We start from the raw sequence: 144,179 nt of genomic DNA, 5'->3' as shown, positions 1-144,179 counted from the left end.
AGAAACTAAAATCTTTGAATTACAAGATGCATCTTCATGAGCTCAAAGAAACGCAAGAATTTTCATGTTACCATTATAAAAGGAAACGAGCAGAATTTTCAAATCTGTATTTTAAAGACAAGAACGTTTTCTTGCATCCACATCAAGACAGATTTGCAAAGATCTCCTGTGTTTGTGTGGGCACCCCAGCAAAGCAGCAAGGACCAGTGCTTCTCACTGCTACCATATCCCTTGCAATTAAACCTTTTTTTCTGATTTCCCCTCTTGTTACACTACAGAGAGTAGCAATCTAGCACAAAGTATTTTTTAAATCCGTATCTTATTATGAATTAAAAAGTATGATACCTTAGGAACAAGACGTTGCCACTGAAATAATTTCAGAGAACATCTTTATAAAAACTACAATTCAGCAAAGCTGAACCATCAGTCTTTCAAAACATACTCAGGCAAGAGGTAATCAACTCTATGCGTCATGTTAAAATAAGCAGAGAAGGAAATATTTTAAATAATGTACTTGAATGTTTGAATTCATCATGGGGCTTACAGAAAGGAGAAAAAAAAAAGACAAATTACTGTTCTTGGTAAAGACCCCAAGGAAACAAAACAAACAACATTTAACAGAGCTCAATTTTCATTTGTCACTGAAATAATGAATACTAAAATAATATAATTAAATGCCCTAAAGATTTCTATGGTAGCTGGTAATAACCATATCATGAACCACCTAGTAAATTTTGGCTTTAAGATTCCTTAGCTGTAGGTATGTTAGTTTGGTGGCCTGAAATAACTACAGTACAAACCCTCAATTCTTTTCCTGCATGTGCACCCACCGCACAGGCTGTCCCGGGCTCCCATCGGTGGCCCAGCAGATCTGACTCATGGACCTGCTGCAGCTCTGCCACCACAACAGCCTAAAGTTCAGCCTGTCCTAACATGGACCTTTCAGGGTTTTTTTCCACTTAGGAGCACACAAAGACCAAGCCTGTAAAAGAGCATGAACGTTACCCTTGGCTGTGTAATTTCTGACACAGGGAGATCCTTTCATCTCTCCCATTGTCTCTCACTCCACAACACAACTGGGACCTTGAGGCTAACTGGGCAATACCAGTGACAGCAATGAAAAGATTCATATATTGAGGAGGGAGAGAAAGGAAAAACTACACCAAACTATTCTTCTGAGATCAGCCTTCTGGATTTACAGGAGGGACAAAAATTTTGGCTTATGTTACTGGGTTTTACCATCACCATGATATTTACCTTCAGTAAAATGACTCTATCGCTCACTATTCATGCAACATAAACATTATGATCTTAAAGGTAGGAACAGAAATTCTGGTTTCATATTCTGACCAGCATAACTCAATATTTTTGTTCCAAATTTGTCTTGGAATGTTTATTTTGATAAATTGGATTTGTTTTGTCTGTAGATATAAAAACTTGTCAGTTAATCATAATGTACAGACTTCGCATATAAAAGTTTTATGAAAAGCAATGAAGATTTTTTTTTTAATGCTATATCTACTTTGTGTGTATTAAGTATATTTGCATATATTCTCGCCAAATACTGCTTTCTACTTAAAGAGCAGAGTAGCAGGGAAGTGGAAGCATTTGAAGATGGATTTCCATGTTGATTTACTCTTCATTTAAATAGACAGAAATCCACACTGAGAAGAAACAAACAGGCAAACAAAGAAAACAGAGACGGTATTGACTAAGTAAGGATTGAGAAATAGTCAATATAATAAAATAGAAGTTCTGCTACAATGTTATAGCAGGATAGATTCAAATCTATGAAATAACCTCAGTAATCTAAATCTGAAACGCTAAAAACATATACAAGGAAGTCTGTGCCTTTGGTACATATTGAAGCCTTTCTTAAAAGGCCAGTTCAATACTACGCTGCCACATAAGATTTTATTTTAATTTTAACTTAAACGTTTTAAGTGAGAATAAAGTGTGAATAGACATTACGTTGCCTTTTGCATAAGATTAATTTCAGCCTTACAGCAAAACACAGAGAGAAATTGGCATTCTTTAAAATGTCATCCTCCTCATCCTGTTAGAGCATGATGTCGTTACATGTCTACCCCATTTTAGAACAGAATGAGGTGGAAATGCAGTTTGCCTCCAAATATTCTGGTTACTCTGATCCTCCTTATTTGATGTGACAGAAAGAATACGGTACTATCCAAAAATACAGAGCATGGGAGAGAGAAAAAAAACAACAACCCACAACCCTACAAAAGAACTCATATATTTAGATGACCACCTGAGCAGTCCTGCTCTGTAGCACTTTCTGAAGTCTATATCTTCCTTCATATCAAAAGAACATGGACAAGGAAATTTTGACCCTTTTAAAGTCAATGGACACACTACTGTGATTCAGAGTCAGGTTTCCACTTGCAACTTAGGTCAACATATTATTGTTTCCTGAAATATAATAACAAAATACAGGAAAGCTAATGAAAGCGTTGCTTGCTGTTACTAGGGCAGGGGGTGAAGACTGAGCTATTAAGTCCTTTCCATACTGGTCTATACCAGTGAAGGCAGAAGAAACAGGGTTCATGCTTAATATTTCTGTTCTTTGAAACATCAGTTATTTTACAAATGCCAATTTCAACATATATGCTATTAGATATTTCCTATAAATAAAGATTTACAACACAAGAGGAACCGATGACCCTATGTACTGATTTACAAAGCGTTCAGGGCTGCACAAAAGCAGGCAGCGCTAAAACATAATGAAAAACCTGAGGCCATTTCTGCAAAGGAACACTCAAGAAATCAAGGCACAGAAATCAATGAAAAGACCACTAAGTTTCCATGGGGATCTTCACGTACATCAGCAAAATGCCATTAAAATCCTCCAGCTTTATTCTCCTTATATCTCTATCACCAAAAATTCTTTGTGCTAAGAATATTGATAATAGGATAGCAAAACATGTCCATAGACAAATACAATGCTAGCAAAGTGAATTATCTAAAAAGTCCATAAAATAATGTTCAAATATTTCAGATAATTGCATAGAATGGCTTATGAAAATCGGCATCATTTTAACGTGCCCTAGATATTTAAAGTCATTTTAAAAGAAAAAAAAAGCCTTTTCCCAGTTTTATTTGTGTAGAATTGAATGGTTTTCTCCAGTATTTTTTTCCAGACCAATAGTTATTGCAGAAAAATGTAAAACAAATATGCTGTTGCTGACAGAAACCACCTACTGATTTTACAGCATGGAAAAGTTTCAGATTACAGTTACTTAAGAACTCCATGAGTGGGTGTGTTTGTTTAGGTGCAAAAGTTTAATTAATCAGCTGAAAGTTTATCAGCAAACACACCTATTAAATTCTGCTACAAATTTTAAATAATAGTAAAGGCAGGAAGACTTCACTTTCATCAGGTTACACCTATTTCAGTTATTATAGTGCAAAAATGCTCAGGAATCAGTTTAAAACATATCTGTGGAACACAAATTTTAACAAGTGTCAATCCTGAAAGTCTTGAGTATATATTGGATCAATGCCTTGTGTCCCAAGTGGTTCCACTGCTCAGGTGTGAAACAGAAGTAGACTAAGCTTCCTCTTCTATTTATTAGATCTGCATCCTCAAGTCATCTTCTACAGTAAGAACTATTTCTTCTAAATGGAAAACAGCTTTGTTTTCAAATTTTGAAACAGGATTTTTAAAAAGGAAAAGAATCCAACTGAAGTGAGTGCAATAATATAATTTTTAGAGTAAATCTAAGCTGATTCAGCAAAATATATGAAAAATTACTGTCTTGCAGCCCATCACATTTGAAACTACTGCATGAATTATTCTTTGAGCCAGCCCAGCTTGTGCAGCTTTGCAATCGAGTAATAGGAAAGAAGAAACTCATAGAATCATAGAATGTCCTGAGTTGAAAGGGACGCACAAGGATCATCGAGTCCAGCTCCTGTCCCTGCATGTGACAACCCCAGAGTTCACACCATGTGTCTGAGGACATTGTCCAGTCTCTTCTTGAACACTGTCAGGCTTGGGGCCAGGACACCTCTCTGGGGAGCGTGTTCCAGTGTCCAGCACCCTCTGGGTGAAGAACCTTTTCCTAATGTCCAACCTGACCCTCCCCTGGCACATCTTCCTGTCATTCCCTCAGGTTCTGTCATTGGTCACTCAACAGATGAGTCCAGCACCTGCCCCTTCTCCTCCCCTGGTGAGGAAGCTGGAGCCACCACAAGGTCTCCTCCAGGCTGACCAAACCAAGTGACTTCAGCTGCTTCTCACAAGGCTTCCCCTCCAAATCCTTCACCAACTTTGTAGCCCTCTTCTGGACACTCTCTAGTAGCTTAATTTTTTTATACTGTGGCACCCAGAACTCCTTCCCAATGCTTTTCACCTAATCACAATGACAACCCATTTGCTAAACTGTTGGTTAGAAAGAAAGAAAAAACACATCAAAGAGGGTACTTAAAGAAAGTATGACACCACTGCTGCCAGAAGAAACTGCTATGCATATTCCCTGCTCTGGCTATAGGTTCCCACATATATATCTTCCACCTTTGCTCCAGCACACAGACACTTGAGCTACAAGGTGAACCAGAATGGGAGATGATTCAGGTGAAAATGAAGGTGTGCCAGGCCAGCAGGGCCTCTCACCCACCTAACAACATCACCACACAAGCGCTTTGCCTCCTCTGAAGAGCAGCAGGTGGCCCAGGCCACCTCTTTCAGCAGCACAGGAGGTCTACAGGAGCTTGGCCTTGCTGGGCTGGAAGTGGAGCCGACCAAAAGCACCATCCTCCAGGGCAGGAGAAGACACAGAATGCACAGGGAAGATCATAGAATCATTTAGGTTGGAAAAGAATTAAGATCATTAAGTCCAGCTGTTAACTTAATGCTGCCAAGTCCAGAAGGGGGACTCAGAAGAAGACGATCCTGATCACAGCATCACAGAATGGTTGGGGTTGGAAGGGACCTCTAGAGATCATCCAGTCCAACCCATCTGCTAAAGCAGCTTCACCAGAGCAGATCACACAGAAATGTATCCAGGTGGGTTTGAATGTCTCCAGAGAAGGAGACTCCACAGCCTCTCTGGGAGAAAGAAACAATCAGTCCAAGACTGATTGGATTCACTTCCAAGAAGTGAAATAGTGCCAGTGGTTTTGTACAAGCAGGATACTCTCAAAAAACAAGTGGACACATGCCAGCCCCACCAAAAACCAAAGCCAAACAAAACCAAACACACACAAAAACAAACCAACCAACCAACCAAAATCAACCAAACAAAAAACCTCCAAAACAAAAGAAAAAAAAAAAAAACACAAAGAAACCACAACAAAAAAATCTCACTCCCACTCCCCCCCCCCAAAAAATCTAAACACCCCAAACCAACCAACCAACAATACATACACACATAAAAATAGAAGGAAATAATGAAATGATCTGGTAATTGTTTTGGAAGTGAATCAGTGAAGGTATTTGGAAAAATAATACAGGCTGCACATACAGAAACAAAACCTGATGGAACAGTAAAATGCCATCTCAGAAAGTAAATCTGAATGATCATCTATTGTCTCACTCCAGAAACCCAATTCTAAGTGGGTGCAACTTGTCATAGCTCTGCAGCAATTCCATATTAGCTGAAAATTTGGTCCTTGAAGTCTAGAAATTCATATCTGAGAAGAAGAGATAGGAGAATGGAATTCCATATAAGCATTTTGGCTAGTAACAGAGCTGGTTTCTAATGCTGTGTTTCATTAGTAAAGCTAAGGGAAAAAAAATAAAAACCAATGACTGCCCCATGAAAAATTAGGAGAGAAGTATTTTATAAACCTTTGTTAGTTTAGCTGTTATGAGGCTATTGCATAAGTACCCCATACTAATTTTATTGGCTCATAGCACATATAATTTGAAAGTATTATGTTACCTGCATGAACCATACATATGGTTCAGAATGTCAGTGTAATCTGTCTGTGGGAACAGTAATGTATGGTTCTGGAATAGAGACTGTGCACATAAATTATGCAAGGTATTTTCTAATCCCCACCATATTTCAAGGAATGGGACAGCCATTATGTAACAAGAAATGTCTCACACACCTTTGTGACAGATGGGACACGAACATTATTGCTTTTCCCTCTTCCTTCAGGGCAGGTCACTCTCTCAGTTCACTGCAGTAATGTGCCACTAATTCTAAAGGCTTCATGATTCATTCAGATTTCAGCATTTCATTGTGGTGGAAAAGCTACCATTTTCCATTTGTTTCATATGAACTTAATTACTTTTTACCATAGGGGTGTCAAAGGAATAAGTCACCTAAATGAAGTTTACAGCGGTGCATGTGATGAACAATTTCGTTGATAATATCAAATGGCTGTTTCCTTTTTCTTAAAAGTTGCCTCTGAACTGCTGTGAAACATTCAGAACTTCTCAGTCTCATAATTAAACAAGGACAGACCTGTGATGAGACCCAGGAATATAAAGAGCCACAACAAGCGGCCAACTGCCATAAACTCCCTGCATCACTATGCACAAGTCATTTGATTTTTCTGTAGTTCAGGTGCTCCCTCCACTTGACGGACTGAAAATGCCATTATTTACTTTCTTTAGAACTTAATTCAATTAAAAGATCTAACTTTTTGGCTGGTAACTTTAAATTGAGTGTGTTTTACATTCAAACCAAAAGTGTCACAACCCAGAAACACGATTTGACAGTGAAAACGCTGTTACACTGTCAGTACAGGCAGGCCTACAGACTGAGATTTTGTTAAAATGTATTAAAAATAAGTATAAGAAACAGCATGGCAATTCATATAAGAATATGAAAAACCTATTTTCACCATTACAGTTCAAGAACTGTCTTTTTCAGACCAGTTGCTTTAGTTGGACCAAACCATTTTAGTTTTGCTATACTACTGCATATGACAGGCTCAAAAGGGGAGACTGAAAGAACCAGCATTTCCAACCTTTGCAGTGACAATTCACACTACAAAATATAAAGCTAAATACAAAGAGAAATGAAAAGCAAAGGCCTCTTCTAACCTCGTTGGGAAAACATTCCCTTCAGACCTCAATCACTAGCTGAACTTTTTACTTCGAGTATATGTACGACGTTCACCAAACACCGAAGTCATGATCTTCAGCATGAAGAGCAAAATGCCACCGTGTCTGAAGCTTTTGTAGTGACAAGGATTCATCAGGTGTGTTACGACTGTGTGTCACAGTTGCCAAGATGATGAAAAACCTCTGCCTTTTAAAAGGCCCTATATTTTAGGTTTATTTGGATACTCCTTCATGAAGACTGAAGACAGAAAAACTTAATCCAACATCTGTGTTATTTTTCTGTAACCAGAATACAGCAAAAATCTTTATTTTACCTTTTTCTTTTTAATCTCTAATTTTTAGTTACTGTTAGAAGAAAATGAAAAGATTAGCATAAGGTCATAATTCCCACCAACACACACTAATTCTAATTAGCTTCTGAGAATGAGATTACTTCTAATGCTGCCTATTTTGCTAACCTGTACTTAGTTTTAAAATAATTTTTCTGGTTCAGCTAACCCATTTCTTGGGCCAATTGCACGGGATACAGTTTTTTGCCCCACTTCAGATATCTTCTAAAGGCAGTAATGATTTGTTAACTTGCGCTCATTATACTCAAACAGTAATAGAGAAATAATACTCATGCTGTCATTTCTTCCAATTTATAATGCAAAAGTCAAAATATGCATTCTATAAATCAGTGTCTTGATTTGCCACTGCTTACAATTTGTTGAATCTTCTCAATCACTGTAATCTAGCAACAACTATGGTAATGCAGTTATGCCATGTATTTCTGGAATTAAACCTTTGCAAAGCAAATGTAAAAAGGACTGAATAAAGCAAACAGCAAAAGGTAATTGGCTTCCATGAGCTCAAAGAGTTTAGAAGATCATCATATCAGTTAAATCACCGTAGAACAAAACCACATGCAAGTATTTAGTGACTGCACCCTAAAACAAAGCACATGTACACAGAGAAGAGGTCCAGCTCACTGAAGCATTACAAATCAAAACGCAATCGCTTTTTTGAGCTTAAGGTGCTCTATGAGGAACTGAAAGGTTAACGAGCAAAATGGCTTTAATTGCTTTTTTTCTAAATACCTGGCCCATAAACTAAACACAATTGCCTTTAAAAACTCCATATTCCAAAATTTCTATAGTAAACATTCTTTTGTTGGAATTTTCTATGGTGGAGTTGGACTGTAAATAGGGATATAATATCTTTAATAGGTTGCAGACACCATATTCTTTTCAAATATCCTGACTTTGCTAGAGGTTATAATGACAGCAGTGAAATAGCTGAGATACCACTGGGAGCAATTTGTCAGTGCAGCGCACAGGGTCCAGTGTTTTCCTGTTGTAATTAGTGGCTGGTGCATGCTCACCATTACCTGACATTACTGCAGTAATTCCAGACTCAACCATACAGCCACTGACTAGCGGAGTGTGCATTGTCTATGTTTGGATAATGTACCTTCTGTAAATTGTTCCTGCTAGTCCTTTGCGATTTATTTCATGTTTCCAACAAGAGTCTTGAACCAGCAGTGTCAGCAACATGTGTTTTTGACATTACCGACAACACAGACAAGAATGATTTATGCCATTTTTCCCCTTCTTGGATTGAACAGGTATAAAAAGTGTCAGATGTAGAAAGTCATGGGACAAAGAGAAAGCTTTAGAAAACTTGACTTAGATGGAAGGTGTGAAGATGAGAGTTTTACATTACCAGAGTTAACACCTTAGGAATAATTCCTCAGTTATTTAAAAGAAAGAATTATTTTTTTTCACACTATATATTCCTTACATAGGAACTCCTGCCCTACACTTTTGTACGGTCTTTCAAAAATAAGTGCAGCATTTCTTCCTGATTTGGTGGAGATATTTGCCATTGCATTTCACACCAAAATTTGCACTCTATCTTGCTCAACTACAGTCAGTGACAAAAACCCAATTACATTCACAGGGAATCAGTATTAAGCCTGATCCAGATAAAACTTATTTTCTCACTTTAAATGGATGGACTCCAATAGTATCAAGAAATGATCACTTCAAAAATGTTACAACTGCAGCTTTGATCAAAAGCCACATGTTCTGTGTATGCTATGCTCACCACTTACAGAGGATCAGGGTGTGACGAACAGCGAGACACAGAATTTCACAGAGGGCAACAGCACATACTGCTCAGTGCCCGACCACTGTTTGAGGGAGACATTCAGCTGTGCACACGAAGCAGAGCTTTGGTCAAATCAGAAAGAGAAAAAGCGGGACAGTTGGAGGAGACCAGATGACAGCAACTCACACTCAGTGGTGCTGTTGCGGCACTGGGAACTCAATGCAGAACTTGTGCAGTGACTTCACACTTTGCAAGCCAGTGTCCCCTCCTGACCTGCACTGCGCGACCACACACTGTGACGTTTCGGTTGACTCTGAAACAAAGAACAATATATTGGCTCTAGTAACAGTGGCAGAAGTATTCCAACAATATAAACCACTTCTCTAGCTATTTCTGTCTCCTTGGGCATTGGACTACAATGTAGTTCACGGTAAATATGATTTGCAAGATGAATGATGACATATGCCTGGTTTGAATCTGCTCACTGTGCCACTTCTGGAGGGAGCAGAGTCCTACAGGGCTGCTACCGGTAACAGAGCCAGGCTCTGCCTCACACACGAAGAACTCGTACTTAAAAAAAAAAACCCAAACAACACCAAAATAGCCACAAAAAAACCCACAAAAAACCCTCCAAACCAAAACCTACTAACAGCAGGATCACCATCCTGCTCGTCTTGCAGGTCTGCATCATGGTCTTGCACTGAACCCAGAGTGTTAAATGCATCACCCAGGAACACGCAGCTTTGAAACCAGCCACACATCCCTGCAAACCTTACATTGGGAAAATATAAGGTACCTAGATTCATACCAGTAACTAGCGTAATAAACCATTGTTGCTTTGTTTATTTTTTGTCTTCTTTCTTAAATCCTCACTTTCCTCACTAACAGGCCGTAGGTTTTCACTTGCTTGATCCTACTTTTAGCCAAGAAACTTATGCTTGAAATAAAAAAAAAGCGTATTTATGAAGACATCAAGTCTATGCAAAGGATCGCAAGCAAGCAACAAAAAAACTAAAAATCACTAGAAGTGTTGATAGATTATTTCATTAAGTTGATAATCCTACCATTACAGAAAACTGAATCTTTCCTTTAACTGTTTCAAGCTCTCTTCCTTCTGCTGGATCTTATCTGTGCTTTTTAAGTTAAACGACGGTTTGACATACCATTGGAACTTGTGGGGGGTTTTGTTGCCTTGTTGAATTTCAGCTCATGCAGTAACTTGTTATAAAATTCATTTAAGAACAGGAGAAAGCATTTACTTGACTAGTCCAGCAGTAGCAAGAAATTCTAGTTTCACATTAGAGAAATTATTTTCGGCACTGCGGTCATCCTGGCTTTCCCTTAATGTATATTATCTTTCAATCTGAACAGTTTTTTGTGCACATTTGTGAGGAATAAAAAGGAAGGTGCTTGCTGCATTTGGGGAAAAGTAAACCTGTAAACAAAAAAACGAAACCAACCAAACAAAAAGACTTAGGCAAATTGGAGGAGAATTCAGTGCTCAAACTAACTTGAAGAAAACACAGAACTGATGGGTCAGGTTATTTCATTGGTACAATCCAACAAAAAACATCTTACCCAAGAGTGAGTAAAAAAAAAGATCTAGACATAAACTAAATGATCATATTTTCTTCCTATCACTTCCAATGCCCAAAGATCCTTGTGTAGCTGTTGAGACACTTAGTTTCAGGCAAAAGTGTCCCTCCAAAAATGTCCCACTCAGCAGAACAGCAAGCAGGAGCGCTGTCAGCCCCCCTGGGACACAAACACAACTGCTTTGGTTGGACACAAACACTGGTGCCGTATTCTGTAGCTGGGAAGAGAATTTCCTGTGTTTTCTCAAAAGCTTGGGACAGACCAAGCATCTGACTGTCACCCTTAATAGATGGTTAAATTTAGCTTTCCTTACGCCTTCTATTTTTACTATGTAGAAGAAATTTATGCTTGAAAATAAATACCCTTTACAAGGCAAATTATAAAACACCTGAACTCAGCAAATTTTACCTTAACATTAAGAATGATGAGGCTGTGAGAGACAACATTACTGAACTTTTTGTCAATAGCATAACGATTTTAAAGCCTTTTCCCCAGGGCATGGCATCGTTTCCTAGCTGAAAGGGCAAGCTTAGGCTATTGCAACATTAAGCAGCTGATGAATGACCTTGTTGTCACACTTGTTTTAGGGATTGATCATGTCCAATTAGTTCCTAGAAGAAATCAATTCTTCTTACCTAGCTCATTTACATTAATAAGAAAATATTAATGACTTCACTGCCTATAAGTATTGGAAATAGAGGTTGCATTTACATTTCAGCCTGCTGGTATTTCAAGAGCATTCATTATCTCCTCCTTGGAGAGCAAAACAAACCCATACAAGCTTTCCCAGCTATGCAGCATTAAAATCAAGTATTTCTCTATGCATTTAACTGACAATTGGATCATATAACAATTAATCTTGTATTGCTGGCTTATTTTTATGGGTGTAATTTCTATCCCATGCAATAGAAAGCACATAATCTTTTTCTTCCATTGCTAACTTTACATTGAGAAAAGCACTATGTACAGAAACTCAAGATCATAATTACGATTTCCTGTTCAGATAGTCATTAAGTCTAACACGCCATAAGAGGAGCAGGGATACAAATGTGCAGGTAAAAGCAGTTTGTATCATTTCATTCCTGGCAATGATCCTTAGGAAAACATTCAAACTGAATCTTTGCGATGGAATTTAAAACTCATGATGACTGCCAAAAACTTAAATAACACTTTATCAGATGCTGGGATTAGTCTCTTTGTGAGCTACACACTATGAATAGCCCGTGTCTGAGCATTCATCCTGGACTTTCTTCCCAGAGGGAGAAATATAATAGGAAGGTGCATTTCAAGACAAAACTCAGGATTTGATTGCTATATGCTCTGTTCAGCGCACACTGCTATTATTTCTGGTAAAAAGTCCTAGTTAAGGGTTACAGTAAATTGATCACATAATACTACAGGAATTTATCATGTAATAGAAAAGGAATTTAAGAGCTGAATACCTAATATTATTAATAAAACAGGTCTGCGGATAGAGACAGTTAGGGGATACAGTTTATATTATTACCTGATCCTACATTAAATTAAAGAGACGGTAAAATCAGAATTGCAAGGACAAAATACACTCTCAGTGGGGTTTTTCATTTGGAATCTTCTGAGTGGGCAGCAGAACAGTGGGTATTTACTCCTTGCATCTCTTCTGTCTCTAGAAGCGGCCCACGAGCTTGGCTTCTCCCTTCAGATCAGAAGCCCAAGCCCATCTGTGCAGAGAGACTCTGCTGCCACCCTCTGTGGTGTCCAAGATGATTCAAAACACCAACTGTAAGTAAAATGCCAACCACTCTAATTAAAGATTTAGGGACAAAGATCTCTAGTTGTGAAAGAACCAACACAATGAAAAACTGTTAGGATGTACTTAAATATGGAAAGCAATATGAGTAACACTAAGGTATTGGCACACAAGGAATTAAAGTAGTGTTGGTACATGAATTACTTCAATATTGACGTATTAACAGTAGCTATGTTGAACAGCTTAAGGTATTTTCAGGCTACATTTGATAAATGATAAAAGATAATGTCTCTTAACTACGTGTTTCTCTCTGATCTAGTTCATTGCTATAGACATCCTTTTTTTCTGAAATGTTTAAAGAAGTATATAGGCAAGGGAGAACAAATATGTAATTGTTTCCAGGCTGGCTATGATCTCTCAATCTGAAATTCAGTACAGGTACATGAGTGATTAATAGAGAATGATGTGTTTGGTCAAAATAACATTTAATGCCTCATGAGACAGATACAATACTGACAGCTTTTGAGAAGGATTTATACTAATTATTAATTGAAAAAGCTATTTTTCCTGACCATACTTGTGATTATTCAAGTTATTTTATACCAGGGCAGATAGCATATTGTTATTTTGTTCTCACCTCTACAAGAGCAACCCTTATTTAAATAGGCACAGTTTCCTACTCTGCAGACAGCTACAATTCTCATTCACCACCTTAATATTCTTGCCTGTTAAACCATTGATCCAAGTGGTCATTAGGGAACACAGAGGCTGAGTGCTTTAGCAGAGCAGCCAACATCGAAGTAAAAGTTTTGGTGAAGGGGAAATCTACCTTTTCTCCAGGGCCTTCAAAAGGGAACAGTTTTCTGCTTTTTCTCCTCACCATCTCCACTTGCATGTTATTTATTTATTTTTCTGTAACTCTGCCTATCAAACTAAATAAGGTTCTCAAGCAGTTGGTTCCCATGTTAGTGGTGCCTCTTTTCTGTATTCTGCATGGGGATGGTACGAGGCCTTCGCTTACACTCTACAACAGATCATTTATCCAAACTCTTCACAAGGAATAGAGTTTAGCTTTAAATCTTCTGTTTTTCAGAAATTAGCCATACAACTTTAGCTTAGCTATCTAGTTAAACAGTACATGAAAATACTACTGCCATGGGATCAAAATATTAGTTTGTCTCCATGACCTAAAAAATATTCTCTGACACACAAGAAAAAAAAAATCACTTGTCATTGTCACTGAAGAACAAGAACTTTAGATCCTTATTCACCTAGTTGGGGGGTTGGGGAAACAAACCTTGTGTTCAAAACAAGTGTTCATTTTAATGCATTGCTGGGCTTGACTTTTCTATCGGACATTCTGAATTGAACGTGTTCTTCCAGTCACAATGGGGCTCATACATTCACCTGAATGGTACCAATCTGCTTGTATTTTTTTCCTAAGTGAACAATATATTCTGCACCATTCATCCTTATACTAGTACCTAGATATATACTGCAAATTACTAGAAGAACATAGACTTTTTCTTCTAGATTTTGTTTAGTATGGTGATTACAAGGTAACAGACACTTCACAAGAGAAATCAGAAAAAAAGTAACTTAGTATCCAGACAGCTCCTAGTATGTCACTTGTGGAGTTGCAGTATTCAACTTAGCTATTTATTGGGCAAGTAAAATCCTCCTGATTCGCTAAGTAAAATAAGATGCCTCAATACTTACTAGTCTGAAAAGGAATGTTTCTTCAATAATAATTTTAATAAAGAAAATAGCAGAGATCTGTTTTTCTTTATTACTAAAGGGGGGAAGATGACAGTGGGGGAAAAGGCTGTAGTCTCTCATTTCCAATATCTTGCTTCCCGTGACAGTTCAGATTGTTTAGGTCAAGAGCTTGCAAGTTTGGGCTGCAAACCTCAGCATGTAAACACAAGCTGCAAATACATAGAAGGAGATTACAGACACGCTTCTTCCTTTCCTGTTTATGCTTTTATTAAAAATGGAGTTCCGAAAAAAAATTTAACTAAGTGTCCTTTGCACGGCTACCTGGCAATCTCGACAAGCATGTTGAAATAATAGGGGATGTGGACTGGTGCACTTACTTCAATAACAGCCATGTGGATTTTGGAATTTGGTAATCATGGATCTGGCACCTCTTTATAATGTATTTGGGACAGATTGGAACATTTTTTCAAAATTGCTACAACCAGGTGCTTCTGCTTCATTGAGGCTAAACTACCTTTTACTATTCAGGTGTCCTATAAGGAGGACAGAATTGGAAATCAAGTATATATGGTCTACACTGGTCCATCTCATGCTTTCTGCTCCCTGATTATTTCTTTATTTTCTCAATGAAGTCACCCTGAAGGGCCTATTGCTTCCTAGCTACTGGAGTAGAAGATTGCACTTAGTTAACAAAAGGTGTAATGCTAAACTACTTGGAAAGACATCTGTTTTCATGAACTGAACTTTGCAAGAGAAAGCCTGAATTTATCAAAAAGCAAGACTTGAAATAGTGCAAGTATACACTCCCTACAAGCACCAGATTTATCCTAGAAATAGTTAAAAGCTGCTAAGAGACTTAACTCATAGTCAGCATGCTGAGTAAATTAGGAAATATATGTTCCTTGACAAGCAAAAACAAGACTTAACTCTCATTGAACTTTGTCAGAGACTCAGGTACCAGGGAACAGTCAGTTTTTAACTGGTTGAAGTCAATTATCCCTCACCAAGAGAGCGAATGCCAGTAGCTTCTACCCACCTTTTCCCGTTAGATCCCCACGCAGAAGAGAGAACACTGATAAGGGTGGTTTTTTATTATTATTATAACATTTGTAACACTACTGCAACATTTGATATTCACCCTTAACATATAGCTGTGGAGAAGGGAATGACTTGGACTGATATTTTGGGTATAACATTCATCAGAAACCTCTGATAGCAAAAAGTATTCTAACAGACAAAAAAACCTTATTCCTGCTAAAAGCATTAGAGCAAGCTCAAGTGAAGTTTCCATACCACATGCCAAAACTACATAATGCAGGGAACTGTGGCTAGACAACATAAGTTCAAGCTTCATGCTTTATACTTCTAAGCAATTTTAAACAGTTAGAGACGTCGTTTGTGTTCCTTTTGATACCACAGAAATACCGACTCAGTCCTGAGGTCCACCAACATGGTGCTCTTTTTTAACACTCACCACGAGTTCCAAAAAAGGGGATAACCCCATTTAAGAAAGAGCAAGATGACTACCACAGCTGTAGCTTTCAGAATATGTTCATCTGCAGATCTCCATAATTTTATTGCCTCACTGACATGATGTAGAGAAAAGCCCAAAGAAAACAGTCATATTTTCCATAGATTAGCAGTGTGTCCTTCTAGCTAATTAGTGTGCTACCCTTGAGTGTCTCTTTTGTTTTAGAAGGGGGAGAAGAATAAAAATGTTTGTGTGTCTTTAATTATTTCCATACAAGTTCGAATAGGCATTATTTCTCTTCCCAGATAAACAATATTCATCCTCTTGTACTAATTGTTTCCATTTCAAAATCATGAAATCCCTCCTAGTTTTGTGGTACAGAAATATCTGCCATAGCTGTATACACTATTTCGTGTTGTAACACAGACTACTACTCTAATTAGCTTCAATCCAGTTCATGCTGGATGAAGACAACCGCTACTAACCCTGAATTTGTGGTTTTCACATTTGTAACTCCATTTCCCCTTTGAGCTTTTTGTCAACCTCCAACAGTCAAGAGACACAGCTACCATGACCACATCTGAACTGTAATATTTTTCTAAACAGAAAACTATTTACTCCACATTTGAAACAGAAAACATATCCTTCATTTTATTAGGTAAGCAGCAAATATTGAAAAGGAAGGCTTATTCTGCAGTGATGGGAATTAACAGTGCAATGACAAGAAAGCACCAGGCCCCCTGAAAGGTTTCATATGCAGCCAGGAACAGCGTGGTCAGCAGTCACACCGGCACTTGGTTTTTAACCCAAAGCAAGGTACAAGTTTTCTTGCTTTTCACATGAAATAGTTAAGCAGATCTACTGGATTTCAAGAGATTTCATGTTGCTTTTGTGTTCACACATCAGCGCTCTGCTTCTTTCCTCAGATATTCCTCTAATTCCATCAGTAAGTCAGTCCACACACTTAGGCCACGGACCTTAAAGTCTCCATCCTGGGCCTTCAGGCATTTCAGAGCAGCTTGGGTCTGTGCTTTGACTAGATCAGAGCCCTGACAGAGGCAGCTGAAGCGCTCCCTCAGCTCCTCCCAGGACAACACAGCTTTGTCAAGACAACTTTTAACCCACCGTCCCTGCAAGGGGTCATAGAGCAAGTCGCTTCCCCAGCCAGTTAAGAGGTCCAAGTAAGGTCTGTTTAACTGGGAATAGTGACCAGCAAGGGAGGCAAGAAGAGAGCCTGGGAGGAAAAGGCAGAAGGCAGAAAATCGCTCCATGTTCTCCAGCAGCCAGGCAAGCAGGGGCCCGGCAACGTCGTCTTCTGTTGCACTCACTTGGTTTCCATTTTGGCTGTTCCCAACCCGATCCCCGCCTCCGGCCTGCTCAGCGCCGCTCTCCTGCCTTAGCAGCAGCGCCGCCGCTACCACCCCGAATGCCCGGGGCTGGGGGAGCTGCTCCAGGACACCCGACAACCACCGCAGCCTCCCCGCGGCCTCTCCGGGCGGTTGGGCCTCCTGCCCCTCCTCCCGCAGCCGGCTCAGCAGCAGCTGCGCCTCCGCCTGCACCTGCGGCTCCAGCCCCTCCGGGGGCCGCGGCAGCGCCAGCAGGCGGGAGGCGGCCTTCCGGCGGGCAAGGAGCGCCAGGCTGCGGGGCTCGGAGCCGGGCTCCGTACCGCCAGGGCGCAGCAGGCTGTGGATGAGGCGGCGGCAGGCGGCGGGCGGCAAAGCGCGGTTCTCCAGCAGCGCCAGGCCCAGCAGCTGCGGGCAGCGGCCCAGGTGGGGGAAGCCGAGCAGAGGGCTCCGCTGACCCCGCCGCAGCCGCCGCCCCAGCGCTTCCCGGAGGCGAGGCCGGGTGCGGAAGCGATCGTGGAGGTGCTGGAAATAGCGGGCCCACTCTAGAGCCCTGTCCAGGGTCAGGGAGTCCCAGTCCCGCACCAGCGCGGAGCGGGACACGGCCAGGAGCGCGGGCAGCTGCTCCACCTGCTCCAGCACGGCCTCCATGGCGGCCGGGCCAGCCTTGGCGCCAGCGGTTTGAGCAGAAGTTCCGCCTCCCTCCGGGAGCCGCAGCCAATCCGAACCGGCGAGGGCGGGGATTTGTATGGCTATTGGCTGGACCTGACGTCAATCCCATGCGGATTGATCTCCCGTTAAAGGAGACGTGAAGCGGTCCTTCGTGTCAGTTATTTTTGTCTAATACCGCAGTGAGGGGCGCGTGGGAGCAATTGACCCGAATTAAAACGTTAAAAACCGAGCAGGATCAAGTTGTGAAAACAAACAAAAAACAACACCAAACAACAAGCAAAACCACACACACACAAAACCCACAACAAGAAACAACCTACCAGCAGAGACGCTTAGGATAAACCTTAAAATTGTTAAATGCCCCTTAAAAAAAATAAAACTTTTAAAGAGTAAACATCCTGTGTCCCACATTTGGGGGTATTTCCCGATTTCTGTGGTAACCCCATCCCTGCAGGGCGGCCACGGCCGAGGTCCCCAGTGCTGCCCCAGACTGAGCCCTGCAGAGGTAATGGCTGAGGGAGCTGGGGCTCTCTAGCTTGGAGGAGACTGAGGGGTGACCTCGTTAATGTTTATAAATATGTAAAGGGTGAGTGTCACAAGGGTGGAGCCAGGCTCTTCTCTGTGACAACCAAGGATAGGACAAGCAGCAATGGGTACAAACTGGAACACAGGAGGTTCCACTTAAATATATGAGAAGAAACTTCTTCTCAGTGAGGGTGACAGACACTGGAACAGGCTGCCCAGGGGGGTTGTGGAGTCTCCTCCTCTGCACACATTCAAAACCCACCTGAACACCTTCCTGTGTAACCTCATCTGGGTGTTCCTGCTCCGGCGGGGGGATTGCACTGGATGAGCTTTCCAGGTCCCTTCCAATCCCTGACTCTCTGTAATTCTGTGACAATGCAGCCAGGGTTTTCCGCAGGCATGCCCCCCAGACAACATGGTGCAACTGTGCTATAATCGCTCCTCTTTGTAGTGAGAAGCGACCCCTTCTTCCTTTCCCGCCTTCCCTAGCTGAAGGACAGCTGGCAATGGCAGGCTCCAGGTATTACACGCAGCTTGCAAAATGCAGCCTACTTGTTGGAGCGACTGTTCCCGGCTGCTTTCTTCATGTCGGCTGCCTAAAGGGCTTCTGATCAGCTGCGAGACAGCACCTCTCCCTTCATCCTCGCCCCCACGACAGACCTGCCACACTCAGCGTTCCTGCATGGTGTGGGAGCGAGCGGGCCGACCTGGCTTCTGGAACCTTCTGCAGGCGTCCCCGCTCCTGAGGGGGTGAAGCAGAGGCGGGAAAGTGCCGGGCGCTGCAGCTGGTAGGGTTGGGAGCTGCTGGGTGCTCTGCACGGAGTTCATGGCCCTGTGGTGTAATCCTGGACACCGAGTGGGTACGAAGAGAGCAGAGAAGCCTGGTGATCCCCGCGGCTCAGCTGCAGGCAGCAATGGCGGCCGCACCACCCGTGAGGGACGCGGAAGTCACTGGGGCTGGGGGGCTCAGTGGGAATCGCGGTAGAGGAGCAGCCAGCCTGCTGGAACCCGGTTCGATCCCCGCCACCGCCTTAGAGCTACAAAGATGGTGAGGGGTCAGGAACACCTTCTTTATGAGGAGAGACTGAGAAAGCAGGGTCTGTTCAGCCTGGAGAAGAGAAGCTGAGAGGGCATCTCATCACTGTTTATAAATATCTCAAGAAGATCTGACCGGACTCTTTTCAGTGGTGCCCAACAGTAGGACGAGGGGCAACAGGCACAGACTGAAGCACAGGAGGTTCCATCTGAATATGAGGAGAAACTTCTTTACTCTGAGGGTGCCAGAGCCCTGGAACAGGCTGCCCAGAGAGGTTGTGGAGTCTCCTTCTCTGGAGATATTCAAGACCTGCCTGGACCTGATCCTGTGCAATCTGTTCTGGTGAACCTGCTGTAGCAGGTGGGTTGGACTAGGTGATCTCTTAAGTCTTCTGTTAACTCTTTCTAGAATAATAAACATGTTAATTGGATACAGGTGGCTAGAGATTTGTTACATTGTTGACAATGAAAATGCTTTTCTTCTTAATAAACTAATCCTCATCTATCATTTGCCATGCCCATACACTTCAAAGCATATTATAATCTAATACACATTAAAGAGAAGATGAAACATACAAACATTTCAATTACATACAGTGGAGTGCAACACTTTGGGACATTTTACTTAATTCTTTAGTTAAATGAAAAAGTGATGGAAACCTAAAGTGGTTGGAATATGATTATGTACTTCTGCTTCTTGGTTATGTTTAATATAACATTTCTTGAATTAAGTACTGTAGCATACAGGAAAAAAACAGTTTCCGTGAATTCCAGACCCACATTCTATTTTCATTAGGGATATTTTTGGAGGTGCATATGCTCCATGTCATGGAGATGTTTCCCTTTATGTCAGAAAATTTTCCCAAGAAATCTTTCACTTTATTGTTCTTTTTGCATTGGATAAAGTATATGGGTTTATATCGTGTGAATGTCTCTGTATGTTTCAGTTGAAAGAAATCAAATAATCACATTTGCAGCACCAGGAAACTAAGAAAACAGGTTGTAAAAATCTAACCAGACTGCAAAAAACACTGAGTAACATAGTACCTGGAATACTCTTGCATGTGAAAGGCCATGGTCTTCGTGATCTAACGAGTCTCTGTAGAGCTGGCTGAAAAATAAAATTTCCATTCTATGTAGAACTCTGAATACTTGATTTTGTCTTGAATTAGGATGAAAAGTCTAAATAGCAGCATTTTTCACCAAAAGGATACAGTTTGACATCTCTGTAATGAAATGGTTCATGCAAAAAGGCACTTATGTATTTCTAGGTATTGCAGCTGTATTTGGAGTCTTTAATCATGATGAGGCACAGTCGACAATGCATGATGAAAAATAAAGCCTGATCTGAAGAACAAGGGGAGTTCTGCATAAAAATGCATTGGAAGGCAAATTCAAGGAACAAATAAAAGAAACAAGGTAACACTGAAACAGTTACAATTCATGTAATAAATTGTTACATTACAATAGCCCTTAAAAATAGTAATTCTTTTTCCAGACTCACCATCAAAGGAACTCCCTTTCTACTTCAAGTTTTGTGTTATTATTTGAGAGCCTGGCTACTCTCAGAATGTGTTCTGGGATCTTCCACTATAAGACTTGAATCTATTTATCTCTTGACTGATCTGCTTATGCTAGTGCCATGTAGTAATCAAATACAATAAGATACAATAAGAGCACAGAGGTATTTGGGATGGAACGGTGAGTGGATTTTCAGATATCTGAGTGTGTATGTGAATGATCCTTTCCTACTTAGCTTGATTCCTTTTCAGAAAAAAACTAAAAGTTCACTTATAGGCCTCACATAGGTATTTAGTTGTTTAATATCATTCTGCTTCCTCTATTAATGACTCTTGTAATAGTCTCTCATGCTGCTTTAGTCTGTGTTTGGGTGTTTATTTCATGTCGCATGAACTATGCAGTGTCTTTATTTTTTTTCTAACAAGAGAGGGAACCCATGAAGATACTGTACAGAAAATCGTACAGACTATGTGTGAGTGCATGAGGCTTCCTTCTATGAAGGATGGGGGAATATGTTAGCATATAAGTAGCATTTTTCAGCTATTCAAAGAACTATTACTTCATTACACAGTCAGAAGAGTAACCTCTTGATTTTATCTAATTTAAAAGCAAATAAGAAAATAGAACAGGGCATATTTTGTATGATAAGCTAGAGTATAGATTTACAATTGCAATGCATCTGATTGTTTAAGCTCTCTGCTATATGCTTCTTGCAAATAGCTATGATACTGTCAACAGGAATAGCCAGTTTTTCTTGTGTTGTTGGTTCTGTTTTGTTTGTGTGTGGGTTTTTGTTTTTGTTTTTCTTCTTGTTTTTCCTCAGTAAAGTCTATCTTTTATTTTGGTCTCTAAAACGAGCATTAAAATAAGAAAACAGTCTTTGAGAGTATTTATCTACAGTTGTGTTAACTCGCAGTAAATGTTTATTACAGCTTTTGATTGATAAGATCCATGGCAAAGAAAGTTGTTGAGCAAGTAAGAAAAGTGTCAGATCGATACAAAATCTGGGAAGTCATTTCCACAGTTCCCTGAAAACAAGCCAAATTTTCAGTGATGCACTGCAAAACTATTTCACAAGCCCCACATTCTCTATGAATTACTGGACTGTTTTATCTAAGCGGAGAAGTCAAGTAAATATTCATATGAAGTTTTATGGAACTAGTGAGTTTCTTCACTCTGGTTATGTAGCCAGTAAAATTCACCCTGGTGGGGAATATGGGTTTTGAAGCAAAATTAGTCAAAGTAGCCAGAAGTCTGGATTCCATTGTTGTATTTTCCTTCTTCTCAGAGGTCATATTGGCTGTAACATGGTTATACTATTTCTCCTGAATAGAAATCTAGGACTGTGTTTACTCAGTATACCTAGCATTATAAAACTCTCAAATGGTCTTTTCTTGGGTAAGATGTGTTGTTTCAAATTACAAAAATGAATATATTGAGAGAGATGTATGATCACCTTCTCTACTTCTGGCGCTAATATTCACTTTTTAACTGTAAGGAGGTTTGTTTAACTCCCTCAAATTGTGTGGTAGGAATAAGGTTGCCATATATATAAGGTTGCCATCATATATAGAATGATGCTGAACTTGTGGACTATTCTTGTAGAATTTCTTCCTATTTCTGCAACAAACTGCAGAAAACTGAGGTTATTAGTCAAGTCAGTATCTTCTATAACTTCTAGTGAAGTCCTTAGAACTCTTTTGTTAATGTAATCTGTCATATCTCAAAAACTAGTATGACTGGGGTGAGAAAAGAACAAGTGTATGAGCAAACCGAATGATAAAGGTGTTGATCCTACTAATTTATATGTCAGCAAGAGCCTTGGAGTGTGCAAAAGACATATCTGTCAGCAGGGGAATATCTGCTGGAATCCCTTTGTGCGATATTCTGGTTAGAATGGTGTGGTAAATCCTGCATATGCCGATTGTAGTGTATCAATGTATTAACAGCAATGCCCATTTACGATGAATTAGACCTATAATGTGAGTAATTGATGTCTATGACCACTCAGGAGTTGTACAATGCACTAGAGTAAAAATTGATTGAAAATCCATGTGTTGAAGGACTGCGATATGTAACATATGTCATTACTGAGATAACTTAAAAAAGACTCAGGCATTTTGCTTATATCTGGTTAAAGCAAAACTGAATTTTTAGGAAACTAAACATATAAACAGGCAGACTTGGCCACCTAGCCCCATTTCTCGTTTTGATACTGTGAGTCAGGACTATGCTAGCAAAACAACTAAGCTAGGGTAGAGCTCTTCAGCATTATAGACATAAAAATAAGTAAAAATGAGTGGAAAATTGCGTTGCCTTTTGCTGACTGTGAATAGCTGGTTAGAAGTGGTGAAGCTACTACACACTGATGAAGGTCCCTCTGACCAGATGAGCCACATTAAAGGATCACGTGTACACTCCGAAACCGGTTGCAGTTGTTAGGTGTGTATAAGCTACAACTAGTTTTTGCTTCAGGTTGTTTGAGCGGATGCATTGAGCTTGCATTTGCTGGGGGTAAGAGCGTGCAGGCAGGTAATGTTGCTCAGCTGGTGAACGGTGAGGAATTAAGCTGTGTGCTTTGATCACTTGCCATTATTTGTGATATTAGTGAGGTTTCGTTTGCTGTCAGTTGTGGCAGTGGGTTTAACAGATCACAGCAGGTACTGATTAGAGTATTTGTCTACATGCCTTTTTCTGAGCTGCTTTTCCTTTAAGCCAAGAAAGCTCTTAGTTACTTAAGCACTTTTATTATAGGACCAGGTGCACTAATTCAGCTTTCTGAGATGGTTTAAATTCATTCCCCCTTTTTAAGGTACCTGTTAAGAAGTGTTTTAAAGAGCTGCCTCTTTCAGAGACCATCCATCAGAATCCTCTGAAAATAATATTCCATAAAGCTTGAGTCATAAAACACTGGCTATGGCTAAAGGTTTGTAATTTTGATATATAAGGCTGTGGTACCTGTATGAAGTCAAGCATACTAGGACTAAGCTTAGTCTAACATCACGGGTTTAGTATTTAACGATGAATTGTGTTTGAGAGTATTGGGGGGGAAAAATCTGTATATTTAAGAACAGCATCTAAAAATTCTTTCCTACTTGTAGATTCCATGTGTTTCCATGACAGTGAAATTGCTGTCATTCACAAGAGTACAGGGAGATCTTATAAATGCACTTTCATATTGGAATTGGTTATATTTTTCACTTACATAAAAGATCTATAAAACTCAATGCAAGACAACTATGTACAGAGCTATTTATATGTATGTCTGGGTTCTAATAACACTTGGATTTTTCACTTTCATTGCCCTTATATCCTGAGAACATCTTAAATTATCAGATACACTAATAATGCTCCTTCTTAGCCCTGTACAGTGTCTTTCGAATAATACATCTCTGTATATCCAGAGATAGCTACATTAACACAGACGTGCACATGCTGGATGGACATTTTGGTTTTTTGACCAATGAGGCTTTTAAGTATCTGTTGTTTCCATTTTCATGTCTCCAAAGCTTTTATGTGAATTCTTCCAGCACATTTCTCATTATTCTTTCAACCTTCCTTCTGCTGGATGGCTGGGGTTTCCAGACATATAACCTGAAATGTCCTGGGAGAATTTACATAAAAACAATAAAGCCAAGGAAATGGAAACCACAGAATATATACATAATTTTTTTTCAGTCTTTGCTGAGAAGCTCATTGGTTAATATTTACAAAGGAATTCAATTTTCCATATTAACATCCTTTTCACTGTGAAGCAATGTGGGAGAGTGGGATGGTAAGAATCATTATTTAAGTGAATGGAGGAGTTATGTGTTAATCTCATTAATGAATCAAAGATTTTATTTTTCTGCATCCTAGTATATCAAGAAGAACATCCCTTGAAAAAGAATCATATAAATGTTACTGCAAAACTTTGAAGGGATTTTTTTTCTTATTTAAGAAAATATGAAGGTGGTTTTTTTTCATTTATTCATCTAACCATGTATAAAGGAATACTGGTTTCTGTTATCTATACTCATAGCATCCTCTGAAAGCAAGCCATTAAAACTGATACAGCTGCTTATAGGATCAATAATACAGCAAAACGATTTCAGTTTCTGTTGGGGACCACTTGTTAATAATGAATTGTGTACCTGCCTCTGGGAAATGCCTCTGACAGGTTTTGTCAGGACTTTCCCGCTGGTAACCCTCTCATATCACAGAAACCACGACCAGAACTGTCATATTGTCCTGGTATTCATATTTTCTGCAGAAAGGGCAGGCTAAATAAACACAGACTAAAACTGTTTTCCTAGCTCCAGAGTTTCTAACTTCATTATTTTATTTATAAAGAAGTTTTTCCCACATTTTACAGAAAATATTGGTATTTAGCTAGTAAAAATGACCAGAAGCCAAAATATTTTGATCTGGTGTTACAATTTTCCACAATAGTTAGGATTTGTGGATTTCATATTGATTCCATATTGTTTTGCTTGTCTGACTTGGTTTCTGGTTCAGTGCTGAACCACACTTAAGGATTTGTATAACAGTAAAACATCACAATACAGGTAATATACATATTAGAATATGCTAGTTCATAGCTGAACCAAAGACATGGCCATTAGTTTCCCAATAAGACAGGAACTCAGCAGTGCTAAAACAAAGAATTGTACTTGCAGAAAATAATAACCGTGAGGTTTGATTTAAAAAAAGCAGCAGAGATGAGATTCTAGCATGTAAGACATTTTCACAAACCTGAAATCCAGCAGAAAAACAATTTGCTATTTAGTTCCTACCTGTGGATGGGATGAAGGTGATGGGTCAAGATGAATTCCTAGAATTAAGGAAAAAGTCTAAAAAAGAGATCTACTTTATTAAAGGCCCCATATTTTTGGTAAGAAGAAGGTAATAACCATCCGGTATTAAACCTGGAAAGAATCAAATTCATATTAATTCAATTTGTTCTAGTGAAAACAGGGAAAATGGTATTCTTAGTTGAAACCACTGCTGCAAGCGTCCTCGTATTTCTTGATATTACAATTCCTCTAGCTTGAGAAATACATTTGTAACTGCACCAAGGAATAATTACTCTCTAATGAGTGTATTGCAGTTTTATACTCTGCATGGGGAAAATAACACTCATGAAACAATGAAAAATGACTGTTTGTGTCTATTTTTCTGTGAAATTCTGGTGTTCATCGAGCATTTAGAAAGAGTGTGGAGTTCTGTTAACTGATAACTTAGGAACCTTGAGGGCTGGAATTGGTTCTCTTGCTTTTTGCAGGAAGAGTTGGGTCTAATAGTTCTTAGAAAAGTGATAATACAGATCAAGTCTTCCAGGCAAAACTTGCCTATGACTGACTGTTCAGAAACACCCAAGGGAATTCAGTGCTTTACCACAATAGCAAGTCAATGGGCACCAGATGCCCAAGGGTCTTAAGAGCTCATGAAAATGTGTGTAATAAGAGAGGTGCTGGTGTCCCAGTTAGGGGTCCGTGTTCATTTGGTGAGAGCATCTTATGCCACTGGCAATAGTCATGATTGCAGCTTTACCTGGGAAATTTAACAGTTTTTAATCCGAGTTTAACTTGCTTATAGTACAGAAACTATTTATCTAAGAAAATAGTCCACAGCATTTCCATAGGAGTCATCTAAGTAGTTTTTTTAATATCAAAATTAAATTTGCTTCTATTTTTTGGATGGTCTTTGCTACCAGACAGTAATTTCATTATGAATGAGGGGTTAGAATTTTCAACTGAATGAAGTTACCAAACAAAATGACTTGGGATAAATCAAAATGTTAATTTAGATAAAATCACTAGGTTTTGTTTGATATTTTTCCTTAATTTTTAAATGAACATTTAAAAATGAAATTAAAATTGAAACAGAAAAAAAAAATCAGAAAGCATTCTAATTCTGTAGGGATGCTGAGGAAGCAGGATTATTTTTGCCTCAACACATGTTTACTCTAAGCATAGAATTTGTTTGAGAGGTTTGACTTTGAGTGAGGTACTTTTCAACCATCCATTGAAATATTTTGAACCTTATCAGTTTGAATGGATGTTCACCAGTTTGAACTGTTCTTCCCTGGCTTGATCTATTCAAAATCCTCGGAAAAGAAGAGTCTTGGCAGTCCCTGCCCTGTTGACACTGTCTGCTTCAAAATTACCCTTTTTCTTGCAGAACTGCAGAAAAAGAAAAAGTGGAAATTCAGAGACTGCTGGTAGGACACGGTGGTTCCTTGACAGTAGGCTTAGCATGGGGCAATATCCAAATGGAAAATGTTTGTTTCTCCTTTTGCTTACATTATATTGTTTTGTTGTTTGTTTCTCTGAATATATAACTGTTTCTAATAACATTTTGTTCTTCCTGGCTTCCAAGTCCTTTTCTTTTACAGTTTTTGCGAAGTTTTCACATGGAAATGATTTCAACATGTGTATTTAGGCTTTGTGCTAAACATGTAAAGTCCAAGTTATACACAGCACATTGATTCTAGGTAATTAGTCCTGCAAATAGACACTTCCTACCTAACTTGCTACTATGGCTAGTGCATCACTATATCAGGTAATTTGAACTGATTAGTTTGGTGAGAAGTACTGACAAATACGTCGCTCAAAAATAACAACATGGGTGTTATTTCCTTTTTATTTTCTATTTTTGCATGTTGTTTAATTAGTAAATTGCAAACAGTGACTTCAGTCCTGTTCCAAGTATTCCTCCGGTTATAATAAATGGACATAGATCCATCAGATATGATCACGAATTTCCCATTAAATTTGTTCCCTAAGTGACTCAACATGCCAGTTCTCAACAGCTCACTGAATGTACCCAGTCACTTGTAACTGCTCTGTATACAAATTACTGCCATGTTCAGCAAAATCCATGGAATTGTTCTGAGTCCCTGGGGAGAGTCTTGTTATCTATATCCACTAAGACTTGGTGTATGTTACAGCAGATGTGAATCACCAGTTATGCCTTGGTAGATCACTGCATATTTTTGTTTACCGTACCTTTTTTTACTACAGATCAAAATTTCACATGTGTTACTACTGGGGTGGAAACAAAAAGGTCCTTATGATGAATTTAGATCCTGGCACTTGCCTATACTAAGACTGAAGTATGTCAAATTACTGTCTTTCCTATTTTGTTTTCTGTTGAATGAAGCCTGAGGGCCACAGATATACAGAACACTATTTGGTAGTGAATTCCATGTGGATGTACTAGGATACAAGTATCTCATGCTATCACATCATTCAGAGAACTGATCTGACTATTTGGTCTTGATTGTTTTGTCTACTTTGTTCCTAATTCTTCTCACCTACCAGACCTATGAGATTTTGCACAAGTGCTTTTTTCACATTCATTGAATTATTTCTTGATTTAATTATTTTGTGGGCTCTTTGCCTGGACTTGCAACAGATGAAGGAAAAGCAACATATTCAATTAAAAGATCACACAGAATGATTTTTAATAGTGGAATTCTGACCCTGGTCTCATTTGCAAGCATGGCTATAATGTTCACAAGGTAAAAAACTAGCTTTCTATCCATAGCTTTCTCTCCTCATTATTTGTTTCAGGCATCTGGTTTTAAGGTTGGTCTGAAACTTGATCTTACTCAAATTCTCTCAATGCATTTCAGCAACATATGTCATTAATGAAGAGAGCTGGGTAACCAGTCTCACCATTGTTTGTAATTCAGCCTATGACAGGCAGCAGGAAAGCTGAACAATTTCAGCCAGCCTCAATTAGGAAAACATGCCCAAGGCATTGGCTATAGCATAAACAGAGATATGTCAGGCTCCTCCCCAGAAGAAAACCAAAAGTGTACACTTGGCAAGGCTGATTTGCTTTTATTCTGAACAAGAAACCTGTTGAACAAAACCAGCTCCTTATTTTGACATTGGTATGGCTGACAGTGAGGATAAAGTATCATTCCCAATGAAGAGAAAGATAAACTGGAAAAGGATGATCTGTGGATTGCAAGTGCTGAAGTAACCTTTATAAAAATAATAACCCCTTAAATTAAAATGTACAGAATCACAAAAGCATATTTTTGTCTGAACGAAACATACTAAAAATACAAATACTAGTCTTTCATCAACAATTAGATGTTCCCTTATCACGTTTCAGATTGTAATGCTGTGAACTGGGAAGATCCTTCTGAAGGAAACTGCCATTCCACAACATGCCCTTACATGAAGAATAACGTCACAGAGACGATTCTGGAATTGAGCAACTTCTTCACTGCAAGAAGAATGCTTGCAAAAGCGGTAATACATTTAAAAAGTAATATTTATCATTTCTGTTGAATCTTCAGTCTGTGATATCAAAATGTTTAATAGGTATCTCCTACCTCACAACCCTCATGAGATATAGTTAATAATGACCTTGTAGATTGGAAGTCTGCAGCATCTGGAAGATTAAGTAAATTTCCCAAGATCACATACAAATTTCTTGTTATGACAGCAAGTGATTACCAGAGCCAAGATTATTCCCAAACCACCGTACTTCCCTTCTCTAATAGCACATTACCAGATACGTGGTTTGCAGGGTAAGGAAGAAGGAAAGACAGAGAAAGGAAATATGTGCAGGACTTTTCTATAAACTGAATTAATAAATTGAGCTCATCTTTCTATAATTCTCCCTGTCCACTAATGTCAAGCTACTTTACAAGAGCAAGTTTTTATGAATATGGTTATTTTACAGATGGGAAACTGAAATTAAAAGTGATTTGACAAAACTCGTACAACAGATAAATTTGCAGAGCTGGGAAAAGGAACAGAGTCTCCCAGCTCCCATGAGACAGGAATAACTTATAAATGAGCTGGCATTCACCCTGTTTCATTTGGCAGTGTAGAACAGGGCAGAGGGAATGGTGTTCTTTCCATCGGGAACGCTTTGATGATGCCACTTTAATAGAAGAATGGAAAGGAATGCTGGACTCCAGGCATTCCCTAAGGTATAAGAGCAACTGTTTGAACTCAGCAGTTGGATTAAGAAAGCTGGAAAAGAACAGCAATAGAAATAGTATCTCATCAATATCTTCTGAGGAAAATCAATTTGAAATGTTGATGGAGAAAGTGTAGGGTTGAGGAATAAATGCTGAAAAGCAGTGTCAGAAACACCGTGACAAAGGCTTGGAGAACTATGAAGACTGTGTGGAAAGAAAATCAAACTCGCTGAAATGTAAATGAGCACCTAATTTTTGCCTATAAGGACGAGCCTGTCTTTCTTCCTTTACATTGCTGGCCAAGCAATGAAGCTCTTGAATTTCCTCGTTACAAAGGCAGGTTTATTACAAAGTTACAAGTTTGCGAGCGTGGATCACTTCAAATGAGGTAGAATGAATTATCTGCCATTTTTGACTTCATAAACAGAGCTATGTGAGAAAACTAGAATTGAACTTGTGAAATAGCCAAAGAATCTGCTGCTTTATGGGGTTTTTATATGGAAACAGGATCCTAAATTGGATTGCAGCAGTTGTTCCAGTGACCAGGCTGGAGCAGCTCTGTGAAATTGTTCTATTTTCACTACACAGCCAGTAAAGATGTATTTTCCTCACATAGGCCTGAACAGAGATACCTCAATATGCCACATATTTGCTTCTTGATGGCGCTTACATTCAGAGGTACCGGATCACTAGCTAGCCTATGGAAATATGTTTTTCAGTAAAATATTATGATAACATTTCAGAGATATGCAGACTGGAGTGGTGTAAGAAAGTATCAATGTTGATATGATGAAATTATGAAGACTGTGAGATAAGTCCCTAGGACTGTAAGAAGAGATTTAAAGCTACATCTGTAGTTATCTACAGTTCTCCCAGATTTGGAATAACTGCTGATAATCTAGTTCTTATAAACTAGGTACAAAAAAAAGGCCTCATCTGATTTCATTAACATTAAAGGGAGTTTCACTGTGGGTGACATTAGGGACAGAATTGGGCCCGGGCTTACTTAAAATATAAACTCAACAAAATATTTTCATACAGAGTTCAATAACAAAGAGAATAAGTTAATGGGAAGAAAATTTAAGCAAAGAATATTAATATTTTAAGGGAAACCTAGGTATGTGTCAGGAGAAGGAAAACATTGAAAGGCGAAGAGAAAAAGAGGAAAGGCAGGATTCTGACCAGACAAGGAGGGAGTAGGTGGTCACATATTACTACTCTGTTAGAACATTCTCTGTTTAAAATAACTTTTGAGTTCCTGAATAATTAATTCACCTTCTGCTATTCCTGGTCTGCAAAATTTGTTGCTATCAAGAAACTGTTATGTGTGCATCTGGACTGTTTGCATTTTGTTTGTAAACTGCCTCCCAAAGCACAGCATCTATCACCTAATTCTTATGAAGATTAGTTTTTTGTATTTGGAGTGAGCTACTGTTCAAGGAACAGCTAATAAAACTATTCCAGAACTCTTGTAGTACAGTCGACATTGCTGTGGTAGCTCCTGGCATCCTTAGATCCTCTTTTTCTCATCGCTGTTCTTGCACTGTTGGTAGTTAAATTCTGATGCTTCTATGTGACCTTAGATAGCACCGTATTTTAATGACTTGTTGGTCCCAAGTAGAAACCAACCACAAAATCTGGGGTTCTTGTTGTAAAATATAAGATCAGGAACCGAGATTGTTGGTGTTTGGTTGTACTGGGTAACATTCTAGGTGCTAAACAATGTAGACATAAATGCCTTTGTTCTATAAATTATTTTGATAGCGATTATGCAAACTGAAAATGCTGGGAGCACTGGTTTTGACTGAAGGCCGTTTTGCTCCATATTTAGATTGACATAACAGAGAACAGAATTTAGTTCATAATAAGGGTGACTTCATTTCACCTTGTGGCATCCTGAGAGACATACAAGAAAAGATGCACTGAATGATGTTCAATAGCCTTAAGTTGACCAAGCAGTGGGGAAAATCTCAGAATTAAATAGGTGTTTTCCCATCACTTCATTTACATTTGGGCTAGTTCTGACAGGTATTCCAGTTAATTTCAGATGCTGTGTTGTGTCCTGAGCCATTTTCAATCACTACATTGTCTGGTGGAGAATACAGTGCAGTATGGGAGTATAGCTGGACAACTTCCAGTTCTGTATGTGAGTACCATGGATTTCACTTCAAGAACGAAGAAAGTTGTTATGAGGCCTGTCTACTCTATCTAGGCATTTAAATGAAGTATCTATGATCTTCATATTTAAGAAAAAAAACAACAACAACAACAATCTGCCTTGTTAATGTTTAAGACACTGGTTTGTTTAGAGAGAGATCATTACACTTTAATTGTCAAAGGAAACATAGACTTTGGCCTGCAAATCATTGTGTCAACCCCATTATTTTTCTTGGCATGTCAACTGCATGTTCTGTGTCCATGAATGAACTGTTATGACACTCAGTCAAAAATTAGTTTTCTGTATAAGTCAGAATTGTGAGCACTTCATGCCAGCGGTGTATATTCCATAATGTGTGTCCCAGTGATGTGTGTACTATACACCCGTAGCTTCTGAGCAGTCTAGATATACTGGTGCACTGTATGTCAAGTCAAATATGTTTACTCCATGGTGACAGAAAACTGTCTGTTACTGGGTCAAATTTGATCCAGATGTTTTCACCGCCATTGATTAAGATAACTCCAAAAGATTAGCAGTAGCTATGTTTTAGTAAATATGTTGCAGAGGAAACAGTTGACTTCTACTTAGGCTTACAATGACAACACTCTTTTTTTCTCAGATTGCCGCAGTCAGTTTCATATGTAAGATTAAAAAGTCATCGTCATAATTTTGCTCAGACTTCCTGTATGTGTATATGACTTCCAAACAAGCTTTACCTTTCTCACTGTAAGTCCTCTCTCCTTTTCTCTCTTCTCCTTCCTATATCTGTTTTCAAATCAGCATTTATTCATATGTCCACTCATCCTCTTACCTGTTTAGAAGTAGACTGTGTCGAAAATATTATCAGAATATGTAGACACTGGAAGTTGAAAGTGTGGGGAGCTAAGATTGTTTACATAGAGGAATAATGATGAAAATAATAGCATTTCACAAGGGAACTATTGCGCCTTTCCTCTACAAAGGTTAGCAAGGTTGTTCTTGAAGTAACCTTATGTAGAAAATGTACTTGTGCTGTGGCTCCAAAGTTACTGTGTCAAATTTGAAAGCCAAATTCTGACGTTTAAGTATGAAATGGAAAAGTGGTCCCGTTTGAAGTGTGAATCTCAGTGCATTCTAAACTGTGTTGTCACTGCAGAAACTTGCATAGCATTTATATAATGTACATTTCAGGTGCATACTTGGCACTGTGTTCCACTCAGTCTTGTCTGTATCACATTTGATCTAACCTCCATTTTTTTTGTTTTTCTTAACCATTGTATTGGATGTTGCACATTGCTAGTCTACTATCAATTCTTTTTGAAGTGATGGTAAGAAACTAAGGACTGAAATAATAAAAGGTAGGACATGTTTCATATAGATAACGTATCTATCAACGCATGCTCTTCTACTACCAGCTGATGTTAGATTATTCTTTGGTACAAACTGATTTTATTAAGGATTGCACAACCAACCTTGGCTTCAAAATCTCACAGCTGTTTTTCAGCCCTTCCCACAGGTACATATGCAAATGCACATACAAGATTTATTGTGTGGCGTCTGGAAAACCCTCAGCTTAACTCCCTATGTAGAATTGCTCCTAAACTTAGGAGGAATCTTGTAACTTCAAGAGTACATGTGAACTTTCAGAAGATTTTACTGGAGATATAACTTCTGCTTAGGGGAGTGTTCTCCAATTTTTCTATCAAGTGGCAGCACTTTTAAGTATAGAGGACACCTTAACAGAATTGGTTTTCTCATCTCAGGCTAGTTTGTATATCATGGTGACACAAAAACTGGACTTAAATTGCTGCTCATTATTAAAACAAACAAACAAACAACAAACTTAAGGTCAGATAAAACTTCTGTAAGATAATTAAATGCATATAGAAATCTGCTCATCAGCTCACCATCCGCTCCACCCCAGTGTATTTTTAGGAAATTTGAGGGCTTTTTTCTTAATTTCTTTTCTTTTCTGACAAAGAAATTGAATGAGCAAAAGAAAACTGTTGTGCCCAGGGGCATCCAAATTTTGCTGAGCAGAACAAAACTAGGAGCTCATTTAAATCTGTCCTGTTAGTCACATAGTGCATGGCTAGAGCTCATCATAGTTAAATACATCAGCATGCTGATGAAATGCTCTCATTTAAGTACCACTCATCACAGCACTTAATAGTCCATCAGAACAGCATAATATGAGTATAGGAATACAATAAATAATGAGATATGTCTGTATCCTGATTGGCCAGAAATGAATGTCTGCTACTCAGAGAATTTGCTTACAGTGCAATTATTGAGAAATAGCCAGGCGTTAATTGTGCAAATCAAGTTTTCCCAGCAGATCAGAGTACAAAGCAAAGAATGTAAATAAAAAATAAGGGTCAGCTTGGTGTGCTTTTCAGCAATCAGGTTAAAACAATTCTTTCAGTATAATTATACATAATGTTCTTTGGCTAGAACAATTTAATTAAGTGGACATACACCGTGAAAGAAAAAAATAAGCGTGTTATTTGATTGGAGCACTCTTATGGAAAGTGATAACATGATACCACTAGGAAACTTAACAAGACAATCTACATCCATGTTCTCAGAGAAGCAGAAGCTTGAACATCTGTTTCCCGCTATTGAATTCACGAAAGGGGCTTCTCTGTGCAGGGAATAAGAGAACAAATAACAGTTGGAGAAGGTTATCTCTGACATTTAACAAAATGTTGAAATGTCACAAAAATGAAATAAGGTGAGAATGAAATGACTGAAATGCAGGTGTGCTAAGAGTTATCTTGGCAAATGAAACACAGACATACAAGAACGAGCAAAAACCTCTACCCATCACTCTTATAAAAGTGTAATGTAAGAATGATTAATTTATGAACAGCATACTTTTTTCATGGTTCAAAAGAGACTGCAAGATGGCATTATATAACTTTGCAGAAATGTGTGGTACAGCAGAGTTTCCCAAGGTACAAAGCTGAAATTATGTTCCTGTAGCCAGAAGAGAAAAAAAGAATCCAGCATGTGACAATTAAAAAAGTGCTATTAAGTTTTAAAAAGTCCCTGAGACGGCTAGTCAAATTAAAGATGTGAAATTTTCCCTTCTCCCCCCCCCCTTTTTTTTTCCTCCACAATCAAGAGTCTTGGAAATGGAGTAATAGTAATAAAAGAGAAACGGACCCAAGCACCAACTCGCTGCCAAGGGCTGTAATACAATGTCTCAGCATTTCAAGGGTAAACCAGTGTGAACTGCGTTTGCCGCCCCTCTGAAAAAAAGTAAGTCTTAAACTTCCGTTCAGCCTGTGCGGAGTGCTGAAATCTAGGAAATCGGCTTCGGAGAGGAAAAAAAAAAAGAAAAGAAAAAAAAAAAAAAAAGGCCGGGTTTCCCAAAGCGAGCCCCGAGCGGAGCGGACAGAAGTATGAAGAGCGGCAGCGTGGCTGCTGCGGGTCTGCTCAGCTCGGCTCGGCTCAGCTCGGCTCAGCGTGGGGGGACGGCGGCGGCTGCCGGGGGCGGGGGGTCAGCGCCGCGGCGGCGGCCGGTGAGTGCGGCCCCAGGGGGGCGGAGGGAGCTCTGTCTGTCTGTCTGTCTGTCTGTCTATCTATCTATCTATCTATCTATCTATCTATCTATCTATCTATCTATCTATCTATCTATCTATCTATCGCATCTGCCCTGCCTGCCCCGGCGGCGGGGGGAGCCCTGCCTGCCCCAGCGGAGCTCGCTACCGGCCCCGCAGCTCGGACTCCTTTAAATTGAGAGGCGTTTCGTGCGTCTCGCCGGCTGCCTTCAAGTGTAAAGAGAAAGGGGCCGGGGAGCGGAGCGGGAAGGTGAGCTTTGCCCGGCGGCTCCTCGCTAAGGACTAGGTGCTTTTGTTTGATTTCCCCATGTCCAGGGGCGGCCGTGGGTGAGCCCGCCGGGGAAGCGGCAGCGCTCGGTAGCGGCACCACGGGACGGGGGCGGCTGCAGGCGCTGGGCAGCGGGGACTTCATTCTGGTTGTGAGTTTCTGTGTGTTTGGTTCGTGGTTTGTTTTTTGTTTCTCCCGCTCTCCGTGTGGAGTTTGGAAGCATCGCAGAGGCGGAATGAGGGCGTGCGTGGGTGTGCAGTGCGAATCCACGAGCGGTTCACCCGGGGCTTGCTGGCGGACCGCCCCGGGCATCCCGCGGAGGGGCCGGGGGGCCGCGGCGGGTTTGCTTGGTCCTGCCCCCGAGGGGCAGAGCTGGGAGCAGCTTCCAGCACTCATGGCAAAGCCATTAGCTCAGCCTTACTGCGGAGGGGCCCCGAGCAGGACAAACGCATCCCTGCGCAGCGCGGAGCCGGGCTCCGCGGCGGGTGAGAGCGGGGGCGGCGGCTGCGGGGCTCTCGGAGCGGTGCGGGCAAAACGCGGGGGAGGGGGATTCCCCTTGCGGGGCGCTGTGCACGTTTCCTGCCCGTCTTTCGGGTGGTTACTACTCGCTGTGCGCTCCCCACTCAACCCGCCCCAACCTCTGGCTTATTTTTCGTGCCGCTTCGCGTAGCCCCGGGTTGCTGGTGGTGCAGGAGGGGGAGCAGGGGACGGGTTTTGGAGGTTTAGAGCACTCATGGGAAATGCGAGCGGCTGCAGCGGAGGCTGCGGCAAGTTTGGGGTGGGAGGCGGCCAAGCGCTGCCGCAGGGCGGGTGGTTGTGCCGAGGCGCTCCCGTCCTGCCCCCTCTGCTGCCCCAAAGGGCAGGCGGGATGAGATACCTCTCATCCCCAAATCCATCCTTCCAGGTTCTTGCTTTTCTCTTCAGGCTCTAGATTCAAATCTCAAGAGGGCAGAGCTTGACTTGAAGAGAGCTCTGCTTTTTCAGTAGTGCTTTACTTGCAAGAAATTGAGGTCGCCGTTTGCCTTATCTAGGGTCGCTGTCAGCATCCTCCTCCTATGGTGTGTGTTAGCTGAGCCTGCGGGCTCTGTGTGCTCCTAGGGGAGAAGGGCTCTTGGGGTACAAGGCAGGATGCATGGCAGGCTCCCCAGTGCACTTCCAGCACACTTCTGACATGACTTTGAAATTCAAAATGAACAAAAAAAGAGTATTTTTCAGTTTCCATGTACATTAAATTATGAATGGCTTCTTCACTGTGGAGTAGATGCTGTGCCAAATGTAATGGTTTTATGATAGTTTTGTGATGTGGATTGTGATTTAATAGGAAATTAGCTGACATTCCTAAATTCATATCATATGGTACCATAGGCCATCTGCTCAGCATTATACTGTGCTACCCTGGTTGGAACCGCAACCAAACCAAACCTAGATGGAGCTGCTGAGGAAGAGTCAGTACTATCTTCAGGTCTCTAGCTCTTACTGACTCTAGGCTACTACTAACTTACTTGGTCATTTTTTTTTTATTTTACCCACAGTCTTATTTAAATTATCACACTTACTATCCCAAGTACCTCCTTGGCTCCACTTTACACCTCTCAGTTAAGCTTCACGCTAATTTCAGGGCAGGATTTGGAAATCGAACTCAATACCTAAAAGCAAAGCTGATGGTTGGGAGTCAGCTTGTAATACTGTCCATATAATGTGCTTGCAGCAAGAGACACACTTATACTCCTTGTAAGATGTGATATGTCAGTTTAAATATGTATTTCCTTTTCTAGCTGGTGGAGGTTGAAACTTCTTTTGTACGAATTTTTAATGGCTATTTTGCTTAGACAAGCACAAAAACCATACAGTAGGAGCCAGGCAAAGAGAAGTCCACTTCAAAGTTTTTGGACCATGTTAGGAATTGGGCTCAGTTTCCAGAAATTATAATTTTATGAGCAAATAGATATTGAACATTCCTAAAGTTTTGATTTGATTGATGTGAGAAGGACCTTTTGCTTTCCTTTTGGTAGGGGAGACGTTATCAAGGCAACGAAATTGCTTCTGCTAGGCATAGTCCTGAAAATGTGTGGGCTTCCAATGATTAGCTCAGTTTTTTACATGTGGTTAACTTCATTTAGGTCTGGCCTCAGACCAAGGGCTTTACAGGTCTAAAGTGTCCGTAAGCTTTTGTGCCAGGTTCTCTATCCTCTGCTCAAAGTATTGCACACATTCATAACAAGTATATTCATAATGTAAAGGACAAAGGTTTCTTGTGATTAAAGTTTAGTTTATCAGTGGAGATCACATTTTGATGTAAGCCCTTAAAAATTCAAATTGATTAATGAGTTTCAGATGGTGATTCCCCTCCAGTGCCCCTTCCCCTGCTCCTAACATGTACAGAATGCTCCAACTTAATCTGGGAAAGCTCCAGAAACCTTGGGCTAAATTGGTTGTGGTATAGTTTATACGGATAATAAAATAACTAGAAAAATTGAATTTCCTTACAAAATATGCTTGCTGCATTTGTGAACTTATGTTTTATCTGCCTGTTTATGGTAATGCAGAACCTAAGATTACAGATATCTATTTCAGATGATGCAGGTGAGAATGATCTGTTTCTTAGAGAAGGGAAGGCTCTGTAATAGCTCTTAAAGAGGAGTTATGAGATAGATGTAGTAGCAGAATCACTTAAAAAATGATTGTGTTTGTTTTTTCCTATGTGAAAGGGCAAAAGGACAGTGATTACTGTTCTGTAGTAAACTGGAAATTACAGGTGGCAAAGGCTGCCTGAGTAACGTCTCTCAGTGAGTGGTAGGTCTATATTTTTTCCTACTGCTTTTTTTTTTGGTCCATTTTAAGGATTTAAAGTGGAGGAGCTTTCACAGTTTTGCCTGGGGAAATTATTCCACTTTCTTGCAGATCTCACCACAGGGGACAGTTTCCTGACAGTAAAAACATAAATTACAGAAGTTGTTAGTTACATCTGTGGCTCTCAATGAAGACATTAACATATATTCCCCCCCCCTCCCCCCTTGCTGCATATATGTGTATGTATACATAGATGTATCTATATGGGTGAGGAAGTGGAAAAACAAGAGCAGCCTTTAGTCTATAAGCTAACCATACACTCTCCAAATCTGAAAACTATGCCAACACTGAGGCAGGAAAACTGAAATCAGTTTTGGAAATGTGAATGTATTTATGCTTGGACATGCTATGTGTGTGAAACTGGCACTTGCTTATGTGAAAGTGGTGATTTGACGTATGGGTCCCAAATTGTGGGCAGCCTCATTTCTGCTTGCACAAATGTGCATTTTGTTGCTGCAACTTAATCTGTTTATGAACACTGAATCTTTTATTTAAGCCTCTTTTACACCCAACTCACAGTTGCAGTAAGTGAATGCTTCACTCAGCCCACTTAAACTCCAGTAAAATTTCAAACTGTTCTTTTCCATCTGCTTGAGGTGATTAGAACTAGCTGGGAGATCCAGCAGAGACCCTTGCCAGATACTCATGAGCTCTGTTCTGGCTTTTGATCCTCTGTCTCCTCTCTTTCCAGGATGGCTGCTTTCCAATAGCATTACCTTCTCTCTGAGACAGCAGGAGATTGTCTGCAGTTACAGCCGATACCCCTCTGTCAAAGCCAATGTGCAGTCTAGTGCTCAAGTTCCAGTTCCTTCAGAGAAAGCTCTTGCTGCTCTTGTCTAAGCTGCTGTCTGCTCTCTCTCTGCTGTCGAGAGTAAAGCTGTTGCACAGTTGCGTGCAGGATGTTTTGTGTCTTGTACAACTGCTAGCTAATGTGCTTCCTCAGTCGCATTACAACAGACTTCATTTCACAAGTTTAAAGTCTGTGTGTTTAATTCTATGATGATTTTATGACAGAGAGTCTATGAACCCAGTGTCCAAGGCAGAGTTATGTCATCTTCTGTTCCAGTTGTTCCAGCTGTGTGGAGCAGCTAGGCCACTGAATTGGCACATGTGCAGATCTTCAGCCCTGGATGACTCTGTTTTGGCTGCCAACTGAGCAGGGTCAGTCAAATATTATTAGTTAATTACTAATAGCTTTCCTGCTAGGTGATAGTAGTGGGGTGGGCCAAAACAGATGCGTCTTGCCTTGATGTCACAGTCAAGCTGGTGTGGTACAAAGGGAACATCATATAGGGGACACCTTTGCATCAGAGATTATTCAGTTGATCTCTAAATACAGTTCTGTGTTTGCTTTGTAGTTTTTTTCTCTCCATAGACACTTTTAATTTTTTTTTTTTAAATTCCTTTCTAAGTGAATACAAATACCAAGATAAAATACTTGTTTTGCTGGATACTTATTTCCATGCTAATTCTTAAGCCAAGTCATAAAGAACAAGTGACTCAGCAACACTTCTTCATCTCTGACCTGGAAGGATTATATCTAGATTCAAGTCAAAAGGAGTAGTTGAAACCTCCTTTTTTTTTGAGAACTAATGCACATGTTGTAATTAGGAATAAAGCTGCAGCGACAAAGAAGCTGGTGTAATGCAGAGAGGACTGCATAGCCAGCAGCTGCTCTATCTGAGCCATTATACTTATGTGCTGGGTAATTTGGAATGAAAACTTACTGGTTTGTATGATTAGTTCACAAGGTTGAGCACGTGTATTTTCTGCGTATGTATATCTATGCATGCATGCACACATTTTTACTGTATAGAATACATGTTTTCCTTCTGAATATACTTGATTTTGGTTGAAGAGTACTATTAATCTCAATTTTACAGGTCAGGAAAGTGGTTGGAATAGGAAATAGAATGGAATCCAGGGATCTGCAACTTTGAGTGCCTAATTGTGCAGCCAGTTTTACTTTCTGGATAAAACAGTCTTTCCCTCTTCTGTGTTTTGAATACAGAGAGTATCATTCTTAAACCCTTTTGTTCTGCCAGTTAACTCCAACAAAAGCCAGTGGAGTTACAGAAGATTACTTGTTTGATTCTCACTGCTTTCACCTGATGATCACTGACAACAATCACCAGATAGTGTAAGTTACACTGCTGGCAAAACACAAATAGTGAGCTACAATAGGCAGGAAACTAAATGTACTACTGTAAAGCAAAATAAAACCTTCACTGTTTGGTAGGGAGAAGTATAACCTTTCAGTGTGTTGAATCTATTACATGTCATTGGGTGTACTGTAAACTACCCCACACTGAATTCTTCAGCTAGACAATAAGTCTAAGAATTTGAGATGTCATCCTCTTATTGAGAGAGGTGGAAAAAAAGGCTGTGCTGCATAAATATGACCTGTAACAAAACAGAATGAAAAGTAGTTAAAGACCTTTCCTTGTCTGCCTTCAAAATAGCAGGGGGAAGAAGTTGCTTTTTGAGGAACAAAGCATTTAGAGGTAAGTTTTGAAAATGCTTCTGCATATCTCATGTCAGCCTCAACCGTTTACAGAGAAGTGTAACATTCTATTAAATATTTCACATGTTTGTGTTCCCTAGTTTTAAAAACCTGTATATCATGATTTGATGTTGCTATTAGAAAGTGGTGAGATTAGGAAGATTTTTGGGCTACTTTGTTCATACCTTATGTCTGGCAAAATGAAAAGATGAAGCGGTTGTTGGAGCCAAAGAAGCTTGTCTCAGCTGGGGTGATGGATCCTTGAATGCTACTGTCTACCTCTGTGACAAGTTACCCCATTTCTCTGACCAAATTCTTCACTGCTAAATTGTTAATAAACTTTTCTCCAGCTCACCAGAAAATAAATACATTAAGATATTTTAAGGAGGTGAGTTGGTGGTATGTGAGCGAAGAATCAAAAGCCTGGCTTTAACTACAAGTAGAATCCTCAAAGGGGTCTTGAAGGAACTCTGGACCCAACTGCTGTCACCTTCACCTGACTTAGTTCAGCTTCTTCACAGATCCCAGCTAGTATGGGATGAAGTTTTAATAATTAATGTATGGACTATTACAATTGTTGAATTAAATGAACACTTTGAAGTAAATGAACACTGCAATGGAGCTTAGGTACTTCAGCACTGAAGTATCGTGGAGGCTTGAGTTCAACTCCAAGTTCAGTAGCGATCAGTGTTTGCATAAAGAATAATTAGGAGCCTCATAGCTTCTGATGCTTGTAGTTTGATAACTGACCCACAGTATCACTCATGGAATTTGTGGTGGGAGCTACAGGTAATAGATTGTGATCTGCTCCTTGAAGGCTGTTTTCTGTGTTGTTGTTGTTGTTTTGTTATTATTTTTATTTTTAAAAAATCCAAGGTAGGAATTTTGTTGCTTTGGCTCTAACAAGAAAGTATTTTACTGAAGTGTAGGGCAGGTTTTCAGAAAAATGGAGGGGAAGGGGAAAATTAATTCCTTTTAGAAATGAAGTTAAAGAAAGAGAGAAGGTAAGGTTGGATTGCACTTGATTCAACTGTGATTATTCTCAGTGGAGACTCTTCATCAGTAATAAATGTCTCATTCTGCAGTCCTCACTTTGCATGCCTGCTTCACAAACTAACCCGTACATTTTTGTTAATTCAGGGCTACTATTTCAAGCAGACCTAGTTCCAATATAGAGATGCCTTAATCATTTTCAGTTTCTAGAGATTTTGTCACAGGTCTTTCTGCCTTTCCTCATCTTTCCCAGTTTGCTGTTCTGAGAACCTGTGTCCTATTAAAACTACCTTAAACTTAGAATACTCCTCTTGTTTCTGGTGCTTCTCTCTTGTTACTACCAAACTCATGCATCCTCCAAAATCCAAGCTCTTTATTCTCCATTCCTGCAGTGAGTCTCAAAATTTCATCAAGACCTTCACACAGCCTGGTTACTGAGTTTTATGAAACAAAAGAGGTAGGTCAGTGTGAAATATATTTAAAGACAGCCCTGGATTTTAGAGCCAAACTGAAGTAATATCTCAAATCCCTGAATTCTCTGCTCTGTGACTGCACAGAGATCAGCTTGAGCCATAAACAGGCTGCAGGACTTGTTTCACAGACTGACGGGGAGACCCAAACTGCCTCCATGTAGCTGCTCCAGAAGCCTTCCCTCTTTTCTTTAGTCTCAAAGAAACCCAACATTCAGATCTTAGAATTACTTCAGCCCCACCAGTAGCAGGAGCCTGTATTGTATCTGGTGTATTATAATGTTGGTTATTAAGTAGCTCCAAGTTTCATAGGGCACTTCATATGCATGGTCTTGGAAATGAAAGGGTAGGTGGACATTTCCTGAGATGAAAGAAAAGGATGTTATCTCCGTAGTTTTCCTGTTAACGCAGCCGAGCTCGGTTGGTGTGCCACATATTATGCCCCTAGCACGGCAGACTCCGCTTAGGGTCCCAGGATGAATATTGCTGTGCTCTCAACAAGAACTTAAGCATATGTTTTTGCAAACAAGGCGTTTAGTTACCCAGGGTATGGTTAAAAAATGTTGGATTATTTTAATGTAAGCATTAAAATATCCAGAAAAGCATTTCATATGTTTGGAAATGTCGCTTACATCACAGTTTTATGGAAAGGCAATTACTTTTTACATTCAGTAAACATTTTCCTTTTTTTTTGGGCAAAGGAATTGTTTTTAGTATTCTTGTTATTCTGGGCCACAATGGAATAGTATAACAAATTATTCTTTTGGCTGGTTGTTTTAAAGGTCACTATTACCTCTCACCTGACTTCAGAGGTATGCCAAGGACAGAAATAAGTGGTGTTTGCAGTGTATCAAAGGCTGAAACCAGCTGACACGTGTACCCATTGTTGACATGGATCAGCCAGTTGACAATATGCAAAGACCTGTTCCTTATGGACCTCACACCCCCAGTTATTGTCTAGTGCCACCTATTTAAGACCTGATGACTTGCTGGTTGGTGGGACTGGGCTTTCAGCAGGCTACAGCCTACCAGGCAAGAAAACAGCTCATTGCTACGAGCTTCAGGGTCCAGATCTGATTTTCTTTTCAGAGAGAAAAATAACTTCATTTCCTTCGCACACTTATGCCACAGGTTGAGGAATTAGTCCTTCAAGAGCAAAGATACAGGTCCAGGGGGCCTAACGTCTCTGGCTGCTGCAAGAGTCAGCACGCATAACTAATATTTAACACAGGACATATTGTCTTATCTGAAACTAAAGTTTTGCTAAGTTGTCACTTAAGCAGAGGAGTATTTGTATAGAAGGTGGAAATGGGAAGTGTGGGTGACCAGCACTAGTTGTTGTGCTGCTTTCTGAAAAAATAATGCTATTCAATAAATATATCTACTGTGTTTTGTTTTGTTTTTAATTATTCTAAAGCTTTGGAATAGACTGTTTCAGTTTGGGAACTGCAGTTGTTAATTGTTAATAAGTTTGCTGTAGTGGTGTAACTCAGTTGTTCCCGTGTTTTTCTTGGGCCTGATCCAAAAATCTCTGAAGCTTTCAGTTTATTTTGAATGGAGATTGGATCAGACACTGTAGTAAGTTTTTAGCTTTGTGTAAAATGTTTATTTTGATTTGATCTTAATCATTCCTTGCAGAATATTTGGTTATGTGTTGGCAACGTGTAGCTTGGTGAGTACAAATGAAATTGACGTTTATCTGTATGATTTAATCCCTTGCAATATGATCCATTAACAAAACAAAGCTTCAATCATCAGTGTTGAATTCATGTGTTAGATCCACATCTGTTTGTCTGACATCTGGTTTCTTAGAATCATAGTTGCTGTCGTTATCTTCCACAATTCTAGAAAGAGAACCTGATAACTTTATTTGGTATAATGAAGTAATGAAGTACTGTTTTTTTTCTTTTTTTTTTTTTTTTTTAAATATTTTTAATAATAAAACAGGTACAGCAAGTGGATAAGCAATGTGCACTGCCCTGAGCCCGAAGGCACGTGGGCCTGGCCTCTCTGATATGCACCAGTACAGCCAGTGGCTTGCGAGTAGACATGAGGCCAACCTGTTGCCGATGAAAGAGGATTTGGCCCTGTGGCTCACGAACCTACTGGGTAAGATACAAAAGGATTAAATGAAGATACTGGGTGGTAAGAGAACCCTGTGTGCTATTATATCGGACCTCAGTCCTTCACACTCTTTTGCATTTCACAAATACAGGTAGTTATGATGAGATTGCTACCTCTGCATAGGGCAACTGTAAATGAGGGTAGAAAAACTAATTAATAGTTTGCTTCCACAATGTGTCTATGAGTAGCATAATTGAACTTCATTATTAATTTCATTTATTTGCTCAAATTTCCTTTCAAATGTTCTTTTGCATGTGTTTTCTGTATTAATACCGTTAAGCTGAATGGTGCTAATTATTGCCATCAAGTACATCTTCCATTTTTATTGTTAGGCCTCCTAAAGAGTATGGGTGTATTGACTGTCTTGAAGGGAAGGAGCCATTAAATAATTGTCTGCTGACCAAGCAGTGCAGTGATTGATGGTTGTCACCCAAGGCAATGTATTAACAGACCTGGGGAAGCTGATGCATAGAGGGGTCTGATCAGTGGCCCCAGCTGGGACCTGCGGATCTGCTGGTTGCAGCCGCACGTCTTGGTGTGTGAAGCCAAAACATGTTGGTGATGAAAGAGGATGCAAACCAAAAGACAAGGAAAAAATTCAAACAGGTACACATGAAGAAGAGCAAATGAGAGTATGTCCCTGGTAGGAAAGAGAGAGAGATTTTTTTGGGATTTATGACTCATTCAGGAAGGTGGAATTTAGATACTATGAGCCAGGAAATAGTATGTTGTTTGCTGAGAGCATTCAGAGGAAAATGGCTTTTGTATGATCTCTGTATTTCAAAAGGATTCTACCAAAGAAATCCATGGCTTAGAAAATACTTCATTCTAAGGGAAACATGCCAGTGTATCCTGTCATTAAACAAAGAGGAGAAAATATTTTAGAGGAGGCGATGTTTACATGAAACTTGTGCTGATATTGTTTTGGAGGAAAATCGGGATGACAATTTAAAAATTCGTTGTGTGTGGGGAGGGTTATTTATTAATTTTTATTTTTTCCTGAAATTCTGCTCTGGGGAGACATAGGCAGTATCTTGCCTTGGCCAATGCTGTAGCTGAACCTTCTCTGTGATATCCTACAATAATAAAGTGTATCTGATGCTTCTCATCTGCATGTTCTACATTGCTCTATTGCCCCATTTTTGAAGAGGAAGGGAAGTATTGCTGTGTTACGAGAGCTGTAGTTGATAGAATGCAAGGACATGATATTTTGCAGGTAGGTGATACCCATTTTAGAGTTGGAATAGTTATGAATCCACAACTGCAAGAGTGCCACTCGCTTTAGATTACATCTTTGTGTGGTACTTCCATTTAAATTAATCAGTTTTGAATATAAAACTGTCTAGACAATACCAGAACAAAATCCAGAAATCCTGACTCTTCATTCCAATTATCACAAGACAGCAGTCCAAAAGAGTGTTTTTTGAATCAGAAGCAGCTTGTTCCATGAAGGATTTAATATATTGTTTGAATGTTTTAAACAATGAAGTTTTAGTGAGCCACTCTAAAACAAATAGAAGCTTGTTTGCAGTTCATAACAGAGTTCTAACAGTGACAAGTTTAGGAATGAGGTCACTTTTTTAGCAGGAAAGTAGCAACCAGCAGGAGATTCTGAAATGCCAACTATAATTAATAATCTGATTTATTTTTTTTTAGGCACACCAAATTCTGCACTGCAGAATTAAATGAGCACAACCTTCTTTTCATTAAGCAGCATACACAGTTCATTTGTTTAATGCATTCCCTCACACTGTCTCACACCAAGCTCTTTTTTTCTCAGAGTTGGTTCTGAAAAACTGAAATGATAGTGATTTGTTAAACTGCTTTGAATTCCTGTAGAGACATTGTTATTCAAATTAATAATTCAATTAAGTTAAAATTCACATTCAAAATAAATAAAGTGTAACTGAATTAAAGTAATTAGTATTCAAATAAATATATTAACTCAGAATTCAAATTTGGTTTAATTACTGCATAATTAGGTTCACTTTAATGAAAGCAGGGGCATGCGAGTGTGTCGCTGCAAGATAAAATAGGTATGAATTTATAGCATGCTATTACCTTATTGTAAAAACCTGACTGTGCTCTCACTTTTCAGCATCTAAACCGATAAAAGGATATGCAAGCCTGTTAGTTTGTTTGTTTTGTTGTGTGGTGTTGGTTGTTTTTTTTTCTTTCCTCTATAGGAGCAGTAATGTACTTTGCATTAATGGTCAATAGATTTTTCACATGCATGCCTGTGCAGATAACAGAGCAGATAATACTCTATATATCTGCACCCTAGCTTGCTCTGTGCTATAACTTGTGTGGCCTCATTCTAAGTGTCTTTTTGCCAGTTTCAATGCAATAGGATTATTTGAGTTATAAAAAGATTATTATGCTTTTCAATTAATTTGAGCCATGTTGGTTCGTGTTTTCTTTCATATATATTCATTCATTTGGACTATGAATCAACAAGAGCACATAATCTTTTTAAATAAATGTAGATTTAAAAAAAAATAATATAAAATATTTTAGACAAGAATAGGGCTGAACATCTTTCACATAGTTTGGTCAACAGATGGTGGGTTTGGAAATTTTTGTGTCCTACACAGTGTAACTATGAGTTAAAATAGTGACAGTTTTGCGGTAGCAAAGCCTGGTGTGGACATTACAAACTGGAAAACATTAGAGCGATATCACACTCTACAATAAGAACAAAGGGTTTTGAGATTAAGTGGAAATCAGGCATAGCTGGGTTTGGCCTTACCTGAGTGACAGACTGGAAGACTAAGACACACGGTGCAGCTGGAAAATAACACTAAGAATTTTTAATCCCGAGACTTTGCACATTTTATTCTAATTTAGTATGGACTTTTGTTTTTGCTGATTATTTTTGGAACCATGTCAGAGAAACTCAGAGCTTCTGAGAGAACAGTTTGTCATTACAGCTCCATTGCTAAATAGATTTTAGCTGCCTGTATTCTGGGGGCTGGAAAAAGGACATTGCAGATGAAATCAATGTGTCAGATGGGAATGACGCATACAATATTGTATTCTGTGCTGTATTATAGCATTCTCAAATTGGGACATAAGCATTGCTGGGGTTGGGGTTTCTATGCTGAAGAAGGCTGGAGCTATGGATGATGTGCCTGTTGTCCCTCATCCTATTGTTGGGCACCACTGAAAAGAGCCTGGTCCATCCTCTTGACACCCACCCTTGAGATATTTATAAACATTGATGAGATGCCCTCTCAGCTTCTCTTCTCCAGGCCATACTAATCTTCAAGGAGAGGCCAAATGGCAATTTGAAAGCAAAGAGGTTTTGCTTGTCTGCTGTCCTCTCCAGTACTGTCTTATTTTCTCTAACGTGTCTGCAGAGGGGACAAGGCTGACATGACGAGAGGGCCTCATCTCCAGCCTGGAGTTTAAGAAGAATACAAAGGGATCTGTTTCCCCTTTGGCTATTGTGTAGCCTTCTAATCTTTTTTGCCATTCCTGGAGCCCATTTATCAGCAGAGGAGAGTTAGGATATTTTAGCTTTTTTCATCCCACTTCATTTAGTATGTGGGACCACAGAATATATCCGTAAGATGTGCCCCGGGCACATGCCTGGGCTCCAAGGTTACAACACTGAGGCCTCTTCTAAGAGAGCTTTCTGGGCTTCAGAAGCTCACAGAGGAGGAGCTGGAGAATGCAGGATGCTGAGGAACTGGACATGTGAATGTCGAATGTTGCATGAGGCATTAGAAGCTGCTCGGGTGCAGAAATGAAGTAGGTTTGGAGAAAAGGAACAGAGAGATGAGGATGTTAGGAGAGGCCTTGGGTTGAAGACCTGGCTTGGAATTTAAAGGTGTATTGAAGGAGGCATAAAGTTGGGGGGCTTAAGGGTGGGAAGTCTTCTGCAAGCAAACTGTCTTTCCTAGATTTCAAATGAAAGCAAAGCTTGATTTAGCTGCATGATCTTGCTCATCTTGCTGTCTATAAGGGTTCTATAGCTGTACCTTTATTTTCAACATCCGTATGTTCAGCTCAAGCTAGCGGGAAATGCAGGTTTTAAATATCTGAATATCAAGACATTTGTGATACTTCTAGTGATTCTGCTGGCACTGATGTAGTTTTTTATTTATTTGAGGGGCTTTATAATTTTCTTTAGTATCAACATGCCTTTGGGGTTGTTTATGTGTCCTTTTGCAAGTAAGTGATAATGTCTCAATGTTATCAAAACTATTTTCTTGCTTCTAGGATACAGAGTAGCCTTGTTAGAAAAGAACCAGTTTTGCATGAGTGTAAATCATTGGCCTCTTTTAAAATTGCAATTATTATTTTTATTTCTATTGGGTTTTGTTATCTTGGATTTAAATGCCACCCGATTTGAGAGGGTCAGGAAGAGTTGTTCCCACTGGTACCTCAGTATTGTAGAAGCTCATTCTTCTGCTGTTGCGTTTGAGATTTGCTCAAGTGAAATATTTCTACTTGTAAACTGGTAGTTTTGTGTTAGCGCTGAAGTGTACAATTAAGGTAGTTGATCATCTAGTTCTGCGGCTGGAGTTGGTGTCTTAATCTGTTGTCGTTTAAGAGTGGAACAACTCAGTGCAAAAATAGAGGAGCCAACTTGATTTTGGTACTTGTTTTCATCTTTGAGTTCCCTCCACCTTCTTCTGAAGGCTCTGTCCTTCTGAGATGCCCCACAGGGAATGCTTTATCTTTGACCTTTCGGCCACACACCCTGGGTTTGGGCTCTTTTTAGTTATTTCTTTATAGACCTCCCAGTCTGGTTATGTGAGGACCCTGGCACTGGGTGGCCTTAGAGAAAACTGCCCACAGTTCCGGGTGGTGGGTTTTCAAGTATAAAAATTTGTCTTTTTAAGGGGCATCTGGTGATTGCGGTAAAAGAGGGTAAGTAATGCTCAGAGATTTGAGAAAGCCTTCATATTCCTGGTTATTTTTTCATACTCTTAGTGTTGTTTTTTTTATTATACTTAATGTTATTACCATTCTATAAAAACATTGCAACTGCTTTCTTGTAATTATAGGGGGAGTTATACATTTTTAATGGAGCTTAATGTTTTTTCCATACAAATATACAGAGCTTTTTTTTTTTTTCCTCAGGCTATGAACATTACTCTCATTTGAATCAATACATTTCAACTGTTAAATATGTCAGAGTGTCTGTTTTAGCAAAGAAATGCCACCTTTTGGAGCCATAAAATACAGCGAATTGAAAGCTGACACCTAATATATTTTTCATTGGATACAGATGTTCAATGCAAAACTCATTCTTTCAGCTTTCATAAAAGGGAACAGAACTTAAATACTCTGGCTTAGCGTACAATATGCAGTGACCAAACTGCTAATGCAATTCAGCATTTAAAATAATATAAACATATTGTTAAGTAGCAGAAGAAGATAGAAGACTTTTTCCATGTCTGTTTAAAGAGAAAATGCCTCTAAATAGGGTTGTTTTTTGTTTGTTTGTTTGAAAATATTAAGTCTATAAATCATAAGGCAGAACAGATACATAGAAGGTGATATTTTTCTTTTGCCCCTGTGAAAAATTTTGCTTTCCAAAGCAGAATAAAAATCATAAGTAAGTTAAAAATATTTGAAATAAATTTTTAGAAGAAAATGAGTCTATTATAAAATGCAATACTCTATTAAAAATAAAGCAGTTCCTATAACATAGTAATTTTTCCAGTTTAGATTTCTAATGGCTTTATACCTTTTGCCAAGAATGCTGATGGGGCAGATAGGAAAATATGTAGGCCAGGATGGCAAAGAAGGCTTCTGAGGTGCTGAGATGCTCAGTTTTTGTGTCTGTGGGCTACGATGGCTTCAGTCCTGGCTTCTGAGCTGGAGGTGCTGCTATAATATCGTCAATGATGCACAAGCTACCAGTGAATGTCTGCAGTGCTGCTGCTGCTCTTCTGCCCAGGGAAGTCAGTTGTGTACACAGGAGCTCTAAAGGGGGAGAGAATTAAGGGGAAAAAAGAGAGAAAAAAGGGGAAAAAGCTTCACATTAAACAGATATTTCTAAAGTAGTAATATGCTAGAAAAACAACAGGTTTAACTTCAACCAAAAACATAAGTCTGTTGTATTTGAAGATGATTTGCTGCAAAGATCTTTAACTTATTCCTTGATTTTAATTGACCAAATTGAAAAGACTCATATTTCTTTGTCCGAAGGATGCTGAAGTATCCAACAGTTTTCAGGCAAGGGCCTGGAGAAGTCAACTTTCCTTTAGCATTTTTGTAAATCAGTGCTTTCTAATACTTCTATCCTCAGTGTTAGAAGGGATATTGACTATCAGATTACAATGTACCAGCAATATCTTGCAGAAGTACAATATTAATATTTTATTATCTACTTCATTTTTGTTTCTTTTGAGTGTCAGTTTTCCCCTCTCTTCTGAATGAAAAGGTATAAAAATCTTTACTTCTCTTTTGTAAATTTACTTTTCCTAGGTTTATTAAAAAAAATGTTGTGAGCCTGTTCTAAGCAGATTAAGGTTTTCAGTTTCCAGGCATCTCATGGAAAATAAATTTTCCCAAACTAACGAGAGGGGGAAAGAAAAAGAAACACTCAAAAAAACCCCAAACTAACCAAACTCTGGGTTTAGTCAGGCAGCTGTTTGCCAGTCAAATAAATGTGGCAAAAAAAAGCTTCCACCTACTGTCTGTTTTGCAAACAAGCCAGTTTTGAGTAGCAGGAGTGGGTCTGGATGGGATGAAGAACCACTCTCACTTCAGCGTTTTTTATTATTATTATTATTTTATTGGCAGGGTAGACTATTGTTACTGATGATTGCTGTGTAACAGCCTATGAAAAATCAGTTTTCAAAGGACAAATGTAAATATCACCAAAAATAAATAAATCCTGTCTTAATAGGAAGACTAAGAATTAGTCCTTGATGTTCTCTTAATATTGGTGGAAGCTAAGAGGGTTGAAAAATACAGCAGCTGGTCAAAAAAGTGTCCAAAGGGAAGGCAAATTTTCCCACAGAAATGTGAAAATGGAAAACCTTCACTAAAAAATAGGAATATTTATGCCTGGAAGTGATGTTAAGATCCTGAAAGTTTAGCCCAGTGTGGTGAATTATTGTCTTCTCCTCCGGTCTGTCCAGCCTGGTCAGAAGGCCCATCTCCTCCCATGGTAGCTGAAGTACAGCATCATCTAGCATGATAATAATTGATATATTTTGAAAACTGAGTATTTTGGCTTAGTTCTTTGGGTGAAAATTTTAATCCATGTGGCGAGTAGATACATAACATGAAATTGTGCTCTTTCCCTTCTCTTTGTATACCCAACTTCTGAAAAAAGCTCTTTCAAAGGAGCGTTGCAGTCACTGTAGGATCTCGTCAACTTCTTGCAGGATTGTCTTAAAGTCTTTAAAAAATATATAATTATTCCCTTCTTGGCACGGTTTTCTACTTCTGTTACAAAATAACCTGCAGGAGCATTAGCAACTCTTACATTATAGCTACCCACGCACACTGATGTGAAACATTTGCCTGCTGTACTGTCTTTTAAAACACTATGTTAAAAGCACCAGAATTTCATAAGTAAAATGAGATATGTGGAGTCTGATATGCTAGAATTATTTTCCAAATAGCACAAAGAAAGCATCTTATATTTTTAATAATTTGCTGTATGTCTACCAGTAAAGTAGTAGTGAAGTGTTCATAAATATTCAGAGTAATGCAAGATTCTCAGTTAAAGCGTATTTCAAATTGTTGTCAAGATTTCTGTTGATTTTTGTTGTTTCACACAAATGCATTCTATACTATAGCACATTTTCTGCCATGTTAACTTTCTCTTTGCTGTTCAGGTAGAGAAATAACAGCAGAAACCTTTATGGAGAAATTGGATAATGGTGCCTTGCTTTGTCGGTTAGCTGAGACCCTGCAGGAGAAATTTAAAGAAAACAGCTTTGATGCAAACAAGCCTGGCAAAGTAAGTGTTGGCAAATATTCTAGCATGTATTATCAGGATCTGAGATGTCCGACTGTTTTGGTACTGAACTTGTTTTGGGCAGTTAAGAGTTTACATTTGTGAAAGTTCTGCAAATGGGCAGGGTCGTAATTGCTCTGTATAGAAAAAAAAATACAATATAAAATTGGGGGAATTAATCTTAGGTAATTATTAAGGTAACTATGGGACAAGGCTACTGAAAAAATGACATGTAACGTGGAGGATAAGACACAGAACAAGATTAGTTGTGTCTTGTAGTAGCTAATAGAGAAAACGTGGTCCTTACATTTAGTGGCAAGGGGGATACTGTGTAGCTTTGGGAGGCACCTTTTCCTCTATGAACAGTTCTAAGGAGGCCAATAATAAAATTCAGTAGTTGATTTTGGTGCCTTGGGATTAAAGGTCCTGTTGATGGTACTGGAAGGGGTTAAGTAAAGACAGAGTCGTGGGGATGATGTGGAAAATATGAACCTTCAGAAAATACTGAAGAGATTTGCAAAGATCAGGTTAAGATCTTGCTTGACCACAATGTCCCTTTAATTTAAATGATTTTCATAGGACAGTCTTATTTGGAGGAATTGAAAAGTGCAGAGAATTTATTTCTGGGAGAAGTGAAATTAAATGGTTGACATATTAATGCATTTACTCTGAAACTGTTTTATTTTTCTGGTTGATTTTGGCTACACCTTCCTTGAAAGCTAAAACAGGGAAATACACAGCAGGTAAAAAAAGAGCCCAGGAGTAGAAATCACATAATGCATCTTCTATTCTTTATGTTTTAAATAACTAGTCTGTAGCAGAAATTAGGGCACAGGATAAATTTTATTGGCAGTTCTGGGAACTGACAACCTTGTGTCAGCTGCAGCTGCATACGTAGTTTTTCTTGGTTCCAAGCTCATAATTGTTGTTGCAGAAGAAATTGTCTGGACTAAGGTAGGCTTTATTAATTTAATTATTTTTAACCTTCTGCGGGTTGGGGTGCGTGCAGGGGGCCATTATTTGCTTGCTTTGGTGCCTTTTTTTGAAGAAAAAAGGAAGAAATAGCTGGGAGGAAAGATCAGTAGAGAAGGAAGGAAGTCTTCCTCCACAGAAGAAGAAAAGACAGCTGGAATTCATATTTCATATTTCAAATTATAATCAGGCTTTGGGTAGTCGAAGGACTGGATGACTTCTGAGTTGCTCTTTATAATATGGTCCAGCTTGTCTTTCCTAAGTGATGGCCTTTTAGTGTTATGGTATTTCCCAAGTTGAGATAACACTTACGAAAGTATTTTTGATTGAGCCTAGGAAGTAGCTAAGCAGAAAGAAGGGTTACTTGTTGTTTTGTTGTGTGAGGTTTGTTTATTTGTTTTCTCTAAACAAACAAAAAGTACCATTATTGTACAAAACTACTAAAAGCTTCAGTGAATACCCAAAAAGTAAACTTGGCTATATAGTTTGAAAACATTCCCTTTCCATCTCTTGCCCAGCTGGAGCACTAGAAAACCAATTAAATCACAAAGCGTAAGGCATTTTTTTCACAGCCTGACAGCTCAGAAAACTGTCTATTTCATACAAAATTCTCAGGAGAATAATACTCATAAATTCTACTACAAAGCTCTAGTGAATATTCAGAAATTCAAACAATATGTTTTTGTTAGCTATCTCACTACTGCTTTTTGGTTTGTGTGTGGTTTGTTTTCTGTGGTGTGTTTGGTGTGGTGTTGTTTTGTGGGTTTTTTATATCATTTGGAGCTCGCTCGCTTTGGTACATTCCTGGGTTATCTTTCCAACGTTTGGTAGTTCTGGTTTTGCCACTGAAAAGGGGTGTAGACCTCCTTCTATGAACTTTTTCAGCTGAGACTCTGACCTTCTTTACTTCACTTAGTTGATCCCATTTTTTGAGCCTGGAAGCCAATTAGACATTTGTAATCCCGTATGTTGTAATTACTTAGATTTGTTAGTCTTTTTTTTGTCAAACTGATATAACAGGCAATGGAATTAAAGGGAGAAAATTCTACTCCACTGCTGTTTTCTTAATACATATTATTTCATATTTAGTATAGTAAGAATTCAAAGAAATGGCAGAGTAATAGATTTGTGTCATTGTAGGCTATTAGAGAGTTATTTATCCTTTCAGATTACAATTCCCTGTGTAGCTGTCCTAGGCAATAGGACTAGTCTACACATTGGAAAATCTGACTTGTGGTGCCAAGGAAATTTATAAGAAGACTATACAGTATGAAATTTAGCATAGTAAGAATTCCACAATCCTCCCCTGAATCATTATTATGTATTCTGTTCATAATAAATGTGAAATTTTGAAGCCATTTGTCGTTCCTCTGTGCACAGGAAAACAGAAACATTATGATCTTTCACCCAGGAGCCCTGGTGACTTCACTGGCAGATGGAAGTTCTATAGGTTCCAGCCGCTATCAAAACAGATAACATGCTTTTCTATCTCTATATGTAACTTTTATTTTTTTTTAGATAGAAGCAGACTGATACAAAATGAGTGGCTGCCAGAAGGATCAGCTTGCAGGCAGCACCAGGTTGGAGCTGGGTGAGGGAGACAGGATAACACTATAGATAATGGGGAAATAAAACTCTTATCAAGTCGCCCTACTTGAAGATTTAGGAAAAGGTTCTTCACCCAGAGGGTGCTGGACACTGGAACACGTTCCTCAGGGGGGTGTCACTGCCCCAAGCCTGACAGTGTTCAAGAAGAGACTGGACAACGCCCTCAGACACATGGTGCGAACTGTGGGGTTGTCAGTGCAGGGACAGGAGCTGGACTGGATGATCCTTGTGGGTCCCTTCCAACCCAGGACATTCTATGATTTGGTTTGTGTTCATAAGTGAAGTTTTTCCTTTTATGGAAGTTACCTCCTAGATGGCAAAACTCCAACAAATATTTTGGGTTTAGTTTTCTCTTAGAGGAAGATGCTACATCCTGTTCTGCTTGGTATGTACTACTGATCATGACTTATTTGTGAAGCTCTTTGGGGCTGTCTGGCCAGTCTAGCAGCTCTAGCAACACATGTTAGAAGACATTAAAAACTAATATTGCATACGCTGATACATCATTTGTTTGCCATAATTCTTTACATTCATATTGCAATGCTCTACAGAATGGCAGAGGTTAAATCCTATTGCTTCTGGGTTAACTGCTTGTGTGATATGTTTCTAGTCACCATAAGTTTTGGAGTTTGTTTCTTGATGGAACTGTATCATATCCTTTCTTATTAGGGAGAACTGAACTTTCTTCAGCTTTCAGGGGCCCCCTAGGTAAGCACCAGCCTTTCTGAGTGTGGAATAAATCAGGAAAACATAAACAAAAAAAATTTTGACTCCTTTTATATCATGTGGTGACACTTGTCGATACTGGGGATGTTTTCAAAAGTTGGGAAACTACTGATAATTGGACTTGGGAATACAGCTTTAAAAAACTGAGAAGGAGATTTAAAGGCATGGGATGCAAAAATCTTCTTTCCTTAAGAGTCAGAGGGAGGCAATGAAGGAGTAACTTTCAATGAGTGAGTAGGTTGTGTGGAAAGTGTGGAAAGAGTTGGCCTGGGGGCATATGATGGGACCTGCAAAATCAGGGATGGCATGTTAGATATTCAGTCTTTTCTATACAAAAACTATGAAGTGAGTAGCAGCCAAATAAACAAAAGGGCGTCCTTGTTAATGAACTGGTTGGAAATTTCTTGCTAATGAATGTTAAAGTTTACCTGGGCTCAAGAAAGCACTGGATAAGGTGATGGAAGAGAAATCTCTTGGAAGGTTGAATACACAGAAGCACCATCTAGATGAGGAAGTCCCCCTAGTTGAAAATGGTTGGAGCTTGAAAAAGTATTGAGAGGTGTAATGTTTGTTACGGTCTTAGTCTTCCCTGGATACTTACAAGCAGTTGGGGTTGGATGAACCTTCAGCTGACCCAGCGTTCTTGGTTCTCAGGGCTGAATACATTATTGGTTGTGCAGGTGGACATAGGCAAACCTATCATTTCACAAGGGTCAAACTTCAAAGAAATGATTTAAAAATAATTTTGTACTTTTTGTTCTGTGTAAAGATAGCCATAGGGATTCAGTTCTAAGAGGTAAGAATATCACCTGCGTTCCACTCTGGTATGTGTTACCCAGGGTAGCAAGATGTGATGGAGAGCGCTGGGTTGGAAGCCTCTGCTGCCATTTGCGCAGCCTCTGCTCATTGCCCATCAGAGCTCAACGCCATAATAGGCATGTTTGGATATCATAATAAATATCTTGAATGTGTCCTCCACAAGTCTAGCTCCCTAACCTTGTGGTGTTGGATTTGTTAATCATTTTGGTAAAAGCATTTCAGTTTCTGAAGATGAAGCATTTGACAATTGTTCATTTCAAAGGATGCTGGGTTCTTTTGCAAGTCTTAGAAGACAATGTTCTTCATTCTTAAGCAGCTAAACTATGATTTGAAACCTAATGATTCTGAGAACATTTATGTTGTATCTGATGCTTTGCTTCAGACAAACAAAATTTTGAGTTTTAAATGAAAATGGAAATTTTAAACAGTGAGGGCAGTATTAGACTAGTGTGAATGCAGGATATATTTTTAAAGAAGTAATTTTTTCCCCTTTCTGGTGATATTACACTCATAAATAAATCTAGTCACGTACGTTTATAAAATGACAAGGAGTTGACTGATATCAATCTTAATAAATGCTCAAGATTTGTATGGTAGTAAGTTGTTGGAACTACTTGTGCTGTTGCTGCTAATGATCTACTGTCTAGAAACTACAGACTTATTATTATAGCAGGAGTTATTCCATAAAAGTGATTCATGTCACAGGATGCCATTTTGTAATTTTCTCCCATTGGCTTGGATTTCATCTCCATACTCTGCTGGCAATATTTTACTTTTCCTGACAGATAGTTAATTTGAGAATTTCACAGCTGTACAAACAAATTCAAAGCATCAAGGCATGTACAGTATGTGCAGAGTCCACATTTGCTTGGGCTTAGTTTAGTAAGCCCATTAGTTAGGATTTTAAAATAAACATAAATTGTGTTAATAGTTATCACCATTTTAATAGGCAGAGCACACTACTCTGCCCACCATCCTTGAAGCTGCCTATATATTTATGAATATTCCATTGAAAAAAATGTTTTCATGCCAAATAAATGAAAACAGGTTGGAGCTGATCACCATTTTTCTCTGAGTTCTCAGAGGTTAATTAGATAAATCTCAACTCAAATCTCTCTAGGAAATACTTTTGAAGAATGAATCAGAATCTAAAATTAAACTTCATTTTCAGGAATGCAGGTTCTAGATTTCATTTGGCCTATAAAAGAAATAGAAGTAAGTACAAAATAAATCCAGACGCAAGTATTTCTTAAGTCTTAGAATGTTGAATTCAAATAAGCACTTAATTTTATTCTTTCAATGGGACCTGATTTAATAAGAGTAAACTGAATGTGCCCTGAAATAAAGCTGCTGTGTAGAAAATAATGAGTAAATTCTGTCCTTGGACATGCACGGACACTTCCATTAAAACTGTCTATGGAAAGAGTAAATTGTGTATGCACACACTGATGGTTCTCATAACATTAAGAGATTCTGTCCACATCTTACCCACAGTCCTAGTATCTGAAATGTATTTTGCAGTTGCTCCAAATCCAAAACTTCCATTTGCTCCTGGGAAATACTCAGTGAATCTGATGCTCGGTGGGTGTTGATCACTGAGACAGTGTCGGCTTCTCAGAGTTGTGCAGGTTTGCATAAGGTGAGATTTTGGCCTAGTGAGAGCACTTTGAGGGTCACATTATGCACTTTGGGAGTTACAATTAAGAGATCTAAACCAATATTTGGGATGGAAGATTTTGCCCTCAATTAAGTTCTAATGTTTAAGTTGGATCTCAGAGGCGAAACAATTCAGCAATTACACAACTGAAAACTCATAGTTTGTTTTAAATTTCAAGATGTTTGTGTTTCTAAAGAGAATTATGTAAATCTGTGGAAGTAGTGGCAGAATTCTATAAACTAAGAGACATGAAAAGCCAGGGAATTGACTTGAATTCTGACAATATTGAAAGAAGGGGCTACTGAGAAGATTATAAACTGGAGACCAAATTAATGTCTGGTCTCAGCTCTAAGCTTATTGCTTGTTTTCTGGAGAACGCATTTCTGTACTTTTGTTTTCCACATCTGCAACCTGGGAATACTGTTCACTGTACCATAGTGGCTTGATTTGTGAACACTGTAAAGCGCTTTGAGCTCTTGTGCCAAACAGTATCACTACCCTGTTTTGTGGGTTCTGATTAATATTAGGCAGTTTCATTACAAAAACAAATTGATATTTGACTCTGCTTATTTACAAGAAACATGGAAACTCATAGTTTTCTAAATGTAGATAGGAGACATACATTTCTTATGAATCCATGGCTTCAAAGAGCTTTGAATCTGCCCTGCAATGGGACTGTAAGCAAATGTGGTGAACCCCATCCTCCTAAAGAAGAGACTGTACCAATGATTTGGGATTTGACTAATTTCTCAAACCAGTGGGAGTCAGGATTGAGTAATGGCTCTGAGATTGCTCCTACAACTTATAAGCATGAAAGATACGTTTATGCTTGTTCTATCTTTTCAATAATTCCTTTGCATAAAGGGAATTATGTGAATGGAGAAATTATCAGTGTCCTGGAGGTTCACGAGAAGGAACAAATGCCTCTGAGTCCCCAAGGCATGCATTGTCAAGGAACACAAAGTGTCTGGCAGCAGTTTAGAAATGAGGAAATTTGTTTTTAGAAGATATTATATATCACCATATGGATAATTATCACATAGGTTAAAAGACAAATTAATATTGTGCTGTAACCCTCATTTTTAAGTAATCCAGGAAGTTCCATTCAAGTCTTGGACACGGGGAGACACTTGTACAGATACTGTAAGGTTAAATTTTTGGTTTTGTTTACAGAAGACCCTACACATCAAACCAATTGTAGAAGGTGTAATAGGTTGTGTTAGTATATTTTAACCTAAATGGATGAAATATCAAACCAGGAAGAGAACTAGGACAATATTTAATAGTTTCCCAAGGCAGATGGCTTGGCTGGTGGACAGGAGGCAGCCTGTGCTTGGCATAATTCAAAGTAGTTGGTTTAACAACTAAAAAAAAACCTGAATAAAGTAGTAAAGACCACAGTACTTTTGAAGGACTTTCAAAAATGAGGAGGCTAGTAAAAAAAATATATATATAGTTTATAAAATCAACACTGAAGCTCTTTGACCTTCCCTTACTGGAGTTGTCAAAAAGTAGGTGTGCATTAAAATTGTACAGGATTATTAAAATGCAAAAAGTAGGCCAAACCAGATAATTTCTTTTTCTTCTTCAAGTAGAAAAAGTCCCATCCTAAGGGAATCTTCCTCTTGAGAAATGATTGAGGTACTGTGCAATGAATATTAGTAAATTTATAATTTCCTTTTGTTTGGTCTTTCTGAAATATAATAATACTTTTTGAATTTACTGCATCAATGTATTCTCAAATAAGAATAAGATAAACAGATTCTCAAGCAGAATTGCGTACGTGTGATTGCTATGAGACCATCATAGGTACAACAGAAAGAGTTGTTTGAATTTTTTTTTAATTTGGAAAGGGTATAAATTTTCATGCCTTGAAGATATGATTTGAGTTCAAATGGAAAGGGCTGAGAATAATTTTTCTCTTCTATCTTTGTCTGCTTTGAAATATCTTCCTTTGCAGCATGTGAATCTCAGTCCTCTTAGACACTGGGTCACCAAGCTGGAAGTCTGATGTGCTCTGATCATCAACAAGGTGGTTCTATTTTTATTGTAGGCTTCAATTTCTCAAGTTTATCTGTGTCCTGTAGATGGGCTGGATTCCCACGAGACACAGACTCTGTAAGTTTGGTGCCTTCAACCTGTCTGCCCAGCGTACAAAGTCCTCTGCTATGGCAGGACCATGTTCAGGTGCTCTCTGTGAGTTATAAATCTGACTTTCCAGTTGAGAATTGCGTGGATGTGCGTAGGCTCCAAAGAGATTCATTGTGCTCTGGGGCAGCAAGTTGCTTGTCTGCACACTTGTACTTTCTGGAGACTTTTGTTTTGCAGTAAAACTTGTGGAGCCAATTTCTAATCATTTACAGTATAGATATGGCCCTCAGTTACTTGGGAGGAAAAAAATTGTAGAGCATTGTCTTTTTGTATATTAATCTTCATAGTGGCAGACTGCTGTGGATATGAGAGGAAAAGAATAATCTTGTGAAATGACTCACAAGTGCTAATCCATCTGGAAGGAATCATTTCCACAAGACTGTGGAGCTGTTTGTTAGAGAATTCCTTGTACCTTTCTCAGACATGTCAGTAGTTTGCTGAGCTCATGTTCAACTGGATCGCTACCAGGTTTCTTGCAGATACCGCAAGATTTGCCTGCAACAGCTCATGTGAACAAACCCTATATGCCTCAGCAAATAACTCTTCCAAGTGAGGCTTTTCTGCTTGCAGGAACATTGCATGGTGGGATGGAGTTCTGTTTTTCACCAGACCATAGAAGGAGAGTTCTGAACAAATTCAGGATATTCTGTGGTTGTCTTCACCTTCCACATTGAAAAGCTTTTAAGCTTTTGGGTGTGCTTGAAGCCACGCACTGTGTTGGGACAGAGCTACACAATTCTGGAAGGACACTGAGATGTCTCTCTCCAGATTTTCTTCCCATTGATACTTGTTGTCTTTGGGAAAACATAATTCATTCCTTTGTTTGGCTGGAGCACATTTAATCCACACAGAATCCCAGAATGTCAGGGATTGGAAGGGACCTCAAAAGATCATCCAGTCCAGTCCCCCTGCTGGAGCAGGAACACCCAGATGAGGGTGTGAACTGGCCTTGCTCTTGTCAGTGAACCTGAGGTTCTCTTGCATAACTCTCCTTGTGCTCCTATTTGATGTTGCAGAAATAATTAGAATTTGCATCTCAAGGTAGTTGTCATGGAAGAAGCAGATTTAAGCAGTTAACTGCCTGGTAGATCCTACTCTGGAAAATATCCTCATGATTCAAACTGCAAATCAGGTCATGAGGAGAACAAACTTTGATTTCTAATATCATTTAACTAGAAGACATATCAAGGGTTTTTTTTGTTAACATTGTTTTTTTTATGGATTACTAATATGTAAACACCTCATAAAATTTGAGTTCAAACAGGAAGTTTTGATAACATTTTTACCATTACTTCAGTCCAGGTATTGCAAATAGGGGTGACATATTTTTTGAGATATATAAACAGCCATTTTCAGACTTGCTAGATTTTGCCTTTTATGTAAAATGCATTGTAACAATCCTATTATTTATTCTGTTGAGGTTTAAAGCAAATTGTAAAAAATGTTTGTAACAGATCTTTCTACGGGACTTTTCATTTAGACTGTTAAGAATAGTCTGGAACAGAAATGGAGGATTAGGGACTTGAATGGAAATTAGCATACATTTGTATATGTTTGAGAAAATGTAATTTAGAACAACTATCTTCAGCCTATTTGTGCAATTTTTAGGTTCAAACTTAGTAGTTTTTAGGGAATAATGAATAAGGAGGAACTATAGAATTTGCTCCATTTACCAGTAGTGAGTCTTAAACTTAGAATAATGAGCCAAAATTTCTGCAACAATGGGAACAGTGAATTTACAGCCATAAGTGATGACTGCAATGCAGAAGGAGAAAACAGAAGTCACTTTCAAGCATAGACACCAATTTATAGATATCGAGATTATGTTTAATTTGTTTATTTAAATAAACATGTACTCCCGTTTGGGCTTGTGTATGTAAATTATCCCCAAATGCTTCAAGTATACAATAAAGCTTTGTTCACAACTTTAGAGGCTGATTTAAGGCTGGTGTGGAAATTTGGCTGTATAGATTAACATTCCAACATGTTTTTCAAATCATGGACATTTTTAAATTCTACGCCAGCATAGAATTCCCAGGGCCCTAGCAGTTTCCTTGCGGTTTCTAATTGGAAAACTCACAGAAAATCAGATTCTTTATCATAAAGGCAAAGATGTAATTTTTCTTACAAATGAACATACAGGACTTTGGAGAACCAAACTTACCTGCAGTGAGCTACACATGAGATTCTTTCTGAATGTTTTCATCATCTGCATAAAAACTGTGTCTTTGTTAAACATCTGGAAATGCAAAGAGCAAACAGATAAAGCATCTGAAAGAATTCTGTCTTCCTTTAGAGCGTGTAGATCTTTATCACCGTCTTCCTTGACACTTGGCTCATGTTAGGTAAAGCACCATTTGGAATTAATCTTACAGAAAGAGCTTGGAACCCCTCATCCCGCCTCACACTTCACAAGGTCATGGTCACCAAGCGTGAGATTGGTCACTGAGAGAAAAAACAGGAGGAGAAGGGAGAAGAGACATGACTATAATACAGCGATATACCCAACATTATAATTATTACATCAAGGAATTTGAATGGCTTCTTACCAGACTGCCAGTGAAAAGTTATCCGCTATAAATATATATTGGTTATTTGAGCTATATTACACCACGCTGTAAGTAAAAGTATGGAAACGTCTTTCAATATGAAATTTTAGAACGTATAATGTGTTTTGACGGACTTCAGCTCTTCAGACTGAAATTTTCTAAGTATTGTCCTTAGTTTGTGTTCTTCTGGAATGATGAAGGGGAAAAAATGATTTTGAAATTTCTGAGGCTAAAACGAGTTGTTTTTGCCAAAATGTAATATTTTTCATATTTAACTTTGTTTTGAGAGAATCACATCCCCTTCAAGAATGTGATGCCTGATAAGAAATTATTGTGGGTTGATAAGATGCTTTTTGAAATGTGTCCTATGAAAATCCACTCAGATTTGACCAGCGTATATCTCATGGAAAATTGTTACTTATACGTGTAGTGCCATGTGCATTCACAGGTCCTGTTGTGTGACAATGAAATAGCCACAGACAACCTACTCAAATGCAATCCTCCTGTTTTTTCATCATTAAATTACAATACAAATGAGAGAAATTCAGAAACTACAGTTCTTCAACTAACTCATGTTAATTCAGCTCTGGCTTCTGTGGTTGTGATGGGGAAAAAGCTCATGGTCATGTATCAAAGATAAGGTGTAACTGTCCTCTGAAAGAGCAACTGCGAGAATTGCCTGTTCTATTCTAATCAGGTGTTATCCAAGACACCTATTATGAAATACCAATTTTTAAAATCCTTTTCTAAAGATAAATTCTGAAAACTAGAGGTCTAAGGACAAAGTACAGCCCTGTGTGTTTGTTTTCAGGGACATTACAAGGAGGTCTTTGCCATGACATACCTTAGTGTCTCTATTTATAAAATTTTAATAAACTTATTTGTTTTTTTGATTTTTCATTGCAGTCACTCTGTTTAATGCTATAATAGCATTAGAAAAAGAACCAAGCCAACTTTGATTTTTTGTGTTTGGCCTGCTAGCATTTTCAGGTTGTAGATAAGCAGAAGTAATGGCTTTTAATTTGTGGTGCCTACATGCCTGGAGTTTGTAAATTAATTCTGCAAGATCTTTGAAAGACTATTAATAAAAGTGAACTTGTCTGTAGGCAAAGATATGTTATAGAGTCAGAAGTTTTGAAAGTCAGTTTATAGATGTCACCAAGATTTCGGGCTATAGTGACTTAATCCCATCCTTGATGACACAAATGGAGTGGGCAGGGTCTGAGATTTGTTTAAATGGGCCCTTTGGTGTCAGCTGCCATTACTTGCAGTCTTCCTGTTAGATTGGTTTTTGATAACTATTTATTATTATTTGAATGAAAACATTTTAATCTTTTGCTACATGGCCAATAAGCTGCTTTTTTAGACAGAAGTCTTAGAAGAACAAAGCAATAAACAAAATTTTAGCTTTTAAAGCTCTATTGTTGTTAAATTAAGCACATTCCCCATCTACGCTTACTCCTAAGAAATTAAAACTAATGCTATGTGGAAGAAGTGAGAGAATGTTTTCTTTGATACTAACAGCATGGCTAAACCATTCACATAGGTCTGTGTTTATTTTAACATTGTACTTTGATATAAAGCCTTGATGATGCCTTATTTTTATTGGCATATCATAAATCCATTAGGTATTCCAAAGTGATCACAAATGCTTTCTTAGAATCTAGGAAGTTGATAATGAGTGATTTTTGGCTTTTGATGATCTCTGCGGTGATTACATAGGATAAAAATCTGGTCAACACATGGTCTTTAAACTTGAAATCCAACCTGCTATTCCATTAAAATGATATCACTCTACAGTACTTAATGTGACAGTGCAAAGACAGTATTTCACTGAAAGACAATGTTTCACCAATTGTTAAGTGAATTGCTTAGGGATCCTTTCTTTCTAAGTGCAATGTCATTTTTCATTAATCTGGAAGCTGTTCCTGGTTGAATGTCCGTTGAAAAGTTGGGCAATTTTTATTGATATCTCCTAAGCCCTCGAAATTTCCATATTGAGCTTTGGATTTTTTTTTTCTCCTTTGTGGTGTGTGGTGATTTCTTTTTTTTTTTCTTAAATTTTCCTGGTTTTTAACATTTATTGTGGCCTTGGGGAGGCTGCAAGGGGATTGTATTTGGTTTTTAGGTCTTATTTTTTTTCACTCTGTGACAAATTCTATGTATGTATTTCCATATTCAGACCTCTTTTATCCATTTTGCATATGTGTTTAGCACATTCTTTTGATTTTTGGTTCAGTTGTTATATTTGGAAGTGGTGTCTCCCACAGTAAATGGAATAGGGGGGGAAAACAAACCCAGGCCCACCTTATCAAGGAGTAATTATTTTACCTTGTAGGTATTACAGTTTAATTTATTTAATGTCTAGTTCATACTTGTCTGTGCTCTATTGCTATTCACTAAACCTGAATTTTGGCACTGCAAATCAGCCTAAGCTAAACTTAATTTTCCTTTGCTGGAGCGTCTGGGACACCACTTCTCTCATTTATAAATGGGATCCCAAATGGTTTAGGTTTGAGTTCCTGGAGAATTAGGAATAGCAACTGAATAAATGATGGTTGACTAAGTGTATTGTCACCGTGGTGAGGTGAATTGTAACAGTTCAATAAGAGCGAGTTCTTGTAGCAATGAGCTTCAGTTCACTTCTATTTAACAAATTAATAAAACCCCAGGAGCAAAATCCCATTTACAGAGAAGTTTGTGGCAGAACTTCTCTCTTGTATTCCCTGTCCTACAGAGCTCATTCAGATTTTATAAGAGGAGGAAGGCTTTTCTAAGAACACCTGAGCAAAAGGAGGGAAGAATTTAAGAAAGAAAAGAATGGCTCTGTGGTCAATATCAAAGTTAAAAGCAAAATCGTAAAAAATTTTGAAACAGATACATCTATCTAGCTGATAGACTCAAATTTCAATATGAATTTATGCTTACATAACACAAAATAGCCACATGAGACACAACTGCAGCTGATACTGTAGTCTCCATGTGTAATTTTTCCTCCCATTTTGGTTAATGTAGCTCATCAGGCGATAAAAGCAAATTTTTCCAATGAGTGCCTATCTAACTGTGACCCTCCTCCATAACAACCAAAATTACCCATCTTTTTCCTTTTATTCCAATGTGAGTGACAGTTCAAAAAGTTGTGAAATCATCTATTCAAAGAGGGAAGGATGATTAGGGATCTTCAGAATGTAGCTCAAATCTGCTATTGAAAACATGGGGGTTTTAACACACATTTGTGGACCCTCATTTTGGAAAAACTGTACCCAAAACCTACATTTGTCCGTGTGATTTCAGAGCATGGGTGTAAGAGAGTCCCTTTTGGGTTCAGAAGTGAACCTGACAGCATTTTTCCAGGATTGCATCATATGTTTCACTCACACTTTCACATCCTGCATTAAACCACATGCACGCACATCAACAAGACAAGATTGTAAAAGGAGTGTAACTGGGGAACTGTTTTCATGATATTTGATAGGAGTAATTGCGGCCACTGCTGTTTCAAAGCAACTGCGGTTATACTACACTATGTCAACAAAAGTCACTTTTGCCATATGGAAACCTAATTACTTCAGAATGATCTGTTAGAAAGCACTTTTGAGATAGTCAGGCCATTTATACAAATCAGTAAAAAATATTTGCGCATGAAACCGATCTTAAATAAGAGCTTTCATATGTTATAGGTTGAACATTACAGTGACAGTTTTGGAAATATGAAAAAAAAAAAGTAGCCTTCTATTTAGAAGGTGGTAGGGAAATTTATTAGGTGATAAGAAAATACAAGTATTTCCCTATGATTTCTGTGATAATCCTGACTGTGCTGTTGTTGAATGGTGAGGAGGTTTTTTTGCTGTTCTCGTTAGCAAGACCCTAATATTGTGGAAAACGGGATGAAATCTAGAATGCTGCAATTTAGTGAGATCGTGTGGTGCCTGAGATATTTATCTGTGCAGTATTTGTTCCATACGGTGACTTAAAGCACTATTGTTTTTCATTTCAATAATGTAGGTTTTTTCCCTTCTGTAGTTCAGAACATGCTTTGTTTTTACATTTGGGTGTTTGTCACTTCTGAGATGTTTAGGACACCTGTTAATCAGACACTTTTCACTATGAAACCAAAGAATAACACAAGTTTGATTAGTTAAGTGTGATAACTGTGTACCTAGACTCTTCTATTTGCTGTCAGGAGCTGTTACTACAAAAATGTACTTTTAAAAGACACTGTAATCTTTATAATTGTAAAAAAAATATTGCAAGCTCTGTGAGTGTCTTAAGTTTCACAGCGAAGCTGGGGTGACTGATGTATTTAAAGGTCTGTCTTAGTTGTCGAGGTGCAGAAGCATAATTTATGGACAGTCCGTTACATACATGAAGTTTTAGATGGTTTATTTGCTGACTCTAAGTGCCTAGATTTCTGACACATAAACCATCTGTTCTGAATTGCTTTTCTTGAAATAATTTCTATATTCAGCCATTATAGTCTACCTAAATCAGAAAACATTATATATTTAGAACCAGATTTATTCGTGTGTTGTTAGTCCTGGGGAGCAGCGACGGCCCAGGGGAAAACTGGAGTTTTCTGCATTCCTGCCAGGCATTGCGATGCCTTCCCAGCAGCCGCTAGAAGAGCAGCATGAAGGTTCTCCTGGCTTTCTCCTCACTTTTAGCTGGTTTTGTACTGCTGAGGGCATCGCTGCCAAGGAGCAGCTCCTGTTCTCCAGGGTCATCCCCTCTGGGCTCAGTGCCCAGTAGAGCAGGTTGGTTGTGCCCACACTGAGCCCAAGTCTTCTCTGCTTGCCAGATGGCAGCCACCAGCCATATAGCACGTTTTTTTTGTGTGTGTAGTTTGTTTTTTGTCTTCCTAGTTCAAATTTCCTGAAATAATACAAAGGTTTTATCACAGACTTCCAGAACAGTGTTTAATACCCTTAGCATGACACAAAAGAATATGGGCTGGTTATTGGAGAATGTGGCAGGACAAAGTGGTTGAAAAGCACAGAATCAGCTGGGCTGGAGTTGGAGAACTGAGGAGAAGGAAACAAAGCTGGTATGACTTCACCTGTAGTGCCCTTCCAAGCTGTTCCTGGGGTTATAAACAGGTTTTATCTTGGAGAAGACTCACCAGTTTTCTGCAAAAGAGAGCCTGAGAGCAAAGTAATGTATAGACACTGTGGAAAATCCAGAGCTGGGAACTGATTGAGCTGGGAGGTGAGATGATTTGACACTACAGATCTGCTTGCAGACAAAAGGTAACTGTAGCTTTATCTCCTTTCCATGCTCTCTGAGTAGCTTATGCACAAGTCTACAAGTGCCAGGAATACTAGAGGTGGCTTCTTGTCATCTTATCCTGTCACAGTGCTGCTAATCCATTATAAAGTCATCCAGGATTTGTACTGCACATCGGACATAATAAAAAATGTCAATGAATATAGTTTTGTCCGATATTATTTGTTTGGTCCCCTTTTGTTCACCTTTTAACTTGGTTCAACATCCATGTGTCACTTCAGACTCTGGTCCAAGCAGAGTTAATATGGGAAAAGAATTTAATCCCATTTCATTTTAATGGTGTTAAACTGGTTTATAGCTGCTGGTAATTTGGTTCTGTGAGAATATGGTCAAGTATGTTGTAAATAGAGTGGATGTTTCATGTAATTGCATTAAAATACGGTGCTATGAAATGACACTTCTTTGAATCTACTTGAGAAGTTGGAGTTGATTATAAACTAGCCGTGTACTTCTGAAGGGATTGATTCTGTTGGAATACTAAGAAATACATAACAGTTGTTCTCAGGACCTGAGGGAACCAAAATACCTTCATAGTCATGACCAGCCACACCTGGGACCCCAACCTGCCCATGGCCCAGGAGCTCCTCTTGAACTTAGCCCATCTTGCCTGAGCCACGTTGTGGACATACCATCTCCAGCCTGGCTTCATGGCTGGAGCCTCAGCCTGTGCTGTAGCCTTGTGTCCAACTTTATCTCCTGCTGTTTCTGACTTAGTTCCTGGCTTATCTTCCCTCACGGAGCAGCCCAACTCTTGCTGCTCCCAGCCTGTTTCCCATCTTGCTTCCTGCTGCTGTTGGCCAGTTGAACATCCCTGCCCACGACACTTGTTCCTGTTCTGCACTGGTGGAAGGTCAGGTTACATCTTTGCTGTGGAAATCTTTTTGAAGAAGGAACTTCTTTAAGGTTTTTGCTATGTTTTATGTAAGATTTTAGCAGAAAACCATGAAACAAAAGGCTTGTTTTGACAGCTTTTCTCCAAGTGAAGATTGGACTACTTGACCTTCCTCCAGCAGGCTGCCAGAAAATTTTGTGTGACTCCTTTTAACAGAAGCATGTACTCTTTTAAGACTACTAGACTTGTCCAATTAAAATCTTCTGAGAAAGGATATAGGGGGGCAAAGATGAACAAATGCTGCATTACTTCTTCCTGAAGGCTTTAAGTCACAATGGGAAATTCAAGGTGTGAAGCGGTCTCTAGAGTATAATGAGAATTTGCCTCAGGATATCCTCCTCTCTCCTTGTCAAGAATGGAGAGGGATTTAAAATAATGGTCAACTTCATTATTCTTTGGTCTGTAAGGTTGTTCCATATCTAGAGCCCCTTGGAAGAATTCTGGTTTCATTGATTTTTATTTATACTGGGTTTATTGAATAGTCTAATAGCCTTTGTGACTTTCTTCCTTCTTCCCCTCTCTAATTCCAGGATGATCCAGGAGGTGATGTGTTCATGACACAAGGTTTACTTGGATTTTCCTGTAAAATATCACATAGAACCAGTCAGTATTTTCTGAGAATACAAAATAGGGAGGTGTTAATGTTTCCTTTTAAATATTTTGAAACAGAAGTGTGATTTTTGCAGAACAGGAAAATGTAGAAAGAAGTGCAATTGGAATAAGAAACACTGGGGAACGAGAGGTAGATGGTGATCTACCTGAGGAATAGGTCTAAACATTTATAAGGCATGTGTGTATGTCTAAAGCAATTTATAAGCTCCCATTGCCATACCGATAGAATGAGTAGAATGGTGTTGATCCCTGTAGCCATTCTACTTGGAGTTTATTTGGTTTATCAGGTATATAGAGGTGAATAGTTCTGTGCGTGTAGATGTATTCTGCAATTACATTGCTGCTGTCATATGTCTAATATAAATAATATATAAACTGTTTCTAAACTGCCTTTAAATACTGACATTACTATGCTACCAGCAGCTGTTGTACTGGGAAGCCTACTCCTCTATTTCCCTCTCCACATTTACAATTATTTTGGGCTGTTAAAACCAGAATTTTGGACATAGGTCTAGGAACTAGTAGATCTGAAATGAATTCATCCTTAATTTTGGGGAAGCTCTGTTCCTAGTTAAAAGTCTGCCTTTATAATTTTATTTGTTGGATTTTTTTAATGCAGTGAACTGGACCAAACACTAAATCCCCAAATTGTTGTCACTCACAGTCCTACTATTCCTAAGAAGCTGCTAATATTGATTCAGCTCTGAACTTCACACTGTGTAGCCTGTTGTGACTTTGTGGTTGACAACTTCCTGCTGTTGAATTCACTTCTCATTCTTCTTTACTTGGATTTTTTTAATGGACAAGGAACTATGTTGGTGGCAATCACCCATCTAGGCAAAACTTGTGTATTGATTTCATGATACTTAAATATTATGCTAGTATGTATCATTATCTCAACAGAGAACTTCTATTTTTCAGACCTTACCAGTACGGAAGATTCCATGCAAAGCCAATGCTCCTTCAGGGTCTTTTTTTGCACGGGACAACACAGCAAATTTCTTATCCTGGTGCAGAGATGTAGGAGTGGATGATACCTGCCTGTTTGAGTCAGAAGGTTTGGGTATGTATTTGTTTATGTAGTAGCTGGTAATTTAAAATAACTGTGTTCTGCCTTGAAAGGCAGAATAACTCTCTTAGTAGATCCTGACTCCAAATCTGACCTGTGTCTGACTGCGCTAATTCTGTCACTTATCTGAAGCATGAACAAATGAAGTACACATCATTTAAAATCCATTTAAGTCAATTTTAAGAGGAGCTTAAATGAGACAAAAAACCTGCTATGATTTCTTGCACACAGATGATTTTTCACCTTGCACACGTTTTTTGATCATGAAATGCTGTGCTTTAGTTCAATGTATAGATGGTTCTTTCCTGTTTCAGGAAAGCAGGACACAAGTGCATGCTCCGTTTTGGCTGCAGACATTTATTTATTTGTGCAGATTCAATGGGTTGCTCGGGTGGCAAGAAAATATGCAATTTTTCTCTGCATCCTGTACTGACCTTTTTTCCAGGTGATCCACTAGCACTTCAGGGCGCTCCATCAAAAGAAATGGACTGCTTAGGAAATCACTGTTCTAATAGGACGTATTCTTCAGCATTTTCACTTTTCTCTCTTCAAAGGAAAACTTATGAATATTACACTGAGAGTTTGGTTCAGCCAAATATCATGAAATGAAGAGAATCAAATGTTTGTTTTCTGAACTCAGATAAAAGTGTAAAGCAGTTGTGACGATAGACAGCTCAGTTTCCATGGAAGACAATTGAACAGACTGTACTGAATCAAGAGGCTTCTTTGTTCTGTTGCTCAAAAGGTCTTTGCCCAGTTGAAATTCTTATCTGTGTTGCAAGTGACCTATTCCCCTTCTTTTACCATCTTGCTCTTCTAGCACAACTATTTCTGAAGCCATTTTTTCATTTGTCTGCTTTCATCCTGTGAGTTTTTTGTAGTTAAATTATTTTATATCCCCAGGAGAAAGTGCTTGGCAGAGAAGAAATTAGTATCACAGATACAAATGACAGATTGCAAGGAAGTTATATATCTCTGTTTTGTTAATTAAATCCTGAATATGAATTTTTTATTGGACATGGTAAATCATGTGGAAGATAAACAATAATTGTATTTCCAAAGATTTGAAATTATGGAGAAGTTGGACATAGTCTAGGACAAAGAAACTTGTGAACACAGGAAGGAAGGAAACACAGGCCTCTGATGTCTGAGATAAACAGAAGAACCTGTGGTTAATCCAGCACTGAAATGAATTTAGACTTTTTACTGCTGTGATAAACTCAGCAGTTTGCCATTGTTCCAATAATAGGTTAACCGTGTAACTGAGAGTGTGTTTATAAAGAATTTTCTTGTGCATTGTTCAAAAAACCAAATCTTGTTTAGAGATAAAATTGGCATAACTAAAATACCAACATTCCTTGAACAAGTTAATTTTTACATATACACCGTGCTTTGCCTACCGCAATATAACACTGAGTGCAAACGCACCTGGAAACTTAATGTTCAAGATTAATTCCTCGCTTGGAAAAGCAAAATGAAATAGCCCAGATACGGAGAGCACAAACCAGATATGTCTGTATTGCATTTGTTTGATTAGTGACTCATTTTTTTCTTCACTGATTGAAAACTAGGTTCTGTTGTTTCCCTTCTCTGAGTGTTACCGTTTATAGAATCACAGAATTACCGAATGTCAGGGATTGGAAGAGACCTCGAAAGATCATCCAGTCCAATCCCCCCACCGGAGCAGGAACATTCCTGGATGATATTACACAGGAAGGTGTCCAGGCAGGTTTGAATGTCTCCAGAAGAGGAGACTCCACAACCTCCCTGGGCAGCCTGTTCCAGTGTCTGTCACCCTCACTGTGAAGAAGTTTCTTCTCATATTTAAGTGGAACCTCCTGTATTCCAGTTTGTATCCATTACCCCTTGTCTTACCATTCATTGCCACTGAGAAAAGCCTGGCTCCATCCTCCCGACACTGACCTTTTACATATTTATAAACATGAATGAGGTCACCACTCAGTCTCCCCTTCTCCAAGCTCCAGAGCCCCATCTCCCTCAGCCTTTCCTCACACGGGAGATGCTCCACTCCCTTCAGCATCTTTGTTGCTCTGTGCTGGACTCTCTCCCTGTCCTTCTGGAACTGAGGGGCCCAGAACTGGACACAATATCCCAGGTGTGGTCTCACCAGGGCAGAGTAGAGGGGCAGGAGAACCTCTCTGACCTACTGACCACCCCTGTTCTAATACAACCCAGATACCATTGGCCTTCCTGGCCACAAGGGCCCAGTGCTGGCTCATGGTCATCCTGATGTCCACCAGGACCCCCAGGTCCCTTTCCCCTACACTGCTCTCCAACAAGTCGTTCCCCAACTTATACTGGAACCTGGGGTTGTTCCTACCCAGATACAAGACTCTACACTTGCTCTTGTTATATTTCATTAATTTTTTCCCTGCCCAACTCTCCAGCCTGTCCAGGTCTCTGGATGGCAGCACAGCCTTCTGGCATGTCAGCCACTCCTCCCAGCTTGGTGTCATCAGTGGATGTACCTGTTGTACCTGTCTTTACTTACAGTGCTGGAACTAGGATTAGGACTTGATAATATTTTGACTTCTTTTTCTGAACTTGAGAACTGGGATATTGACCATGCCATTTCTAAAAATGATAAAAATAGAAGCTACTATTCTTCCTTGGTTTGAGCTACAATTTTCAAAAGTTTTGATTTCATTTGAGGTTTTTCTAATGCATTAAAAATAATGATGAATCACAAAGTTACCAATCTAAGGCTTTTATGTTCCCCTCTCTCCCACAAATCATTTCTTCACTGCATAGGAAATAAAAATTCAGCAAAGGTAAGTAATGGCAAAATTCAAAGTGGTGAGAAACATGTGTGAATGCCATCTAAGTGTTTGTGTTGCCTCATGGAAGTCTGCTCTTTTTTTGATAGTAAATAGTTGTGGTGAAATGATGGTTACAGAGGTAACTGGGTTTTATGTTGTTTTTTCCGATGTCTAATAACCTGTATTGATGTGTAAATTGCTAGTGATAAAGCAGCTATTTTCTCTCTATATTGAGGAAATTTACTGTCTTAATGTTCTTAATTGGGTTGAGTTTTATATTCCCTTTTGCTGTGTTCTGCTTGCCTTATTGTATGTAAATACTGTATTATTTAACTGGATGCATACAGTGATATTTTCTTCATGCCATTGTATCACACAAAGCATTCCTGAGACCTTTTTCTGGCAAATTTCTGTTCTAACAATAGAAGAGTAATTTTGAAGACTTATTACACTGAAACATTGGAATGATGGATTTATGACACTCTTGATTTTTAAAAGAAGTTCCAAGTCTATTCAGAGATCAGCAAAATTAGATATATACTAGCTAAGAAATTATTAATGGCTATTATTTCTAATTGCTTAAAAATATATTCTCATCTTGATGAGTTCTGAAGTCTCGGAAATAAAGTAAATGTAACTGCACACCAATGCCTCCGACACCCACTTTTTTAGCCCTGAGATTGAAGTCCCGTGAAGGTATTTGTGGTTAGGATGGAACTGTGTCAAACAGAGACTATAGCAGAGCGGTGCCGGCCGTGCCTGAGGAGCTCACAGGTGAGGGATTTTAATGGGAATCTTAAGTGTTCCTAGAAGCTTGGTACTGCAAAGTGGCAACATTCTAGGGCTGATCCAGATGAGCAGGTGAGTAGAATTACTAACATTGCTTTATGTCTTTGTCCATCACTTGTGGACTGATTTAGTAATTGATTTAATTATTTGAAGTTAAGCACAGGTTCCAATGCTTTGGATTTGGGATATCTAGCTGAGCTAAACAAGGAAACAGGATTAAAGTCTTTCTTGAAAACAAAGAGAAGAAAAAGGTGGTATTTGTCATCCCGATAGATACAATTATGACTTCTAATCCACAGAGTTAATTTAAAAGTCCTTGAAAGAGATCAATACAGAGCTCAAAAGTTTTAAAACAATGCAATTGTACAACTAACTTGCAGTTAGTAGCGTATAATATGGTGTAGTCTGTCTTGCTGAATGTTATAGCACCTTAACATAGTTATAAATACAAACGAATTGGAAATATCGCTTTCCATAGAGACTTATAATGCAGCCAGAGCTGACTGGTAGCAATCTATATGTATTTTACCCTTTGCACTTAATGCAGAGACATGGCAGGAGACTCTCAGAGCTAATCCCTCAGCAAAGAAAAGGTGAACACTGTGCCTGTTGTATAAGCTGCAGGAAAAACATGAGCATCTGCACCAAATACAGCAACACAGTGTATAAGGATGAACTTGAATGCTGTAAGATAGAGGGTGACTCTGCCTGCTCCCTGCACTCATTGACCACCTCACCATGCTTTCCATAGTTGTTTTTATAGTTAGTGTGTCTAAAGAAGGGATTAGCTGCTTTGATACCAAAACCTATGCTCTGAAGTCCAAATTTTCTTCATCTGGGCAATTCTTGAGATATGCTGTCTTTGAATGAGGTTCTTAGATATCTCATAGGTCAAAAATTGTCCCATGTCTAGGACTCGGAAGATAATGCATTAACTCTTTTCAATCTAAGAAAAGTAACACTGTAACTCCTCTGTTCTCATGATACGTACATTTTGTAAGTTTCCCATTGTAGGTTTTAGGGCAGCAGATCCGTACAGCTACAGTAATTCAACTTCTTGGTGGAGATATTTGTAATTATGGTGCTCAAGGCCAAAGAGTGTAATGCTCAAAGAAAGCTCTTCTTGGCCAAATAGTGAGAATGATAAGTTTTTCTATGATTGCTTTAGTTAAGTGAACTTAAAGCTTAAGTGATGAACTCTTTGTTGGTAACATAGTGTTGTTGGATGATTATAGGAGTTGGAACCAGTGAATATGCTGCATCTCTTCCATGAGAAAGTCTCCACCCAGCAAGAAAAGGGTTTGCCACCAAGAGTGACAGCATGCTAATGTGTGTTGTTTGTTTTGGGAGTTGTTGGATGATACTGTTGTATTAATGTTTTGTGCTTGTGTATTCTGTAAATGTGCGTGTGTACACACAATGTGACATGGACTTCTTTTGATGCAACTTATTGGTTATAGAGTTTAATAGACAGGTTCTCTAAACAAAGGCATCTAGTATTTTAGTGGAAATAATAGACTTTCACACAAACACCTCTGATCTCTAATGTTATTTTTTAAAATTAAAAACAAACAAATCAAATACAAAAAAAACCAAATAAATGTTTATTGCTTTAAAATATCTTATGCATGGGACAAATAATTTTTTTAAATTAATACTCTAGTTTATCTAATTTCATATTACAAGATGGAAGTATTTTGACCAGTCTTTCACAGTGACACATCTACAGCTTGGAACAGCGTGTTAAGTTTCACATGTAGTTGCATCAGAATAAGGCTTTGTCCCATCTTTCACAACATTTAACTAAACAACTCATACTATTGTTGAGTATGTCTTATTTTGAGGACTATAGAAGCATCCTGGATACTGTGTTATAACCATTGGATTAGCATCTTAAATTAATGAATTCCTCTAAATTTTTAGTGTTTAGGTGATCTCTGTGTTCATTCTAGATTAATTCTTTACTATCCATAGAGGTACTGTCTGAAACTTTGCTTTGAGGCTTCCACAAGTGATAAAGCTGAAATGAGGGATGGGGGAACACAACGCCTTGATTAAAGTATGTCATAGTATAACGCTTTGACACAGAAGCAAGGATATGTTTGGGATAAGTTGAACAAATTGTTGTCAAAGCAATGTTAAAAAAACCCAAAAAAGACTACTGTAGGATCAGAAGAAAAAGTATTAAAAATATTAAGGTAGAAAGTGAAAGATATTAGGAAGAAGGATCAAAGGATCAACCTTTTGAAAAATCTTCCCAAAACCATGTGAGCACTCTGATAGCGATTGGAAGCCCAGGATAATGAAGACTAAAACACTTTGGAAAATCTCTTTGCTTCTAGTTAGCTAAAAATTGTTTAAGAATCAGAAATCGTATTCACTTTTTTGATTCAGCTATGCCCAATATATCTAAAAAAAAAAAAAAATGGTTTAGAAGAAAAACTGACTTCACTAAAAGCAGTTTATAAAAATGTTAGGAGCCAAGGCTTGAAACTTGACAGGGAGGTCTAAGAAATTTATTTCTGTATTGTGGCTGGGCATTCTGCTGGTTTAAAAACAAACAAAATCCCACATCCAGCCCAACCCTTCATTTGTTATTATGGATACTCGGGGTCTCTGCACTGACAGCAGAGGCTGGTTCTCCGCTCTTTCTGCTGCTCCCAGGAGCATCCGGGCACTGGGGATGGGAGCAGTGAAGGATGCAGAAATGTGATGAACAGCAGGTAGGAAACAAATGAAGTACAAGGAAGGAGAACCAAGGGCGGTGAGTGATCAGGATATTTCCTGTAAAAGGAGGAAAGGGCAGCAAGAAGATGGAACCAGTGTGGAGAAAGAAGTTCTAGCTAGAAAAGGGCAGGGATGAAAGCTTGTTAGGAGCTGAAAAAGAAGGATTGTTCAAAGAGAGTGACTGGAAGTAACTTGAAAAGATGCAGGCAATGAGAACAGCAGATAGGGAGGATTTGATATGAATGAGATGCAAAGCAAAAGGGTCTGTAGCTGTCAGGACACTTAAAATAAGCTGGACTTGTATGCACTCTTTCCAAATCTTCACACTGGTTTCTTGTCAAGCAAATACCATCAGTGAGATTCTCTGGCAAGGCAGATGCTTCCAGTTGTCTTATGTAGTAGATCTGTGTAGCTCATGTATCTTGTATTTTTCCAAATTGGTACTTGATTATAGTCACCTATTCAGACAATTCACCTTGCTAATATTTGATAGTGGAGGACTGGCCAGTGATTCTCCAATAATATTGTTTTCTTCCATATATGAAAGTGTGAAAAATTACAGGAAATTGCATATAAAAATTGTATTAATACTGCAAAGTGAAGTACTTGGGCTATAACTAAGACTGACTATATTATATTAGTTCAACCATTTAACTGTTATGATACACACATCAACTTTTCATGTGCTCATGGGCTATTTTTCCCCCTAGAATTGCTGTGTTCTCTTTAGGACTTTGCTCTGCCAACATCTTGGTGTGGTATGGTTCATGAACTGAAGGAAACTCTTCTTGGTATGTTATTTTCTCCTCACAAGCCTCATTTATTGCAAAAATCTGAAAACATCTGGACAATGATGGAAGATGCTGAAGGACAGTATTTGGATATTTCTACTGAAGGGTGTCTGAAGAAGTGACACAGAAGTGTCAGGTCCCACATGCAGTGGGAGGGTCCATATCAGGCTTTGTAATGGGATCAGTTATGTTGGCTTTGCTTTCACACAAAATGTAGTATTAAGAAACTCAAAAACGCCCTGGAGTTCAGGCAGGAAGTATTTAAAAACAGCACCTACATAACTGTGCTTTTTTTGTATTTTATATCTATACTTCCATGTATAAGATAGGGACAGTAATATCACCTACCTTATCACAGTATCACAGTATGTTTGGGATTGGAAGGGACCTCAAAAGATCATCTAGTCCAATCCCCCTGCTGGAGCAGGAACACCTAGGTGAGGTCGCACAGGAACATGTCCAGGCGGATTTGAATGTCTCCAGAGAAGGAGACTCCACAACCCCCCTGGGCAGCCTGGTCCAGTGTCTGTCACCCTCACTGAGAAGTTTTTTCTCAAATTTAAGTGGAACCTCTTGTGTTCCAGCTTGATCCCATTACCCCTTGTCCTATCATTGTTTACCACCGAGAAGAGCCTGCCTCCATCCTCGTGGCACTCACCCTTTATATATTTATAAACAGAGGGTCCAGTTGGTTTCCCACTCCTGGACTGCCCTTTAGTCCTTTGTCCTGAAATTATATTGCTAATTCTACCTCTTTGAAGACAGTGAGGACTTAGCACTGTTGTGGAAATGAGTTGCAATGTGTTCAGCGTAGACTTTAAATAATCTACAGCAAATTGTGTACGTAGTTGTAGGTAGAATGAACGTGGCTTTTAAGAATAACTTCTTGGCTCCCAGTACTTACTATGTTTGTTTATAATTTGCTACAGTTGCAGAAAATGTGTTGCTTAGCAAATGTCTGTCTGTAGAATATCTGGGATTGAGTAGCTGGTCAGGTAAAAAAATTGAGGTGGTGCCTACTACTGAAATGCAACTATTGGTATAGATTATAGTAAGGAATTCAGGAAACAGTAGCTGTAGAATACAATACAATAGAATACCATGGGTTACAGGTGTTACATTCCAATCTGAACTTGTAACCAGTCACTTCCAAATTGCCTGTAGTCCTCAAATGATTAGTTATTACCATATATCTGTGCACAATTCCACGTTCATAAAACTGTGTACATGTGCATAGTGTAGTTAGCCATGAACTGCAGTACGGTCAGAATATAAATGTGAATTTAAATTACAGAACAGTGAGAATTTAAATGTAATTCTGAAGATTTCTACACATTTTCTTTTTTTAGTGACATGCTTATTATAAACAATGAAATAAGTGATTTTGCTGTGCTGTGCCTCTGAAATAGTTTTTGCCCTCTCTTCTACCAGAAGTCTTGAAGTGGTTCAAAAATATTAACTCAACTACTATGTGTAAACCTAAGAAAAGAAGCATAAGTAATGTTTCTCTTTCTGTACTCTAGGTGGAAAAAAATGAAAGGTAGCTTTTTAAAAATAAAAGCTTAGGAGGCAATCTTTTGAAAATGACTGTAAATACCCAGTTATTTCAGTTATTGTGAAATAGCACCAGACCCAAATTATCTCAAAGTAAGTACTCAGAAATCAAGGCACTCAAAACGGCTGCTCGTTCCAAAAGATTATGGTTGAACTGAATGTTTGGGACCAAGATAGCTGTGGAAATGCTGTCTTGTGCCTCTGTGGCTTCTGCTGTAACTCCCGACGGTTCCCTTGCGAGCTGGTAGCCCATTAACTGGAACAATGAAAACGAAAATTTTGCTTTGAGAATCTCAATTATTTCCAGTGGGTATTGCAGTATGCAAAATAACATTTGTTTGTCTCTGAAGTCCCCAAGTACATATGCTGGTATAGTCCTCAGGAATGCTAACATTTTCTTGTTGGAAGTGCTATGTCACCGTCTTCTCACCAGATGAGCAAATGCTTGTTCTTGTGGTTGGTTATTGCCTGCACAGCTCTTCATCCTCTAACAACAGTTTCACTGTGGCACGTTGTTCCATGTGAAATGCATGAAATGTGTCTAGATTATGTTGAGTCAGATTTGCTAAAGGACTTCGAATTTTGTTTGGGTCAAAGAGCTTTAAGCATTGACAGAAAAACCTTTTGTCTTTCTTAATCAAATCCTCTTCCAGTTCTATTTATGAATCTTTTTGCAAATAATATTACTTGAGGCTCCTTTTCTTCTCCCTTCCAAAGTCATTCAGATGTGCATATGTGTGAATTGCAATTCAGAAATTTTGGACTCCCTTTGACTGTTTAAAAAATGTTTATTCCGTTATATTTGGGGGATGCCTTATTTCTTAAAAATCGAGTTTTATTTTGAGGCAGTCCCAACTGATTTAGAACCAAAGCAGTGGAATACATTTCTAGGGTCATGAATGTAACACTTCAAAAATACTGATTATGAGTAAAGGTAAATGTTTCATAGAATCATAAAATGTCCTGAGTTGGAAGGGAACCCACAAAGATCATCGAGTCCAGTTTCATAAAATTACTCTGGTGTGGCAAGGAAGAATAATGAGAAGAGCTGAACGTCCAAGTCTGCATCTTTTATATTCTTAAGAACAGCTGGCTAAAGGATAAAAATAGTTTTCCTAGTGCAGTGCCATTTTAGTTTTCATGCTTTGCAGTTTCACTTCTGGAATTATAGTTAGATGGGATTTGAGGGGAAGAATCCATACATCTCAAGGTGCTACATATACGCTAAGAAAAGACATTGGGATGAGCATTCAACTCACACAACTTACCAGAGGTTTATTCAAGACAGTGGAGCTGGAAGTTGAAGTTGCGAAAGCTGAAGATCTGCCCCAGTATGCGTTAGTTATTTAGAAATGTTTAAGTCTATGGATTCCCGTTCTGTGTCTCATACATACAAAATAAGACAAAGTAATGACTTTCAGAGCTTTAACTAGACATTGAAATATCTTTTTCAGGTATGGTATTTTTTCCCTCATGCATTTCAGTTAGGTGAGTCTTTAGATAACCAAGATGTTTATATAGCAGATGCCTTGACCTTAACTTATTAAAAACAAAGTAATTTTGCTGTGGTTTCTCTTTTCTGATTATACAAATATTCACACAATTATTTTTGCTGTCAACTCAATCCGAAGTATAAGGTACAAAGCTTTTTACTGTTTTGGAAATTTTAAGAACTGGAAGTTTATTCACAACATGATGGTTTTACTGCAATAGATATTTCTGGACAGAAGATGACAATGTACTCATCATTCCTATTTCTTATTTCCTTTCCTTTTTTTTTTTTTTTTTTGACTTTTGGGTAATTGTTATGCAAGCAGCCATGGGACTTTACTCATCTATTCATTTTGGATTTTGCTTATATATTTTGCTGGACTTCTCTGCAGAACATCACCTAACTGAACTGTGGTAAAAAAATAATTCTCTTGGATTATGGTGGTATTTCTTAATGAGAAGTTCATGCGGTCCAGCTGCTTCTGAAGCTTAAAACTCCAGGTCTTGTGTGGAAATCAGGCACTGAAACTTGCACGTGTGTGTGCATATGTAGAGAAGAAAAGATTTTTGTTTGGTTGGGGATTTTTCTATGATGAGCTGAATTCCTAAAGTATTCTAGTTTCATATTTTCTTTAAAAGTAGATGTATAATGAATGCTGGACCAAATTTATAACGAGATATATCTTTGCTAGTGCAGTTTTGTTATTTTTGTGATTTAAATAGGCTAAGGAAAATAGTGACAAAAGACAGGAATTCTCTTTGTAGAAAGAGAAGTATCATTTTAATGTTATATATTTTGGACATTCTACTAATTTTTGTGTTCTGCCAGAGCTTTTGATTATTTTTAAATAAATGTGATCTGCTTGCAGGTTACCGAATAGTCCAAGTAATTACTTATTGGTTTAGATTTAGAATGGTATTTTCAAAGGAACAAAAGGAAAACTAAATGGGAACTTCCTAAATCATCTGCACTCTGAGAACCATTCCTCAATCCCATCCTTTTTATTCCAGTAAAAATCCACTGCAAGCCAAAGAAAACCAAGTCTTATCTGAGTCAAGATTTATAGATGTCGATGATTAGGTTCCATTCATCACTAAGATCTTTAAAATAGCTTTTAGTTATAAATGTTTTCCATCTCCGTTTTACTTTTCCAGTTCTCCACAAGCAGCCAAGAGAAGTGTGCCTTTGTTTGCTGGAACTTGGAAGGATTGCAGCAAGGTAGGCGAAAATATTTAAAGAATGCAGAAATATTTACATTCTTGAGAGCAGTGGCTATTGAGAGACTCACTAAATCGGCACATCTCAAGAGAACTTTTGTGCTCATTGGGTTCAAGGAGAAAGCCTGTCTTGACGTCATTCACAGCTGTTAATAAATACAATAAAATCTCTGTACCATCATCTCAGTGAAGGTATTTGGGTATCCTCAGAAGGGGGAAGAGTTGAGGATTGTTTTCTCAATGGAGGTTTGAGCTGTTTCTCTTGCTAACCGTCAGATCTCTCTGTAAACAACTGAGATTTCATTAACTTTACTGATAACAAATTGGTCTTTGGATGACCTAAATGTGATCTAAGCAACAGTGACTCTTACCTCATTTATGTAAATAAACTTAACACTGATTTTTGGCAAGAGAAGCAAGATGAGAATTGAATTAACCATCCGTGTTCCATCTCTGTCAGATATTTCCAGCTAGGCTGGACCTCAATACAGCATATTGTTACCTTGGCTATCAAGACGATGGTGGCTTTTGCTAAACAATGACAATGACAGTAATTAGAATGTGTGGTGGGATTTGTTTTTGTTTTGTTATGTTTTGTTTTGCAGATGCAGATTTAACCAGTGTAGCACATAAGATTTGCTATAAAATTGCTGTCCAGCAGTTCTGCTGCTGCCCAGTCTTGCATGTAAATTGAAGTTCCATTCACCCGTGTGTGGGAAACTGGAGTGCCCTGTTATTCAAATACTTCCATTAGTTTCAGAAGAATTCCTTGTGATTACAAGGAACATGCAGGAGACCCGTGTTTACCCCTACCTTAAGAATTAGTATTTCCACGTTAAACTGCATTATGGATATTTGTATTTTATAAAAGCACCTCAATTGGGAAGTTGCTTAACTTTGTGTCTTGGTCAAGTTTCAGAAAAACCATTGTCATCAGTGGAAGTTTGCATAGGAATAGTGTTGGCCGGAAAAAGATTTCCAGTTTTCTTATCTCTCTAAAATTTGAATTCAGTCTGACATGGAAACAAAACAAAAATCACTTTCCATGAATAAGAGAGTCTTCTGATCTGTAGGGGCTCAGTGACATTGATTTTCATGAATCTTAATTGACCTGAGCAAACAAACTGTGCTTTCAAGATCCCTGGCTTGGGGAGAGATCTTCCAGCATCCAAAGACTCCATGCCCAGCATAGCCAGGGCACAGCTCTCAGGAATGTCTGCCCTAGCTTGATTACTTGATGGGATCCAGCTTCTTCGGGGAACGCTGCTCAGTGATCAGGCAGTGTTGGTGGAGTTAGATTAATCTCATTCTGCGATGAGATTTGACTTCTCAACAGATCTACAAAGGAATTATGATAAAATCTTACCCTTCATATTTGCCTTAAGCATCCATGTCTCGGATATTCTCCAGGCATGAAAACAAATACTGAACAAATAAATGAACCATCTTTTCATTTATTATACATATCTATCCCTTTGCCTTTACAATATCTTTATTTTTATTTATAATACATGTCTATTACCACCTCAGACAAACCCCATACCTGCTCACTTGTGCCTTAATCCTAAACCTGTTGCCATTAAGAATAAAGAAAAGGAGCATTGACAATACACAGGGCTGTTGCAGTGAGTTGCACAGGTCTGACGTTCTCCCAAGTATTTTAAAGTCAGGGTGAATAATTTCAACTAAACTGATGTGAGAACAGAATCGATCACTGTGCAATCTGTGTAATCTTCGTAATAAAGACTTCATGGAAAATGTAATTATTTGCAAGTAGATGTACATATGCTGTCTGTGTGTGTGTTTCAAGAGAGATTATACAGTGGAAAACAGCTAAATTATCTTTTTCTGCAGAAAGAATGAAGTTCTTGAGTAACTTTAAACTCTGGGGGGTTAAACAACCCCAGCAGGTCTTTTGAAATTACTGTTGAGCAATTTCAGGATCTTTCTGCTATTGTATTCAATTTTTACTTGGAAAAAAATGGGAAGTGGTGCTCTCAGAAGGCTGTTGGAGATCAAGTTACAGTCCAGTGCTGCTTCATTTTTAGTTATGAGAAGACAGGCTAGAAAAGATCAGAAAAGGAAATTGTCAGCATACCTTCCAGACCAGAATTTGCACCTCTACCCCTCCTAGAAAAGATGGGGTTTTTTTACCATTTCAGCTTTCCAGCAACTTTGCTTCAGGTTAATACAATACGTGGGGGAAAAAAAAAGTGCATATATTTGTTTGTTCATTTGTTTTATTTTTCGTCTCATCCCCAGAAGAATTCAGAATACTGGAAACAAATTGTCTGCCACAATGGCAAAAATTGGAGATTATGAAAAGCAGTAGAAGCAAAGAAGGAGCATTGCATAGAGTGGAAGGGTTTTATTTGATGAGTAAGGCCGTGTGCAGGTGTAGGCTTAGAGCCCGGGGGGAATTTAATGATTTACAGCCTGTCGGCATCTGCAGACAGACAGGAAATAAATGGATTGTATATAAGTGCTTGCTCCAGTGTTGGCTGACTTTTCATTAGGCAGACTGCACCAGTTAGAAGCCAATACAAGCACAGATTTGGGTTTTGGTTTTCTTTATATTAATTTACTAGGCAGTAGTGTTACTAAATTAGAAGTTACCATGAAAATACAAAAGACATTATTATGGTATTAAGCTTAGATTTTCAGAATATGTTTGTTACTGCTTAATATTTTAGTGTCCAGATCTTAAGCCAGATAGGTCAACACAGTTCTGCATCTGGGCTCTGGACTTTTCTGCTACAGAGTAAAATACGGTTTCATTTACACAAGTAGTTTGCTATGAGAAACCTGCCTGGCATGATAACATTTTCAAGCTGAAATCCTTTTCTGAAGAAGGAAATCTTTCAATCCATCTGCAGACTGGCTGTCAAAAATCGATCAGAAAAAGCTTTAGCCACTTCCGAAAAAATAGTGGCTGTGTCTCAATTTATTTATCTGTAAATTCAGTGCAACAGTTGAGATCAGGATAACCTTTAATCACTTTTCACCTGGATTTCTTTGACTAATGCTAACAGAACGTATAAGCTGTCAAGTACTTTGATAGGATGTTGTTGCAGGGGGGAGAAAGCAAAGCACAACACACAAAAACCCAAAAAACACTATGGAAAAATAAGATGTACTGAACTTGAATGTGTCATACATGGTATAGCAATTTTTGAGGCCTAGTGCTGTTTATAAATTAGTCATTCACCAACAAATATGTTATCAGAGAGAGACGTTGAAGAAATCAGCATTTCCTGTAAATTTGATCAACAGAGAGATGACATTTAAATTCATTCTCTTTATTAATTTGGAATGACAGCATTATATTATATTTTTATACTTGTTCATTAATGTATGTAACTATCTATTATTGCACAATAGTGCAATGCAGAAAGTATAAATTCTTCCCACAGTTTTGGTTTGAAATACGAAACACTTACAAGGACTATTAACTTGTTTGTATGTTTCCAAAAGGTTTGGGGTGGAGCCTCCTGGACTAATAAAGTTGGAAAAAGAGATTGAACAAGAGGAAACACTTTCAGCCCCCCTTCCATCTCCTTCACCGTCACCAACAAAGTCTCCTGGGAAAAAGAGCACAGGGAAACTGCTGGATGATGCTGTAAGTTGTGGGAGGAATCTTGTTCCTGTCTGCCCCATTCTGGTATGCACTGACTTGCAAAAGACACAGAAGCCAAGTTCCCTTCTTATTACTCCATTTTCTTTTTTCTGTTCACTTCTTATTCATCAACTCCCACTTGGTGTTTTGTCTGAGAAAGGACTGAGTCAGGACTCGGAGATTTGGTCCATACTGACTTGCACAGAATGTTAACAAACACTTCTAAGTTATCTCAGCCTAATTTTTATGCTGCTGTTCTGCATGTTTCTCACGTGGTAGAAAAAAACGAGCATTTTTTTTTCTCATTGTTAGAAATAAAGTGTCTTGCTCTGAATTTCATTAAACTCTTTGCACTGTACTGCAGTGTTCATTTCTCTGTTGCAAACCCTAGAGGGATTCATTTGAAATAGCTGGAATCAGATGAAAAGGACACATTTTGAGACCAGGAAGAGGTTAAACCTGAAAAGTACAAATATATTCTATAAAAAGAAGCTGTTACTATAGTAACTGCTTTATTACAAGGTAGATGTGCCACCTGGGAGTTACAAAGCACTTCTTGAAAAATCCATGCGCCACTTTTTTTGTTACAAAGAGCAGATGGAATATAATGTTCGTTCATTTTATTTAAATACTTTGTACTATTTGATGCAAACAATTACATTTAACATTCTTTACATTTTGTATTTCTTCCTTAACTTTGCAAAAGCACTTGCTTATGTTTCAACAGAATTGAGAACGAAGAATGTGTAGAAGGAAGGTGGTGACTGCGTATCTTGTAGGAACAGAAGAGAGAGTATGAAGGTTGTCTCCAACCACCTCCTTTAATTTAGAAAGCAGTAGGGATAGAAACAGAATGGAATTCATCCAGCTAGATTCCTGACCCACACTGCCCCAGACACACCATAAAATAGCAGCAGTGCTTATACAGTCCAGACACAAAATAAAATAGGATATAATTCTTCCCTCTGCTTCCTTATTTGATTTCCAAATTCCACTCAATAATACTTCTGTGTCCTTTGGGATAGCAAGGCAATGGAAGCCTCAATCAGCAGTGGAAGTCTCATTATCCTCAGTTTTACACCAGTACAAATCTGTTGGCTTTCAATTCTCCACAGCCCAAACATGGCTCGATTTTGCTTACACAGTTCCAAACAACCTTGAGCCTGTTGAGTCTGGCAGCTCTGGGTTTTGTTCTTGCTTAGATGAGCTCTGGTAGATGCAACTACTAAGGCACAGTCCACACTATCCATTTTCAGCTTTGATTTTCAGGAGTGTCTCCAGAGGTGATAAATGCCATAGGGTATTATGTCAGAAATCCTCTAAGCACAATCCCAGTCTTGGTACCACATCCTGAGAGATACAGGAATGCATCTGTTGCATCCTCAGCAACCTGCACGTGGATTTGAGTCATTAACCACTGACTCCACAGAAGTTATTCCTGTTGTGCCCTGTCTACCTAAATAGTTTTGTTCTCTGGAAAAGGAGGCTGTCACTCACCCATGCTGATTAAAAATCACTGGAATAATTCCGTGATTGTACATTCAAACTGAGGACAACTCATCTGATACTTGAGAAACACTTCTTCTGTGTAAAATACATGTAGAGTTCTTCTGCTAAGAGTTATTTTTAAATGATTTTTTTTCCACAACGATATCATGCCCCCATTTGAAAGAAAAAGAAAATAAGTATAATTATTAAAAAATATTCCACAAGGTAATAAAGCTATTCACATAACATTGAACAATTTCAGAAATAATAGAAAAGCCCTTAAATTGATCAACAGGGCTAGTTTCAAAAGCATTTGTGCTCCCTGTTCTAGTATAAAAACAATAATTGGTTAACTTTAAATTTCTTTCTGGTTTGTTTAAAGTACTATAACTTTATTCTAAAAGCAGATGTGAAAAACGTTTGTTGTACTTCAGAAGCCCTCCCTGTTCATTTACTCAAGATAACCAAAACACCTATCAGAGTGCCACAGCTTTGCCCTGATATTTTTTTCCTTTCTGAAACAGTTCAAGACTTTGATTTGTTAGCTCTTCTGAAAATATTCATTCCCAGACTTCAGATCAGTTTTACAGGCCTTGGTTTCCAAACTGGATTTGGAAAGGTCTTTAGAATATTATTTAAAGTGGAGAAAACCTCTCGGAAGTTCCTCTGGCGTTTTGCATCGTTTGACACTGACATAGTAGGTCAGCTCTCATCAAAGAAAACAGCAGTATATGAAAATGCCGCACTTGTTCCTGCTGTTCCTACACAGTAATGCGGTTTGAATGTCAAATAAGAGTTTCTTGACCAGATCTGCTCTTTTGGCATAGATGGCTGTACTGAAGAGTACAAAATATTCTTCTACTAAGCATTAATGCCTTTGGTAACACAAGTTTTCACAAGAGACTGAAGTCAAGCTGATGCAGCTGATAAAAAGCAGGAAAGTATTTTTTATCTGTATTTTCTCAGCCCTTAGTGTTGGCACTGATAAAGCAAAGTATTCTTGAGGCCCCTTTAAGTTACCCAGTGCCCTCAGGTGTATATTATCAAGGGGTAGTTCACAATAATGGGGGTCATCTTGGTATGGATTTGTGATTATGTCACAGTATTCTCTGTATACTTTTTTTTAAGGTGTTAGTGCACTATTTGAAACTGTCAAGTGAAGGTATTGGGCAGGGCCCCTTATTGGTAAGCAAGATGCTTCTGTGTTTATTATATTTACTTACAAGGGAAAATACATCATTATGACATCTTCATTTTGCCTGTCAGCTATATCAGCACTTTGACAGTTGAGCTGATTCACCAGAAAACTCTGAGAACTCATCTACAAAAGTTTGATGCAGAACTCAAATTAACAAACTGCTTGACTTCAATTAAATGGCTCAAATTTTATGTTGAACTGTGTGACACTTGTCTCTGCTTTTACTTCATCACAGCCATAAAATAATTCTTGATGTTGGAAGCACAATAGTCTGGGATTACAGAAATATTAAGAAAATTAAGGAAAACTAAGAAAATATCATCAGTGAAGACTTAAGTTAGTGATAGCACATTATGGCAGATGTCTTCTTGAATGTTTAGCTACACATGCTATTTTAAACAGTTTCTGTTAATAACTTCTATGTTTTCCAGGTTAAACACATTTCTGAAGATCCACCTTGTAAATGCCCTAACAAATTCTGTGTGGAGCGTCTTTCACAAGGAAGGTACAGAGTTGGAGAGAAGATCCTCTTTATTAGGGTAAAGGTTTTATTTTTTATTTTGTAGTGAATTGCCGGTATCTGCTACCTTCCACTTTGCAAACAATATCACTGATTAACAGGAGAAAATATTTTCTTATTAACCAGCACTGGCTCATTTTTATGATGTTGTCAGGGAGTAAAGTACAGTGGGTTAACTGAGCCAAGGAGTTATTAGCATGTGGTAGATCGTCCTGACTTTAGATCATTGAATTTGTGTGGTTTTGATCAATGGCAACCAAAAGTCTTCATAAGTGAAGATGATGAGTTCCTCTCAGTTTGGGTTGAAAGAACGTCCAATGCATTAAAACAGCCCTTTCTCCCATTTTTTGACTGATGCTATTTGATGAGTCAGGAAAGAGATCAAAGACTTCATGATCATTGAATTGCCAAGTCATGACCAAGACACGTTGCTAAGGTAGGGTGAGCAAAACACTAATGTCCATCTTATTCCATTTGATTAACAGGTATTTCCAAACCGAGTGGTGTCTTTCAGATCTTGTATGTAGTGTATTAACTCCCATAGCAAAAAGTTAATCATTAATATGTTTGCTAGCATTAGTATCTTGATGAATTTAGCACAAATATCATATCCAAACATAGTTTTGATCTTCTTAATCTTCTCTATATACTTAAGGTAATAATAATGAAAATATGCTAATCGTGTTATTCTGTAGTAGTAGGTAAAGAATCCGATTCATGCTGTGCTGTTTTCTATTTTCCTCTCCACATGTACTGTTCTTGAGTAATGACAAAATGATAGCTTTTGCTCTCAAATCACTGTTATCCCCATTTTGCTAAATGCACACAACTGTGACCTGATAAAATCAAGGATTTAGTGCTTGTGAGAACAAAAAGTCAGAGGGACTTCTTCCCATCTGTAGAAGTCAAGCTTCTGGTTCAACAGAGCACCAAAGTGCTTGCTCTCATAAACTGATGCTTAACTTACAATGAAGTCAGATTTAGACAAGGATTTAGGTTTTCTCATGTGTATAAAGTTGAGAATATGGTTAAGTACTGTGCTTAATTGGGTTTGAGAACTCCCAATTAATTAGGTAATACCTCAAAAAGAAGAAGAAATACAGGATTTGTCACAGATAGTTTGAGATTTAACATACTAGTATGAAGGATTAATAGGTTTTCTGTTTCATAGCCAGTGAGACTTTGTTTAATTCTGCAGTAGTGTTTAGGTACTAGCTTTATTACTAGCTTCAAATGACTTTGAAGAAGGTAATGATCATTAACCGAAGATCCCAGTAATCTGGCAGTTGAATGCTTGTGTTTTCTTCATTTTGATTTTAATTTCAAATAACAATTTCAAATTATTTTTAATCTTCTAGTTTTGAGAAATTCAAGTTTTTCTGCCAGAATGGTGAGTGTCAAATTCCCTTTTGCTGGCTTCTTTATTGTGCAGTCTAGTCCAAGTCAGATTTCATTCCAAGTCTGCAAACAAAACACCCTTTTCATATCATGCTACTGCATTCCAAGTTGAATTGTGCCAAAAAATAACAGTAATATAGATTAGACATTAAACTGCAGTATTAGGGCTCATTCCTACAACAGTGATATCAATGGAAACTTGCCATGAACATCAGTGGGAGCAAGCCCATATTCCTAGATTTGAAAGTCAGTTGTCTTTTGGTTTTGGTTCATTTGAACCTCATTTTGGACCCCTTCACTGGATCACAGTAAGTTTTCACTCTTTATTCTACATGTTATTATTGTGTACTTAAGCAGATTTATTAGCCTTCCTTTAGAATCCTTTGGACGCTTGTGAGAAAACACATTTGCAATGCATAGCTGACTTTAAATTCTGTTGATGTTTGGCACCCTATTTGATGCCGCTGAGGTAGATTTTCCTATGTTATATGTTCTTTACACAGCATGACACAGCCAGATATATGCCATTTGTTTATAACCCAACATGTTCCAGTTGAATTGAGATCGAAGGTTTTGTTGTTTTAAGTTGGCTTAGCATACCCATTACTGTCTATTAGCTTTCTCCAGTAACCTATATATGATTTATAACATATCATTTCAATCATGCTACAAGTGTGATAAAGCAGTATAAGTGCCAGGTATAAAGTGGAGTTAACACCTATTAATTGATGGTTAATATTATATTTTTCAGAAAATTTTTAATAATATCAGTAACAAATTTGTTCTAGTCCTCTTAAAAAAAGGGGGAAAAAGTGTCTAACTTAATCTCTGTTAATTCATATCTGTATATGAAACAAGTGGAGAAAGTAATAACAGAAGCCCATGGATATCTCCCTGTTAACATTGTACTTGATGCTGTGCTTGTGCTGAAACAAGAGCACCTACAATTCTGCTCTCTGCTCTGTATTGTTTTCCTTGACATCCTTCTCTTTTTGCGTGGCCGTTGATGTTAATTTTGTGTCTAGAACTTGTGCGTGTTGGGGCAGTTTGGAATGCATTGTGAGCGAAAATGCTTTGAAAGGATTTGTTGTAAACTTCTTCACAAAAAAAGCTAAGTTAAAATTCTTAACTGCTAATTTAATGGAAAAGCAATTAGGTTCCTCCTTTTTACTTTCACTCAAATGGTATTCTCGTTAGTCTTGGTTGAAAATGTTTTGACGGAATGTATCTCCAGTGCACTATTCTGACTCAGTGGAACTGATAGGCTGTGCAGTAGCCTGATATTTCTCACTGGCTTAGACCTGTTTGCCTTAGTGACCTCCGCTGTGGACAATTGAATATTGTGTCTTCTTTGATTCCCAGTGTCTCCCTCTATGCAATATCCCTCAATGAAAACGCCAGTTGGGTGTTTGAAAAATCTTTAGCAAATGATATTGTGCTTTTCTAGGATGTAATGCATCTTCAAGGAGTGTCACATCCTGGCCATTGAAATGACTAATACACCTGCAGCAATTTCCTGCCAAGATATTTATAACTTAGGCTCCTAGAGTCAAAATTATAACAATATAATGTTCCCTGTATTCAGTGGGAAGAGAAACCTCCCTCAGGAGCTGGCTCAGAACAGGAGGCCAGGGGAGGGTATTCTGAAGCTGTATGCGTAACATCTTTACAAGCACCACCCAAAAATTCAGCTGTTCCTTAGTGAAGTGATTCAGATATAGGACCAAATTATCGAACTCCTCTCCTGTTTGTGTGTGTGTGTGTGTGTCCTTTCTTTTCTTTTTGTCTACTGCTTTAATTCCTTTTATGTGAAAGGTACTGGGTCAGCATCTGCATATCTAAAAGCACAGAGACTGCTGATCCAATCCACCATTAGTCTAAAATTACTTTGCAAAATGAAAAATCCTTTATAGTTTGTTATTGACAACTACAGATTTGGTCCCATAAGATTATACTGAAAGTGTTAATAGGGGAAAGCATTTCCTTTTTGTTCAGTTATTTTCTCGTTGTGGTTCTATTTCACAGATTAATCATTTTGTAAGAATCCATGTTACGCTTCCTAGACACTAAAACATTTTACATTAAAGATGAAAAAGTAATTAATGCTTACAGTTTGGAACTAGTAAGCCTGATGTATTAGAACTGAAGATGCAACTGTTTAAGGAGGTTAACACCAAGCTTTGCATTTTCTTATTTGAACCTCCTCCTTGCTGAGGTGAAAAGGTCTTGTATGACAGTAATGTAAATAATATGTAGCACAAAGCGAGCACATCTATCTTTTATAGGATGATGCTGCAATATTTTATGGCTTTAGATAATTAGTATACAATGCTAATTAAAAAAAAGTTGTGATATACGTTGTATACAGTATACATTTACATTATAAACATAACTCACGCTACCATCTAGAGAAATGACAATAAATGAAGCTTATGTGGTGGCATCAGTAAACTGAAGTTTCTGCATCGTTCATCAGAGGTTGTCATTGAAAAATTAGGATTCAGGTGTGAAGATACATTAATTATCTCTTGCAATGTTCTTTAGCTTCAGGGTGATATTCTTGAAGAACTTGTAGCTTACATGGGAATTTCCAACTGGACTTTATATCTTGACTCAGGAATGACGGTTCTACATAGAAATGAATTGGGCATGATTTAACAAAAATGGTATGTAGGCTTTAAAAATATTTAATACAATGTGGTTTGGCCTTTCCATTCCTGAAATAACAGGAAAAAGTTCAAGTGGATTTTAAAAAGTGTTTTATTTCTCTGTCATTCTTATCAGTGTGAAAGCAACGGTTTTTCCTCCTGTTGCACTTAGTTACACTTTGTATCCATTCATGTTGCTCACTAAAAACTATCTATATGTACTGTATTTTATTTTGAAGTTAAGCTCCATTGCACCTCTGTGGCAACGTGCACGTAAAGAACTTTTTACCGTAAACAAAGGCAGCAGGATTTTATCCCATGTGTTTACTGATGAGTTTATCCTCTTTGTTGCCTTCTAATTCTGACCAGCAGAAAAGCAGTAAATACTCTGTTTCCAAATCTTTGTCACGTTGAAATATAGAATATTGTGTTTTAATGAGAGTATTCATGACTTGCATACCAATGGATTTGTCAACCAATCTGTTCCGCTAGGATGGTTTTTTTCTAGCTGAAGGTGATGTGCCTGCTCTTCCTAAAGAGATTTGGGGGAAGTTGAGGTTTTATTTTTTGTTTCCATTCTCTTAAAAAATGAATATTCCTTTTAGAATCCAAGGTCTAGATTTCTCTCTCCTTCGTTTGATGCCTACGGGGCTGTTTTCCGTGCAGAGGAACATGTAATTCCTCTTTTTCTATGATGTTGATTTACTGGATTGTTCATCAACTTAGAGATTTACATGGCATATTACAATATTTATCTCTTACATTTAAAAAGTAATGTGTTTGTTTGAGATATTCTTTGCTCTAAATTACATTATGGGGAAGTTTTTTTTACATTGATTTTTCAAGATTCCATCTTGCTGTTATGTTCAAAATTTAAAAGAGAACAAACCCAAACTTCAGCTGCATCTGTGTGAGTCAGTAGGAATTGATTTCTCTTTCAAACGCCAAAAGAAAAAGTATTTATCAAGAATAATTTTTTTGGTGGTGAATGGATAAAGCAATGAGACATTTATCTGTAGCAGTTATGTCCTTGAATTATTTATTAACCTGTCTAGGAGCCAAAGACTATGAAATAGTCATAATAATTTAGTGTATCTTATATATGCAATACTGTAGAGATATTACTTTCAGGATATATTGAACTAGTAGAAATTTTTAGATTTTTTTTTTTTTTTGGTAACTACAATGTAATAAATTTTTCCTTTGAAACGTAATATGCTGTTAATAATTTAGCACAGTATTAATAGTTAATTTTACTTCATATTTTAAAATTTGTTTGCTAATTTAATAATTAAAAAAAGCCTGGTTGGTAAATGCTCTTGCTTACAGCACAATAAAAAAGGAAAGAGGTTTTGAGGTGATGTGCACTCACATTTTATGATGTATTTTGGTCTCATTGCCCATTCAAGCTGTTTGTGCTGAATATATATAAAATCTAGTTTATGATCAAGATACACAAACAGATTACAATACAGGTTTTACTAGTTCTCCATGTCACAGTCTTGATTAGGCTGGATCAGTTACCATCTCTGCTTCTTGAAAGTGTGTCCTCTTTGTACGTGGTAAATGGAAATAGTTGCAGCAAATGACTGTCCCAGCTCACAGGGGACCAAAATGATCCTTCCATGGCTCCTCCATCAACAAAAGTTGTAAATACGCAACCAAGGTCAATATTTGAGCCTGACTTTATTTTTTGTGGGTTTGTTTAATATCTTCATGCCATTAGCAGTAGCATTTGTTGAGTCCAAGTCTGCTTATATGCTTTATGCATCAAATAATGGATTTTCACATGAGTTATTTTCTGAGTAGTTTTAGTCCTCTAGCAATGGAACATTAAAAAGACTATAATTACTGCCATTTTGCCTTGATGGAGTTTATTAATTATCACGTGAATGCTACAAAGTGCCAACTTGGAGACAAATGTGAGTTGGTCAACAAACACTGAAGCCAGTGGTAGCCCATAAAAGCCAAGGGATAAAACTTCTCACTTCTCCAAATGTGGAATTTGGAGTTAAAATTGGATATTAAGTTCTATTGAAATGTATACCCAGTGCCACTAGTTAACCTTAACAACATTGTTTTCTTTGCTTGAGTCCAGAAGTGATTTATTGTGACGGTCTTGAAGTAATGAGTTATTTCCTTGAGGGATATCTATACATGAAAACAGGCTTTTCTATATATTTGCCCATTTTCTATGTTCTGTCAAATGTATTTCCCTGTTCAAATGTACCAAAAAAATGTAATGAAAGCAAATGAGATCTGCAAGTGGGAAGTAAAATAGAAACCTAAAAGTAAACTTGAAGCCAGTTTACGGTTTTAGCTTAAAAATTACACACGTCCACAACCCCCAAATGTCAAGGGGGTATAGTTACTACTATTTCTTCTCTGTATACATATAAAACACAGACATCTATTACAAAGAATGTAAGGATAATCCTGGCTGGCCTGAAAAACCTTCTTTGCAAAAAGTATGTATTTTAAATATCAATATTCTGTTGTGTCTGAGGTGTAGAACCACAGTGGCATTCAGAATTCTGTGTAAAACCTTCTCACCAGAGTCACATAAATCAGGTAAAATGACAGGCTGGCGTTTTAGGTAAACCAGCTTTCCAGAAATGACTATGCTGTTTGTGCTAATTTCTTGGTTCGTGTTACTTAACTGCTTCCCCATGATTTACTGAGGGGCAAGAGGGAGAAGGAGTCATTTGGTGTTTCATAAGGGTACAAAGAACCCTGTTTCTTTTTCCTTCCCTCCTCCCTGCCCCAGTACTTCCAAGTATATATATTAGCGAGCCAAAGAATGATATCATGGCGCTTTCGGGCTGAAAGTGTACATTGTTCTCAAGTCTCCTTCTCCTTAGTCTACTTTGGTAGAGTGGTGGGTTGTTTTTTTTCTTTAAATTAAATTTAATGCTTGCAAAAGAAGCTATAGGAAGTCCTACATAAGGAAACTTGGAGCGTAAGCCCTGATTTTGAAGGAGTCAGTGAAAACCTGATCTACATGTCTTGATAATTGTGTTTCATTATCTCACAGATTCAGGTATAACGTAGCTAATTTGCTTAGGCTTACTGGCCTAACTTCGGAACACCTTTTTCCAACTAAGGAGAAGTAATAGCAAAGTGGGGATGTTGTTTGTTTGGTTTGAACTTTTTTTAATCAGATATTATAATTTAAGTGGTTAGTCTTGACCTAGCCCTAGTTCCAAAAAAAAAAAAACCCAACAAAAAAACCCCACCAATCTCTATGGAGTTAAGTTGGTTCTCAGTGCTTCAGCAAATCCCATCAGCACACAAAACAAGGTAGTAAGGATAAATAAACTCCTAGTGGGTTAGGAGCACCTGAATATGTGTACAACAGTAGGGAAAGACCTTTTGTTAAAAGTGTTAATCATCCAGATACCTTTTGTCAGCTAGTGAAAAACATTGCAAAATGTCCTTAACGTACTGACTAGGCTTGTGATGCCTTTTTAGCTCCTCTGCCTTTTTTCTACTGTGATTTCAATTTTGTCCAAAAAAGCTGGCCCGAGGGTTAAGTCAGATGAGATGCCTTCAAGCTCAAAGCTTTATACTGTGTAATATGGTGCCTGTGGTATGAAAGTCTTTGCTGTAGGAAATATGGAGATCAAGCGTTTGATCCAGGTCTGGCAATGTGTCTACATCTGTATAAAAGGTTGGTCAATGAATTCTTCTGCAAAGCCAAGAGTCTGGCTGCATTTGGCTTAGAGCCTTCAAGTAATTTTTTTGAGCTTCTAGTGAATATTAGTGCATTGCCATTTAATACTTCAGGAATTATGTAGTATCCCTGCTTTTCTAATAGTGAAGTAAAGAATCCGATAGAAAAATAAGACTGCTGATGGTGAGAGATGATGTTGACATGAAAACAGAAATCACATTTTTACACTGTCTTCTTCACAGGAGGAATTAATTCGTGCTTCCTAGCTGTTAAAAAATCATAGTACTTGCTTAGGAGATACTTTGAGCAGAAAATATGGGAAGAAGTTCTCAGAACTGGTGTTTAGCATCAGCAGTGCTGGTCTAAGGGAGAGGTCTCTGTAGCTTTGGGGCTCTCTCTAGGGCTACTGATTTGGTTTGTCCATGACCACGTAAGAAGTTAAACCCCACAGTCTTATCGTAATGATGAGTTTCCACTTTCAAAATTAACCTAATAACAAAAACTAAAAGTATTTTTTTAAATAGAAGCTAAAACTAGCTTACCAGATTCTCCAGCCTGAAGCAGCTTTTTTTTGGCAACACACAATTCTTTGACTTTATCTGTAACACAGAAATGGAAAAAAATGTTATGAACCAGTTGACCTACCACCCAAATACACGTTTGCATTTAGGAAGCCTCATCTGCTTTATATACCATGTGCACACTTAGACGTGCTCCCACGTATCATTCCTGTGTCAGCTGGGTGGTTCTGTGTTTCCATACTACGCTGGACTTTGGTGGAAGCAAAGTCTGTAGAGCCAGGTGTGAACTTTGTGAGACAAAGAATGAGACCAATCAGTTCAAATCTAGAAATACTCCCCTGCCTTTTCTTAATGCTTGACATTCATAATCCCTTCTTCCATGTTTATCATTGATTTTTCAGATGTTCCCCCCATCTCCCAAGCTTAGATATTTTCCTACTGAGAGATAGCTCTTGACTATCATGGGTGCTGCCCTAACTGCTCCACAAAATGCCTATGGCTTCAAGCAAGTTCAGGCAAGCTGATCTTCTATGAGTATAGTGGTCACCTAAGTGCACTGACTAGCCCCCTCCTCTTGGTCTAATCTGACCCTGCCAAATTCCCACCTTGAAGTTAGAATATGCATGTGGTGAGAGACACCATGCAGAACATTTCTTCACCAAAAGGGTTGTGAAGCACTGCAACAGGCTGCCCAGGGAAGTGTTGGAGTCACCGTCCCTGGAGGTGTTTAAAAGACATGTAGACAAGGTTCTTAGTGACATGGTTTAGTGCTAGAGTTAGGTTATGGTTGGACTCGATGATCTCAAGGGTCTCTTCTAACCTAAATGATTCTATGATTCTATGACAGTAGAAATTAATCCCGCCAGTGCCAGGTGGGAAACTGATTTCTCACAAACAGTTCCCTTGAAGACCTGATTTTGTGACAAGTTACATGCCAGCAAGATCTGCTTTCAAGCAGACATGGCTTAGTAAATGTATCTCACTTGCCATGCAGTTGCGATGAATTTCTTTGCAGGACTCTGGGCATTAAGACTTTGGCCTTTAGTATCTCATTTCAAAGAGTGCACTTGTTCACTTTCACTGTTTAATATGTCACATTTGTAGAATTTCAGTGTATGGTTTCAAGAAGTCAAGCATTGTCATGCTTCATTCTCAGATTATTTTTATATAAGTAATAATTTACTCACTGTGGATGGATTAATGTATCAAATCAAGGCTTTAGGGATTTTACAGACCTGAAGATTCAACTAAGATTTTTAGGAACTGCAACAGTATTTCCTTCTAGGCAGCTCTGGCCATGTTTAGATTATAAAATAGATGTCATTTTGGACACATGGGGTTTCTTGTATGTCCAGATTGAGTATGCAGCTAGAGCTGTTTGTTGTGGCTTCTCTTCTGTGGAAATCTGAAGGTAAAGGAAGAGATAAGGTTAAAAAAAAAGAATAAAAATCTTGCTTTCTCATGGTTTAAGATGTGGCCAGCGCACCACATACAGATATGGAACATAGAAAGTGCTTTGTACCCTACAGTTCAGAGATAGCAGCAATGAATATGAGACAATATATGAGAAGGCATTTCAGCCACAAACGTTTCCATAGCTTTTTTGGGCTTTACTGGAGCATCACCCAATCACCTTGACAGAAAGAGAACAAACCAAAAAAACCCAAGAACAACAACAAAACAACCTCCCCCTCAGTTATACGAAGAAATGTTTTCACTGTGCAAGGTCATCTTGTAACCATTCATTAAATTCTCTATTGACACATTATCAAAGGAAAATCTATTATGCTGACGCTAAGCAAAAAGCACTTTGAAATCTAAGGGTGAAGTATTGAAGTATGCAAGTATCCTTGCGTACTTGATCCTTTCATACTGGGTTTGTCTAAAGGTAGTTCTTCCTTTTGTTAGAAAGACTTTTTCTCTTTTCTTTGTTGATTTTTAAGCAGTTTTCCATAATTCCTGCTATTGAAATCATGGTTAAAAAGCATACAGGCAGTAGAAGTGGTTTCTGTCCCTATCTTGTCTGCACGCACTCTGTCTTTTGCAACGTAAGACTAAATGATATAAAAATCATTTGTGCTTTTGAGTAAATGAAAACTGGCTTGTGTACCCTGAGACAATAAAGTCACATATAGTCTTGCTATGCACAAACTAGCAGTGAGGAAAACACCTTTGCCAGGAGAGTCGGTTCTAAATCAGAAACAAGTTCACATATTAAAAGGAAAAGGATAGAAACTCCAGGCTACTCTGCTACAGTAATCAGTGCCTTTTTGGCAACCAGAGCGTTTTCCCATTCCAAGATCTTTGCCAGAACCTAAAAAGATCTTTCTTCTGGTATTTGCGGAAAGATATAAAACTGACGAGTGCAAAGAGATCCAACATACTAGAATATATACAACAGGGGATTTCCATGTGACTAAATCTAAATGCCGTCAGGTTACAGCTGGCAGCTATCAAAACTAAACTAAATTACTAATACTAACTTTAAATAATTCATTTCTGCGTCAAGAGAGTTATCACAGTCCTAAAATTATTTAATATCCCAAAGAAAAAGAGCACTCTGCAAAAAATCTGTGCACTGTTTAACTTTGATTTTCTGTCCCCATTGGTGCTTTAACTTAATTTTGACACCCAGGAAGTGGTATTTTTTGGTAGCACTCACAGCACTTAAATGGATTTTAGGGCTTGGCGCCTGGTCAACCACTCACGAGTGACATGAAAGTACAGTAAACTGTCCTGGAACACATTCCAAAGATAAACTTGGAATTCTGCAGAACAAAAGTGATAGTATTACCATGATTTTTCCTGGATCTGTCCCATGGAAAAGTGAGGATTAGGCACAAAGTTAATATCAGATGTGCTGTCAAAATAGGGCTGAAAAGAACAAAAACATCAGTATTTTCTCTTTTATCACCCAAGTTTACTAAACTGGTAAATCTTTGCAGTTTCATGTCCATGTAAAATGTTTTGTCTTGTGTCAAAACAATTAAAAAGTCAACATGACATCAGACTCTGTGATTTCAGCTGATTTTCACTTTGGGCTGAACCATTTTTAAAGAAATACCTGATTTAAAAAAAAAAAAAAAAAAAGCAACAGAAAAACTCAGATGATTCATCTGTGTACAGTTTAGAACATTAGAAATATTTGTTAATGTTCCTGGGAACTGAAATCACTGTAGTTTGTATGTTCAGTTATGGGTAGTATTGGTGGTGGGCTAGTGTAAGGTTATATATGGAGTGCTGCTAAGGAGATCCAAAAATGGGTGTAATGACTGTGACAAAGTGGTTATGTGTGTGAAATGAAACAGTCAGCTTCAATATGTAAAATTCATACACTTTGTAAGTTGAAATGCAGATCCCACATTTCTCTGTGGCGCTATAATTTCAGAGTAAACCCATTTTAGGTTCAAATGCACTGGAAATTTGATTCAAGATGACTGTGAGTGCTAATCTGATCCCAGAAAGAAAGGAAAAAGATGGAGCAAGAAAAGTTGGCAACAGTGACATTTCATGCAGCCATCTCGTCATAGGTTAATTTGTGCTTATGCTACCCTCATCAATGTAATTAAGTCACCTCTGATTTGCATTTGGATGACTATTTTTAGAATCTGGGAGAAGGACCAGATGTGGATTTCCTGTATCAGGAGTAGTGCCCACTTAATGTGCTGGTTTAAATTCTCTAACCATTTGTACTCTTTTCCAGTAGTGGCACCTGATATGTAATTTCCAGCATTATTTATACTCTGACCAAAGTTTGCCCAAAGACTTCCAGTCAAGCTGCAGTCACTTGAAATATGGTGGATTCGAATTTAGATAATATACTATAGATTACACTTGACTGCATTTGGCTCTACAGCCAAATATATATATGTATGTGTATATATATATATGTATGAATCTATTATCAAGGCTGATGATTACCATCTCAGGTAAATAATTTCTGGTCTGTAATATCTTGATTTTATTCAAAGTTGTTTATTCCATTCAGATTGTTTTCACAATTTTTTAACACATTAGTATAGCTTTGGTTCATTAGTTACAATGTTGCTTTCATAGACTTGCAGTGACATAATTCCATTCCAATGTCGTAACATCATACCCCATAGACTTGCGCTGACATAATTTTGAAAACTTTGAGAGGATGCTTTGTGCTAGTTAAAGGAAATTAAGGCGAAGTATAAACATTATTGAAATTATGCTACCCTCATTCTCCCCTCATTACCCCAGTGTAAAACATTTTAATGAAACCCATGGAGTTAAACAAGTGTATTTCAGGCCCGTTTATTTAAAAGAATAGTCGGTAGTCTTAATTCAAGCAAGATCTGATAAAATAATCTGTCTCTAGATACTTTCCAAATGTAATTTTCTTGGTTATGCATGTAGCTCTGATTTAAAAAACAGGGGATGGAGGTAGGAGGCAGTTACCCAACTTCTGCATCATACTTGGGGACATATGAGACTGTTTTCATGATTTTGGTGTTGCCCTGAACCGTTCATATATAAGACTGTGGAAAACAAATCTTGAGACTTTTGTGTTCGTTGTCTGTTAGATTTTACCTAAAGCACATGGACTAAGGTTTCCAGCGTAACTAAGAATCACAAAACAGAAGGAATCAGAAGCACCCTATAGACAGCCAACCAATATCTTGGGCTATCTGTGCTCTGCACAGGTTTTCTGAAGTATTTTAGAGAATCCTGATAGTTCTTGCGAATAAAATCAGTCAGTGATGGTTGCAGGAATGTTATTTGGATATTGCCAGCTTATCCGTATTTTTATGATAAGTTCTTTATCTCTATTATAAGTGCTAGCAACCCAAAGATTCTTCTCTGAGATAATATTCCTATAAAAACTACATCTGTGCCACTTCCAGTGACAGGTCAAGGTAAGTGATGATACTGAGGGATAGAGTTGGCAGCTACTTACTGCTTGGGATCTTAGGTTTCTTAGATAACGTTTATTCCTTTATTGTGTTATTTAATTCCAATCTAAATTAAGGTAAAAACTGTTTGTATTTCGACTATATCACATATTTAAAGGCGTATTGGAATCTGAAAAGAATTTGAGCTGAAATTTGACAACAGTGAGAACATTGTGTTGCTAAAAGAGATAAGGGTCAAATTTTTTTGTGAATTGATGTTAGAGCGAGGCCATAAGATAATTATGGTGTAGAGACTTGCAGGCACTCAGGACTGAGATGGAGAGAGAGTGTGAAGAAGAGTGAAATAAAATACACAAATGATGCATTTTTCAATGGCAACTGCTGTACAAATAAAAACCCCATATAAACCTGGACTGAAAATAATCAAAAACAGCTGTTAGAATGAGCATGTGATATACTGATATTCAGTATAATCATTGTTAAATATCAGTTGTTAACTACTATGTGTTCACAAGATAAATGACCAATAATAGATGAGATCTAGACATAGCCATATCATGACCTTTAATCTTAAGTGTTGGTCAGCTCATGTTTTTTGCCTTACCGTGCTCTGCCTCGAGGGTTTGTGAATCTAGGAGGGCATTTTTCAAAAGAGGAAAAGGACACCTAGGTGAATGGAACTCTGGTAGTGGGATTGTATAAATACAAAAAAAATATATATCTTCTTAACTATTCTGTCCATTATTTGTCCTTCTGTCCATGTACCCTTCTTGATGCGCATGACGTATCCCCAATGAGGCAGGGGTGGCGTTGGGAGCCCAGAAGTTCTTTACTGTTTACGATAAGCAATGAGGGTGTAAAGGTGCTTCATGCAATAAGATGCTCTCCTGCAACTCATCAAGGGAAGGGGGTGGAGTCTGGAGTGGTGGAAACATTCCTACCAGAGAGAGCGTGAGTGAGAGGAGATGGGATTGCAGCTCTTGCTGCAACTGGAGGCCAAGCCTTCACTCCATGGTCCAGAACCTTTTGGAAATGAGTCAGACTAGAAGATCTGTTTCAACATATTGGGAATTAGTTGACATCTCTACAGAGCTAGATTATGCTACTTAAATTTTTGGGCAAATTAACCAAGTTAATTTTAGGGTGTGAGTTGAGCAATAGTCCCTACTGCACTGGTACTAAAATTAAATTGTACCTATTTGAGGACTATTCTGGCCTCAGAGTACCAAAGTGCTGGGAGATGGGGGAGAACAGTTCCCTGTTTTCTCCTCCTTGCCATTTTGGAGAGTTGGATTGTCATGGGGTGCGTGTAAAGAGAAGGTGTGTGTCCTTCTCTGTTTCTGTACTTGTTGCTTTGTATTTCCATTCTTTGGCAGGTTTTAATTTTCTCTCACCTATAATGCAGAGAACAGATTTCCCTAAAGCTTGTGGGTTGTGAAAGTGATGGATTAAATTATTGAAGTGTAACCTACCCTTAAACGTGATAAATGTACCTTAGTGGTGTTTACTAATTCCTGTTGCTATTAGAAGAGATTTTATAAGCAATATTTTCAGTGGAGCCACTTTTAATGAGTCTTTTTCATAGAGAATAGTATAAAGGAATAGTTTCCTTCTAATAGACCATATTGTTAAATCTATTGAGTGATAAGTCTAGACAATAACATGTAACCTTTTCAATTAGTCAGAATAAAAGCCCCATGAATTTCTTTACATCTCTATTCTAGGATCACTAAGCAACCAAGGACAAATGGCTTTATGTCTGTCCGGTATATTGCATTGCTTTTAAAAGCTTTTCAAAAAAGCATTAGTTCTTTGGCACAGGAATAAATGGATTGTAAACATATTGCAGCTCCTCTTGAATAATTTCTGGGGTTTGACACATGATCTCCCCAGGCCAATGTAATCAGAGGCCTGGGGCTTCCCCAGTTTTAGATTTCTGACTTTAATTAAACTTCAAAACTATCATGATTACAGTGCGTCATGTTGATGTTGTTCTTTTGTGTTTGTTAATTTTTTTTTATATTTATTTTTTTTAATAAGCTGCATTCACACTGAGCTGGGGCTCAGTGCACACTGAAATTGTGCTCTGTATTTGCTGCATCTTCGGACATGTGTAGGTGGCACGATAATTTCATCTGCAAGCATTCAGTGAGGAGTCATGTTAATGCATGTGTTCATCTTAAAAACTGCTTTTAATTTCAACCATAACTACTCTCTGACTGGTTTATGTCAGTTATTAGAAACTGTTCTTTCTAGTGCCGATGTTTTATCCACATATATTCAAAGATCCTATCTTTGAATAGCCGGCAAGCCAGTACACAGAAGAAATGGAAAAAATAAGTCTTGTTATGCCTAGAGACTTGAAGTATAGAATTACAGTATATTTACTTGCTGAAGGTCATGCAAAAAATATGTCTTAGAGCTTGTAATTAAAATAACGTCTCTCTCATGAATTTGAGGAAGCGAAACGGTATTATAGTTGTTGCATATTATTTATGCCTATGGGTTGGATCAGACACCCCAGCACTCTGCCAGTCCTGAAAGTAATGCCATGAAGAGGTAAAAAAGTCTGAGTAATAAAGGCATTATTGAACTTTTCATCAAAAAAAAATCTAGGCAACTTCTTATTCTGAGCATATCCAGAAAAATACAAATCTTATTAGCATTCTTTTGTTGGGGCCCTCACTGCAGAGTGCTTTGCAGGGTTTTTGTTGGAGTGTTACTGTTGCTTTCCTGGAAAAAGATGTAATGAAATATCTTCCCGTGTAAATTCCAAAGGCAATGTCATCTTGATATAGCACAGATTGAAGGCGATACAGAGATGCTGCTGGATGCCGCAGTGGACGTTATGGTTGTGAGAGCTTCCCTGGGTACACAGCAAGCTGTTCAGCTGGATATCGAAGCCCAGACACACAGCAGGAGCTGTTGGCATCGGCTCCAAGTTCAGTATGAAAATTATTCTGTGGTGATTGTTCCTTGTGATATAATTCAGCTTGTGGAAATCAAATATATGGATAAAGGAAAAGAGAATCTCTTTCAAAAATCTCTTCCAACTAAAAGTAAACAGGAGTAGAAATTGAAAATAGGAACATGCCTTCCTTGTCAGGTACCTGTGCTGGAAACAACGGGTCTGTGTTCTGCCTTAAACCCAGAGACAAAGTTTTCCTCTTTCCAATGATCAAACTGAAATATCATCTTATCCATCCTAGGAGCACACAGTCTTTGTGGTCTGTATCTCACAGCTAAGATAAATGACATGTTCTCACTGCACAGACCTCTTTTCTTCAGTCTAGAAAACACCTCGGGCTATTTTCTTTCCTTTTGCTTACTTCATAGTGTCAAACCAAATGACAAGGTGCTAAAACCACAGAGAAGGTACTAATACCAGATGAGCTCATAGACTGCAGAGAACTATCTGAAGTCAAGCTGTGGGTCATGCTGATCCGTGCAGATGACCTCTTAGAGCATCAAATATTTTTTAGTTCTTCACAAAGATAAATCTGCAAACACAAAATACATGGCATTCAGTTTTTTCTAATCTGGTATGGGGTCTGTAGATTATTTAGTGTCCATTAGTTTTCATTACAGAAGGAAGTGAAACAGTTCCAACTGTCCTTTATGAGATCTTAATTTGCCCTGAACACCCTTTTTCCTTCCTTTTTCTCGTGCATTTAATTGATTGTGGTGTTTGTCTGCCTCCTTGTGACTTTCTTTATAATTGCAATCCCGATGTGTTTGGGGTTGTGTGTGGTTTTTTGTTTGTTTTTTTTTGCATAGGCTGTGCTAAGCGGTTGAATTGTATTGTGATGACTCCAGGCATGCCATTTTTTATTTATTTATCAGAAACGCATAAGAGTGATGCCCTAGAGAGGCTCATTAATGAGCATGATCCCATACTTTGTCATCATTTGTCTTTGTGTAAGTCAGAGACGATGCTATTACATCTTCCCATTGCTGACTAGGTTTTTAATCTTGTGACTCAGTAAGACATTACATTATCCTAAAAGTGACTTCATCTTGTGCATGACATTTTGCTACTCCAGGCAACAACATTTTCTGCTTCAAGTAATGTTAATTTGTAGTATGGGATGCACAGCCATGAGAAGTAGCTGTTTCTCTAAAAAAAGGTTGAAAAGAAAATGGTTAGAATGAGATCCAACTATAAAAAAATCCTGAAATTTGGGAATTCTGAATAAATTATTCCACTATATGTCTGGTTTTTTAAAGGTTAGGGCAGAGTGGTGATGTTTTTGCAAATGTTTGGTTTACAGTATAAGAAAATGGGGTAGTTCTGTTTTATAACTTTATTAACACTAAATGTTCTGGTTTTATTCTGCAGCGAAGTCTGCAAGACCCAACCAAAATCAGGTCTCTCATGTTAGACACTGTAAAAACTCATACTAGAAGCTGATTCTGTTTAGGTTTTTAGATTATCAGATTAAACAAAGTGGAAGGGCAGTGAAAGAAAAGAGTGTGTTCATGGAATTGATTTCCCAATGTCATGGGGAAGGTCAGTCATGAAAAGTGGAATAATCACAAATCGCATGTCCAGTTCTTGTGTCACTGACCTGGTCGGACCTGACGTCTGTGGAAGCTCAGAAGGTCAGGTAGCAAAAAGGTTTAAAGGCACTAATTGCTGGGGTCATGCTTTAATACTGGGGTTTGCAGTTTGGGGTTTTTCTTCCAAAGTATTATGACTTTGGACTTAACACATTAAACTGAAATACTAACAGCCAACCTGAGGATGTTGACATACCTCTCTCAATTGAAATGAATTTTAAATGTTGGGTAAGTCAAAATACCTTAAACATAATTTTATAATTTATGGGTCATGGTTTTTACTAGTAAGGGAGCTGGTAGCATCTTGATTTCAATAGGAGGCAGAAGCTGGGCATATTGTTTTTCAACACAACCAGAAGAAAATCCAGACGTGCAAGCAGGAAAGGAATGAGGGGACCAGAATTACAGGGAGAAGCATGAGCTGCTGGTTTAAAACAGCCACTAGTGAATCAAATCTATATGAAATGCAGCTCAAACTCCTATTGTTTGAAATAAGGGGTTTCACTTTCTGGCTCTGAGCAATTTGTGTTCACAAACACTTAATATCAGCATCTCATGCTAGAAAAATATAATTACAGATACTGACAGCTTTATTTCAGCAAAAATACATTCATCTACTTTACTTAAATGTTTTTCTGCTCAAGGACTTTCCAGTCTCCACAATGTGCCTGACTGCCATATGCTTTAAGTGGAATGAATGACTTCTAATAATAAAATTTCCCTTATTTTTCCTCCACACTTGTGAGAAACCACATTCCACTTGGTTGCTTTTCTGTGCATAGGGTATGGTCCTGCTGCAACACTGCTTCTGAAAACATCTTTCTAGGTTTAGTGTCTATAGCGGTCAGAATGGCTCCCTGATAATTAATGGTGTCTTGTCCACTGAGGAAAATAGTTGTTGGGGAAAATGTCCTATAGTCATGTTTGTGACAAATATTACAGAGATCACAAGTGCAGGAAAGTGATTGCTGGGTCTGCCATGCTGATATCCCTGAGGATATGGATGCACAAAGAAGCAAGCACATTTTATCTCCAGGTTCTGCATTAATCTTGCATATACTTCAAAGTAGCGGTGTTTTTTTCTTATTTAATTGCAGGGAATATTTTCTATTGTGCTGGTTTGAAGCTGTTATTCAGGAAATTAGGAGAGAAAGAACGAGTCTTGAGAAAATAGCTAGAAAACAGATGGCACTTTAGGGTTCAAAAGAACATTTTCATGTACTGCGGTGCTGTAACACGAGCGTGTTCACATGCAACCCACGCACATTTGCATGGTGAAATCCTAGGTTTGCTGAATTCAGTGGCAAAATCTAAATGGATGATTGCTCTGTGCATGAATACACTTTGTAAATTACTTCACATCCTTAAACGAATGTGAATTAGGAGAATCTTGATAATCTGGGTAAAATTAATCCCTTTTGTACTTGGAGAGGTTTCTGTTTAAAATTAGTGTAGTTTATAAGCAGAACTCATGCTTTATATTCTTATTAGATTTTGCCTCTCTAACTCATTCTGAGTAGTATCTCCCTGCTGCAATATATGACTTCAGTGGTGTCCCTGGAGGGGTAAAAACTTACTTAACTTTAGAAAGTGAGACAGAACTGTCCCTTAGCTATTTGTTTTTAAGAGAGACATTTCAAGACTCAAAATGCTAATAGAAATATTAACTATCTACAGTTAAGAAAATTATATTTTTATTCAAAGGCAAGAGTTGAGCCTTTTTCTTCTTTTTAAGTGTTCACTCGTAGATTATTTTGGCAGCCTCATGCTTATGGTTTTGAATTTTTTGTTTCTGAAAGTCTTCCCCTCTCCCCATTATTTGATCTTAGTACATCTGGTTTCCCATGTCTCCATCCAGAGACAGCATTTGCCAGTTTACACTTTCTCTTTCACTTAACCTCATAAACTCCATCTCATTTCTTTTTCTGTATTTCATCTGTTTGCCATATCATCTCTTCCGCTGAGCATTGCATAAAATATTTCTTACGAGTCAGTGCTGTGGCTAGAAACAACTAGATTTCTGTTGAATATCCCACGTTTCAGGGAATAGTTCTGTTTTGTGGCTGGTCCACACACCATATGGATGTGAAGCAACAAGAAATTATCACCCTCATTGTCCTTATCCAGGTACAGGGTCTTACCCAAAGTGCTTGGAAATGCCCAGTCCCTTTACCTACAAAGGCCATTCTGAACGTGACTCCCACATCTAAATAATTTTCCTCGACAATATTCCTCCTTGTCCAAGAAATAAAAGCCTCCACTTGTCAGAAATTCACTTGTCTCCTAATGAATAAACAAGAGTGTTTGCTTCTGTCTGTGTCTGAGTCATTTCTCGCACACAAAGTGCTCGCCTACGCTGGATGCTTTTTTCAAACCGCAACTGAGGTCTAGTGTTAATTAGACACCACACGTGTACTATTCCCCAAATTGATAAAATTGTGTCAGACAGAAGCTAAAAGTAAGGTTTGAGGGAAAGTTTACTCAAGAGTGAGAATCCCATGTTTCCAAATTCATGTTGTTTACATCCGAACACACTCCAAGGTGTGTCAATGGTTTCAGTAAGTTAGACAGGAATACTTTGAGTAATTATTTCAATCAGTGCTATATTCTGAAAGCAGAAATAAAGGTGCCACATTTGTGTTACAGACAATAATTTGACCTTCTTCAGTGCTTTCTCTTTGTAAAAATGCTTTGCCTTAACCTTCAGAGGTCAATAGGCTGTTGACCTTCAGGTGTCTGTGCCACGCAGGATTTACGTGGCTGTGGTTTCACCTTCTAATCCTATTCCTGGGTTCTTCAAGTCTATGAGAAGTGATTAAACTCCTGTTCTGCTGCAATCCAGAGCCTCACAAACTAGTCTGGCTGCCTGCATGTGTATTCAATCCAGAGCTGAAACAAGCTATTTTCTTCATTAGTCTCCATCCATGTGCATTAGTGTTTTATGCCACTATACCAAGCATATTCATTTCTTGCCAAGAACAGAGGGAGGAGGCTGCATTTTCGCAATGTGAAAGGGGAAAAATTCCAGTTTCCTCGCTTGATTATTTCTTTTGCAGAAAGCGAGATATTATTTCATGGGTCGTAAGTATCTTTAATGATGGAATAGCTGCGGAAATGTTACTCCTCATGCTGAGACGTCTACACTAATCAATGCCTCAGGCTTAATGAGATCTTTCTGTTCACTTCACTGTGCCAGTGGGCCTTTTTTTTTCATATCGTTTTCCTATAAAATTCTTAGTTGCCCTGACACCACCTTCCATGTGTCTTTGTATGTGCTTCAGCTCCCCATGTCAGGTATCATGTACAATTCTCTTGATCATTGCTCCATAGTTTCAGTCTCTACCATCTCATCGGGTAACTGGGTGCCAGCTAATAATCATCTCTATGCTAGATCCCATCATTTACAGGATGGTGTTGACAGTCGCCCATCCAATTTGTCGTTCAAGTCTTTAAATTGTCTTTCAATAGTTTCAGTAACTACTGTTAGTTGCCCTGAGATCTCCCTCTCCATCCTTTATTCCATGTCTCTCATCAGTTCAGGGTTTTGGTGTGCTGCTTGATTCTTGCTCACTCTTCGACACCTGCTGAAAAGAAACTTGATTTCCCTCAGCTCTTATGTACTGCTGGTTTTAATGTTGCAGTGGGTGTTTCTGGGTCACCCATTTGTTGTCGTCTCACTCATCAATGACTCTATTCTGTGATCCCCACATCCCGGGACACCCTGTTTTCTACCCTGCCATTCTGTCACCACCCTGCGGTTACCGTACTTGTGATAAATCCATTCATTGTTACCCCTGTAAGCTGTTAGATTGGATTTACAGGAGCATTGTTGTCAGGAATTGCTGTTGCCTGTTTTGGGAGGCTGTGTGCCGTTCTAGTGTGATCTTCTGCTGAAATATCAAATAGAAAAATCTCCTGGCACATGATGCCTGTTACAACTATAAACACGCCATTTACCTGTTCTCTGGCTGCTTAAGTGGATGTCTTAGTCCTGGTTTTATCCTGTGTTATTTCCCAAAGACTGTATGAGGCTTTAGTCATTTAGTATCCTATTTCTTCCATTTTCTTAGACACCCTGTGTCTTTATGTGCAACTATATGTTTCCTGGCTTCCTTCAGACCTTTATAAACTTCCCACTTTGAGCAACTGTTAAACCAAGATGTAACTAAGAAGCCACCTCAACTTTTCCGCAGATGTCCACTCCACTAGGAACAACTTATAAACTCTTTCCCCTTGGTATTGGGTTTCTAACCTGATCACACACTAGTTTGCTGAGCTGTGACTGAGTCTAAAAGAATCTTTGTTTTGATTTCATACTGCTGTGATGCTTGGTGAGAAGGATTTGCTTCCTGGATAAGCAATAACCGAGGAGCAGGATTTAGCTCTATGTTAAGGGTGATAGTCAGAGACTTGAGATACTTGTGAGCATTGTCCCCAGATTTTTAAAGGGTTATACAAGTTCCACTTGCCTTCCTGCTAAGGGGAATTTACAATCATGTATGAATTATATGTCGCTTAAGCAGTGTTAGAGCATTTTACCTTTCTTCAGCAGGTGACCAGGTAATATAGGTCATACCAACAGGGTGTGTTAATATATGATGCCTTTGTTTTTGAGCTACATCAGTCTGATTTCAGCCAAATCATTAGATGCTTATACAGATACCAGATATCTTCTGTCCCCAGTTGCATCCTCAGCCCTGGGCTGAAAATGTGACATCTTACAACAGTGTTTCACAAACACTATAAAGAAAGAGTTTTGACTGATAAGGTAGTTTAATAAGTCAGATAAGTATGGGAAAAAATAAATTGAAAAGTTGTGAGGTGGAAATCTCAAATGAGGCCCAGAGATCCTGTAGTAGGAACTTGTAAATGGAATAAAGAAGGTTCAAAGAGAAACTGAGTCCCAAGAGGCGAAGGTGTTCTCACTTCAGGTGAACTTTATTTGCCCTCATTTTGCTGAAGTTTCTCATCGAAAGGAGTGGTTTTGCAAGTGAAAACAGTTGCTGAATGGACAGATGATGAATGAAGAGTAATGTCAGTCTAGAAAAAGGAGAAATCAACATGCAAGCAAAATGACTGACTTGTTAATGAAGGACGAGTTCATGTTCCAATAGGAGAGAACTCTCCACAGTGTGATATTTAGTGAAGCAAAGAAGTTGATGTTCGTATGCATCTTTTCATAGAAATATCTATGAGATGAAAAGGAGAATGAGAGGGCTGCTTTGAAAGGAGCGGATTTAATTAACAAAGGACATGGTGGGTACAGTTTTAAAGCCCTTATCCTTGAGGCTTCTTCAGAAAAGAAAAAAAAACTTACTTTAGTAAAAGGGTCAGGTTCAGATTTCAGAAAAACATGACCCAAAATATGTTTCGAAGAATTAGATAAATTCCCATTGGCTTCAGTAGGAACTGGATCAGCCACTTAATGAAAATGTTGTGTAACTGGTCTCATTTGGTTTTATTAAATTTCATTCTGTTTCCTCTGACACTTTTTGGTGCGTATGTTAGTTAATCTGCTAGGAGACCAGGAGTTAGCTTATGTACCTCACATGGATCATCTTCATATCAATGTTTAAGTATTTTGAAGCTTGCAGGCATTATGTTGTAAGTATTGTTAGTGAGCCTCTGGTTTTGTGGCAAAGTAATAGTGCTTCTTCATGTTTCCAACAGCACTCCGTCTGCCGCTTGAAAATTGGCATTTTCATGTTGATGCGGAACTGTGTTAAGAAGTCAACTTCTGTTATGAGAGAAAAACCCTGTGAGCAAGGAGGATACATAAATGATACAGTTAAATAATTTAGTACCTGTAATGTCCACCTTTCCTACACGGTATTGAAGAACAAAAATCAGATACAACTCTGGCTTCCAAAGCTTCCTCAATCAGACCAGCAAAGGCCTGAGCTGGCAGCAGCATTTTTAGGAATAAGAGTCCAGGCTTAACTGAGTCTCTGATCTTTTTGCTAACATCATCAAAAAGAAAACATGCTTTACAATTGGGCAACAGCTCTCTGCTTTGAGACCACAGACATTTGACAAAGCCCACAAAGAATTACATGTTTCAGGTCAGATTTGAATAAGCAAAGTTGAAGAAAGTATCTATCTACTGTCTACCCAGATTCATTACACTCTGTGCCAAGTTTTCAATTTATTAATTCCCAGATTAAACTTTTCAAAGTCACACTAAGTCTATAGAAGGAATAGGAGACAAAAGTGTTTGTATTATTGAGTAAGCTTCCAAAATTTGGAGATTGGGTCTTTGCTTTATTTATATATTTAAACATTTCAATTTCTACTTCCTTGCAAAATTTGTTAATAGATTTAAGAGTGAAACAATAGGTAATACCTATGTAATTCAATACTATGCTACAATAATGCTGTATTAAAATAAAAAATTATAGTACATAATATTAATACTATAAGATGCTGTCACTTTACAAATGCTGAAGAATTTCTACATCCTTTTTGAGGCTCAATTATGTGATAGAAAACTGACAAATATCTTGGTAGGAATGACAGTTTAATGGAAACACAGTTATAACAATTCAAAATCAAACATTTTTCCCTTTGGAGAATAGTGGCTGTTAAAGGTGTCAGTTGATTGACACTAAACATTATGAGTCTCTCATGTCTTAACTTACTTGATGGTAGGCAGCTTTTAAAAAAGCTGAGTCTTATTACTAATGTGAGTCTGATGTGTGTATCTGAAGCATTTGGAGTTCAATATGGTAAATGGTATGAAAATACATCATTGTACCCTAAATCTTTCTTTGTTGTGTGCTGGGCACCAGACACAGATCAGGGATCCCACCACAAATATGGTGAAAGTTAGTGTTTGTCTTAATGATGTCACTGTGTGTAATATATTGCACCACTAACATTTCTTCTTTTATCTTTAGCGCTTCAATACAACAGTTCTTGCCTAGGAGAATGTATGGAAATTAGTACTTAGCTCAGAAAGCCTCTCTTACTCACTTTTAACTTCAAAATAGATAAGGGTAAACTTAAAACCTCTGTATTTACTGCGGCTGACTCCCTGAATGAAGAGAGATAAGTCTATAGTTCTCTCTGATGAATTTCGTTTGACTGAATGAAGTGACAGCCAGATATTGAAAAGGAAAAAAGCAGATACACCTGCCATTTTCTGTTTCATACGTCTCAAGTTTAAATTGTCGTTTGTGTATTTACATGTGGAGATGATTATTTAGATGCCTTCTGTGTTTGCATACACAAAGTCTGCTTGTTCTTTGGATCCGAAACAAACTGAAAAAATGACTCAATGGATTATAGGAGGTTTCTGGTTGATATTTAGTGTAAGGCCTGGTCTATATACACTTTAAAGGCCTCTGAGGGTGCCTGACCTGGAAAATCTATCAGGCTTCAGTATATCAGCAGCCACTGAAAATCATTCCAGCTGGGATGACAGTGATACGATTTTTTTGTACCACCTATTTAAGTCAATACTTCTTTTTGGTGTTGTTCCCCCCCACCCCATATGTCAATCAATAGAGAATATAATTGTGGTGGTGTTGCTGAAGCAGTTGGGAACTTTGTTAAGTTCTACATGAAAACCGAGCTCATTGTTCAGTGACAAAAAGCAATAAATATTATTCTGCCCAAAAATGGAGATGTAGAGATCCTGATGAACGCCTCCATTCTGGTTTATTTTCCACCATTAATATTTACTATAAAATCAGGACTGTTTGCATTTGATTGTTTTCAGGAATACAGACTTGAATCAGTGAAGCTTACAAATGATTTATAAAGTATCATTCCATCCTATTCTTTTTTTTTGTACAACATAGTGTAAGAGATCGTTTCAATTAACTGTTTCAATAAACTTAATGTGTTTGATACAGCCCAAGACAGAACATTAAAATAAAGTTCTTTATAATTCAGAAAGTGTGTTAATTATAAAACCCAGCTCTAGCACAGCTAGAAATATTGTGACAAGCAATTACTGTGTGCTCTTGACATCTTTTTTTTTTTCAAGCTGAGCTTTTTTATAATGCTTTTTCCAGCTAAGTGAGATCCATTTAGTGTGATTTACTACATATAAATCCCTGAAAATGAGAGGGAGATGTTAATCCAGCGAGCTGTCTACTTTCCATGTCATTATCATGGTGTCTGCAGAGAGGGGAAGTGCAAACTCCTTTATTGGGGTTTTAGAACAACACAGAAACTCGGAGGAGGTCCCTAAATAAATCCATATGTAGTGCCTGGAGTGATACAAGTTGCATCATTTGGAACTTTTAAAACTAGTAGACATAATCCAAAACAGTTTAGTATAATCCTATATCAAGAGAAGGCCTAGGCAAAATGGGACTTAATGGGGGATGACGGGTGTTTCAGGTGGGGAAAGAGATGGTTTTGTGTTTGTTTCTTTTTTTCTTAATAGGATCGGATCATAGGATAATTCACATTGGAAGGGACTAATATACTGTTGCCTGCCAAAACACACATTAATATGCTATAAGTAGATTACTTCTGTGTGGATGAATAATTAATATCTGGAATTGGTCACATAATTTGCACTTTTTCAGCTTTGCAGAGTTGAGGTTTAATTTGAGTTCCTTCAAGATGCACTTTAGGCACATTAGTGAGTTCTTAAAAGTCTAAAATAAGCTTTATGTTTTATCAGACTCAAACTTTTCTCTAGGAAGACAACACACAAATTTGATGACAAAATGAGAAGGAAAGCCAACAAAATAATAAAAATAGATGGAGGGAAAGTTTGTAGCTTTCCAGCTGGAAGCTGGTGCTCTTCCATATCCACTTGGGAATTGCTCCCATGGTCCCTTGTGTCCATAAGGATGAACTCTATGTATGTAGCAGCAGTTATGCCCTTTATAAAATGTATACTGCAGTGGCTGTAAACTTTTAAAAAGAAGAATGTGTCTAAATCTAACCTGAGTGGTATTCAAATCTGATGCTATTGCAGGATTTTGCTCTAAATTTTACAATGAACTCTGGAGATGAAGTTGCATGATCTCTGCTAACAAGGTACTTTTAGCATCTGAAATGAGGTGGCTTGCAGCAATTAGTCAGATGACTGTCACACAAACTTGATGGCGTTTTCAGGTCACCGAATTGTCAGGGAAGCAGAAAAACTCCACATAGCAACAGTTACCTGCAAATATCTGAAAATTCACTTCCCCATTTGAATGTATTTAGAAAACTTGGTGTAAATGCCTACTACTGTACACAGGCATTTACTGGAAATGAGTAAACTGTCAGTATGATACCATTAATATTACAGAAATATGTGGTTGCTATACATCACTATTAAGGACTAATCCATGGTCCACAGAGCAGTGCTGCAGCTCTGCATTTTTGTCCATTGCCCTCTCACTTGCTCATGTTGGGTCTCATCAACACCTTCATGGACCAAGGAGCAATGCTATATCCAGTCTGCTGTGCCCTGTGGAATCATTTGTCATTGCTTGACAATACCCTATTTTAGATAAAGGCTCAGAGACTTGCTGGGGAAGGCTGGTAGCCCAGATCTGGGTCTTGTTCCCAGTCCAAGTTTTGTGTCCTGCCCTCACCTTTTCACTAAGAATGGCTAGTGAATAATACTGAGATTTGTGAAAGACAGGATGGTAGAGCATTGATGTAAATGGTACAGACAAGCTGGAGCAAAATGATTCCTAAGTAGCATCAGTGGGGGTTGCAGCAAAATCATAAAGTAGAGGTGCCACGTCTGAGTCTACCACGTGTGTGTCTGTATTTACATCAGACCTCGAATCCTGCAGTGACGATGGGGAGTTATTCCAGCTCGCTATGGGTACTGGTCTGGCACAGTAATGTGGATAGGTCTTAACAGCACTGGGATTTCCTTGGCGTTGGCCTGGGATGTCTCTGGGCTCAGTGTAAAAACATATTGATCCAGAAGCCCATCTAATGGGCTGAGCGTCTCTCAAAGAAGGTGCTAAGATAAGAGAAATAAGGGTTCTATCTGCTGATAACAATGAATCTAAGCGGCTCATATTCAGTAAAATGTATTCAGTTCTTCTCTTTCCCAATGTCATTACCATTTCACTTTGGGAGTGCAACATTTACTTTGCACAGCCACTGCATTATTTTGCCAAACATCCTTGGATTTTATAGTCAATATTCTCTCAGTATGTAACCTACATTGTTTCTGAAGTTGGCCTAAAATCACAACAAGTAAGTCCAGGCTATGATTTGCTTTGAGTTGCTGTGTTTGTGTTCCAGAGCCCAGCCCAAGTTCCTTTCGAGTCAATAGGGTTCTTTCTGTTGGCTTTTGCAGCACTTGGAACAGATCCATAGTGTGTAATGCTTCCCCTCCCTAAAATATTATTTAAGAAAGTTATAATATAATCTGAAGAATAACAACATTGGGCAGATTTTCAGTTTCAATAAAATGAAAGAGATTTTTTTTTTTAAGTCAGTAAAACTATGCTCATTTACATAAGCTTAAATACATTTACATACAGGCTGTCTTGAATAAGGCATAAAACTCTCTAAACTGATTCATGTGAAAACCAGAACCATTTAGACTACATTTCACTTTGATACCAAAGTCCTATACAATGACAACTTAGTTCACCTTTTATTGACTATTTTCATGTTATCTCTTGATACAGCCTTAATGCATACTGAAGCAATTCCTTTTCTGATGCTATTGTCTGGTCATCTGGTTTCTCATCTGTTCCCTTCACCATAGATTCAACTGTTCTAACCTCAACACAGATCCAAAGGGAACAGCTTTGCTGACAGCCCTGCCTCAGACACAACAGAAATAAGGAAGATTTATGGATATCATAAACATATGTTGGATTTTATCTTACAGAAAGGGTTTTCTCAGTATCAATTGGCTAGATAGCAGTGTGAAAATACATGTATGTCATGAATTTATTTACATTGATAAGTGACTGATGATCTTTATTATTGTACAGTCCAACTTTATATTTCTCAGAGATCTCATGCAATGGAAAAGCTGAATTGGTGGATCATAAAAGACTCAAAAGTTTCACCTTCGGTTGAAATATGTTGCAGAGGAAACTGCTTTTTCACTTAGAAAGTAGAGCAAGTTTGGGGTTTGTTTTTGTATTTGTTTATTTTTATTTTCTTTTTGGTGAGAAATCCTTCAGTTCTGTAGCTAGCAGAATTATTCTAGATTTGTGCTGGTGTTATTAACATAAAAATATGGCCATAGCAGTAAAATGGTGCTTTTGTGGCACAGCACAGCACAGTGTGAACAATGACTATATTTAGCATATAGGAAAACCCAGTCTCTATAGAAAGCAAGCATTCAATGAATTTTATAATAGTCTAATAATACAAAGAGAAAGAAAAAAGAGTGGAAAGGCAGAAGACGTAAATTTAACCTGAGCATCAGGAAATAACATCCCAGCAGTAGGTTTTATTTGTCTGCACAGTAGTCCCTAAGGGAAATGGAACTAAATATACTTTTTGCTAACTTTCCATTCCCAGCTCTTAATCAAAAGTCCAGATACTGGCTGCTCTTGGAACGTGAACCCCCCTGTGACAATACGTGGAAGCTGAAATTCAGCGACAATTAATTCCTTCCCACATCACATGTTGCAGCGGACTAAAGTTGGGCTTCAAATGCTTTTCTGTGAAAAGTTTTTGGGGCATTTCTCGAATGCTTTTTAGACATTCAAAGAGGAGAAAGCCGCTAAATAAAATTCTGTAGACTCTGTTGTCTCAAGGCTATGTCACCGTTTGAGCTGCAGTTTACAAACTTGATGTAAAAACCATTTGCTTCGTTCCTGATATATTGTCCAGACCAAAGACCTGATTCAAATCTTATATGGCTAAAGGCTGCTCATACCATTTCCAGTTCAAATGAAGCCTTGAAATTAAAACACAAAGCTTGAGAGGAAAGAGAAAAGGTCTATTTGGCAAAGATGTGAGTCTGAAAAACCTCCCTTGTGTATAGCTATTGCAGAGACTAACACTTTACAACCCAGAGCAACAGCACAGGATGTCTCAGGAGCTGAGAGATGTTAATTAAATGGAGAGTACTTGAGTGTGCTCTCGTTAGGATGGATCAGAAGTAACTTTATTTTTCCGTATCTATAAAGCTGAATTGACTTCCCACTGCGTTTCACATAAAAACCAGAATGCAGAAACAAGAATTTCCTTGCATTAAAATGTTTTAAAGAAAAACTTTCTAACAAGATTTCATCTGCAGCTGTTTGTTCAAATGAAGAGTTTGATTCCTTCTAAACTTACCCAGATTTTCCAGCATCACAAAGCTGTACAGTTTGCCACGCTTTCTTCACTCCAGGCGAATCTGTCGCCTCACGTAACACAAGTCAAATAACATATTATTAGGCTGTTTTGGTTTGATTTGTTTATTTTTTTTCCCCAATTACATTTTTACCTTTAATTTTCTGTGATTTTGTTTGACAGGGAATTTTTCTTCTTTCGTTGTCTATGCTATGTGTGCTAATCTGACTCGTGCTATGTTACAAAAGGCTTATGTGGTACATAAGTCTCAACTGCCAATACTATCAGCCCTCGAGGAGGTTTAGGATGCATAGAAGAGCCCGTATACACATTGCAGCTATAAATCCAAATGTCACCACCCTGATGACATGAAGCATCTTGTGGTGTGCCTTTTACAGGGGCAAATTTGAATTTCTGGCACTACAACTAAATGATGATTGCATTTCATATGATGTACTAATCAAAGCACTTTTCAATATGTGATTTATCATGTGGCTTCTATAGAAGACGCTGCGTTATGATACCTCACTGGTATTTCTTTGACTTTTCCGTGTGGTGGAACAGAAGGGAGAAATTAGTGAAACTGCCAGCTGAACTCAGAGGTGCGGCCGTGGGAGAAGTGACATCGGGACTTGGTGAAAAACATAGAGTTTAGGCACAAAATGAGTGTGGATTTGGAGGATATACATTAGAGACAGGTACCTAATTTGGCAGTTGCATACCCCTCTCAGCCTGAAATTGCTTTGTTGGTCAAACCCTGGTGTGTGTGGAATACAGTCAGCAGTACTGAGATTTCCTGCTAGTAAGAGCCTGGGGACTTTACTTGTATTTTCTTTCGCAACTCAGCATAAATTCAGATATCTCCAAACCGTTCCAGATATATTATTTCTGATGTCCGTCATTAGACTAATTTAATTAAAGTATTAGGCTGTTTTAGATAGAATATATGTCAGCAATACTAAATTGTTCAACTAAATGGTACTTCATTTTCTTACATAATTATTTTGATGTTTTAGGAGATGAAGGTGATTGTTTTGGTCATTTGTCCTTCACTACTCCTTTTCTATAGTTTCCTATCCTAGAAAAAAAAAAGACAGTTTCAAGACATGTAAAATAGTATCTTTACTAGCATATTAAAAAAAAAAAAAAAATCTAAAAAAAATTCATGTTCCCTAACGTGTTTATACTAAACACATAGAGAACAAGACCACTTGGGCTACAGGACTGGAAGAACATCTATCATTGTTTACATAAAATATTAAAACCTTGAGTTTTAAATGCTATCTCATTTTCTTACAGTTTTTAATTTACTTATTAAATTAAGAATCTTTCTACTATTTATTTCCCTTTCCCTTTCCCTTTCCCTTTCCCTTTCCCTTTCCCTTTCCCTTTCCCTTTCCCTTTCCCTTTCCCTTTCCCTTCCTTCTCTTTCCCTTTCTCGCTCCCTTTCCCTTTCTTCTTCCCTTCCCCTTCCCCTTTCCCTTTCCCTTTCCCTTTCTCCTTCCCTTCCCTTCCCCTTCCTTCCCTATGAAGCAGATTATTAACATGCCTGTGACTTTTAATTAAAGCAAGCACAGCTTTTCCCATCAGAAAAAAAAAAAAAAAGTTATTTCCCCGTGAATTATTCACTTTCAAGAGCTGTTTGTTTGTTTGTTTGTTTGTTTTCGGTATATGCCATTTCAGATGCTGCACAACAAACACGTGATGGTTCGCGTCGGAGGCGGATGGGAGACTTTTGCGGGTTATTTACTGAAGCACGACCCGTGCCGAATGCTGCAGATCTCCCGGGTGGATGGGAAAACTTCTCCGATCCAGAGCAAATCTCCAACCCTCAGGGACATGAATCCAGACAATTACCTGGTTGTTTCTGCCCATTACAAAACCAAGAAGGAGATTAAGTGAAATAAGCTTCTCATGTGATCGGGACTCTATGTATGTAGGTCCAAATTATTTTCTCAAGTGTAGTAAATTTAGCTTCTGCTTTAAAAGGACTTTGGAAAATTTAAGACAGACTGGAAATGGCAACCCATTTTGAAGATCTTCGAATTGTAGAACTATTTATTTCTAGTACTGTATCTTTTATAGCAAATTACCCTCCATAGGCTAATTACTACAATCAGATAAGAAATAGACATATATTTTTAGCCAAATTATTACTCTTTAATATGTGAATGTATACTTAGAGTTACATAAAGGAGTGGATCCTGGTAATGGAAGAAAATACACAATACAATATATTTGTATGAAAATCTTATTACATTGAATCCTTGATTTTTAGGCTAGTTGAAAAATATATATGCAGGTGGAAAACGAATATTTGTGGAAATTATTTGGTAACGCCGCTTGAAACGAAATAAAAATTGACTATTTTTATGGGTTGCAAGATTTTCTTAACCAGTAGAATATAAAGACTTTTTGCATGCCAAATGACTTCCCAAAGCAATTACTTTTTAATACAAAAAAAGCCCAAGAAGCGCCCTGCACATCTACTCTTTAAAGCTAAAGACAATTCTCAGCGCTAGATCTGTATGTCAATCCTTCCTGCTTTTTTTAAGAAGTTGCCCAAAATAGAAGCCCCAGGGGAAATTGGGCTGTTGCCCCTTCCTCTATCAGACAATAGACACCCCGTGGTACGGGCGCTGGACCACTAAGGGAAACAGGAAAAGATGCCCAACCCTTTGACCCCAGGAGCATCCTCTGAAGACGTGAGTCCCTCCCGAGCCACAAAACACGACGCTGTTCCCGAATCCCGGCTTTTCCTTCCCGATTTGTACTTTTGTTGGTCATGCCAAACATGAAATATTCATTACCCTGTCAGTAGAGTGATTCACGTTCTTGTAAATCACTCACACACCTCTAAAATAGCTGAAGGCGTATGGGGGCTTAGTTCATTATTTTGGCTACTTTTCTATGTTTATATTTGGTAATTTATGTGCCTTGTAACGTCCTAGAAAAATCATTTTATAGGATTATTTCACTGACTGTATAAATTTGAGCAGAACTCAGTTGTTTCATTAAAAATGAAATAAATTTTTTTTAAATACTCATCCATTTTGGAAGTCTTATTTGTTATTTGTAATCTGTGTTCCCGCACTTTGCTACTACTGACTGGATGCCTATAATATCCAATACTGCTGCTAACCTAATAATGTGGTACACAGTGAATGGGACAAGCATTCACTTACTACAGGTAGTAAGTAGATTGTATTGAAAATTAATTCTCCTTTGCAGGGAAAGAAAATACCAAAAGCATTCTTGAAATAATATTTAAGTACCAAGTGGTATTGTTCCATATTTTTTGAAGTTTAATTTCAAAACACATCCTTTTGATCTGTTCCTGTGGTCTTTAACCGCAGAGGATCTGCTGGCTGGGCAGGATCAAGACCTTCTTCTTTCATGTTCTGTGCCATATTAAAATCAGCACATTGTGTTGTATTTCTGTGGAACCCTTTTACCTCGCCATCTAAAAACTTCTGTTAAATACAGACACGTCACAATTGCTTGGTTGCACCATACTCAGGTACACATTCAAACGTGTTTTGGGAAAGAAACATGGCAGCCTTTTATTCTTATTTTAGGCAGATTAAACATAAGCAGGAAATCATTTGAAAAGCCATAGGAAGACCCAGTTGTCACAGAAGCAACATATGTAGCTCTTATGGGAGCATAAAACAGACCGTAAGCAACACTATTCTTAAAAATGCAGCACAGCTGAAAACAAAACACCTTCTTAATATATGAACGGAGAGATCTGGTTTTAAATGAACAGAGGAAAAAGAAAATAGAAACAACTTGTGAAAGTGTCGGATGTTTATTTTGAAATAAGTCACTCTTTTAAACATAAATTCTTGTACTTCCCTCATCCAAGATAAAGTTTGCATTACTATTAGGTTTTTTCTTTAAAATATTTGAAGGCATTCACACGTTAATAAATTCAGAGCAGATAATTATAAAAAGAGTGTTGTAAGGTTTATTTTAATATTAAACTTCAACAAGTGAGCCTGTTAAATCCAAACCAAGATTTTAAATTAAACATGAATTGCTTTATGTGCTTGGACTGTAACTATCAAAATGGCATTTTTTTCATTCAGGGTGCTCAAGCATCTTAAAAAAAAATCAGATTAAACCATTTCCCGGCTTGAAACTTCAACCTAGTTGCAGAAAGGGAGACCTATAAAGGACCTTTTACAGCATTGCCACTACCACCTAATCTGTGTAAAAAGCTGCAGGTGGGACTCAGTGCATTAGATGCACCTGGTGTGGGTGTGGATCGGAGAGGAGGAAATTAAAGCATCAATAAAGCAAATTAAAAAAATGTGGTAGGCTAGTGAGCTTTGGGGGGAGGGGCTGGCAACTTCTTATTTAGAAGGTAAGTGTTACAAATGGTATTTTCTTAGGGTGCTAGACCCTATAGCAGCATAGGAGTTGGGGAATTTATTGTGACTTGGACTGCTCAGATGAGTTAGGAGCCTAAGGCTTATTTTAAAAAGCTGAGCAGCAGGATTCTGGAGGTTTTTGTGCCATGGTGTATGATGTGATGGTACTGAGTGTGATTTTTCGGGGGCTGAGCTGGATGGCAGGTTACCAAGAGGGGAGACCTGCAGCTCTCATCCCCCCCCAGGTGAAGGAGGCTGTGCTGAGACTGGGAAATAGTTTCTTTTTGAAAGGTGATGAGATGCTGAAATGCTGAACTAGCCATGGAAGGTGACTGTAAGGAAGAGTGCTGTGCAGTGATTTTTGCTTTTCTGTCGCTGCATAACTCAGCTGAACATGAGTGTTGAGGAGGCTGAAAATTCTAAAGAGTTGAACTGTTATGAGCTGCAGTGAAGCCTTCTCAAAGTCCTCTTTGGGTTGTAGAATAAACCCCATGGGAACTCCTGCTGGCTGTGAATGAGTAACTGTGCTAAAACTCAAGATGGCTAAATTATGTGAGATTACTTTTAAAAACTACTATTATTGTATGATGTCAAATAAGCATTGCCATGCTGGAAGCAATGAAGAACTAGTTTAGAAATGAAACTGTAACATCTGTTAATGCTTATTACGGGAGGTACCTTCTGTCACCTCCCTGTTCGTGTATTAACTGGAGATTTTCTTCCGAGCAGGATTATTTACATAACTGATTAAGATTCTTTTTATTATCTTTATTACAGTGACAACTGCTCCTTCCTTTGCGTTACCAACTTTTTCCGAACAGCATTTTAGAGGCAATTTATAAAATCTATGGAAACTAGTTCAAGGGCTGTCAGGGGGGATGGGTGAAACAGGGAGGTGTCAGTATATGTGTGGGAAGGTTTAGCAAGTTTCTTGTAACTTAAGATGCAACACTGAATTAATTACATGCGTTCATTCTGGAGCAGGCAAATGAGCTGTTTGTGGCACCACGGTGTTACAGAAGCGTTTGCTAGAGACGTTTTCAAGGGTTTGGTTCTTCCGGGGCTTAGGTTTTATGGTGCCTTGTTAGTGCAGATAGGCAGTACCCGACCGGGAGGCGGTGAAGTGGGGTTTTTTCGGCTTTGTGTCTCCTACTTTCTTAGCCTGTGGTATGTTAGGAATCTAACGCAAGGTGGAACAGACACGTGGGATCACGCGAACATTTATGGAGCTGGAGAGGTTTTTCCGTCCCAGTCCAACTGCTGGCACCGCTTGTGCCTGATGAGCTGTGTCCCTACTATTCAGTCTGTCCCCGTGCCAAGTCCACACGTTGAAGTCATCTCGTTTCCTAAGGGCCTGCAGTGGCGTGACCTACCCCCATGGAGACGCACCTTCTGTGTCCTCCCAAACCTCGGGGGTTCCGCCCTCAACACTCCCAGGCATCATTTTGTGTATTTTCATAACACACAGTAGCAGGTGGTTTCATTTCCTGTTACTCCAGCAAAGGTGATGCTGTCGCAGTCACCAGGAGATTTATTTTGTGACTTGGACTGCTCAGATGAGTTAGGAGCCTAAGGCTTATTTTAAAAAGCTGAGCAGCAGGATTCTGGAGGTTTTTGTGCCACGGTGTATGATGTGATGGTACTGAGTGTGATTTTTAGGGGGCTGAGCTGGATGTCAGGTTACCAAGAGGGGAGACCTGCAGCTCTCATCCCCCCCAGGTGAAGGAGGCTGTGCTGAGACTAGGAAATTGTTTCTCCGTTCAGTTTACAAACATTTGTCTTTGCCGCAAGTATTTTGAGTGATCTGCAAGAAACTGAAAATGCTTTCAGAAGGTGGAGAGAAGAATAATGATGGTACTGGTGTGAAGTAAACCAAACGTCCACTGCCCAGATAATCTACACAAATGGGTGTATTTTAACCGCCTCTAAGGTGAAGTAAACACCTAGGATTAGGGAAAATAAAGGCAAAATTCCTATTGTGTTTCATATTTACTCAGCGTGGCGCTAAGTGGCAAGAAAGAGGGGAGGTGTCTATTTCTACAGGTACAGAGCAGCTCTGATCCACATACCTCTCAGCCTTACTATTTAACTACACTTAGGTAGCCATCAGTTGTGTACTGCTGGGTTTGTTTTTATTCTGAACTGAAATTAATGTTAGCAAGAAGCTTAAACCAACATGACGTGGTTTTATTTACCCAAACAATTTCTCTGAGTCAGTTCAGAGTGGCCATTCAAGCAGTTAGATGGGTATGGTGTAGAAACCTCTTTATCAATTAGCTATTGTAATATAGAGCTACATACCCCAAATCCTCTGTGTTTCTTAGTTGTAGGAATAACGTTGACATTCAAAACAAGGACTCTTAAGAAGCACAGACATATCTGGCTTTTACTTAAAGGATGGAGAGAGAGCAGTATTTTCTTCCATATTAATCCTAAAGTGCAAGAATCGCCTCTTGAATACACGGTCCACTCAGTCTGAGGTGATTCAGACCTTTCCTCCCACCTTTGAGAAAAGCTGCCAAAAGAGGCTGATGGTTATTTCCTCCCAATATAGTTTTTGGGGGATCAGCATGATGGAGAGTGAAAAGAATGGATTAACTTTGAAATATCCCAAGTGACTAAGTGTCTTTGTCAGACACCCACTGTGTCAGATGTTGGATTGAATTCACGTTTCAAATGAATGTTTAGTATATTTTATTATATTTCAATGCATTTTCATTAGACTTAAAATTCCCTATGACCAACTAATACACTGAAGAGAGCAATTGCCAGCAATCAAAGGAAAGTGAAGGACACGGCCTTTAAGCTCAAACACCTTTATATTAAAATTGAAAAGTCTCCCTTCTCAACTCAATTCCAGGCTAAGCCAGGAAGCTCATTGTGTCAGGTCTGTGCTCCTAAGACAGCGTGAGACACTATCTGGGGAGGTAAAAGAAGAAATATTTAGTTTAAAAAAAGCCTTTATAGCCTAAAGTAGGTCAAAAATGGGGCCAGTAACACACTGAGGCCAAGCAAAATGCTCTCTGGCTAAATTCTCAGTCTTGATCATGCTGCAACAAATCTCCCTCATCTATCAAGGCAGCAGCTCAAGGCCACTAGTTTGAAAATCTAGTTGTAACATCACAGTTTAGGTAGCTTGAAATAATCAAAGGCAGCTTCACATTGGAGAGAGGGATTACAGACATTGCTGGTACAGATTAAAAGTCACAGAGCATTGGGCATTTGGCAAATACTACTGCACTGTGACAAACCCGCCTAGATACTACAGAAAATTTAGGAAATGAACAGTCTAAGAGATGATGTAATAAGTCTCTTGCTTTTTTCCAAAATCCTCAGAAGTGCAGCATTGCCCTCTTGTGGTAATAAAGGAAAACAATGACAGTATTTTTAATTTAACTTCCAGTGTTCATTATAAATACTTACAGAATCAGAAATTCACATCAGAAAATGAGAACAATAATTAGACTCATAACAAAACAGCTTTCTCGCTATGCAAGTATACAGCGTTTATAAAGGTTTCTATCTTTTTCAACTAGAGCAACAAAATGCCTCCATTTTCAAGGGCCCACCGTAAATCTGCTTTCTTTTCTGAAAAAGGCACTAAATCCCTAAGTAGCTCAGAAGTCATTAGGAAACTGAACAGAAATGCTGTCACCCGCATATTCAAATGTATCTATTTATGAACAGCTTTCTACGTAAGGACTTAGGGAAAATTTGAATTGTAGAGCTTGAAATAAGCATCGAAAACACCACGTGGGCACCTGAGCTGTGCCTAAGCCAGTCACACACAGACATACATACATACATTAACTGACCAGACAACTCGTATGGACTGACTACAGGTAAGGAGATCACTTCCACATCATAAAACCCATCTCCCCACCTTTGACAGGCAAGCACTAAAAACATGCACATAAAACAAACAAATTTGGCCAAAACTTAGTGTTCAGAGTTAGTTCTTAAGTTTCTTATTGGATGTTTCCACATCTGTCCTCCCACGATGGCAAAGTACTGCTGGGTCTTCATATGCAAACAGCAAAAGCCAGATGATGGGTAAGTGCCGCTCTGCTGCAGAAACTGGCAAGTTATTGGCAGTAAACATCCGTCTTCTCTCCGTAAGTTGTATTTCTTTATCCAACCTGCCACTAAAGACAAAAACAACAAAATGCACCACAGGTTTGTGTGAAGAAAAGGGAAACAAAACAAACAAAAACCCATTAAAAAAAATCACAAGGCTGTCTAAAGACAATAAACTCCCTATTATAGTGAAAGTGAGAAACATGCAGCCCACCAGCAGCTTCTTACCCAAACTCCCAATCCTGAGTCATTTATAGCAATAAGGGAAAGAGGCAAAGGCTTAGGAGGCCTGCGTTTCAATGAGCAGATGCATTTATTGCCTTGGAGAGATTCTAACTCTTCATTACATCTCTGTCTGGCTTTCTGAGACAAAGTTTATATTAGGAAAGTGGTAGTAGTAGCAGTAAAGTCATCAGTTTTTTTTTTGTAAAAAGGTACAGGTATGTGAAACCCAAAGCCATTCCCCTACTTAGATCAAACATTTTCTATAAACTCTGAGGGAAAGGAGACAATCTCAACTGGTACTGAAAAGGGACGCTGAGTACAGGTCACCTCGGTGAGGAGGTGCCCAGTGCTGACTACTGTAAAACTGATGTGGTGTTAGTGCAGAAACTGGGGAAGAAGACGAGGGAAAAAAAGAAAAATAAGCTCTCTGCCATCCTTGCTGCCTTTGTGCCCTAGAAATGAAATCTCATTGAGAACACTGTGTGATAATGACACATACTTCCACTTCTATTCCATTTCCCTTCCTCTTGCCTTTTCCTCAAGTTATTCCGTCTTATAGATGACAACAAAACAGGATTTTCTCAGTGAATATAAGGACAATTGCATCATGTTTCTTTTTTGAACTTACTCTTAGTCCTCCTTCTCCTCCGGAACCCGAAGCTGCCATTCTTTTTTCTATTTCTTCCTGTTTCTTTTTCTTTTGCTCTACAGAGTAAACGTTCTTAATCCCTCGAGAGGAAGCCTGGGACAAAACACATTTGGGTAAGACCACTTAGCTCTTTTTCTGGATAGAAACCAAACTGCAAGTCTTGGCCACAGCATTTTGGGAACTCTGGTTTGCATGAAAAGAATGAAACATCAAGTAATGCTATTATTACATAAACCCAGACCTTTCAGGATGCTTCTTCATACTGTGAGCTATTGGTATGCGAAGGTGGTTTTGTTTAATACTGTTATTACATCCAGGTCAACATATTTAATGCCATTACATGTACCTGGTTTGCATCCTAAGATGCAAAACCAGAACTTCCCTTCCCAAAAGTCCCATAAGTTTTTAGTTGGTGGTTTGTTTTTTTCCATAGTCAGGGCCTATTCTCACCCTTCCTAACAGAATTAACTGGGAAGAGACAATTTGGACAGACAGAACTTCCAAGAACTTTAGCTGTTTCATCATCCGTTCACTTCTTCCATCTCTTTTATCAAAAAAGGCTCCCTAGAGAATAGGATCTAGATGATGGAAATTGGAATGACAGCTTCTATTCTACCACTCAATAAGCGGGCAGAGAAAGTCACAAGCTCTGCGTAGTTACTAAAGAAATCAATGGGAACTCTACATGTGGGGGAGAAAAAAGGTGGTGATATTATAGTAGTGCTAGCCCAGGCTGTGAGAAATCCAACTTCTAAATTGTGATCTGCGAGAAATAACCTGTGTGACAGTCTACCCTTCAGCTTCACAGGACGTGTGGAGAGCAGCAGGACACAGATGCGAAATGTGGTCAACTGCCTGCGTCACATCCTCACGGTGAGTCTGATGAGGGCCTGGACTAGATGGTAGGAACACCTGAACTACAAACAGTTAACACTGTGAACCTAGAAAGAAAATGTTTTAAAAACTGATTGTTAGTAAGTTTAGGGTTCTGATGCTACAGCATAAGCTATGCACAAGATGTGAAAACCTACCAAAGGAAATCAGCAATGCTCTCACCTGAAATTCAAAGCCTTGGTAACAAGCGCTATTCTCAACAGGCTACTATGGCAAATCTGACCAACAAATACTAACTTGCTCAGAGTCTGTGATTTCTCACTTTTAGACAAGTGGCCCTTCAGGTGAGTTAGGTACCCAGACTCTCTCTACAGCACCCCAAAAGGAAGAACATCTCACACCATTTCAGGCTGAATAACGAACGGTTCAGAAGCACGTACAGGAAAACACTACACAGGGAAGAAGATGTGATCTACTCCCTTATCCCTCACAAGGGGGAAATTTAATTAGACTACCTGCAAGACATCTCTGTTGCCCAACATTCAGAGGCTAAAACACTCTCATAGTCCTGAAAAATCTGGTAGATGTTTTAGCTCTTTCGCTTTTAAGAAAACAAAAAGTACCATAGAATGATAGTTACGTTTTTCTTTAGCAGCTGAACGGTTACCATGCAACTCCAGAGCCATCTATAAGTTGTTCTGCTCCTCCTTCCTCCCAGGGAAGCTTTTTATCAACTTAAGAGCCATAGAGGGATGTCCCCATTTCATACACTTCTCAAAAGTGTATTTCCTACAGGTTTGCTTAAAAGCCCTTTGAGATTTCATGACACATGGATTGCTTTTAGAATGTAGTCTGACACAAAATAAATAGTTTTTAAAGAGGGACTCTGAAGCACCACTCAGCTGTTGCTCTAATTATTCACCAAACTCCCTTAAAACCAGATCAATACGGTCCTCGTCTATAACGGTCGATTTTTAATTCAATACATAATGTCACTAACGCTCATACAAACAACACGTTCCTCTTTCCTCATAGTTCAGCTGTGATCTCTAATCACATTTTTGATTTATTGCAGATTTTGTATAGTGTATGTTATAAGCATTTTTTTTTAAAAAAACAGAAGAAATAGGCTTCCTAGTTCTACACTCTGCTAGAATATTTGCACCCTATCTCTTCTAAATTTAAGGATACTGAAGTAGTTAAAGATTAGCAACCTTAAAAAGACAGAATAAGTTAATACTTCTTCTTTGCTGGAATTTGAGCTGAGAAATGAGCTCAATTGTTGCCAGGTTGATAAACTGAACTTGCAAGTGCCCACCACCTGCATTTGTAAGAGAAATACAAGTGCAGAAGCACTAGAAATTGCCACCACAACAGCTGTTTGACAAATCCAGTTTGGATTTTCAATCTTTCATATTCAAGTTTTATAGTGGGGAAAAAAATAATGTTGAACTTGGTATTCAGTTCTTAGTTTATTTTCTAACTACTGCAAAATTTCTCCCATTCAAATAAGCTCGGTTATCTTGCAATGGTCTCTGGGCACTTACCTAGCGGTGAAACGCTACTGCAAGTACATATTAAAATAGGACAAAGGTAAAATATTAATAATATTATGAAAATACTTAATGGCGATTCTCACAATCCAACCATGGTATCTAGTGTTCCTCCAGAAGCCTGAGCTATTTTCCCCACAAACCAGTTACCAAAATGCATTTTGAATAAATGGCATTTTATCAGACATTACCTCCATCTGCCTCTTTTCAGCAGCTTCTGCTAGTTGTCTTCTTTTTATTTCCTAAATAAAACGTGAAAGACAGTGAAATTCTATCCCAGTACAGTCTGTACATTCTTTTCAAAGTCTTAACTTCTAAATATGACTCAAATCTGCAAAGCAAACTGCCACAAAATGCCAACCTTAAGTCATTTAGCATCATCTTCCCCCCTGGTTGCCAGTCTGCAAGAACAAAGTGGTTTTAATGACTAATGTGCTGGAGGAGCAGCTGCTGACATATCTACAGTCAAACCCCACCAGAACTCTGTATTCAGCTGCCTGCATGACGCCTTCACTCCAAAAAATTCAGATTGGAATGAGAAGGCCCATGGTGCGAAATGCCTTTTTGGAGTTAAAGGAAAGTAAGTCAACTTGACTGTTTGCTTTCTGTCCCCACGCTACGGTTCCTGCAGAAATACGTGCTTGGTTACATGGCACCACGGTGTCACATCACGCTGTAGTTGCTTGTTCTTTGGAAAATAATGGATATTTTGCAGTTGGCTCTTTCAAATCAAGCACTGACGGTCTATGTTTGTGGTTAACAGCCAAGGACTAAAATTATCACAAGACTATGTACAGTACCTGTTGTGTGGGGTGGTGGTGGTTATTTTGTTTGGTTGGTTTTGGTTTTATATATACACACACACACATATATATATATATATATATATTTCAACAGAGTAATTTCTGGAGACCAGTACTCATAAATAACTAGCAAGACGCTTCAACCATGAATCTCACTTGACATAATCAAGCCCTTAGTAACCTTGGTCCCCAACAAACCTGGTAAACTGAAATTCTTAGAGACATCTAAATGTTACTGCGGAGAAAAATGCCTGAAGAAGGGCTGAGCTGAGCAATACATTAAAAATACTACTCTGCGACAATCTTTTTAAACATGTCTTACATATAATGGAACTCCCTAAAAATCAGTTGTGATACTTTTCAATCACAGCGGTTAATGTTGGCAAGATTTGTTCATTACACCCCTGCTGTCCTTTTCTGTCTTGTTGCAGGCTTACGGCATATTTACATTAGTCAAATATTTATCATGATTCTTTAGGTATATTCAAAGTTCCTTTTCTGTGTTCAAAGGGCAGCAAAGAAAATAATGTGACAGATATTCCCCTTCCCCAACAAACCCCTCAGGTGAGGGCTACCAACACATAGAGATGGGTTCTGACCTATGCAGGAGAAATTTCACAGAATCCCAGAATGTCAGGGATTGGAAGGGACCTCGAAAGCTCATCCAGTGCAACCCCCCATGGAGCAGGAACACCCAGATGAGGTTACACAGGATCATGTGCAGGTCGGTTGGAATGTCTGCAGAGAAGGAGACTCCACAACCTCCCTGGGCAGCCTGTTCCAGTGTCTGTCACCCTCACTGAGAAGAAGATTTTTCTCAAATTTAAGTGGAACCTCTTGTGTTCCAGTTTGAACCCATTGCCCCTTGTCCTATCATTGGTTGTCACCAAGAAGAGCCTGGCTTCATCCTCCTGACACTCACCGTTTATATATCTGTAAACATTAATAAATTTCACCCTGTGAAGGTGAGGTAAAAGTGAACATAACTGTGCACTGGAGAGAAAAGCAGAGTTTCTCCTTTTCTGGTTAAAATGAGGGGCACCTTGGCCTCGATTATGTCACAAACCCTCCACACAAGTGCCAAGGAAAGGGCTGGGACAGAACACAGGGAGGGTACGCGGTGCCAGGCCCCGGGCCGGGGGGAGCTCCCGCAGTTCCCCCTCCCGGGCCTGGGCCGAGTCTCCCCCGCAGCCGCTCCCCGGGCACCGTGAGGCCTCGCACCGAGCGCGTTCGCGGAGCCCCGGCCCCACGTTAAGGAAGCCGGCCCGTCCCCCCCCACCCCGCCCCGGCGCCGCTGGGCGTCACCGCCCGCTCACAAACATCCGGGCGGAAGAAGGGAAGAGAGCGAAGCCGCCCCGCAGCCGCCGCGGGCCCGCACTCACCGGGTCGGGCGTCTCCACCACGTCCTTGACGGCGCCCCCCATGCAGGGCAGGCACAGCCCCATGGCGGCCCCGGGCCGGCGGCCGTTGGAGGACGGCGGCTGGGGAAGCAGCGGCGGCCCCGGCCCCGCCCGCGGCCCCACGCTCCGGCAGGGCCCGCCCCGTCATGGGGCTGCCGGGGGCGGGCATGGCCGGGCCGGAGAGGCCGGCGGGGTACGGGGGGCGGTTCCGGCGGGCCCGCGCTGCTTCCCCCGCCTCGGGAATTCAACTAAATTAAATCGATTCTGTTCGGACAAAAGGGACAACGATGTAATTAACGTCAAGCTCGCCCCGGTAAACATGATACGGGGATTCAGAGCCCGCTGGAAGTTGTTTCAACGATTCCCCGGCCCGGTGCTGCCCCCGGCGGCGGGGAGAGCGCACGGGAGCGCTGAGCGCTGGGGACGGAGCTGCTGGGGAGACCAGCGCAGGGCAACGGAGATGGTGGATGGAGCATCTGCGGGGAGCTGGGGCTCTGGAGCTTGGAGAAGAGCAGACTGAGGGGTGACCTTATTAATGTTTATCAATATTTAAAGAGTGAGTGTCAGGAGGATGGAGCCAGGCTCTTCTCGGTGACAACCAATGATAGGACAAGGAGCAATGGGTGCAAACTGGAACACAGGAGGTTCCACTTAAATTTGAGAAGAAACTTATTCTCAGTGAGGGTAACACACTGGCCCAGGCTGCCCAGGGAGGTTGTGGAGTCTCCTTCTCTGCAGACATTCAAACCCACCTGCACATGATCCTGTGTAACCTCATCTGGGTGTTCCTGCTCCATGGGGGGTTGCACTGGATGAGCTTTCCAGGGCCCTTCAACCCCTGACATTCTGGGATTCTGTGAAATTTCTCCTGCATAGGTCAGAACCCATCTCTATGTGTTGGTAGCCCTCACCTGAGGGGTTTGTTGGGGAAGGGAAATATCTGTGACGTTATTTTCTTTGCTGCCCTTTGAACACAGAAAAAGGAACTTTGAATATACCTAAAGAATCATGATAAATATTTGACTAATGTAAATATGCCATAAGCCTGCAACAAGACAGAAAAGGACAGCAGGGGCGTCATTAACAAATCTTGCCAACATTAACCGCTGTGATTGAAAAGTATCACAACTGATTTTTAGGGAGTTCCCTTATATGTAAGACATGTTTAAAAAGATTGTTGCAAACTGGAACACAAGAGGTTCCACTTAAATTTGAGAAAAAGCTTATTCTCAGTGAGGGTAACACACTGGACCAGGCCGCCCAGGGAGGTTGTGGAGTCTCCTTCTCTGCAGACATTCAAACCCACCTGGACATGATCCTGTGTAACCTCATCTGGGTGTTCCTGCTCCGGCGGGGGGATTGTGCTGGATGAGCTTTTGAGGTCCCTTCCAATCCCTGGCACTCTGTGATTCTGTGTGATACTGGGTATACTGGTGTCATGCCACGTCTCACCCGCCGCCTTTGAAACTCTGACAGAATTGTGCTGGCGTCTCAAAGGTTTTGATTAAAGTGGAGAGAAGCTGCCAAATTAATGTATACTGTGATTAAGTTGTAAAAGATGTACCCATCATTAAACAATTGACATGAGATAAATGCTTTCTGCCCACCTGCAAAACGAGGGGATGTTTTTCAATTTTAGATCCTTCTGCATGACAAGAGGGAGACAGAAGATTAAGTGATACATTGTTTAGAAGTAGAGTGCTTAGTTTATATTTAACTAATAATTAATAGATGTATTGTAAGTAAGAAACTGAACAGTTATAATTAACATAATAAAATATTTCTTAGTATAGATGTATGTCAACGTTTTCAAAAATTGTAATATATATGTAATAATTATGTGAATATAAGCAATGAAAGAGCATCCAATCTTTGGAGCACTTACGGAGGATGATCCCCAGCACTGATAAAATAAAGAATGCCACTTAACAGTGTAATTTACTCTGCTATTAAGTTTATTTCTCCGTTTCACTGGTGAAAGCTGGTGCTGATTTGCCTGTTCTCAAACCCTGGTCTGCTCTGCACTGGTGTGGCCTTTGTCTCTTTGGTGACTGATGACAGAACCCAAGGGAATGACAGGAAGATGTGCCAGGGGAGGGTCAGGTTGGACATCAGGAAAAGGTTCTTCACCCAGAGGGTGCTGAACACTGGAACACGCTCCCCAGGGAGGTGTCACAGCCCCAAGCCTGACAGTGTTCAAGAAGAGACTGGACAATGTGCTCAGACACATGGTGTGAACTCTGGGGTTGTCACATGCAGGGACAGGAGTTGGACTCGATCCTTGTGCATCCCTTCCAACTCAGGACATTCTATAAGTTTTTCTTTCCTGTTACCCCATTGCAAAGCTGTACAAGCTGGCCTGTCTCAAAGAATAATTCATGTAGTAATTTTTCATATATTTTGCTGAATCAGCTTAGATTTACTCTAAAAATTACATTATTGCACTCACTTCAGTTGGGTTCTTTTCCTTTTTAAAAATCCTGTTTCAAAATTTGAAAACAAAGCTGTTTATTTTCCATTTAGAAGAAACAGTTCTTACTGTAGAAGGTGACTTGAGGATACAGATCTAATAAATAGAAGAGGAAGCTTGGTCTACTTCTGTTTCACACCTGCTGAGCAGTGGAACCGCTTGGTACACAAGGCATTGATCCAATATGTGCTCAAGACTTTCAGGATTCACACTTGTTAAAATTCGTGTTCCACAGATATGTTTTAAACTGATTCCTGACCATTTGTGGGTCCCTTCCAACTCAGGACATTCTATGATTCTGTCAGTGTTCTCACGCAGCCTTGGCCTGCAGCCACCTCACCAGTCAGCACCAAAGGCCCCTCCGTGTGCTGCTTTTTCCCCAAGAACAACCAACTCAGCAGGTCAGGGTGGATTCTGAGCAGTGCAGGGCTGGGTGGGTTTGGCAGGGACCTGTGCAGCCCTTTCCTTGTGCTGAGGTGACATGTGCATCTGTGTCACCCAGCAGCTTTTGGCCTTTTTGACTTGTATGCGTAGCGGAGGGAAACATAATTCATATTTTTTGCTAATAATTTCTGTTCATCCTGAGATGTATGTGACTTTTCTTCCTATTTTAATATATTCTAAATGAGAAAACTACTGGTTTTAAATGGATTGATGCTTTATTTGATGTTCAGTCTTTTGTCCTCTCTGAAATGGTTTGCTGTGGCTTATGGCCAGGAGTTGCCATGCAAGATTTTCTGTCCTTGCAGGCCTACATTGGTTTTCTTGGTTTACTGATACCAAGTTTTCCAAAAGTCTGTTTTCTGGCTGTTCTAGTATTTCTTTTTCTTAATTTTTTTTTGCCACCTTGTTTCCTAGCTATTTATAGTTAACTTCAGCATCACCCTGTTCAACAACATTTCCTGAATTTGGGTGTCAGTTTGTACATCCATCCCCAAGGACGATGTGGAGAGTGTAATTTGTATTCCTCATAAACAGTGCAACATCTACCCAGCTTCTTTCCCACCTCTGTGATTTTGAACATGGTGTATCTTTTTGCACCAACGTTCTGGTCCTGCAATTTATTCCACAACCCCATGATGTCCTATGTTATTGTAAAGTACTGATTTAAGTTGTGTTTGTTTCTTGCAGCTATAATTAGCCATCAGAGAGCATTACTGCATTGCTGAACTGAGGACACAAGTCACAACGTGGTCCTGAGCTTTCTGAACTGAATAACAAAAGTCTGGCTGCCATCAGGCTCCTCGAAGAGGGAGCAGAAGGAGGCTCAGCTGCTGCCCATCACTGAATAGCGAGGCTGAGATTGTCTGCAGGAGCCCACAAAAGCTCTGAGAGCAGCTGAGCTGTGTTGTGTTGGCCTGGGAAATGCAGCAGAGTGTAGTGTAATGTCTGCTTTGAATTGAAAGCATTTATTTTTTTAAATTTTAGTTATGTGGGTTAAGTGCTTAGTATTTGTTAAGCTTCAGGTTAGAGCTGAGGGGTCCTTGGCTGGTTGTGACACTTGCTTGATCCATCAGCTGAGGGTCCCTGAGTGCAGCTAAAAGACACTTTTCTGCATCTAAAAGGTTTAGAGGAAGATTGAAGTACATTTGGGTAGAATTCTGCATGGAGAAAGTGCAGCTTTCTAGCAGTAAGAAGTGGTAAAACACAACTGAAAAGGTGAGTAGTTCAAGCAAACCTTCAGTTCTTTGCAAGTGCCTTCATAAGGCAGTCAGGAAGTTGTTTAATGAGAAGTAGTAGGAAATATGGTAACTTTTTGTTCTGTAGAAGAGAGCTTATAGATTATCACTGAGGGTTTTCAAGGCTTGTGCTTTTACAGTTGAAGTTTTAGAACCTTTCGATAAAGTCACTTAGTTTGAGGTTGTTTAGTAGCTGGGGCTTCCTGGAATAAGCTTAAAGAAATTCTGCATCCGTGTAGTTTGAAATGAAATCAACAGGATCTGTGCGTGAAGATACATTGGTAACCAGTGATAGCTTGAATATTGGATACAAATTCACCTTTTGGGGGTAATTTGGGCTCTATATGAGCGAGAAACAAGCCCTGCTGTATTCCGGGAGCCGGGTGAGGACTGATAAAGTTCTCTCTGGCCTGGAGCAGCTGATTCTCCAGGGTGTGTGTGTGATAGCACCAGTGAAACAGATCTGCCCTGTGGTTTTTGGCTGAATTAATCTGTGTTGCCCTGGGAAGCTTATCTGAAACATGCAGTGACAGTTGACTGTTTTTCTTAGGAGAGAGTCTCCTAGTCCTTCCCACTCAAGCTCTGCTTTTCTTTCTCCTGGAAACTTCCTCCCTCTGAGTGTGAACAGTGCAGAGCATCCTGCTGTCCTTTGCCTGTAGAAGGGATGAAGCTCATCTTCATCAACACAGCAGCGATCAATTGACAGTGAAGTGTACTCTTAGCAATTATGGGTTGCTCTTCAATTATGTGCTTGAGTATTTCTTGATGCTGTGAGATCAGAAATAATGTCTGGTAGCTCAATAGTAATGGATGATTGGAGTTTTTTGGTTGTTAGTTTTAGTGGTTCGGGTTCTTTTTTTGGTCTGTTTTCCCCACTCTGCTAAATAATATTGTAGTGGCATAACTTTAGGAAGAAGAAAATTCAAGAGACAACAAAACCCTCCCACCAAAAAACCCTAAACCAACCAAATAAAAAACCCCAAAACAAAGCCAGCCAACCAACCAAACCCACACATACATAACACTGATGTTAATCATAGTAGCACATTGTGTTTTAAATGGGGCTGCTAGGTTGACCAATTAGTGTGTGTTTTTTTTTTTTTCTTTTTTATTAATTTGATGAATTGTGTGTAGGGAGTTTTGAGTATTTGCTCTAACAAGAAACACATATTAAAAATGTCGGTGAGTCTTCTGCTGGGTTGTTTTGGCAGCTCATTAGAGAATCTGGTGATTTGTTAATGGTTCGTTTGTAACAGTTTAGTTATGGTGGAATTTGTGTAAGAATGGCATTGAATTCTGTCATAATCTCTTATCAGTGTCGATTAGTCTCTAACTCAAAATCCAGCAGGTGGTACTATTGACACAAAAATTTCCTGTGTTTCCCAATGGTATAACCGCACCCCCAATTTATTGTTTTGTATTGATATTACAGGCAGTGAGGCTTGGAATAGGAATGAAGATGCTGTATCTGCTACATTTCTGAAGTGCCAGAAAGCTTTTCACAGTAACTGACAGGGGCTGCAGGGCAGGGGAAAGGCAGTTTTTACCCTGTACTCTTGTGTATGCAGAATAATGCAGGTACAAGGGAAATTGTTTCAAAAATCCTGGTCAAGTGACTCACAGGTTGATGATTTTCATTTCCAAGGTGACAGTCTTTACATAGTACTCAGTCTGCCCCATAAATGTTTATTTCAATACCTCTGTCTTATGAAGCTCTTCATATCGTTGCACTGCTACAAAAAAAAAATCTATCAAGTACAAGGTCTGAAAGGGCACGGTGATTCTAGTGTTGAGCTTTGAACAGGGGAACTTAGCAGTAATGAAGGAATCATGTTGTTGTTATTGCATGTAAACCTAGAGAGAGAACCTATTTCTGGGTTTTGCAAGTTACCATGCTCATTTAATTATTTAAAAAGAAACCTTATTGCTCATTAAATTATAGATGGGAATTAACTCTGGAATGTTCAGTTACTTGCTATATCACTCTTCCAGCTAATAGAAATATTCATTTGAATTTTAAACTTCAGGCAAGTGGCTGCAAGAGTGGCTTTGCCATTGTAACCGTGGTTTGGGAATCAGCAGTACTTGCTATCACCATGGGCGGTTTTTTAAAGCAACAAAGACATGTAGCCCTTTCCAGAAAAGGTGTGGGACGGCTCAGTGCCAGGCTGTCCGCTGGAAAAGTAACTGCAGCACCTGTGGACATTTATATAAGACTTTTCCGCTCTGATGTGTTACTCTGTAGTCATTAGCCGTCAGTTTAAATATCACTAGGAGAGGACTGGAGCTGATCAATACCAGCATTGTCACTGGTTTCTGCGGGAGCAGGCACAGCCCCGATGGGCGGTGATGGGCACGGTGTCTGTCAGGGTTGGTTAGCGAAGCCTCCAGCTCTGATGCTCTCCTCAGCAGTTCTACTAAGTCAGTCCCACTTCAGTTATTTCTCCTCTGGCTTTGTTGCGTGCCACCATCATCTCAGAGGAGTGAATTAAAGGGGAAAATCAATTTCTGGTTGCGGAAGAGTTCTTTTCTCTGTAAATGCCACCTGCAATAGAGAGGAACATGCTTAAGAGCCCTCTCAGTTACAGAGCAGCAGGTCAGGCTGGAAGGGAGAATTTCCACCTCTGTCCTGTCCTCTTCAGGGCCATTCAAGTGCTCTATGAAATATCTATAATCCAGACAATAAGTGCAAGAAACAAGCAGGCTGTGCTGTGCCTTGGGTGCGCTGAAGATATTGAGATTGGCAATGGTGCTGGTATTGGACCCCCAGCTGCTTTGTTCTGCCTCCTTCCTTCTTGGGGGGGATTCAAGGATGGCTACATGTGTAAAACCTTCTGTCCAAAGGACTCTGTGTACTGGCATAATTAACTAATAAACCACATGACTCTGGTTTTTATTCAGATCATGAAATCTGAAGATGTAAGTTCATTCTCAACTTGGTGCCCTCTTAGTTCCATTGGAGTCCATGGTAAAAAAAAGATAAACATCCGTTCTTACTGTTTGTGGGCCAAGAGAAAAGAGACAGTTGCATGGGATAAGCACAGTTTAGTGACTTACTATTCTGTATTTTTTTAATAGATATGTATTTCAAGAGTTACGTCTGATAAGAACTTTAGATTTGTACCTGTCTGGAAACATACGTTATGAAAATTTCTAGGTGGTGTCTAGTTTTGGACTATTTAAAAAGCTAGCTCTTAAATCACTAGCTTTATACAAAAGATAACTTATATATGTGCATAATAGAATATAAGCAGTGAAATAATAAGGAACTTTAATTTTTTTCCTCTACTTAGATGCACATAATTCGACACAAAATGTAGGGAAGGACATGGGATCTGTAAGGAGCAGTTCTATGAAAATACACAACTAATGCTTGATAACAGATTAAATGTGCTAGATCTCAACATCATTGAAAGTTTGAGAATATTTTTAAATAATGTAGCAAAGCTGTTTTTTTAGAAAAAAAAAAAAACAACTATTATTCTAACTTCTTCTAACCAGAGGTGAGCGAATATGGTATAGCGCTTAATTATAGATTACAGATGCAGACATCCAGTGTTCACTTCATGAGCTTCCTCAAGTTTCTTTTTATATTTTAGTTTAGGGATTACTGTGAGTGTCGGAGTGCAATCCAAGCTCTGTCTGATCTCTGAGAGTTCAGATTTCATTGAGGGCCATGAAAGCTGAGCTTTAAACTGTGACTTAACTTCATAAGCTTTCAGCTAATCTAGGTAGTTTTCCTTCATTAGTGTTGAATCCCTTTATATTAGTTTCCCATCTTTGGGAATGGATTGTCACAATCTGCTCTACAGAAGCAAGACAGCTCTTCAGATTTTAGGATGTCGCTTGTTTGACTATAAACTTTCATACAAGCCTTCTGTCTATACACTTCTGTGCGAAAAAAAAGTACAGGGCACATTGAAATTGCTGGGAAAATTCAGTTTACAACTTGGTGGCATATCCTTGAATAAAATGTGTAAAAAGCACATGGAAATCCTGCTTGAGTGACTGTCCAGCATCTAATGATAAAATCTGAATCCTGGTGAAACTCCTTCAGGTTTCTTTTCTAGGCAAAACAAAGCATGTTTCTAGGTACTGTGCTGAGCATGTTCATTTGATGCATTTATCAGCCCGGAATACCTCGGTTAGACAGTAATTGGGACTGCCAAAAGAACATCTGTTTACAGTCGCCACTTCTAAGGATAAATTTGCATCATGAAATCGCTCACGCTCGAGTACAAGGGCAATTAAAATCGAGAAGGAAGATTTCTTTGCTTTTTAAGGTCAATTTATACTCTGCTTGCCTTTGTGCCGCTCCACAGTTTGAAAAATCACTGTGCGATGGGCTCATTTACCAGACATACAGCAATGCACGTGCTTTCTCCCTCTTGCCTGTTTGCAAGATAGGCTCTGAGTTATTTGGCATAAAATAAGTTCTAAAACAAGTAAAATGCAGACTGTTTTCCCACAATTGAATGAGCAGATGATGCCTGGCCTTTGTACATCTCTGTCCCTGCCTGGGGCACCGATTTCATTTCTTGGGTACAGAACGGAATTAAACTCTTGCACATCTGGCTTCTGCATGTCAAATAACCCTCACTGGTTTGTCAGAGGGGTTCACGGTCTGTTTTCTGCTATAGTGTCTGTATTCTCAGAGGCTGGTGCAGCTTTAATGCACCCTATGAAAATATTATATTCTTGCTGGAATTTTGTCCTGCTCAGTGGGGAGCACTTGGATTCACTTACACATTTTAAATCATTATTGCGGGGTAAGGCAGAACCCAAAAGGTGAAGGACACAGACATGCATTTCTCTTTCTCTCTTTCCGTAAATATGACTTAAAAATGAAGCCTTTACTTTAAGAAAAAAGTAATACACTCTACCTGTACCGAAACAAAGCATCAAAAATTGATGCTTGCAGTCAGCAGGTGCTGGAGTGTCTGACAGCGTACTTGGCTGAAATCTACCTTTTTTTCTCTTATTTTTTGGGTAGAGTATCAGACTAGATCTTAAGGATAAAAATTTTAGTGATATGTAAATGATTCTGTTGCCAGAACCCATGGGTACATGTTCTGGCATATATTTGCAATGTTGATGTTTCGTGATCTCTTAGGTCATGACAACCTGTCTGTGTGATTCCATGAACACGGTGATATTTCTTTGTGTGATTCCATTAATGTAGTGATTTATTTTCCTTAATTATCTGCTTGAACCAAGGGAGGAACATACCTAAACTTTACCTAGACACATGGGCTGTGTCTAGTGATAAATTCGTGAGTAATGATTTTAGGATTTCATTTACAATGTAATGTCATGTAGTAGCCGGATAAATAGAAATTGGAAAACTAAAAGGTAAAAATAAATTATGTAACATTATGACAGAGTACTAGGAAGTTCTAATAATTAAACTTGTCAGAGTTATGTGGAAAAAGAACTCTTGCCAGACTGTTAGAATAAATAGATATAATTCTGGTAGGCTGCTTAACAATAAATGGGCTATGTAATTTCTTTCTTATTCCATATGCAATAGCGTGTTTTGTAGGAAATAATATCTATAAGCCTTAAATTATATAAACTTCTGGTTTCTGGTCTGAATGATGATATTTAATAAAGGCTCTAGGAATAATTGAACAGAAGTTGTTGTGAAGGTATTATAGGTTGCATCTAGATAACTGTAGTGAAACTTGAAGTAGTGAAGACATGGTAAGCTCACAGAATTTTGCCTGTATATATATATATATATATATATATATATATATATATATATATATATATATATATATATATATATATATATATATATAATGATACCAACAAATCTTGTTGCAGTGAGTTGTCTTTATTCACTGGTGTTTCCAGACATGGTTGCTGCAGTTTTCAGACCACATTGGTTTCTGAGACTGTCAATATTTCAATCCCATACTAGAAGAGAATGGCAATGGGAAGAAGATGTCATGTTCTCGGACCTTTACTCTTCTCTGACATACATCATGGTAAATCAAGTGTGTTCTTACTAATTCCCAGCTAAAATGCAAAGAAGCAGGCCATGAGCTTTTCAATGATAGCAAAATCCCATGTACATGTTTGTTTTTAGAAATACACCCAAATGCTTAATGGGCACAAAAGTAGAAAAGTTTGCTTGGAGGATAACGGAGGGATTTATTTTCATTGCTATAGAAATTCCCTGAGAATTTGCCTTGTCTCCCAGGTTGCTGGTTCAGAGCAGGCTGGTGGGAGCACTGTTGATATGTGGGGAAGGAGATTTTAGAGCTGATCCTGAGCAGAACAAGCATTTCACTGCCTGGAGTGCCGAGCACAGCAGAGCCGAGAGTAAACCTTGTCAGACGCAGCCGACACACTCATGTTTAGTAACCTTATCCCTTCATCCTGTGACATTTTAACACTTATACTCCCATGTGCTTCATGTCTCACAAGCATTTCGACTTTCATGTTCTTTTCTCTCAGCTGTTGGAAATCTTACAGTTTTCCAACTGCTTTTGTCAGCGATCTTGCAAAATCCTCTGTCCGTTTATTGACCCTGAAGAAGAACAGTCTCAATTCTGCATTTCTACATGTGCTTATTATAGACAGAAGCACTTGTGTCACTTGGTTAAAGTTTACTGACACTTAGCGTGAGAAGATTTGGGTTTCAGCTTTTTCTAATGCTGCCGAACTTGAGCTGCTCAGACTGAAATTCTTCATGTGGGTGTTTGCCTCAGGCTGCCTTTCTTTGAGGAGCTCGAGCAAAAAAAGTTTCAGTACTCTGGGTAGTATTTGGGATGCTTAATGCAAAGAGCTGCCCCAAGACTCTTCTGGTGTCAGGGATGTGACTTGTGCAGGGTTAAGATGCCAGCCCTTGAAAACTGGAAGTACTGGTCAACACTGGGAACACAAGGGAGTTTTGATGACTGGTGGAGGAAAAGATGTGCAGGTAGAAGAGTAAGTGGGCAACAGAGCCAGCATGAAGCAGTTATCACTTCAACACTCTTGACTGTATCTTCAGAACCAGCGCTCGCTATTTTTAACTGGCTGGAGCAATTAAAAAGAAGTGCTGTCTTTTCTGTGAACCGGAGATCAAATCTGTAACTCGTTAGTATAGTGTTTCCATGGCAATGCTTTGCATGTTTATTCTATGTAGTTGAATGCAGAATTTAGGTTCAGACAAGATTTATGTTCCATGCGAGTAACAAGTT

General features: G+C 38.8%; 3 protein-coding genes across 4 annotated transcripts; 1 reads left to right on the top strand and 2 right to left on the bottom strand.

Moving 5' to 3' along the window:
* Positions 1–15,299: 15,299 nt before the first annotated feature.
* On the bottom strand, positions 15,300–17,655 carry FANCF (FA complementation group F). Its single transcript, XM_082058400.1, has one exon. It carries the CDS (start codon positions 17,637–17,639, stop codon positions 16,548–16,550), a length of 1,092 nt encoding a protein of 363 aa, XP_081914526.1. The 5' UTR covers positions 17,640–17,655; the 3' UTR covers positions 15,300–16,547.
* Positions 17,656–35,176: 17,521 nt separating this feature from the next.
* GAS2 (growth arrest specific 2) lies at positions 35,177–121,967 on the top strand. 2 transcript variants are annotated; one of them, XM_082058123.1, is made up of 8 exons: positions 35,177–35,334; positions 44,405–44,566; positions 52,390–52,514; positions 70,702–70,843; positions 82,137–82,200; positions 85,674–85,818; positions 88,933–89,040; positions 120,604–121,967. In XM_082058123.1, the coding sequence occupies exons 2-8, from the start codon at positions 44,425–44,427 to the stop codon at positions 120,820–120,822; spliced, it is 945 nt and encodes a 314-aa protein (XP_081914249.1). In that variant the 5' UTR covers positions 35,177–35,334; positions 44,405–44,424; the 3' UTR covers positions 120,823–121,967. The 2 variants fall into 2 exon arrangements, with proteins under 2 accessions (XP_081914249.1, XP_081914250.1); XM_082058124.1 differs by lacking the exon at positions 35,177–35,334 and adding an exon at positions 36,040–36,126.
* Positions 121,968–125,973: 4,006 nt separating this feature from the next.
* SVIP (small VCP interacting protein) lies at positions 125,974–133,021 on the bottom strand. The gene is given in 5 exon segments (XM_082057722.1): positions 125,974–127,441; positions 128,227–128,340; positions 130,826–130,876; positions 132,820–132,955; positions 132,957–133,021. Coding segments are annotated over 5 exon segments (366 nt in total). The 5' UTR covers positions 133,007–133,021; the 3' UTR covers positions 125,974–127,426.
* Positions 133,022–144,179: the final 11,158 nt, after the last annotated feature.

The sequence above is a fragment of the Streptopelia decaocto genome (genome assembly GCF_964273445.1).
Source record: "Streptopelia decaocto genome assembly, chromosome: 7".
Lineage (NCBI taxonomy): Eukaryota > Metazoa > Chordata > Aves > Columbiformes > Columbidae > Streptopelia > Streptopelia decaocto.
Note: the sequence above shows the minus strand (reverse complement) of the source record. Positions and strands in the feature narration are given on the sequence as shown.

What these genes read in the sequence shown, in the direction of transcription:
- GAS2 (XM_082058123.1), top strand. Translation starts at nt 44,425, where the DNA reads ATGTGCACTGCCCTGAGCCCGAAGGCACGTGGGCCTGGCCTCTCTGAT. An exon ending in ATGCAAACAAGCCTGGCAAA is followed by an intron (nt 52,515 to 70,701) that starts GTAAGTGTTGGC and finishes TCTATTTTTCAG; the next exon opens with ACCTTACCAGTACGGAAGAT. An exon ending in AGAAGATCCTCTTTATTAGG is followed by an intron (nt 89,041 to 120,603) that starts GTAAAGGTTTTA and finishes ATGCCATTTCAG; the next exon opens with ATGCTGCACAACAAACACGT.
- FANCF (XM_082058400.1), bottom strand. Translation starts at nt 17,639, where the DNA reads ATGGAGGCCGTGCTGGAGCAGGTGGAGCAGCTGCCCGCGCTCCTGGCC.